Source organism: Engraulis encrasicolus, chromosome 10, assembly GCF_034702125.1.
Source record: "Engraulis encrasicolus isolate BLACKSEA-1 chromosome 10, IST_EnEncr_1.0, whole genome shotgun sequence".
NCBI lineage: Eukaryota > Metazoa > Chordata > Actinopteri > Clupeiformes > Engraulidae > Engraulis > Engraulis encrasicolus.
In genome coordinates, this window is record NC_085866.1 from 56,909,383 (window position 1) to 57,050,747 (window position 141,365).

At 41.1% G+C, this 141,365-nt stretch overlaps 3 protein-coding genes and 3 long non-coding RNA genes across 8 annotated transcripts in view; 3 read left to right on the top strand and 3 right to left on the bottom strand.

Annotated features, from left to right (window-relative positions):
• LOC134457400 (leucine-rich repeat-containing G-protein coupled receptor 6) overlaps positions 1-21,847 on the top strand; it is a 266,153-nt gene extending 244,306 nt beyond the window's left edge. Inside the window, exons 17-18 of the mRNA XM_063209416.1 lie at positions 17,956-18,036; positions 19,181-21,847. Coding sequence (XP_063065486.1) covers positions 17,956-18,036; positions 19,181-20,508 — 1,409 coding nt within the window. The 3' untranslated portion in view covers positions 20,509-21,847. The remainder of the gene's footprint in view (positions 1-17,955; positions 18,037-19,180) is intronic.
• Positions 21,848-49,962: 28,115 nt separating this feature from the next.
• LOC134456373 (uncharacterized) lies at positions 49,963-51,432 on the top strand. Its single transcript, XR_010036326.1, has 3 exons — positions 49,963-50,094; positions 50,502-50,720; positions 51,189-51,432. It is a non-coding gene; the product is annotated as an uncharacterized LOC134456373 (long non-coding RNA).
• A 15,647-nt stretch (positions 51,433-67,079) lies between these two features.
• On the bottom strand, positions 67,080-74,348 carry zgc:194242 (uncharacterized protein LOC100005854 homolog). The gene is made up of 4 exons (XM_063209417.1): positions 74,253-74,348; positions 72,000-72,261; positions 71,293-71,466; positions 67,080-67,408 (listed from the first exon to the last, which is right to left on the bottom strand). Exons 2-4 carry the CDS (start codon positions 72,259-72,261, stop codon positions 67,212-67,214), a joined length of 633 nt encoding a protein of 210 aa, XP_063065487.1. The 5' UTR covers positions 74,253-74,348; the 3' UTR covers positions 67,080-67,211.
• A 3,255-nt stretch (positions 74,349-77,603) lies between these two features.
• Positions 77,604-80,970, bottom strand: LOC134456375 (uncharacterized). The gene is made up of 6 exons (XR_010036328.1): positions 79,875-80,970; positions 79,498-79,590; positions 78,962-79,052; positions 78,728-78,803; positions 78,410-78,625; positions 77,604-78,172 (listed from the first exon to the last, which is right to left on the bottom strand). It is a non-coding gene; the product is annotated as an uncharacterized LOC134456375 (long non-coding RNA).
• Positions 80,971-81,431: 461 nt separating this feature from the next.
• LOC134456374 (uncharacterized) lies at positions 81,432-83,118 on the bottom strand. The gene is made up of 4 exons (XR_010036327.1): positions 82,930-83,118; positions 82,667-82,757; positions 82,075-82,157; positions 81,432-81,525 (listed from the first exon to the last, which is right to left on the bottom strand). It is a non-coding gene; the product is annotated as an uncharacterized LOC134456374 (long non-coding RNA).
• Positions 83,119-84,877: 1,759 nt separating this feature from the next.
• On the top strand, positions 84,878-121,366 carry etv7 (ETS variant transcription factor 7). 3 transcript variants are annotated; one of them, XM_063209418.1, is made up of 9 exons: positions 84,878-85,131; positions 85,627-85,720; positions 86,708-86,872; positions 88,969-89,121; positions 92,561-92,710; positions 120,252-120,422; positions 120,645-120,787; positions 120,912-121,012; positions 121,107-121,366. In XM_063209418.1, exons 1-9 carry the CDS (start codon positions 85,096-85,098, stop codon positions 121,255-121,257), a joined length of 1,164 nt encoding a protein of 387 aa, XP_063065488.1. In that variant the 5' UTR covers positions 84,878-85,095; the 3' UTR covers positions 121,258-121,366. The 3 variants fall into 3 exon arrangements, with proteins under 3 accessions (XP_063065488.1, XP_063065489.1, XP_063065490.1); XM_063209419.1 differs by having other exon boundaries at positions 85,630-85,720; XM_063209420.1 differs by lacking the exon at positions 85,627-85,720.
• The last annotated feature ends 19,999 nt before the right edge of the window (positions 121,367-141,365 follow it).

Here is a 141,365-nt window from a genome sequence, read left to right on the forward strand (position 1 = left end):
TCCCTTCAACGCTTAAGTTTACCTGGAGGGGGAGCAAGATGGCTTTTCAAAATGCTAGAGAGGCGGAGAGGTTCATTCGGCAACGTGTGACGGGGACGGAATTCGAGGAGGGAGACGATGACGTTGCTGAAGACTAATACAAGTTACAACGGTTGTAAGCCTACTACTGAGAAATTTTGAAAAAGGTATGGTGTGGCTGCATGGCTGGTGAAGCTATCTTAAACTAGGACACTAGTTGGACGTTCCACAGACCAGAAAAGGTTTTGTTTTTGTTTGGTTTTTTTTTTTGTTTTTTTTCCTCTTTTCTTTTCTTTTTTTCTTTTTTCTTTCTTCACTTGGATTCAAGTTAAAGGAGTCTCCATTTCCTAGGAGTCTCAAAAGTGGGATTATGTTTTCACACTTTTGTGAGGGGGGGGGGTCATGTTGACCAGTTTGGTCGTGTTTGTTTATTTGAATGCTAATGACACTTTGAAAATACTCAACAATGGTACAATGGCTTTGAACATGGAACAACTTTATGAGGGTCAGGCACACTGCAGTTACTCTGTATGTCGATTTTTTTTCATTATTATTTTTATTATATCCTGAATGGCCAATAATTCTTTTGTTAAGGTTGTATCCTGGAACATTAATGGATGTGGAAATGCAGTGAAACGAAAGAAGGTGCTTTCATATCTCAAACTGCAACAAACAGACATAGCATTTATTCAAGAAACTCACTTAAAGGATGATGAGGCCAAAAAAATTAAGAGAGACTGGGTGGGGCAAGCCTACTTTAGCTCTTTTTCTACCAAGAAAAATGGTGTTCTTATTCTGGTGCACAAAATGTTAATTTTTTCTCTTGTCAGGGAATATGCAGATGCCAATGGTAGAATTATCTGCCTTGACACGATCATAAATGGCATGAAACTAACACTTTGTAACATTTATGCCCCTAACAAAGAAGAGCCGGCTTTTTTCCATGAGGTTAATAACATTTTGGGAAATGCACACGGACAGGTGGTGTTGGCAGGAGACTTTAACAAGGTGCCCGACGGAGTTTTAGATAAAAGTAGATTTTCAGGGACGGCTTTGCCTAAGGATAGAGCAGCAATTCATGTGTTAAAGGGACACTGTGTGAGATTTTTAGTTGTTTATTTCCAGAATTCATGCTACCCATTCACTAATGTTACCTTGTCATGAATACTTACCACCACCATCAAGTTCTAAGTATTCATTATGACTGGAAAAATTGCACTTTTCTTACATGAAAAGGGGGATCTTCTCCATGGTCCGCCATTTTGAATTTCCCAAAATAGCCATTTTTAGCTGCAAAAATGACTCTACTTGCACCATACTAGAAAATATTTGTTTATTACTTTGTAAACTTTCATGTAAAGATCAAATTTGGCAATAGGCAGCCCAGTTTCAATGAGCAGCATAGTTGCAGTACCTTTTTTGACCATATCCTGCACAGTGTCCCTTTAATGAAGGATAATGGCTTGATTGATATATGGCGAATGGTTAACCCAAGTAAGAGGGAATATTCTTTTTACTCCCATTGCCACAAATCATATTCACGTATAGATTTTATCCTGATGTCTCAGAATCTAATCAATGCCGTTGTTGACTGCAAAATCAATGCCATCTCTTTATCAGATCATGCACCAGTTGAACTTTGTGTTAAAATACATCCAGACAAACTCAAACGAGGTAGATGGAGGATGAATACCTCCATTCTTCAAAATAATACTTTTCAAAATGAATTGGCTGAGGATTTGTCGTCATTTTTTCAGATAAACATGGGAAGTACAGACAGTGTGGCTATGGTGTGGGAGGCATCAAAGGCATACATCAGAGGCAAAATTATAGCACATACTTCTAGAATAAAAAAAGAACACACTAATACGGTTAAAAAACTGGAGGCAGAATTAATCATATTGGAAAGTAAATTAGCAGAGCACTATTCTGATAAGTTGTTAAATGATATTTGTAAATGTAAATCTGAAATACAGGAAATATTCAACAGAAAGGCAGAATATGCCCTGTTTATATTAAAAACAACATTCTATGAGGCGGGAGAGAAGACAGGGAAGCTTTTGGCAAGACAGCTTAAAGAAGTAAATTCTGCCAATGTAATTCCTGCCATAAGGAAAGATGGGGCGCTAGTAACATCTTCCACAGAAATTAATGAGGTCTTCAAAACTTTCTATGAGAATCTATATTGTTCAGAAGGTGAACCAAGTAAATTAATACTGCAAAACTTCTTTCATAAAATAACTCTTCCTAGGCTGTCAGCTGAACAGGCATGTATTCTTGATAAACCAGTGTCCCAGGAAGAGGTGAAGAAGGCTATTCAGTCTATGAAAGCAGGAAAATCACCTGGAACCGACGGATTCCCTGTTGAATATTACAAACAGTATATAGACATCCTCACACCAGTTCTGACAGAAATGTATGACGAGGCCTTGCATACTGGTTCCCTCCCACCATCTCTGAATGAAGCACTTATTTCTCTAATTCCAAAGAAAGGCAGAGATCATACAGACCCTGCCAATTTCAGACCTATTAGTTTAATTAATGTGGACAGCAAAATACTTACCAAGGTACTTGCCATGAGACTAGAAACAGTATTACCAGACTTAATACACCCTGACCAGGTGGGTTTCTTGCGAGGTAGATCTTCTACTGACAACCTAAGAAGACTGATGCACCTCATGTGGTTAAATTCATCCAGCACTGCACCAGTGGCAGCCTTGTCATTGGACGCAGAGAAAGCGTATGACAGAGTGTCCTTGGGGTTTCTTCAGAGAGAGAGAGAGAGAGAGAGAGTAGACTTTATTGTCACTATATAAATATAGCGAGATTATGTTTAGTAGCAACCCACAAATGCCCACAAAATAAAAGATATCAAGTCAAGTCAAGTCAAGTCAAGTTTATTGTCAATTTCTTTACATGCACTGGTCATACAAAGAATTTGAAATTGCGTTTCTTGCTCTCCCATGCAGACATAGACTAATCTAGGTAAGGACATAGACAGTATAGACATAGACAGTACTCATACATGGACATAGACAGTATGGACGTAGACATTGCTCATACAGACATTTAAAGTGCAAGACTGGACAACAGAAGACTTGTAGAGAACATACATTAAGAGGAGGTATTTTGTTGTTCTTTTTCTAAAAGTCCTTTATAGCGTTCTGACATAGTAATAGTAGCATTTGATATATTAACAATAAATAAATAAAATCCATAAAAAATCCATAAAAATCCATGTGCATCTCACAGTATGTCCTTCATTCTTGTAGTGCGGGCACGCAGAGTCCTAAAGCGCCTGCCAGATGGTAGCATGGTGAAGAGCCTGTGACCAGGGTGTGTGTGATCTTTAAGGATGTTTAATGCTCTGTTTGTGCAATAATAATAATAATAATAATAATAATAATAATAATAATAATAATAATTGTATTTGTATAGCACTGTGTCATACAAGGCATGTAACTCAAAGTGCTTAACAAATGGGAAAAAAACATTGTTAGAGATAGATTTAAAAGGAGAGGTATAGAGGAGAGGCAGAAAAAGCAGGGAGGCAGAGGAAGAAGAGATAGACAGAGAATGTAGAGTCATAAGGTCAACGTAGGTTAGGACCAGGATTCTTAGATGTGTAAGGTCCATAGTGGCTGGGCCTATCTATGTCTTGGCTCCAGCGTGCCAGCTGCTCCACCTCCTCTCTGTAGGCCGTCTCGTTGTTGTCAGAGATCAGGCCAATCACGGTTGTGTCGTCAGCAAATTTAATGATGGTGTTTGTGCTGTGCTTAGGATCACAGTCATGAGTGAAGAGGGAGTACAAAAAAGGGCTCAACACACATCCCTGCGGCGCGCCTGTATTTAGGGTGATGGGTCTTGAAAGATGTTTTCCCATGCGTACAGACTGAGGTCTGTCACTGAGGAAGTCCAGTATCCATCTGCAGACATGGGGACTGAAGCCGAGGTTGTACAGCTTAGTGGCCAGCTTGATAGGGGGAATGGTGATAAAAGCGGAGCTGTAGTCAATGAACAGCATTCGCACATAGCTGTTTGGTTTCTCCAGGTGTGAGAGGGCAGTGTGAATGGCCAATGAAATGCCATCCTCTGTAGATCTATTCGCCCTGTAGGCAAATTGATGCGGGTCGAGGGATGGTGGAGTGATGGACTTGAGGTGTGCTAGCACCAGTCTTTCAAAGCATTTCATCACAATAGGTGTGAGCGCTACAGGGCGGTAGTCATTGAGAGACTTGATGGCCGCCTGCTTGGGAACAGGAACGATGGTACTGGTTTTCAGACAAATGGGGACTGCAGCTTGTTCTAGGGAGATGTTAAATATGCGGGTAAAGACTGCACTTAGTTGGCCTGCACAGTGCTTTAGGACCTTACCAGGGACCCCGTCTGGTCCTGGTGCTTTGTGAGGGTTAATGCTGCTGAGGGCTCGCCGAACCTCGTGCTCGCTTAACACCAGGCCTACATGTGGGGCATTGTCTATCAGTTCAGTGGGGGAGTGAGGGATGGGTCCCTCATCGAACCGTGCAAAAAAGTTGTTGAGGTCATCCGGGAGAGTTGAATTGTGAGAGCTGGGCAGACAGGGGTTTGTGCTCTTGTAGTTGGTGTAGGATGTAATGCCCTGCCACATACGTCTGGGATCAGAGTTCACAAAGTGCTGTTCTATTTTTACTTTATAGGAGTGTTTAGCTTCCTTGATGCCCCTCTTCAAGTTGGCCCTGGCTATGGTGTAATTTGATTGATCACCAGAGCGAAACGCATCGTCTCTAATTGCCAGCAGGTTCTGGACTTGACTGTTCATCCAGGGCTTGCGGTTTGGAAATGTGTAAATGGTCTTGTGGATGGTGACATTATCAACACAGAAGTTAATGTAGTCCAGAACTGTAGATGCATATGTATTTAAGTCTGATTGATTAAAAAGTTCCCAGTCAGTGTCCTCAAAACAATTTTGCAAACGTTCAATTGCTCCTTCAGGCCAGACTTGAATGACCTGGCTAGTGGGCTTTGACCTGGCGATGAGCGGCTTGTACGCAGGGGTCAAGAGCAGAGGGGTGTGGTCGCAGCTACCGAGGTGAGGGGAGGGGGATGCTTTGTATGCGCTGGCTATGTTGCAATAAACAACGTCTAATGTGTTCTTTCCTCTGATTGGAAAATCAACAAACTGATGGAATTTAGGCAGAACTGACTTAAGATTGACATGGTTGAAGTCACCTGCTGTAACGAACACGGAGTCGGGGTGAGAGTTTTGCAGGTCGCTGATGGTGTCATAGAGTTTACTTAATGCAATCTTTGCGTTCGCTTGGGGGGGAAAACAGCCCTATCAGAGTTTGGATTTGGAACTGGTTTCATGAAGTGGATTAAAATACTGTACAGTAATCCCAAAGCAGCGGTCATGACTAATGGCGTGATTTCACCATTCTTCAACCTCTCCAGAGGAACACGCCAGGGGTGCCCTCTTTCACCACTTTTGTTTACAATTTTCCTGGAACCTTTGGCAGTAGCCATTAGAGCAAATCCCTCCATTAAAGGAGTGCATGGAGGCGGTAGTGAGCATAAATTAATGCTATATGCTGATGACATTCTTTTTCTGACTAGCGACCCACAAAACTCTTTACCTGTCTTAATGCATACAATTAGTGAATATTCCCATATCTCAGGTTACAAACTCAATTGGACCAAGTCTGAAGCAATGCCAATTTCCAAACATTGTCACCCCCAAACAATTACACAGTACAACTTTAGGTGGGTCCCAAAAGGTATGGTTTACCTGGGCATTAAGTTGAGCTCAGACCTTAGTGAAATTATTGCCTTGAACTTTGATACACTACTCCAAAAAATTAAAACAAACATTGGTAAATGGGTAAAGTTAAATCTGACATTATGTGGTAAAATAAATGTTGTAAAAATGGTGATTGCCCCACAGTTCAACTACATATCCATGATGCTTCCTCTCAGCATACCTGAAAATATATTTAAACAATATGACAATCTCATCAAGGAACTCCTTTGGGCAGGGAGAAAGCCTAGGTTTAAACTGAGTAAACTCTATGCACCGAAGGATAAAGGCGGGCTGGCTTTACCTAATGTTAGATTATATAACATGTCGTTTGAAATGGCTAAGATAGCTAAACATTGGAGTGGAGATGCACCTGACTCAAACTGGGTCAACATTTAACAGACTCTTGCCACACCATTTCACCATAAACAGGTGCTATCCCAGCAGGCAACTGGCCCAGTGGAGGACAGGAATCCAGTCATCCAACACTCTAAGGAAGTGTGGGCAAAGATTCATAAAATACACAAACTCTCACATTACAAACAGCATTATTCCTCTCTGTGGCGCAATCCTGAAATTAAAATAGGTAAACGCACTGTATTTTGGAGAAAGTGGGCGGATAATGGAATCCTAAGAATTGGTGACCTTTTTAGTGACGGTATCATTAAATCATTTGCTGATCTTGTGCAGGATTATAATTTACAAGAAAAGGGTGACTTCTGGAAGTACTTGCAGGTTAGACACTGCATATTGAAAAAAAATCTGACAACAGGAGAAGACAATGAAATTTTGCTGTTTTTGCAATTGCCAGTTAATCATAGGGCATCAGCGTTTTATAATAAAACAGTTTGTATGACCAGTAGCTCTTTTGAATACTTAAGACTAATATGGCAAAGAGACCTTGAATGTGACATAGACGAGGATACTTGGGGACACATCTTGGCCGATAATGGTAAATATATCAAAGAAGTAAGGTGTACATTTATTCAGTATAAAATCTTACATAGATTTTACTGGACCCCATGCAGACTTTTTAGAATAGGATTAGTAAATAGCAATGTCTGCTGGAAGTGTAAAAAAGAAACTGGTACTTTTTTACATCTTATATGGGAGTGTGCTTTAATCAAACCATTCTGGGACACAATACTTAAATTTCTAGAGAAATGGATTGATGTAACTCTTCCACTATGTCCTCGTCTATGTCTTCTTGGAGACAAAACAACAATACCCCAGCTCACAAAAGAGGTACACTCCGTGTTGATGTTAGGGCTAACCTCAGCTGCAAGAATTATATTAAGACACTGGAAGGCACCCGAACACCCTACATTCCAGGAATGGAAAGTGTTAATGACTGAAACTGTATCATATGAGGTTATGCTGACTAGACTAAAAGGCAAAGGGCAGGTGGTGCTAAATAATTAGGATTTTTTTCAAGCATATCTTATGTCTCAGTAATGGCTTTGTTATAAGACTGGTGGGAATGTGAGTGTTACCGTTTTCTACCTTGCCATCATAATGTTTGTATGCTTGATAATATGCATATTAGATGCATATATTTCATATTTTGTTACCACTTTTTGTTTCTTTTTTTCCCTCCACCTTTTTCATCATCCAGTAACACCTTCTATTTTTACTGTGTAGGCCTGTGACTGTGTGTTGTAAGCTTTTCTTTTTTTGCAGAATGTACCATGTAAGCTGTGTACCGTGTTTGTTTGTGTGTCTTGATTGTTTAAATAAAAAAAACCTTAAATTGCAAAAAAAATTAAAAAAAAATAATAATAATCTATGCCCACCCCTAGTTTAAAGTCAATATACAGCATAAATGTGCTGTACAGCATGAGATACCAAACAGGCACTGGCCACTACACACTACAGGTTCAATGGTGTGACAGTCATAGCATACCTACAGAGGTGTGATGGTCATGCCAAGGTCACACTTCAGTATGAGTCTTATGAGCTCTGCAGGTTACATTTAATGACGCTAGGCTGATAATCTATGACTCAAAGAGTCATAAAGTGTAAAGTGTAGGTCCATATTGACTACAACATTACATTATGATCAACAGACAAAATAATAATGTTGATATATTTGTTTCTGGCTCAGTTTAGCATTTCTGTCCTTTAGCGTGACATTAATGTCCTACGGTGTGACATTGTTTAAACGCTCAAATATTTGTTTGAGCTTAACAATATGTTTGATAAACACTGAATATTGCATTAGGGAAGAACAAATTATCATCTCTGAAATGTTAGTATAAATTCGGACAATTTTGAACATTTAAAAGAAAGATATCCCTGTTTTTCCTCGAAGGTTTCTAATAATCTCACCTCTAATGGGAAAAAAATACTTAAATGGTAATTTCTCATTAAATTAAGACTTTAAAAAATTGCAATAAATATGAAGAGTGTAACAATGTTCATAAAACTCCATCAAGCCATTTCTACATTACTTAATATATACAGTATATTTCTTTTTTTCAGCAAATTGCTTTATCAACGTATATAAATAATCATAGACCAACATTGTGACCACTTGGATTTTTTGAAAGATTAATTGCTGCACTACGTAGACATGTACTTTTTTCTCTCATAAACAATGTTTTGTGAAAAAAAAAATGTTTTTTGCTGCCTATCTGTCATCTACCCATATAGTGAGGGAGATCACAAAGCTGCACATAACTACACAGGTCGGGCGAGAGCCAGGCAAGGTGTGACAACGTTTCCATGAGCAACACAAGTTTCACAAACATTTCCTGGTGCCTGGAGTTTGTTGTCAACACCACTCATAGATCTATGATGTGTGTTGTATGCCTTTTGTACTCGATGCAAAGTTGTGACAGACGTGAACAATATGCACCTGAAGCAATAATAAAAAAATGCAGCCTTTTATAGCATCTAGCAAGTATGCACTGCACTGCGCTGCAATGAACTTCAATAGTCTGTGAGCTATTTTTGGCTCTGCTGTATCTATATTTAATTTGGAGCGGGAGAGCAAACATGCTGGTGCAAATCTGCCTCCAACCACATAAACTTGACAGCTACCCCCTTCACTGCCATACATTCCTTCATCATATAAATCCCAGTGGAAGTATGAAATAGCAGCACTTAAAACCTGGTCTGTAATTAAGCAGGCTTGCCCCAGCAAGTCCCACTTACTGTAATCTAGAAGTCCTGTTTATGAATTAGGTTTGGTTCATTGGGCTACGTAGATGCACTTGAGTAGGAAGGCTAGGTTGATTCTGAAGAAGATTTTCTTCGTTACCCGAGCTCCTCAGGTGCCCTGAGTGAGGACACTCGAACTCAAGTCTTGTCGCCACGTTTTGGAAGAATTCAGCCCAATCAGAATTGAAATAGATATTGTTGAGAGTTTATTTGCTCACCCGGCAGGTCTAGGTTATGCGAAAAACCAGCAAAACAGGAACCAGCAAAGACCTTGCTAACAGCCACCAACCGTACCAAAGAGTGACTCGCGACCCGAGACCAGTTGCTTCTGATAGTCGTTAATCGTCCGCAATTGCTCCGAAGTTTGAGTGACAATCACCCACTATATATACGCTAAGGCCCAGCGGGCCCACCCCGAAACTGTGACACCTGGGGTAATTACGGAATTTCACAATGGTGATCTTTGGTCTTACTTTTGACATTAAAAATTAGCATCATAAGCACTTAGGTTCTGCTCTGGGCCTTCACCTCCCACTACTTGGTACGGGGTTTACATAGACTTGTGTGCTTAGTATAGTGGCTTTCAACTTTCCTTAAGCCAAGGCACACCTCTTCGAAGACAAAGATGCAAACAAAAATAAAAGTAACCAAAGTAAATGTTTGGAATAAGAAAAACAACACCCCAATGCCTAATGAATAATGTACAGTCATTCTATAATTTAATAACACACCAGGTGATATCTCACTGCACACTAGTATTCCCCGACACAATTGGTTAGAAAAAAAATCACTGACCCAATAGCACAAGTGCAGCTGGTTGCAATTCTCTATTCAATCATGCACTCATGCACACATAGTACTCTTAAAATCAGGTCTTACGAAATGGTTAAAAACAGGGCAACACTGTTTGCATTTTAGTCATTGATCTTGTGTTGTGGTTTGTGTTATGTCATAGCATCTTTTATAATTATAAATCTTACGACAATTCTCAATCATCTTCCTTTAATTCTGGTCCAAAGACTACAGATGAAAAATACCCTTATGGTTATAATTTTGCTCAATTGTAGGTTATATGTGTCATAAAATCCTTGTCAAATAAAATGAAATAAAAGTATATATGACCTCTTCTTCAACTCTCTCGGCCACCTCGACATGTTGTTCACCTCACTCGGCCTCAGAGCTAAACACACACTGTCCCTGCATTGTGATTTTTGCATCCTCAATTTCAGTTCTCCATTTGCTTGAAGCAAAATCATTGTGGTTTTATCACGTCTATATAACAGAGTTGAAAATGCTGTTGAGAAATTTAAAGTTTTTATGAGTTTTGCCATTATTGAGCAGAATATTGTTCGTTGGAGACACCTTGTGGCACTTCAGAGAACTGCAGGTATGTTGCGTTTTGACCAAGGAGAGTAGAGCTTACTGACGTCATAACAGCGTAGTACGAAATGATGGCGAGGGGAGTACGGAACTTTTATTCTTCTTCTACGGTCAGTATTGGACACATCAGGGAAGCATGCAATGCCACTTCCGAGAGGGTCGGAGTGTGGAACAGGTCATAGGACAGCGTGAATGTTTGTCAGCTGTCCTTAATTACCCCCAGCAATTACTGCTGACCAACAGTTAATTTGGTCACAAATTATCCATCATGGTGTCGCCCCCACTGACCATGCGCAAAGCAGTACGGAGATTGTATCCATCGCACCCACTGACCAATGACCATGCGCAAGGGAGTTAATTTTCCATCCACTCGTGTCCTCAGGAAACGCCCCCGTACTACACCGTGGCCAATGCATTTCCCCCCTAGAGATTGTTCTTCTGTCGAGTTTCTTTGGTTTTGACCCTCTGGGGTTCCCGTAGCCGAGTCAGAAAAGTAATTCCCTGGCTCGGGTAAGTTTACTATTAAATGTGTTCCGTTTTCAATTATTGTTTCCTCTTCGTAAAATGCAATGTAAACTGTCTACTTGATGTATCTTATTAATGATATAATTGTGTACACGGTGTGGGGATATGCAGGAAATGTACTAAGTTGCAAAGAAAGTTATTTACATTTTCTATTAACCACGAGGCTCTTTTGGGAGATTAGCATCTTCCTACACCTGCAGTAGATGCGTTAGCATAGTGTTCGTTTTGTGGATGAATTATGAAAGTATGCATGAGAATTCACATCATATTTACCTCTACTATGTATCACTGTTATATGGCACTGTATGCATGTATTCTGGTGGCATGGTACTTTAGAATTCCGAATGTTTGATCGGTTTTCCGAACCGCAATGATTCCATGCCTGAGCATTCTGCTTGCCTCTCTCCCTCTCTGGAACTATGATGTTGCATACGGTCCTTCGTGAACTTCATGTTACTTTTATTTTTATTGTACAGATGCTGCAGTAATGCCCATTTTGCTCTGTTAAGGTATGTCTCCAGTTGTGAATTGTATTTTGTTACATTGCTGTTAAAATGTTTGGGGTCAGGAAAAGCGATTCCCTGGCTCGGATGCTGCAGTAATGCCCATTTGCTCTGTTAAGGAAATAAACTGCCGTCCAAAGAAAGTCCGCCTCCTGTGCCTGCTTGAGTCCGTTTCATCTATCTCTGCTAGGTGCAAAAGCCTTTACCCTAGAACATCTCGTGTTATTTTGCAGAGTAATCGTCTAGAAGCAGACGCTTAGTTTGGAAATACGTACAGTATAATTTACGTATGTCTTGTGTCTGCCATACAGTGGGCTATGTGTCGTGCAGTCACAAGTGGTGCTTGTAAGTGGAAATGATCTTATTTGCATGAGTATGTAGGCCTAATGTGCCCCCTAAAATAAGATCAGTACTTTTCCATTGGAACCCATTTCTGATAATCTTTTGTATGTATGTCTGTTTGTGTGTTCTTTCACATATTCAAATTGTTAGCACAAAGTTGGCAAAACAAGTTTTTGTCCTTTTTCTATGTGCTTTATACATGCAATTTACTTCTTGTTACGCCATTCATCACCAAAATCCACCACAATTTTTCAAAGAAAGTTTGTGGCTCAAAACGGTATTCCCATGATAGGCATTTTTTTTTCTTGATGGAGTCCGTGAAATATTGCTGCAAGTGGTAGCCGCTATTCCAATGCAGACAAATCCAAATGAGTGGAGTGCATTGTTTAGCCTATTTTCAAGATGAAGGAAAAATTGCATGCTTGATATTAGATCGCTAATGTTTTACACTGAGACTGTTTTGCGTTGTTCCCAGACATCCAAAGTGATGATTATTCTAATGTTGATGACCAAACCAACCAGCACGCTTTCTGTCAAGCAGTTGAAATGAGTGAAAATCTCTTGACAATCTCGCTTTGAACAGACAAAGCGTGTGTTGTGTGACCAATAGCTGAACGACCAATAGCTGAACAACAATCAGACTTTCCTGGTCTGACTACGCCCTAAGGGATGCACAGAACTCTTTAATTGTAGAACTCTGCTGTGGAAAACTCCATGGCAACCACTGCTTGCAAGTGAGGACTAATTATTATTCTACCTCTGCCAAGGAGGTTATGTTTTCGGTCATGTTGGTTTGTCTGTCTGTCAGCAGGAGAACACAAAAATTATGAACGGATTTAGATGAAACTATGTGAAGTTGTTGGAAATGACCCAAGGAACAAATTATTAAAATCTGGCGGTGATCCAGATCATGAACCGGAACCAGGATTTTAAAAAATATTCTTCACCTTTGCTAACCTAGAAATATAGATGCCCCTATGCCAATTGAATTGCGGACAGGGCGAATTTTGACTTTCCAGTTTCTAACTCCACAAAATGAAGGCAAAAAGACATCAAATAAAAATATCTGTGTGCATTTCTAGTAAGTAATTAAAACCAATTGCTAGGCCTAGTGGCTGGGTAACTGCACAACACTTAGGTGCTGTTTCTACGTAGCTGGATATTTTTATATGTGAATATTTTTTTCTCCTGGTGGCATTGGTTTTGGCCTTCCGTTTCCACGTAGCAGATATTTAAAATAGCAATCACTCCCAAAATGTAATCGTTTGTTCCTTGGGTCATGACCAATCATCCCAGTAAATTGCATAAAGATCGGCTGAATTTACGTTTTTGACCTTTTCGTGACCATGACCTTGACCTTTGACCCAATCACTCCCAAAAAGTAATCGATTGTTCCTTGGGTCATGACCAATCATCCCTGTAAATTTCATAAAAATCGGCTCAATTTACGCTTTTGACCTTTTCGTGACCTTGACCTTGACCTTTGACCCAATCACTCCCAAAAAGAAATCGATTGTTCCTTGGGTCATGACCAATCATCCCACTAAATTTCATAAAAATCGGCTCAATTTACATGTTTGACCTTTTCGTGACCTTGACCTTTGACCTTTGACCCAATCACTCCCAAAAACTAATCGACTGTTCCTTAGGTCATGACCAATCATCCCACTAAATTTCATAAAAATCGGCTCAGTTCTGTCTGAGTTATACGAAGTACAAACAAACATTTTGACCTTGACCTTTGACCTTTGACCCAATCACTCCCAAAAACTAATCGATTGTTCCTTGGGTCATGACCAATCATCCCACCAAATTTCATAAAAATCGGCTCAGTTCAGACCGAGTTATACGAAGTACAAACAAACAAACAAACAAACATATTCACAAATAAATAAATAAATAAATAAATAAATACACAGCGGCCAAAACATAACCTTCTGGCGAAGGTAAAAACACAGATATATCATAATTCTCAAGTCATTGTCCCACATACAAGCATGCTCGCCAGTGATTCCACATGTTTGAGAAGAGTCTCACAGAGCTACATTTAGGTCTGGCCAGGACAGCAACTAGGGTATTTTGTGACTCAGATGCCCTGCACATGAATTTATACATAAGATTTCGCAGCACAGCTGCACAAGTAGGTACCCCAGCATTGACAAACATTTGTCTTGCACTTGACCTCCTAGGAATTCCGAACAGCATCCTCATGCTGTCATTGTATGCCACCATAAGTTTCCTCATGCTGCCCTGTTTATAGTGGCACCACAGGTGTGCTGTATACAATGGTGTACAGTATGCTTTAAAGAGTGAGATCTTGACCAACTCAGAGCACATACTAAATTTGCGGCACAACATGTTCGCTTGCACATACAGCTTCTGCCGTTGCCTGTAGATATCGCCATCATCTGTCAAGTCATTTGCAATTATGTGGCCCAGATATTTGATCTCACTGCATTCAGAGAATTCGGTGCCAGCCAGATAAAAAGCAGGGAAGGGTGATTGTTTGTCCTCTCTGCTCCTTATGATCATGATCTTACTCTTAGTAGCATTGTATTTTATGTCACACTCGTCTCCATATTGTGAACATATTTTTAGTAACTGTTGCAGACCAGCCGTACATGGACTAAGTATAACCAAGTCATCTGCATACATTATGTGGTTAATTATTAGGTCACCAGCCCTACTGCCAGTTCCACACCTATTTAGAGACATAGACAAATCATTCATGTACACATTAAAAAGAAAAGGAGATAAAAATCCGCCCTGTCGGACACCATTAGTGACAAAGAATGGAGTAGAGGTCACATTCCCCCATCTCACCCTCATTGTCTGATGTGGTTACCAATAGACCAGTATTCTAGTTAAAAACCCAGGTTCCCCATTTTCGGTCAGTTTTAAAAATAATTTCTTATGATTGATGCGGTCAAACGCCTTGGACGCATCAATGAAATACATGAACATTGAAGTATTTTGTGCATTACATCTATGTACGATTTCCTTTAAAACATATATACACAGGTCTGTGTCAAGTTTTTCCTTAAACCCAAACTAGTTGTCTGTAGTCCAGACATAGGTCTTTATTCTATCCAGAAGCACTGTCTCAAGTATTTTAGATAGGACACTCGCCAGGGAATTGGCCTATAGTTTTCTGAGCTATTTATTTTCCCAACTTTATCTTTTATTACTGGTACCAGCACAACTGACAGCATGGAGTCAGGTAAGACTCCATGTACTAGTAGACCTGAGTAGCACATAACCATCAGAGGACCTAATTTCTGGCTGGCATACTTGATGTGTTCTGCTGTAATATTGTCCAGACCGCACGACTTATTCTCTTTTAGCTTCACCATTGCTTCCTGGTCTTCAGCAGGAGTTACAATAACATCATTATTAAACTCAACATTATCCACTATAAATAAGTCACTTTTTACACAGTTTAGCAGCTCAGAATAACGTTGACGCCATAATTTTGAGATCTCTTTAAGCCCACTCACACCATCTATATTGGATGGGAGAGGGGTTTTGCAATTATTAATAGATTTTATTTCTTTCCAAAAGTCATTAATATTATTCTTTTGTAGCTTCCTTGCTAAAGAATCAGCCCTCATAGTATTTTCACTTTTAATGTAGCGTAGTGCACATTTACACCGGGCATTTGTGTGTTTTTTATCCTCAAACAGGGGGCCATGTCTACTTTTCCCTGCCTCAGCCCCCTTTTTAAAAGCATTTTGGGCCTCTGCATGCAGAGCTTCAACATGGTCCCTCCACCCTGGTTTAACATTAGATACTTTTGTTCTGCGTCTATACAGAGGCTTGCTTTCCATATAAAGACACCTCACAATAGCTTCATACATAGAACACAACTCCTCACCATGTTGTACATTATTACAGTTCATATTCCGACATAATATATCTTTCGGGATTTGGATGTTACCCAGCAAAGCATCATACTGATGTTCATACATAGCAAGGTCAGTCTCAGACAATTTTGACCACTCTATTTTGCCAACATCAGTGATGTTATCTATAGGCAGCAACACAGGTAAACTGCCTGTGTTCAACACCAAAAGGAAAGGTATGTGGTCTGCAGTAGCCATATCATAATCAATGTTTATGTCTTTGATGGAGTTGTGGGCATCCACAGTACACAGGCAATGGTCTAGTCAGGAAGTGGAGTGCCAGGCCTCACTTACATATGTGTAGCTATCATTGGGTAAAAGTATCTTGCTAGATAACGTCAGCCCACTGTCAGAACAGAACTGATTTAAGTGATTTCCAAACAAAGAATTTGCATCAGTTACATCAGCATTCAGATCCCCAACAATATAAATAGATGTGGTAGGATTGTCCTGAATAAATGCCATTATAAGCGCCAGTCTGCTGAGGTACTCATCCTCATTTTGCCTACATTCATATGGTGTGTAAACATTTAGAATGATTATTTTCTTGTCATCACAGCACAGCTCAATTGCAATAGCCCAGTCAACTCCTAACCTTATGACATTAACTCCTTGGTCAAGTTTTTTATTCCACATCGTGGCCACCCCTCCTGGAATCCTCTCCCGGACAACTTTAGCACTCAAGTCTGTTGTTGATTCCCCTGCCGCGTGAAAGTCAGTGCGTATGGAATTAAGTCCCTCCAGATCTTGCTTAGCCAGGAACGTGTCCTGTACACACAAGATGTTGCATCTCTCCAATAGCTTGTCTACCACAAATCTGCATGATTTATCAGTTTCACTGTGGCCAACACGCAGCCTGCGGGCATGAATGAATAGTTGCATGAATGAATAGTTATATCTGTAACACTTTATTTTAGGGATACATCTATTAGCACTAATACATACAATGTTAATGCCTGCATAAGTACCTTGTAAGGCATGTACTAAGCAAATGCTAAGGCCTACTAGGTTCTTACTAAGGTTAAATTGGTAATAAATCCCTTATTGTGCATGAACAAGACATTTGCAAATACATGCCTTACAAATGTTTGATTTTGCTTTGTACGTGCCTTACAAGTTACTTATACAGTAACATACAGTAGTATGTATTAGTGCTAATAGATGTATCCCTAAAATAAAGTGTTACCGTTATATCTAAATGACATGCAAAAAAATATATACAGCTTCATATTTAGTGGAACATACCTTTTTTCCAAGGTCTAACAAAGTTGGAGATTTCCCATTCTTTTTCCCATAGGGAGACAATATAGGAGATACTTGGGGAATAGGCTAAAATTTTAAACAATGAAATATCAATTTGAAACTTTCACAGTAATTTACTCAAGCAAAGACAACTATTGCAAGTTGAAATATGATGATTAAATATGCACATGAGATCACATCTACTTAAATATGTGGTGAATTGCAATAACGGATAAAACATAAAATAAAAGTAATGATTCACACTTTTAATTGATACTTAATCCACCTACATCACATATGAAAAATCTGTCTTCATCACTTTAGTGGAACATACTTTTTTGAAGGTCAGAAGTAGCAGATTTCCAATTAATAATGAATGCATTTCACCATTCAGTGGGTAAAATCGGATACTTTTGACCTTGGGAAAAGTATGTTCCACTGAATTGATGAAAGTAGATTTTTCAACATGTGATGCAGAGGGGTTGAAGGATCAATATAATGTAGAGTAGAGTAGAGTAGAGAAACTTTATTGATCCCCGGGGGGAAATTCAGGTGTCAAGTAGCTACATAAAAACAAACACAGACATGGGCACAGACACAGACACAGACATGGGCACAGACACAGACACAGACACAATGTATGAACCATTGATATTGTAATTTGTTTTATGCTTGGTCTGTTACCATAGTAATGATGGGATTTTCGGCTCTTCTTTGAGATGCGGTTCCATTGGCTCTTCTTACTATGGAGAGCCGGCTCTTTCGGCTCCCAAATGGCTCCCAAACGGCTCCCTACATATATAGCTTACATTATTCATAAATTAATAGTGTTAATTTTATTTAAAAACATTTTGTTTCCTTATTGACATTGTGAAGCACTTTGAGCAGTGCATGCTGTGTAAAAGCCTTTTATTATAATCAGTCGTTAAATAATGACCCAACATAAATACGAAGTACATTAAAAAGGCATTAATACATGCTATGTATTTCTGATTGCTATGAGTGTGTCTGTAACACCTGCGCTGTAACCACTGGCACTTTTAAAGGATTCACACAATGAGAGGGACATTAACATTCTGCTTCTCCTTTTTATTCTATTGTTTTGTAGATGACCCTGACATGGATGAATTTCAATTAGAAATCGAAGAGTCCAAACTGCAAACCAGCATCCAGTGCACACCACTCCCAGGTAGACTTAATTTCCTTTCTCATCACCATCATGATTTAGGTACTGTATACCAGAGGTAGCCAAAGTAAAAGAAGAAGTAAAAAAACAAATCCTGTCGTTTTCTTATAACGCAACTACAGTAACTTAACAGAGGAACTGGTCTACAGTTACTATAGAACGATAGTCTACACTGATTTTATCAAATTTCCGAGTTTTCTTTTTAGGTCTATACATAATATTCTCTTCTTCAATGCCCCTCCAAGCTGTGGAAGTACATCTTGCAATGTATTATAATATACAGTATTGCTCAGAATGATAGCCATGGCTTTACAAAAGTGAGTGAATGTCAAAATTCTTCAAATTAATTGTACTTTCATGAGCAAAAAATGCGTTGGGGACACTGCACTTTCAAAGCAAGAAAATTAGGAAAAATAATTACATTTTATAATATTTCACACAGAAAACAAAGAAATGCATGTTCATAAAAATAGCAGTGTTGACACCTGTCTTTGAAAACTAACAAATTATTGAAAATTAAACTTTGCTTGGCATCCTAAAGTAATATTTTACTGCATACCCATGGTTTCTAATAACAGTTTCACATCTGTGATTAGGTATTGCAGCCCATGTCGATTGTATTACATTCCACAATTCCACTGCGTTTCTTGGTTTTACCTCACAGCATATTTTGTGTCAACTCACAAGTTTTCAAGGGTATCAAGGTCCGGCAATTGTGGTGGCCACTCCATTAGTTGAATGCTGTTTGTCTGGAACCATGATTTTGTTCACTTGCTGGTGTGTTGCCTTGTTGAAACATCCACATCAAAGGCATTCCCTCTTCAGAATAGGGCAACATGACAAACCATTTTTGAATTTCCAAAGACAGATGTCAATACTGCTATTTTTATGAACATTGTATTTCACTTGCTGTGAAATATTCTAAAATAGAATTACTTTTGACAATTTCCTTGCTTTAAAATAGAATGTGCACTGAATGTGCAGTGTCCCCAATGCATTTTTGCTTATGAAAGTACAATCTACTTGAAGAATTTTGACATTTACTCACCTTTGTAAAGACACTGCTATTATTTTGAGCACAACTCTAATATTGAAATGTAATGTATTGTATGTGTAATATAATATACCTAATGTTCTTTTCCACCAGGCCCTTTCAAGCCGTGTGAGTATATGCTGGACAGCTGGGTGGTTCGTCTGGGCATGTGGGTGATAACTCTGATCTCCCTGGTGGCCAACAGCCTGCTGATCCTCAGCGTGTTTGCCTCGCCCACCTACCTCTCGCCCGTGAAGTTCGTCATTGGCACAATCGGTGGCGCCAACCTCTTGACAGGGCTGTGCACGGGCGCGCTGGCCGCCGTGGATGTACTGACGTATGGCAAGTTCGCGCAGCATGGCGCACGCTGGGAGTCGGGCGCGGCGTGCCAGGCCACAGGCTTCACGTCGGTGCTGGCCTCCGAGGCGTCCATCTTGTTCCTGACTCTGGCGGCTGTGCAGTGCAGTGTGTCAGTGTCGTGCGTGCGCGCCTATGGCAAGTCCCCGTCCTTCAGCAGTGTGCGGTTGGCCGCAGTGGCATGCGTGCTGCTCTCAGTGGCAGTGGCGGCGCTGCCCCTGGCCGGAGTGGGCGAGTATGGCACGTCCCCGCTCTGCCTGCCATCGCCGCTGCCCGAGGGGCGCCCATCCACACTCGGCCTGATGGTGGCGCTGGTCATGATGAATTCGCTCTGTTTCCTGGTCATTACGAGCACCTACATCAAGTTGTACTGGGACCTGATGAAGGGCGAGTTCAACAGCATCTGGGACTGTGCAATGATCAAGCACGTGGCCTGGCTCATCTTCACCAACTGCCTGCTGTACTGCCCTGTGGCCTTCCTGACCTTCTCCTCTCTGCTGGGTCTATTCCCGGTGGCTGAAGAGGTCATCAAGTCAGTGCTGCTGGTGGTGCTGCCTCTACCCGCTTGCCTCAACCCACTGCTCTACCTGCTTTTCAACCCGCACTTCCACGAGGACGCCCGCCTCTTCTGGAGCCGCGCCAAGGTGGCGCCACCACCCGAGGAGACCCTGGACTCTTTCGTCTCCATGGAGACAGAGAAGAGCTCCTATGACTCCACGCAGGCGCTGTTGTCTTTCAACACCATTGCCAAGGTGGACAGCCTGTTTGAGACGTCGTCATCATTGTCATTGTCATCATCCCCCGCCACTGTCGTCGTCACGCCTGCCATGCTGACCAAGAGAGAGGTGGAGGACCGCTACCCGCCCTGGTCCCCTTCCGTGCCCCTAATCCCGTGCCAACAGAAGGTGGTGATGCCCGTGGGTGTGGGTCGGGAGTGTGGGGTTGGGGTGGCGTCGTCTATGGCATACCATGGGTCAAGAGCCAACAATAACAACGGACAAAACGTGGCGATGACTAATTGCATGTCTTTCCCCGGTGTGGGAGTGTGTCAACCACCAGCATCTCCCCTTGTGCCCCGTTTGTAAATCAGCTATCTGGCCATCACAGACTTATTATAAGGACCATTTCCAGACAGGGTGAAAGGAAGAGAAACAGAAGGAGGACAAACAAAAAAAATACTGGATACTGCAGTGAATAAACTTTTAACGTTTTGGAAAATTATATGATGACTGTCTTGATGAATGAACAAATTGATTGTGTGTTTTTCTCAAGGGAGACATCAACCATTGTACTATTTCACTGTCACAGGGAGTCAAGATTAATTTATCTATTCAGGAAGCTATGTTCTATGGCGACTGATTTTCGGCACCTACTACACAAGAACTACACAATAATGGGTTTTGGTAAAATTGGGAAAAAATAATAAAACAAGAGCAGAGCAGATAGATATTTACATGTAACCAAGCAACACTGTCCGTGTATTTCTGAACTTATGTCTTACAGAGGGAGTTAACAAGCCATGGTTATGGGAATGGATTATTAAATTCAGATTTTCATATGTAGATATTAAACCAAAGTCACACTCAACTCGCCCCACACCACAAGGGGAAGGTGAATGCCTTAATAATCTGAAGATCTGATATATTCAATGCATTTCGTCATTGATCAGTCTGCTCCACATGTTAATATTTTCTTTCCTCTCTCTGAGGTGACATCAGTTGAAGTCAGTAGAAATTTTTAAATGTTCATTATCTTTTTGTTGTTCCACAAATGCTTTGCACAACCTGTTCTGCCTTGTATATTTTACTATATAGAAACTGCCCAACCGGAGTATGAGGGCCTGCATTTCAAGGGTTTATCTAGAGAAATTGTGACAAGACGAACTGTGACATTTTATGGGTTCAGAATGTGTTTTTCATTGATAACATGTCAAGAGAAAAAAAAGTTTACATGTGTCATAAAAAGGTTGAAAAGGGAATTTACTAAAACAATTCAATTCCAGACGCTGAATTGTAGCAAGTTAAGTTGATTAACATGTGTATACCCGTACACCCACATAGTTCTTCACAATAACTGCACTGTAGTTGAATATGAAAGCAATCCCTTGACTTGTATAATATGTTAAGTATGACAGTCTGCAGAAAGTTACAGGATGCATTTCCATATTTTTCCCATGTGTTTTAGACTGATAAGAGAGTGAATGAGTAGTCAGGTTGGATGGCCATCCACATATGTGTATAGTAGGCTAGCTGTTGTTTGTACAGTATAACTACCTCTGAACTAGCATGCTATTACTTTCATTGTACCCCAAGTGTGTTGATTCCCTCTTTTTACACAAATATGTTAAATTTATATATAATTTTATATTAAAAAATGAATACCATAGTTTGTAAAACACAATATTTTGGATGTACATATTTTCATTTTTCTGTACACGTACAAATAAATCTGATTTAATAAAATGATAACTTTCATATATTTAAGTTGCCATTACTCCCGAGAAATATGTCCACTGCATCAATTAAATTTATTCAGATGAATTCAGAACAAGAGAAGAAACAAACACTTTTCAGTTACATACTGTAGATGAGAAAAAAACGATACACCATGCATGTGTGCAGAAACAATTTACACACCTAAATGACAAACTTTCAGAGCACACAAATGAGCAGCAGAGTAGTATAAGAGGAGTTGTGGGATCTGAGCAGCACTATTTTTATTTATTTATTTGTTAAAACTAATGCAAGAAATAACAATATATTACAAACATATACAAATCAGACCACTTTACAGAAAATCCTGCACACTGACCATTCTACCGTCTCTAAAACACAGTATTTCAGTACTAGATCTTCAAGGTCTAAAACTGAAATGTTGCATGTTTAAGAAAACACCTAAATGGTGTGCAGGATTATTTTCCTCAAATTATCTTATCCTGCACACCTGCCATCTAATGTGTGTGAGTAAATCACAAGTTCAACAAATGCCTACCCACTGTGTACACAGCTAAAGGCAGGGCCTCTTGGCCTGCAGTGACTGTTGTTCTTTGAGGGGTTGCCTCTTGCGAGACAAGTCCTTGAGGTCAGCAGCCTTTTCTGCAAGTTTCACTCGACCATTTGGGACAAAAAGGGAAGCAATGTTTCTCGAAAAGTGATGCACTCACACTATCGCTTAATGATTGTCACAGTTTTAACCGAGTGCTTCAGATTTTTCTTCACTTCATAGAATAGAGAAAAAGAAAAGAGAAGACAAATAATCCATATTGTGTTATAGATAGAAGATAATTAAGTATCACCAGAGGCAGATGAGAATAAAGCTGTTTTTATTTATTTTATTTCTCAACAAGAGACTGTTGGGGCAGTTCTCATTTGGACAGGAAGTTCGTCATTGTCATGTCATTATGCCAGAACTATTCATACAAACAAAGTGTCTTTTATTTACATAGAAAGAAACAAAGAAAAATCTAAAGAGTGATGTCATTTGCTTCTTTTAAGCAATATAAGTAGGGCTGCACAAAATCAGAAAAAAAATCGATACTTGATATGATACATGCAATACCTCGATTACGATATTTAACCGATATTTAGAAAGCAAGTGTTTTTTACTCGATACATGCAATACCTCGATAACGATAATTAAACGATTTTTAGACAGCCGAGTGTTTTTCTTGTCACTAATTTGTCGGTCTGTGTGGGGGGAGCGCGGCTTTGGTCGTGGCCGGCTTCTTCACTCTTGATATCGTGATTTCGATACGTTTTCGATATATTGCATGATATATTACTCAGCATGTTCTGCACCTCAAATACACAGCACCCTATTAGTCAGCATGTATTGCATTTACGCCCCAAATAACTAGGGCCTTATTACACAGATTTAAGAGCTTTTCATTAGTACCATTACACCTTCATCATGCTTGTTTTACCGTATTAGCCTGAATATAAGACGATCCTGATTATAAGACGACCCCCCAAGACTTAATTTTGTTTCACATTGGAAACTTTTCTCAAAATGCAGTTTTTAATTTGTTGGAAAATCTGAGGCTTTTTACAAAGAACAAATTTCACAATATAATTTTCATGGAATTTCCATGATATAAGACCACAGATGGCTACTCATATCCTTTTCCTTTCTTTACTCACTTCACCTGTGAAGCGCCAATAGGCACCTACAGGCTACAGCCGTCTGGCCCGGCCTGTTTAAAGTGCGACGCAACATAGCCTACACTCAGAGCATTACTGCGCCAGCCAGGCAACCAGTCCAGTAGAGATAGGCAATCTATTGTGCAATGCACAGATTTTGCGAAATGCTTAGTTGACAGCAATATCTAACCAGCAGTCGTCTTGCCAAATCGCCGTTCATTTTATGCATCCAAAGTTTTCCGTTGGACTGTAGAAACCGAACGTGACCAAAGGCAGATTGAGGCATTGCACTTGAAACCCATGCGCTGCCTATCAGGACCATGTTGACATTAAAAGTCAGATTGATATTCATTTCGTACCAAGGGTAAAACTCCTAGTGATTTTATATGAACAAGACAATCTCTTGCCCTAACCATTATTCTGTGTTATTGCATCGTTGCGAGGCACATCGTCAAAAGGCACCACTTGTCAAAGGCGCCGCTTTCTCGCGCACACACAGATGACCATTGATTGGCTGATGACAGCATCCAAAACTTAGCCTACAGGTTGTTCGTCAAATCACCCTTCATTTCTTTAGTTTCTAGTGGTGTTATCGGCTGACCAGAGAGAACGACCAAAGCTTTCCTGATGAGACTGTAAAACCAAACACAAATAAAAGCAGAGCAACGAGAAGCGATTGACTTGTGTTTTTCACCTTGCACTGTCGTCCGCATCGCGTTGACATTGACAGTTGATAGACGTGCGGTGCAACTGTCATAACGAAACAAGCATCTGCAAATTTGATATGGACAAAACATCTCTTAACCCATCCATTATTGAGTTTTGTGGCATTGTTGTGAAGCATAGGCTAATGGCCGCATTCAGGTTAAGTTTAAAAAAAAAAAAAAAAATTCTCTAGCGCGCGGAAATAAGACGACCCCCCTTTTTAGAGTACTATTTTTATAACAAAAACCACGTCTTATATTCGGGCCAATACGGTACTTTCTCCATCTTTTCTAGCCTGTAACGTTGCCACTGACTGCCGTCTGTTTAGCCTTTGTTACTGTGAATAAAATTACTATATCACCTTAACAATTTCACTGTATTACCTTATCAAATTGACCTGAAAGAACACACACAGAAACAGAGGTAGCATTTAAAATCTGCGAGCGACGATGGGTTATCTGCCCTTACAGATGGTACATTGAAAATGGCAGCCCAACTCCACCCGAGACGTAGCCATGCTTTTATTTGGTCCTAAAAGCTAACGTCATCTTTCAAAGTTATCAATCTTCATGTCAACCTGGAAACATCTGGCTATCTGCCAGGACAATTGTAGGAAAAGTCCCTCTGACTTGGAAAGCAGGAAGGGCCAGCATCGCAGGGCCAGGAAACCCACAGACGCAGAGTCAGACAGAAATACAGAGAGGAAAAGCAGACAAGACAGAAAACAACTTAAGTAATAGCGACCTATATGTATGAATTCAAATGGATATATTTTCATAAAATGTATAAATGCAGTCAATTTATTCACATATCCCTCCTGTTTATGAAAATGTAACCATTATTACTTAACAATCACCGTGGCTTTTACGCATGGTGTGTAGAATGAAAATGTTAAAATATAAAGGTCATAGCTATTCAGAACCATTACACTGCGTTAGTCTGCTCCATATTGGTTAGGCTGGAATTTATAAACAGTTCCAAATTGTCTCAATTCTTTAACAAGGCTGTACCCATGCTTGTCCAGGAAACGACTTTCTCAAAATCAGCAGTTTTTTTGTCATTCAGACAGGAGCACAAATACCTCCCCAACCTTGTTGTGGCAAAGATTGAGCACTAAAATGTACAACAGTCAGTCAATAAAATATGAAACTTCCTTCAAAGTTGACACTCTTGTTTACCCAAACTTTTTCCCCAAAGAAATTATGAATGGCCCCTTTATTGAACCACCCACTGTTTGCAAACCCATGTGAATGTTATTCAAACTTTTGTATGTGGCACGACAGCCTTTAATGAATTCACTCCTGTAAAATCAGCATCAGTATGTTCCTCACTAAACGTTGAATGCAACTGTATGCAATTCACTTCAAAACCTAAAATCAGAAAATTTTCTGAGAATAATAAAATAATCAGCAAATTAAATCAATGAAACAATAAAATAATGGAAAAGATTAACTCAGTGAAACAATTAGGTGTGCAGTATACCCCTAACCTGTCTTACTTGCAGAAGTGGTCACTAACTAATGTCCATAATGTCCATCTTGTTGTTGTTGTTGTTGCCAGACCAGTCTCTCTCTCTCTCTCTCTCCTCGCCCATCGCTCTGTCTCTCTCTCTCTCGTGGCCACCCTTATGGGCAGCTGTCGTTGCTCCGTCAGATCCAGTCTTTGCATGTGTCCATAGCACCCCTCCAGATGAGGACTGTCCGAGCCTTGGAAACACTCGGCCGAGCCCTTTGAGGAGAAGGTATCACGAGACACCCCCTACAAATCCAGTACCGTTCAACTCAGTCTTTCAGCAATCTTTCGACGATTTCTGGTACATTTCTTTGGCACCAGTCCGTGGATGCTGGCATCAGCTCCTTGCCTGCATGGCACTGTGGCAAACCCTCAGCGACTCTTTTGCACTCCTCCAGCCTTTCTCTAGCTGGCAGGATTCAGTCCTGGCATTTGTGCCCACACCTGCCATCAGGTCCAACTGACCTCAGCTCCTTGAACTCTGTCCATCGAAACTCCTGGAACGTCTCCTGACTTAGAAAGAAACACCGTCCATTAATCCACAAAACTTTCAAAACGACAGTCGTTGATCCTCCGGAAACAGCAACAGATCATCTCAGCAGAGACAACCCTTTTGATGACATCAGTCCAACTGTCCATGTTGAACTTTTCCCTCACTTGAGAGACAGCTCTGTTCTTGAGAGAGATTCCCAGAGAGGCAGAGAGATCATCCACTGGCAACCTTCCATGATGATTTTCTCCTCTTCGACCACTCCTCAATTTCCACCTGTAACTACAAATAAATGTTAGCACACACCCAAATTATTTTACCATTTTCAACAATCAGTGTCAGTGTATACACTAAACCTCAACCTATATGATGTTGTATGCATGTATGGTGCATTCTAGTGAACTTGTTCATGACCTAAAACAATTCTTTTGGCAAAATTATTTAAAACTCTACACTCTACCCCCCTTCCACAGAGAATAGAATTATTTTCTGTGGAACAGGTCAACTTCTCATATCTGAGAGGTACTTTGTGCCTAATGCAATCTCACGAATGCTTCGCACGCTTACAGTATTAAAACTCCAAGTCTCCAAAGTTAACGTTAACCAAAATAAAATAAGTTCCCCAAAATAAAATAAAGTAAATCCCAAAAAGTGTACTTGTATGTGATCACCAATGTCAGATATGACTACATGTCAACTAACTATAGTCTTTATGCTTCACATCTAACTTTGACTTAAGTATCCTTGTGTGCAAGCGTATCAACTTCATGTCATCAGTTCTAAGTGATCAAATAAACCAATTGCCTTTGTGGGCAAAATAACTCAAAACCCCCAAAATGAATAAACAAACTATGCAAACTGAAATCAAAATAAAATAAGAATGAAAAATGAAATGAAACTAAAAATGAGAATGAGAATGAGTTTTTGAACTGCTCTAAAGCATTACCTTAAACTCCTACGGTCTCAAATTTAGCGTTACTCACAGTCTGTGTCTGCCCCACTCTGCCACCATGCACCCCTGCATGCAGTGTCCTTTTACGACAGGTCGTAAAATTCCTTCTGTAGCTACTGAGAGGGAGAGACACACACACACATCCCTGGTTATAACATGTGTTATTACAGATGCTAAAAAGACTCCACTGAGTAATGTTAAGAGAATTATTACAGCTATCAATAGCAGTGACTCAAAAATAAAATCAGACATCTTAGATGATGTCCCAAACTGAAATTAAACCTTTTAAAGAAATAAACAAACCAAAATCCCATAAAGGTAAACCAAAGTAAAGAAACTAGAAGTTAAATAGACTCAATGTGTTTAGTCTATGTGTTGCTGTATTTCTCTACCGTTTTTCTTAAGATTTTCCTAATTTTAAGGTACTTAACAAACCTCTAAAGGACCCACACACTCACTCAAACTTACCAACACAAGTGTTGACAAAACAAAACCCAAAACAACCCAAAGCATTGTTTCATAACTTATACTTGAAATAAAATAGACAACACTATTACGGGAGGACAACATTGTACAGCAAAATGATGAAAAAGAAAGCAATGTAATCCCAAAACATAACATGAAACAGTCTCATGTCTCAGTCTCACAATAGTTAGGCCTGCATAAATCACTTCGTAACAGAAGGCATGCAGGTCTCACTGTCCGTCGTTCATGAGGTCATGGTAGATGTAGGGTCCTATCCCAACTCTTGTCAGTAAGGACAGCACACTTAAAATATGGAGAGGAAAACAAAGTTTGGGAACACATGCCATCAAAACACTACACACAATTCATAAAACTGGCAACACAAACCACCTTGCTGTCAGCATCGTCACAAATAAGATAGGATGAGATTAGTCCTCACATGAAACTGTGGCACATAACCACTTTTGAAAGCAATAAAATTAAGTCATAACTTCTTCTCATAATATTTTGAAACAAGTAGGCTTATATAAAACGCAAGGTTAAATCCAGAGGTGGAAAGAGTACTAAGATATTGTACTCAAGTACAAGTAAAATGACAAATTTTAAAAAGTAGTTTAAAAAGTACAAGTACACAAAAACTACTCAATTACAATAACGTGAGTAAAGTAATTAGTCACTTTCCTCCTCAGGTTAAATCTCACCCAACTTGTACATCTTGACCCAATCAACCATACACCATACTTAAAACAAAATCAAATCCAGACAGAGGGGAGAAAAATAAAAACAAACAAAACTGACAAATAAAATAAAGAAATAAATCACAGTTGGGAGATAGTAAAACAAACCAACTGCTTTAATGACTAGACTAGTGAGTCCAGTTAGGTAAACCCCACACACAGCACAGTCGCTACTAAGAGGTACCCAACCCCAGTATGACGAAGCGCATTCATGCACACCGGACCTCCAGCGACATCCAGTAATTGTCATTGAAAAGTTAAGTATCACCATACTGCAGGACAATGACAACACAGTGTCGCAAACAATGCATCACAAGTTCAGTAGTGCCATTTAGGTAACAGGAAATTCATAACACTATGTCTGAACGGATTAAAAGAAAAGGGGAAAGAAAACCGAACCATCCCTCAGAAAAGCTTAGGCCTACGTTCAAACCAGTATTAAAACACAAAAAAACAAACAAACAGATCCATTAGGGATTATGAAACATGTGAAAGTTGCAAAGACTACTCAAATTACTCAAATGGTCTTGGCTATAAAAAGCTTGAGCATGCCGGTTCACAATGAAATTTCAGAAACAAAAACAAATACATTGTGGAAACAAAATGTGTAAAAATAAAATGAAAAGAACAGGATGACAAACCTCCATGTCGCCACAGCCCATCATATGTGACAGAACAAAAACGTTTTCCCCAAAAAATAACATTGCAGTAAATAAAAACACATTCCATGTTTTGCTGTTTATACTCAGGAAAGTCAAATGTCTCTCGGACATTCTGGAGGATCACACCCACACGGATCAGACCGTCCTTCACTAGACAGCACAATCACTCATTCTCCCTCGTGCACACAGTGAGGCAAACCACTCACATACACAACCCGGGGAGTGACACACACCCACACACACAGCATTCACACAGCCGGCACTCAAACATATACATGAACAAACATGAACATGAACATGGACACAAACATATGAAGAGCTCTTTTCCAAAACGCTATATCCACCATTTTTGACTTATTGCATTGTAATATAGGAATTGGCTGTTAAGATGTCCTATCATCTATGTGTGAATTCTTGTCATTCAAATATTTTGAGAACATACTTTAAAACCTCTATAAAAAATGCATTTTTCAATGCATTTCAAAGGAATGCCCAATACAAAAATGACAATTTCCCAACCTTCTATAAAATGGATATATCTCATTTTGGAAAAGAGCTCCACATATACATGGACATGGACACAAACATATACATGGGCATGGACACAAACATATACATGGGCCCATTTAGACAAACACAGACATACAGACAGGTAACCTATCAATTTAGAAAAAGTGTTACGTTATGTCACACTCACTGCTCATTAACAAAGTGGAAGGGATATTTCGCAAGTTATTGCCATGGCCAGCTAACTTCCACTGAATTAAGAGCAAATTGGGTGCACACTAGAGATTGGACAAATCAGTTCTTCTTATCTAGGGAACAATCTCGAGCCCAATGACCCGTCATGCCACATGCAAAGCACAAATTATATTTTCGTCTCTCACCCATACACCCTAAGTGTCCTCTACCCCTCCCCCTCCTCTGGGCACGGCTGCCACGCACTGGATTCTCAGTCTTTGGGAAAGAGAGTGCTCGAAAATCATCCAATAAGTCCCGATCTGCAGTCTGGGAATAATTTTCCACTACTGAGGATTGGGAGCGAGTATTTGTTCTACTCATTGTAGGGGTGGCAGAATTGACCTCGAGGGTCATCACCCCCTTTAACACATTGTGTGAGTAGAGAGGAAATGGGACAGGCGTCCGTTCAACTCGTGCTACGGCAAGAGCGACAGGGAGAGCAGGGGGAACAACTAAAGTACAGGGTGTTGTGAGTGGAGGGTCCTGATATTGACCTCCTTCCTCACACCTTGTAACAGTCATCACATGGTCATCAGACACATACACAACAGTATCATCGTCATGTACTTTGTCAGTTTGCATATGCTTCATTTGCATATTCCTAAGTTTTGCTTCAGCATGCCACAATTCACACACTCTGGCTTCTTCTTCATACTCATCCATTTTTTCTTTGTGGTGAAGAAGCACATTTTCTAATAAGGCCTCACAATTTTCAATTGTAAGGCTTCCATTAAAGCCATAGTTTACATTCCATCGCCTCACATAAGCTGAGGAGCCAGAATGCCTTTTTTCCATAAATTCAATATCTCCACCATGATCAGGCTCACGACTTGTGTTACTCATGACACAAAATGAGCTTGCTTCAAGAGACACAACTAACGTGGGGTTCCAAACCACCAGTTAGACTCTCAAAACAAAATATCACAGAGAAAGAGTACCTCAGCGTCTTGCCAAGGTTCAAATGTCACCATATGTCACCGGCTTAGGCAACACAAGTGGCTAAAAATAATTTAGAGAAAAAACTTTCATCAATTTTGACAAAACAAAACAGAAAGATGTCCAACTATTACTGTACGACCTGCAGTCCTAAATTAATCACAGAGAAGTAAAATAGCACCGCATTTCGGGGAAGCATCCTCTGTCTCAATTATGACAAAATTTTGAAAATATAAAGCCTAATTGCAGAAGTCTAAAATTGCCATAACCAGAATTTGTTCAGTATCCAACTATTACATTACACATTTAGCTAACAGCCAACTGCGGGGAAGTACTGCTCATTCTCTGATATGCAATAAATTAAACCTTACGTATGATGAGAACCCATTGTCTTGTAACAAAACAAGGACAGAATTCGGACAGGCTACCCAGGTTCCAAACCCAAGTACCACAGACAGGCTACCCAGGTTCCAAACCCAAGTACCAAATACAGGCCATTTACAATGCTACATCGAAAAATGCCCGGAGTTCCAAACTCAATTGAAAACAGACAATTTGTAGTTCCAAACTAAAAATGTCTGGAGTTCCAAACTCTATAGAAAACAGACCATTAATAATTCCAAATTAAAAATGTCCGGAGTTCCAAACTCAATAAGATACAGACCATTAATAATATTAAATTAAAAATGTCCGGAGTTCCAAACTCTACACTGCAGTTTTTTTCTGTACTAGAGCTCAAAAAACAAAACAAAAACAAAAAAGCATACTACCTCATTCCTGTGCGGGCGTCTGTCACGTGGGTCAGTACTCAGTCAGTCGTCGCTGAATATGAAGGCGTAGTGAGGCGAAGCCACCTATTTCTGGGTCCCGGGTAAAAACTTGGTGTCCGACGCGTCCCTACGTCTTCATATATCAGGGAGGACAATATTTTGAGTTCGGCTATCGAAGGACCAAAACATGTGAATAAAATTACTATATCACCTTAACAATTTCACTGTATTACCTTATCAAATTGACCTGAAAGAACACACACAGCAACAGAGGTAGCATTTAAAATCTGCGAGCGACGATGGGTTATCTGCCCTTACAGATGGTACATTGAAAATGGCAGCCCAACTCCACTCGAGACGTAGCCATGCTTTTATTTGGTCCTAAAAGCTAACGTCATCTTTCAAAGTTATCAATCTTCATGTCAACCTGGAAACATCTGGCTATCTGCCAGGACAATTGTAGGAAAAGTCCCTCTGACTTGGAAAGCAGGAAGGGCCAGCATCGCAGGGCCAGGAAACCCACAGACGCAGAGTCAGACAGAAATACAGAGAGGAAAAGCAGACAAGACAGAAAACAACTTAAGTAATAGCGACCTATATGTATGAATTCAAATGGATATATTTTCATAAAATGTATAAATGCAGTCAATTTATTCACAGTTACCTTTCCAAATATGAATACTTAACAGTAACCAACACATAAGAAACTAGAAATGCATTCAGAGAATTCAGAGCTCCGCCAAGGGAGCGAACTATAATGCAGATTTATACATACCATTTTTGTTCAGATAATTGAACCGTCAAGTCATAACCAAATTGTAGGCCTAACTTAGCCTGGTAAACCAGCGCCACCTGCTGGGCACCAACATTTTTCAGCTGCGAGTGGGTCTGGCCTCGGATCTGAGAACGTTTTGAACACTGTGCCCTGAGTCTGGGGGGGTTTGAGGGAGTGACGACGAAGCTTGCAACACCGTTGGGAAAGCACATCAACGGCAAAGATCGCCGATTGGTCAGAGCGCCGGCACGGTTTCAAAAAACAACAAGTTGTTCTCATCAGCAAGCAATCGTCCGAGGTAACGTTCATCGGGGGCCAGACTAAACTACTCCGGTCTCACATTTAGGCTGGTTTATCAGGTTTGGCCTAACTGTCTTTTTTCTAATTTCCATGTCCTCTAGCTGTGGTCTCTTTAGTTCACCTGTGATTGTGGTATAGACAAAGTGATTGTTCATGCTATAGGCCTACTGTGATTTGCAAATGCTAGGCCTATTGAAGCTCGTTGCTAGGCTACATATTGGTCACTTTGTTGATGATTGGCAGCATGCCTTTCATTAGGCTACCATTTAAAATAAAACAAATCAAAGAAAACAGCATTGTCAACCAAGTGTCGGCCTACATTATTCTCAGATTCGCAACCTTTGTTTTATAAGTACAATTTGTATTAGGCCAATATCCATGGTATGCCAATATTCTAGTGCAGCGTTCCCCAACTACTGGGTACTTTTTGTACTAAGACAACATGCTGTACTTTGAGCCGTTCACTTAATTGAATGAGAATGAAATGTGCAAGAAACCCCTTAAGCTGGGCTTACACTGTGTGACTTTTGCCCTGATTTTGCCCCGATTTGGCACTCGCACGACTTTTTGAGAGTCGGGCCGATTTCTTGCTCAATCGCAGGTCAATCGTGAGTCTCGCATCGTGCAGTGTACATGGGGTAACGACAAGCGATTTCGCCTCACGATCGTGCAATCGCAGGGTCGCAAGAAAATCAAAACGGTTTGAAATTCTGGTCGTGGGTCGTGGCTCGTGCGTAAATCGCACAGTTAAAGCAGTGCTACGACCCGATTTGACACTTCACATGCACAAATCAATAGGGCCGTGCGATTCGGTGTTGAGCGCGACCTCATCTCCACCTCAGGTGCGCATGTTCCCTCCTCTGCAGACTGGGGAAACATGCCTGTCGCGTCATACGGTGGAAGTGTGGGGTTTTTCTCCATTAATGTCAGACATGCACTCTTGATCTGGTGAGTTTTCTGCAGATTTTATTAGGCTGCTCCAGATTTGGAACAGGGAACATCCTAGCGAGAGACACCATTCTCGCTGATCTCTCTAGGTAGGACGCACACCAGCCTGTGGCATCGTTGGGTATTTTATAGGTCTTGGCCCACCCAGGCCAAATGCTTTACACATGCTAATTAGCTTGGCCCCACCTCAGCTGACAGACAGGCCCTCACACTCAACACAGAGTACAATGCTTACACACTGGAACGATATATACATATAGTCACCTACATATACCTCTATATTCCTGCATATACATGTACATATAATAATCTGCATAAGAATCATATAAGAATAAAAATTTAACCACAGAAGCATTTCGCTCGCATCCGACTGTCGGCTCGTGTAGTGTGAGGACGTGAGTCGTAAACAGTGAAATTCCATTGTGCAGTGTGAGCAGAAGCTTAAGACCCACGAGTGAAAATATCGCACAGTGTATGCCCGGCTTTATTCAGTGGCAGTGCAAGGATGATTTGTGGAGTGTCAGCTGTTGTTTTGGGCTATTTCATAAGGCTCAACTTGTGACAACCATTCTTGCGTCGCACACTCGCGACAACCATTCTTTTCAAGTTGAGTCTAATGGTCCACCGTATGCACCTCACGCGGTGTGTGTTTACTGAAAGCCGAAGAAAGACTATTTCGGAAGGCTATAAACTGTTGGGAGGTAAATCCACTTGCATAATTTCTAGCCCTTTCAATATCGCGGCACCACCGCTGTGCTACACATGCAATTGCTTTTGTGAGAAATGTCGACTCGACTGGCCACAAGTAACAGAATCACAATTGCCTAGGCCTACTCCCGACACTGCACTTGTTTGAGGAGCTCCTCCTACCTGTGAACAGTGAGCCATGTAGCCTATGGGAACCCGTTCATGAGGGTTATTGCGAGTTGGTCTTGGCGCTGTGGTCAGATGACCGGTTCCCCCTAATATCTATTCCTAGGCTATTGAAAAAACACTGTTCGCCGCATCTCTCCAGCGTTCATTCGTTATGAACTGCCTCACCGATTTGCCAACATGGATGAAGGACCACCACCTACAGCTGAACCTGGCCAAAACAGAGCTCCTGGTGATCGCAGCTAAAGAGTCGCTCAGTCACAACATCAACCTCAAGATAGGCTCCACAATCGTGACCCCAAACAAAGTTGCCAAAAACCTTGGCGTCATGATTGATGATGAGATGTCATGCCCTCACTACATCAACTCAGTAACCCGGACCTGTCGATTCCAGATGTGCGCTAAAACCTCTACAGATGATCCAGAATGCGGCGGCACGGTTGATATTAAATCAACCCAAAAGGACCCATGCTACTCCTCTATTTATTGAGTTGCATTGGTTACCGATCGCCACCCGGATAAAGCACAAGGCATTGACCCTTGCCTACAAAACCATCACAGGAACGGCCCCAGCTTATCTGAAGGACCTACTTATGTTACTGGAAGAGAACTGCGCTCATCCAGCACAAGCTGTCTGGCTCTGCCATCCAGTCGCTCTAGATAGGCTACTCCCAGTCAAGATTGTTCTCCGTTGTGGTACCCAAGTGGTGGAACGGTCTCCCAGAGGCAGCAAGACTAAGCACATCTCTTGCAGCCTTCAAGAAACAACTAAAGACCTTCCTCTTTCGAGAGAATCTACTAGACTAATGCTTGAGCTGGCCTTGCCCCAGGGCAGACTCTTGACATGATGTTTAGTTTAGTTTAGTTTGTGTGTGTGTGTGTTTGTGTGTGTGTACTCGTTATTTACTCTTTATTAAAAAGAACATAAAAAAACTAACTGCACTTGTTGTTCTGTACATCTCCTGTGCACTTTGTATTTGCTTGTGATGTTGGCTTGATTATGTCCTCTTTTGAAAGTCGCTTTGGTTATAAAGCGTCTGCCAAATGCAATGTAATGTAATGATGTAGGCCTAATGTAATGTAATGAAGTGAAGTGGCACTAGGCTACATCATTTATCCTATGGAATGTTGTGTAGTGCTTCAGTGCGCAGGGAAGCAGAAAATCATCACATAGGTACTGTTGTAATTCGCGCACACCTTTCCCTGAGCCATATTATATGAATGTTTTGTGACAGCATTGTGAACTGAAACGATCTGCGAGGGTGTAGCCAAGGCTGCTTGTTGATAGCGATTTTAGCTGCAGTAATGAATTTTAACAGCACTTCAATGCTCCACCACGGTGGCTGCGTGAAGGTGCAGGCACACACGTGTGGCATATTCGCCAGTCGTGCTCAGGGCTCCATTCACCCTGTGGCAGGCCATGTAATAGCAGTATGACAAAGCAACATGACGAACAAACACACAGACTTGGGCGATCACATAACCTCCTGGCAGAGGTAATAACCTAGATCAGCACAAAGAATATCTTTTCTTCTTTTTAGTACTGCCTTTTTCACATCAATATTAAGTTCATAACATGATATAGGGCAGTCATGGGTGAGCGGTTAGGGCGTCACACTCGCATCCCAGAGGTTGCCGGTTCGACTCCCGACCCGCCAGGTTGGTGGGGGGAGTAATCAACCAGTGCTCTCCCCCATCCTCCTCCATGACTGAGTTACCCTGAGCATGGTACCGTCCCATCGCACTGCTCCCCATGGGGCGCCATTGAGGGCTGCCCCCTTGCACGGGTGAGGCATAAATGCAATTTCGTTATGTGCAGTGTGCAGTGTTCACTTGTGTACTGTGGAGTGCTGTGTCACAATGACAATGGGAGTTGGAGTTTCCCAATGGGCTTTCACATGATTTATGCACATTTTCCTAATAATTAAGAAAGAAAGCAAATGCCCTAAAGATTTAGAGTTTATTTCTGCGTGTGTGCGTGGAGTGTATGCGTTTGTGAGAATGGGAGAGATGTTTGTATGAAGGGGACGAGAACAGACAGCAGCAGTGGGTTTTGAGAGGGAGACAGGAGAGCTAGGTGACGCAAAGATAAAAAAACCCTTTAACTGCACAATAGGCCTATAGACTGAATCTATGTGCATGAAATGTGAAAAATGTAGATAAACCTGAACAATTCATACAAAAAGTGTGTTTTGTTTACATAGAGAGAAATGAGTTGTCATATAAAACACCTAAGAACATGAGTGTGAATTTATCCTGTACACTCAACGGCCACAGGAACACCTCTCTAGTGCTGGGTTGGACCCCCTTTTGCCTTCAGAACTGCCTGAACTGCCTGCAACAATACTCGGGTAGGCTGTGGCATTCCAAGAAAGATAAATTGGTACTAATTGGCCCAAATTGTGCTAAGAAAATATCCTTATACCATTATATCCCCAACCTGAAACATTGATGTGAGGCAGGGTCGACCCATGCTTTCATGCTGTTGGTGCCAAATTCTGACCATTCCACCTGAGTGTTGCAGTAGATATCAAGACTCATCAGACCAGGCAACATTTTTCCGATCTTCAAGTGTCGTTTATGGTGATCCTGTCCAAATTGTTGACTCATTTTCCTGTTCTTAGCTGACAGGAGTGGCACCAAATGTGATTTTCTGCTGCTGTAGCCTATTTGCCTCAAATAGTCAGCCTGCCATGCCCCAAAAATATATGTTTGATGGCATTTTCTGTTAAAAGTTGGCAACCATGCCAGAAGTGATCAGCATGGGCTAAGGTTTCAGAATCACCTGGTTGCCAACACGGAACTTGACCTTTAAGGTCAAATATGAAGGTCAAAAGGTCAACCACGGTCAAATGGGGCACCTAAGTCACGCCCTTCTACTTCCGATACATGGGGCAGGAGCTCGCAAAATTTTGAATGCGAGTCAATGGAGCGAGTCAAGCTAAATCCTCATCCCGTTTGGCATGTGCTCCGGATTTCACATATGATGACAGTGAATTTGAAAGGTTTGGATTTGCGTCGTAAGACCACTCATTTTCGGCACGCAAGAAACGTTATTTTAGCTTTTGTGCAAAACTGTGTTGGAGACTACACTTGCGCCTCGCATATCTGACGTGAACCGAGGCACAGCCAACCCTACCGCTGCACCGTGGCTTAAGTGGCTGCACGTCGGACATGCGACGTCTGTTGTGTAGTCCAAATAATTACATGTTTTTGCACACTCACAACTCAAAAATCGCTTGCCAAGTGAAGTCAACAAGCACACCATTGTTTGTTATTAATTCTGAGGCACAGCATATGTGTGATCGACGGGGAAATGCGAGGTGGGTCGGAAAATAGCTTTGATCAGTCCATTACAGCCCAGTCAAAAGTTTTTCCGTTGCCAGCCCCAGAAGCCGCCCGGAAGGGGTGGAGACTTAGGTGCCCCATTACAGTGTTATTTAGTTTTTTTTTTTTAAAAGATGTTAAAAGTGGGCAACCATGGCAGAAGTCATCAGCATGGACTAAGGATTCAGAATCAACTTGTTGCCAACACGGAACTTGACCTTTAGGGTCAAATTTAAAGGTCAAAAGGTCAAAAACAATGTATTTTCTGGTTAGTCTATTTTGGGAACTGTATATTCATGGAATTCTTTTTCAAATGTAAGCAATCATGCTAGATGGTATCAGCATGGACTAAGGTTTCAGAATCACCTGGTTGCCAACATGGAACTTGACCTTTAAGGTCAAATTTGAATGTCAAAAACAATGCATTTTCTGGTTTGCCTTTTTTGGAGGGGGGCTTCATATGCATGGAATTATTTTTCAAAAGTTGACAATCATGCTAGAAGTTATCAGCATGGACCAAAGTTTCATGGTCCGTGGTTGGCAGCATGGAACCTGACCTTTAAGGTCAAATATGAAGGTCAAAAGGTCAACCGGGGTAAAAAAAAAAAAAAGTTTTTTTTTGTGATGTGCTTTCATAAAATACAAGTTGTTTGCATGATGTATTGAATAATTAGTACCTGGCGGAGATATTTCATATTATTTAAATCATTTTAGGTGAGTGAAAGTATTGGAACAAATAATCGTAAAGAAAATAAAACACTGTTTTGATGAGGCTTCTCCCGAAGCGGACAGCGCTGTCAAAAGTTGTATTTGGGGTTTTCTGACAGTGGACGGTGGAAGTGGTCGCGAGAGTCACACTTCACCTACTGTAAGTATCAGATGACTCTGGACAGTGTTTAATTAACCTTTTAATTCTACTTAGAGCCCCTTTAAACCCAAGTCTTCAGTGAACAACAACAACAAGGAAATTTGCCTTTCTGTTCCAATACTTTAGGGGACTGTATATTTAGAAGTTATATAGTCTTTATTATTAGGGTATGAGTGAAAGTGATTATTGCAAATTGTCAATAACAAGAATGTAATTGATCATATTGTTTCTTTACTTCAATAATAATTAAAACAATAATTAAAATTCAAATGTGATGTCAGTACATACTGGATATTTATGTATTTAAAGGAGCTATTGTGTCATCCAGATCATGTTCTATCCCTACGGCGTTTAACTTAAACATTCTACATTTTAATCACATGCAGGTATACAGGGCTGTCCATTCCTCAGGCAACTGCAGGCATGTATTGCCCACTTAATTCTACAACCACATCTTATCAGTCCTAAGCTACTATGTGGAACTGGAGGTTTCCTTTACCACACAGCCATCAAGTGTTGGTCTACAACTTTCCAACCACCTCAGTGTCTTTGTTAATATGTACGTTTGTACTTTGTCAGACTGAGGCCATACATTTGCCTGCTGATTTGCTTATGCAAGATGCAATCCATATGCATCACTTGGTGGTAACATATCAATTGCCTTTTTGTCTTCTGAAAATAGTCGATCAATACCCAAAGATAAGCATGGTGCTTTATACAGGTGACACAGAAACTCAAGCCTCGGAAATTGCAACAGAACATTCTACAGTAGTCATGAGAACATCAAGAGAAGTGTGCAATACTCTTACTGTAGGTTATTTCCTGACCATGATATGCCATAGCAAATCAGCAAGTATCCTTCATTGCTATAACCATTTGAAACACATCAGAAATAACTGAAGTCATTATTTTTTCTATGGAAAGAAGCAAATTCACTGGTGAGCCACAGGCATATCCCATTTCATACCAGCAGCTTAATGTGCTTCACAAAGAAGAATAAAGTAACTGAGATGACCAGAATGAAAATTTAAAAAATACAAGTTTAAGTTAATTTCATGCTAATGAGCTATGATGAATGTCTAACGATGGCGGGCCAGAGCCCCACCATGATAAGCCAAATCAAACATTAAATTATAGGCCTACTAATTATTCAATATACAGTACCATGCAAACAACTATTTTATGAAAGCTCATCACCAAAAAACTGATTTTTTATTGATCTCAGTTGACCTTTTGACCTTCATATTTGATCTTAGAGGTCAAGTTCCATATGGTAACCAGGTGATTCTGAAACCGTAGTCCATGCTGATACGTTCTAGCATGGTTGCCAACTTTTGAAAACAATAATTCCATGGATATAAAGATCACCAAAAAAAGACTAACCAGAAAATACTTTGTTTTTGACCTTCATATTTGACCTTAAAGGTCAATTCCCTCTTGGCAACCAGGTGATTCTGAAACCTTAGTCCATGCTGATAACTTCTAGCATGGTTACTAACTTTTGAAAAAGATTTCCACGAACACAGTCCCCCAAAAAGTCAAACCTTAAAATACATAGTGTTTGACCTTTTTAACCTTCAAATTTGACCCTAAAGCTCAAATTCCGTGTTGGCAACAAGTTGATTCTGAATCCTTAGTCCATGCTGATGACTTCTGGCATGGTTGCCCACTTTTAACATCTTTGTTTAAAAACAATTTTTAACTAAATAACACATTGGTATGTTATTTGACCGTGTTTGACCTTTTGACCTTCAGATTTGACCCTAAAGGTCAAGTTCCATGCTGGCAACCAGGTGATTCTGAAACTTTAGCCCATGCTGATAACTTCTGGCATGGTTGCCAACTTTTGAAAAATAATTCCATGAATATACAGTTCCCAACAAAGACTAGCAAGAAAATACCCTGTTTTTGACCTTTTGGCCTTCAAATTTGTCCCTAAAAGGTCAAGTTCAGTGTTGGCAACAAGTTGATTCTGAATCCTTAGTCCGTGCTGATGGATTCTGGACTGGTTGCCCACTTTTAACAACTTTGTAACAATTTTTAACTAAATAACACTGTTATTTGACCGTGGTTGACCTCTTGACCTTCATATTTGACCTTAAAGGTCAAGTTCCGTGTTGGCAACCAGGTGATTCTGAAACCTTAGCCCATGCTGATAACTTCTGGCATGGTTGCCAACTTTTAACAAAAAATGCCATCAAAAGTTTATTTAAGCATCTTAGCTGCTGATGGCAGGCTGACTAAAAATTTGATGCGCTGTGTAATCAGGGATTCTCTTATGCATACCTTGGTTGTAATGAGTGGTTATTTGACTTAATGTTGCCTTTGTATTAGCTCAAACCAGTCTGGCCATTCTCCTCTGACCTCTGCCATCAACAAGGCATTTTTGACCACAGAATCGCTGCTCACTGCATTTTTTTTCTTTTTCCTACCATTCTTTGTAAACCCTAGAGATGGTTGTGTGTGAATATCCCACTAGATCAGTCTTTTCTGAAATACTCAAATCAAGCCCTTTTGGCTTGACAGCCACGCCATGTTCAAAGTCGTTTAAATAATCTTTCTTCCCCATTATGATGCTCGGTTTGAACTGCATCATCTCGAACATCCCACTCCAGTGAAGTTGGGACGTTTGGTAAACTGTGAATAAAATCAAAATGCTATAATTTTCAAAACATTCAATCCATTCCTTAGATGGCAAATAGTGAAAAGACAACATATTAAGTGTTAAAACCGAGAAAAAATATTGTTTTGGGGGATATATGTACTAATTTTTTATTTGATAACTGCAACACGTCTCAAATAAGTTGGGACGGGGATCAGTGAAATGTAATAAACATCCAAATAAGATGAAACAACAAAGAAGAACACATCAAAATGAATTGTAATGATGTACAATATGAGTGTCCAGGTATAAGACCATCACAGAAAGGCTGAGTAACTCAGAATTAAAGATGCAGAGGGAATAATTACCATAGTTATTACATACATTTTTGATTTCCTTTGATTTACCATGATTGAGTGAATATAAGACATATTTCTGTGATTAATATCATTGTATAGGTTCATGACATCATGAAATACATATTGGCTGTAGTCTCACTCTAGCACTCCAAGAATTACAGCTATTGAAAATTGATCATATTAAGAACGCTCCATGTGTGCAAATGATAGAGGGGTTTAACATTCTCCTATTCATCCGAGCTCACTTGAAATAGACCCAGAATACATGGGAAACTGTCCTTTGCTTATAGAAGTCAGCAGACGCAGAAGTCAAGTCTTTTTGAAAATAATATGAGTCTTGCACATCCTGTGCTACAGTGAAAATGGACCATCCAACTTGTGTTAGTGCTAACTTCAAAAGGCAACCTCCATGATGGCATGGGGGTGCAGTAGTGCAGTGTTCTCACTCATCTGTAGTTAAATACAGTGCTGAATGATATAAATGGGTTTTAAACAGCACGAAAAGCCACTCAAACATTATATTTTGAGGGGGGGGGTCGTCTTCAATTACTGCCCCATAGTAAGGACAAATTACATTCTCTACTTTGTTTTAAAAGTTTAACTCCATCATAAGGACCAGCAGGTGATAAAATGGCAGGCTTTTGGTCAAGACCTGTCACACTGTAAGCACTACAGAAAGGAAAACATTGCAAAACATGACAAGAAATACACCTTCCATTTAAGATGGTGAAATTATGTCCAAGATAGGAATTAACAGAGTTTTTTACATAATATAATCTCAGCGGTTAATGTAAATGTAAGTGTTGCCTTTTGTGTTATTTTTAGTCTTCCTCGACATTTGCTGCCTTTTATTGTCCCCGTCCCAACTCTTTTGAGACGTGTTGTTTTTACATATTCATGAATATCCCCCAAAACAATAATTTTGGTCAATTTTGATTGCTGATATGTTTTCTTTGTGCCGTTCTCCATCTAATGTAAGAATCAGACGTTTTGAAAAAGGCAGTATTTTGTTATTATTCACAATTTACCTTGTGTCCCAACTTCTATGGAGTTGGGGTTTGTACATGCACAAATGCATTGAGTTGCCACCATGTTATTGGCTGATCAGAAATTCGCCTCAATGAGCAGTTGTACCAGGTGTTCCTAATATAGTGGCCGGTGAGAACATTTGACACAAAAAATGGAATTAAAAGCTATACACATTATGAAACATACAAAGAAAGTTATTTATCATAGACATTATCTGTAAATGCCATACACAACGAGTACTTTCTTTATAGTTGTTTTGGCTAATAAATGTATATAGGCCTTATTTTATATATATATATATATATATATATATATATATATATATATATATATATATAATATATATTTATATATATATATATATATATATATATATATATATATATATATATATATATATATACACACACACACCCACACGCTCTATATATATACACTCTATATGTTATATTATTATTATGATTGTTGTTGTTGCTGTTGTTGTTGTTGTTGTTGTTGTTATTATTATTATATTAATGGTACTTTATTATTATTTATAATAATTATTATTATTATATTATAAAAATACTTCTACACAGTGTTTAAAGGAATAGGTCGGTACTTTGCATTTGGGACATTAATTACGGTGTATCATACACTCAGCCACCTGTGTCACTTTTGTTTGATTTGAAGCCTTCCGTGAGATTTTGGGTTTGGGCGATATCCACAAACCACCATACAACGGGAGTCAGCGGGGCACAGACTTTAAATCCGTCGTACACGCATAAACAGTATTTTCTTATTTTGTTTAGGGTCATTGGGACGATACAATTACGTTTCCGCCTCATTTCAATATTTAAATCTCCCGGGTTCAGTGAACGAATTAAAAATCTGTATTGACTGAGGTGTGCCACGTCATCTTTCTGCGACGCTGATTCTGACAGCCAGCCGGGAGCTACGTATACCCCTCAGGATGTTTTTTGCTTACTTTTTTTCACTATGATTTCCTGTTAGTATATACCCTGGGCCATAACGAGTTGATAGGGTGCACTCCCAACTCGGCCCCGTTTGGTCTCAGGGCCCAAAAAAGCATCTTTTAAGGAAAAGCTGCAGGCGAAATTATATACTTGTAAATATTAAGGTACTGCAACTGCAAAAATGGTCATAGAACCCTGTAAATTTTCATGGGTCATCCTGTCACATAGGGAAACCAACCTGAAAAACGTTTCAGGGCTTGGGGCTTTTCTTCTGTCAAATATCATCTGCAACATACCCAAAAAGCCCCAAAAATGCTTGTCCGCCTGACAAATTGTCTTCAAATTTGATCATTTTCAACTCTGTTGTGATATGCATTAGTCCCTCAAATGTAAATGAAAAACTACCCATGTTCATGAGCTTCAATTTAAGTCCAAGAGGACCTTTCTAGCTAGAGTACAACAGCTGCTATGTCCAAAGTTATTCACAATAGCCTATCCGAAAATAGTAGCCTACTGGCAGGCCTGGCAGGTCACTTTCATTACCAATTTGTATGGGACTTTGAACAACAATATTACATAAACCATATTTTTAAAGTGCTTGACCTTGACTTGGGAATTGCAGGAATGAAAGTATTAAGTGAATAGCACCAACTATTGGTGGACTGTGAACAGGATGCAACACATGGTACTATCACACAAAAGGAATGAATAAAATGACAAATTTATTTAAGGAATGGTTTGTACAGCAGTAGTTTAGAATGTGAAAAATAACTTTTAACGATCATTTAATAATCCCCATCATCCTGTTCCTAATAAATCCACATTTGTATGATATAAACATACACACACTGACACATACACACACACACACACACACACACACAGACACACGAACACACACACAGACGCACACCGCACCTTCTACCTGCACTAAATACACACACACACACACACACACACACACACACACACACACACACACACACACACACACACACACACACACACTGCTGCTGGTGTACTTGACAGACCTTTTTAATATTTATTTTTCTTCAAAATGCTACTATTACCATGTCAGAACGCTATAAAGGACTTTTTAGGAAAAGCACAAAAGCACAACAATACCTCTTAATGTATGTCCTCTACAAGTCTTCTGTTGTCCAGTCTTGCACTTTAAATGTCTGTATGAGCACTGTCTATGTCCATACTGTCTTAAGTCCATGTATTACTGTCTATGTCCTTACCTAGATTAGTCTATGTCTGTATGGGAAAGCAAGAAATGTAATTTCAAATTCTTTGTATGACCAGTGCATGTAAAGAAATTGACAATAAAACCTACTTGACTTGACTTGACTTTCAAATGTCATGTCTTGTTCATCCGTGTCCTCTGCCAACATCAATCAGAGCTTTTGGGATTACATCACCGTCAAACCATAGTGGTTCAAGCTTCCCAGTATCTGTGTTTATGCGAAACCCATGGTCAAGTGGACTTGGGATCTCTGGGTAATGCTCATGGGCCCTATCCCCTGACCTATCCCCTAATTCTGACACCATACTCCATCTCAAAAATTGATGTTTAGTGGTGCATAAAAAACGACAACAAAGTGAAAGGCATGAACCATGATCAAAGATGCTGAGAATGTGCAACTTCCTCCTCCAGGCCAATATGCTCTCATTCAGGATGGAAACAGAGAGAACATTTACAAGTCTACCCGCATCAGCAGAAACAATATTTAGCACACACGCGTACGTGAACTGTCTTCATTAACCAAAATCAACTGACAGATCGCAGACGTTGTGGTGAACGTTTTATTATGAACGGGCTGAAAGCCTTTCTCACAAACGATGAAAACAAGAGGGCACTCATTCATTTACTACTGTTAAGTGTTGCACTGATACCATGTTTTGGCCCCAATACCGATATCTGATACCTGGCTTTGAAGTATCGACCAATAACATACCGATACCACTCAGCGAATGAGAACAAGAGAAAGAAGCCACATGCACTTGATGAATACTTTGTCTGAATGTAGTGAGCAGCGGTTTCCCTGGAGCTGGTTGAAAGAGCTTTAGGTGTGGCAGTTTACGAACGTATACTTACTCAAAATTAATTGTGTTCATTTGTGTTAAAGTGTGAAGTTCAAGACTGCGTTCAAGTGTCATACAATCATCGGTAAATGGTATCGTGCTCTACTTGTTGGTACTCGCCAGATTTTTTGCAGGAACACATTGCCGCTGTTCTGGCCCTACATACCTAGCCTGGGCGCATAGCCAACTGTTGACTCCGTCAATCAGTCCGGCAAAAGCCATGAGGAATCCGTCTCCGTGGACGATGGGAGATGGTCTGATCTTACTCTATCATTTAAATTATTTGAAGTTCCAAACTCAAATTAAAACCCATATTGTGCTTTATTAGCATGCCTGTTACGTTATTGCGTCGCAAAAGCATACAAATAACAAAACGAAAGTGTGAATATAGTTACCTTAACCAATTAGTAACGGAGCTCGCGGGTGAGTTCTACGTCACCACTCTCAACTGTTTGCTGATTGGAGAAACACTGAGAGAACCGAGGCTGGAGGCTTTTGCCAGACAATGTGCGGAGCCAAAATCTTTGGGTGGAGTATAGAGGATGGCGTCGCGAGGCTACTACATACCTTCAATGGTGTTGATTGCATGTCAGCATTCAAAAGCAAAGGAAAGGTGTGACCAATGAAGTTATTGAATCAAACATCAAATTTCCTCAAAGTTTTTGCAGAAGGAGGAAACTCATTTGATCTTGATGAACAGCTCCTCAATGGTGTTAAGGAGTTCACCTACTTACTGTATGGATTTAGTCGGCAAGTTAAAAGCATTGATTGAAGCAAGAGAAATTAAACTAAAGAAGATGTCTGGGTCAAATCTTCAAGCTCACCAGGGTCTCTTAATTGACCTATCAACTTTCCCACCGTGCAAGAAGGTCCCTCAACGGTGCTTTCCCTGGTGCTGTTCACCCTGTAAACCACAGACTTCAACTACAACTCAAAGACCTGCCATATGCAAAAGTTCTCAGATAACTCCGCCATTGTTGGATGCATTAAAGATGGACAGGAGGGGAAGTACAGAGGCCAGGAGGAGAACTTTGTCCGATGGTGAAGAATCAACCAGCTGCAGCTGAACACCACCAAAACCAAATAAATGGTAGTTGACCTCAGGCAAAACACCCCGCCCCTGGTACCTGTCTCTATCGAGGGGAGACAGAAGCGACAGTCAGCACATATAAGTACCTGGGTGTACACCTGGACAAGAAACTGGACTGGTCTGCTAACTCAAAAGCACTGTACAGGAAACAGAGCAACAGACGCCAGCAGATGTTCTATCAGCCTGTCATGGACAGTGTGCTCTCCTATGCTGTGGCATGCTGAGGAGGTAGCATTAGGAGAGCAGATGCTGGGCGCCTTGACAGGCTGGTGAGGAAAGCTGTGTCTGTTGTAGGCACAGAAATGGAGGCTCTCACTATCACAGCTGAGGATAGGACACTAAGCAGACTCTACTCTATAATGGACAAATGGACAATCACCCCCTGTACCCAGTCTTTGACCACCAGAGAAGCCTGTTCAGTTACAGATTTCGCACCATCTCCTGCAGGACAGGCAGGCTACGGAGGTCCTTTGTCCCCAGGGCCATCCAAATATTCAACACCACACAGACGGACTCACAGAGATCATCATAGGTGACTGGACCGCATAAACCAACCTGCACATTTTATCTTTATGTCCAGAGCTCTGCTGCCAGGATCTTATCTTTATGTCCAGAACACTGCTGCCAGGATCCTCACAGGCACTAGACCCTGGCAGCACATCACCCCCATACTCAAGCAGCTTCACTGGCTCCCCATCAAGTCACGCATTACCTATAAAGTCCTCCTAACCTTCAAGTCCCTCCATGGTCTGACACCCCACTACCTCATTGACCTCCTCCATCCCTATGACCCCTCAAGATCCCTGCAGTCCTCTTCCAAGGGCCAGCTGGTCGTCCCTTGTACCAGGCTCAAGGCCACCAGTGACAGAGCCTTCCATGTAGCTGCTCCTATTCATTGGAACAATCTGCCCGACCACATCCAGAATACCCCCTCACTGACCATGTTTAAGCAACGCCTTAAGACACATCTCTTCCTGGAGGCTTATGGCTGCTAGTTCCACAAGCACATTCATTACATGCACTCACACACACAATCACGCCCTGACACGCACACACTCACACTTATACAATACCTTGTGAAGCGACCTTGGGTGTTTTGAAAGTCACTATATATAAAACGAAAGTATTATTATTATTATAATCATTATTATCATTATATTTATGCCTCCGTGCTTCTACCTGAACTCCTATCCTACGCCTGGGTGTAACCGATGCCCTCCCCCAACAATCAGGAAAAACTTTTCTGCACTAGGAATCTACACTCTGCACTAGGATTTTTTTTACTGTACTGCACAGAGGCATTCTCCAATAAAGCCATACAGGACAATCACTGTGTGTGTGTGTGTGTGAGTGTGAGTGTGAGTGTGAGTGTGAGTGTGAGTGAGAGAGAGAGAGAGAGAGAGCAACAGAGTTTGAAACTTTTGATCCCCCATCTTTTTTCAGTGGATATGATGGATACTTGACACTGGCATTTTTACTTGGACTATGCACAGTGACGTCTGACACTCCAGGACAATTTTTTGGGACTATGCACAGTGACGTCTGACACTCCAGGACAGCTCCTCTGTGCCACTTAGCTAAGGCACATGTGATAAATCCATGGTACACTTTTTTTGGACACTAAATGACTAAATGTTTTTTTTTTACCAGAGAGAGAGAGAGAGATTTACCTGTCTGTGTGTGTGTGTGTGTGTGTGTGTGTGTGTGTGTGTGTGTGTGTGTGTGTGTGTGTGTGTGTGTGTGTGTGTGTGTGTGAGAGAGAGCGAGAGAAAGAGGAAGTGACATCTGCCTTGGGCTGAATGTATGTATGTAAGAGTGAGCTATAACTTATGGTTAATATGTAACAATGTGTGTGTCTAGTGTGTAATGGGTTTTTGTATTTATGTATGTGACACTTTCATTTCCCCCTGGGATTACTAAATGATACTCTACTCTACTCAAACAACACTTCATACTACAAACTTTCATGTGTGCAATGCACCTGGAAGAGAGGCCATGAGCATTACCCAGAGATCCCAAGTGCACTTGACTATGGGTTTCACCTAAACACATATGGGAAGCTTGAACCACTATGGTTTGAGGGCGATGTAATCCCAAAAGCTCTAATTGATGTCTTGGCAGAGGAGGACAGAGATGAATATGACATGACTGATGAAATCCATACAATGTGGATGAAGATGAGGAAGAGACGGATGATGATAATAAAGATTATAAATTATGATTAAAAGTTCTTATCTACATTCTAAACTACTGCTGTACAATACAAATAAGTCATTAAATACATTTCACATTTGAGTCATTCCTTTTGTGTAATAGTATGTGTTGCATCCTGTTCACATTCCACCAATAGGTGGTAACATTAGTTACTTTTGATGATATTCACTTAATACTTTCATTCATGCAATTTTCAAGTCAAGGTCAAACACTTCAAAAATATGGTTTATGTTATATGTTCAAAGTCCCATACGAATTGGTAATGCCTGAAAGTGACTGAATGCCTGCCAGTAGGCTACTATTTTCGGATAGGCTATTGTGAATAACTTTGGACATAGCAGCTGTTGTACTCTAGCTAGAAAGGTCCTCTTGGACTTAAATTGAAGCTCATGAACATGGGTAGTTTTTCATTTACATTTGAGGAACTAATGCATATCATAACAGAGTTGAAAATGATCAAATTTGAAGACAATTTGTCAGGCGGACAAGCATTTTTGGGGCTTTTTGGGTATGTTGAAGATGATATTTGACAGAAGAAAAGCCCCAAGCCCTGAAACATTTTTCAGATTGTTTCCCCTATGTGACAGGATGACCCATGCCAATTTACAGGGTTCTAGGACCATTTTTGCAGTTGCAGTGCCTTAATATTTACAAGTATATAATTTCGCCTGCAGCTTTTCCTTAAAAGATGCTTTTTTGGGCCCTGAGACCAAACGGGGCCGAGTTGGGAGTGCACCCTATCAACTCGTTATGGCCCATGGTATATACTAACAGGAAATCATAGTGAAAAAAAGTAAGCAAAAAACATCCTGAGGGGTATTCGTGGCTCCCGGCCTATGTAACAAGAAGCAAACGTTGAAGCTCTCGGTTTTTAACAGTTCTTCGGCTAGAACTTTGCTATGGGTTGAATGTGCGCATATACTGGATGCTGAAACTAAACGACAAGCTTTATGAAACCGTGGCATTTTGCGTTGAGATGGAAAAGGAAGGCGCCACACTCTCCTGGATACGAGGCTACGGGTGTGCGTTTTTGCGCCAAAGGTCTTTCTACCAGCAAAACAAAATAGCAGGACAGAAGTGACAGCGTCAGAAAGAAAACAATGCTGTTCCGATTGCTGATGGAGACAACAGAGGTAAGGACATATTATGTATCTAGAGTTTTTGAATGGCTAATCTTGGTGTCGCCTCAAACTAGCTCTCTTCTCGGTGCCTTCGTATGGCTGTTCATGCTACCAGCTACAGATAGTCACATGAATCAAAGCTACGTTTGGTCTCAAACAACACTGTAGGCTACACGGAAAATAGTAGTCCTTCAGTAGGCAAGACAATCACAATCATATGATAAGCCCGTCAAAGCCCTGCACCAAATCATGAAGTAGGTCGACTGTGGTTTTCACTTTTACTGCTAGTAAAACTGACGGCACGTAATTCGACTGTCTAGCAAACTGGTAGGCCTACATTGCTTGATCTTCGGGTCATACTAGTTGTAGGTTTTACAGTGATACTGGTGTACTGACACACTTCTTTATTCATTATTTAGAAAGACAGGAGAAGGTCAAGACTCAAGAGCTGGACTTTCCATGACGTCCTCAATCGACCCCTGTGAATAGCAGCCCACCGTTGACCAGCCATCAGTATCTACTGTGCAGTCATTTCCTGACCCGGTTTCTCACTAGCCCTTCGCAGACGAACACTACCACGATGAAGACGGTCGTCTGGATAATACTTCGGTTTGGCACCGGCATGGTCTACCACAAAGGTAAACACATCAGGCCTACCCACTGCATTTGTTTTAGAAGTCTAAACAACACACCAGGGTGTAAAAACTGAAATGTTGTTGCAACACATGAGATATGTGTGGCTCAGGGGAAAAAACAGTTATGAGCCACGTTTGTAGTATTTCCCATACAGTACACCATTCATACTAATTATAATAACCTTTTTCTTACTTTCATGCCGATATTTTTCAAAGGGTTTTTCCATCCAGTATTACTATGGCAAAATGCCCATTGCTTTCCTGTCCAATATTATAAAGAAAGTCCAGTGGCCTTCAACCAACACCTTTCGACTTATCACGGTGTATCTGGAGAGCAGACAATCTTCTTTATGAGTTTCACATTCTGTTACATTACTGCCATCACCTACTGTGCACTCATGTGATTGGCCTTTACCATTCCTGTTCAATGGCCATACATAATACACTACAATTGTCATTTCTATTTTCCAGATAGACGCCAGACCTTCTGAAAGGACCTAATGGACTGAGTGCTGGAAAGAAGACAACCCTTCTATAGAATAAACTGAGTGTAACAAACACTCCACCACGAAAACTCTCCACTCCAGTCCCAAGAACAGACATGTATGTTTTAGTGTCATGACGGAGCAATCATTTCGGAAGGTCCTAAACCCTATTTATCTAACATACTTTCTGATGTTTGATAGTGACATCTTGGTTACCCAATATGACATTTCTTACATTATTACAAGATTCTTCACTTCTTCCTACATTGTTAATGACTGAATGATTACAATTATGATGTACACATTGTTATTGGTCACACCTGCTGACATTAAAGTCCCAGTAAAATCTTCTCTCTTTTCCTTTATGTAAAGAAGTTAAAGTAATGACACTTGAGGCAGTAATGACAAATGGATAAATGTGTAAAATTTATTTTCAATGGCCATCAAATTATATTGATGACCTAAGTTCAAGAGAGTCCTTGTGCACAAGCCCTCAGCAATGCAGGTGCTGATGTGAGGCAGGAGAAGGTGAACAATGAACAAAATTCAAAAGACATTTCACACTGCTTATTGTTCTTTTTCTTCCTTCATTTTTCTGAGCTAACAACGCATTTTGCCCTGTGTGTCAAAATAACGTAAGAAAAAGAATGGTAAGCAGTGTGCTGTGTCTTTTGAATTACGTAGATAATCTCTTCCTGTGAGTCCAACCACAGCTTATGTTCATAAATAATTGATTAGTATACTGCAATGAAAATGCTTCTTGGATAATCCACTGAGATGAAACAACAGAACAAATAATAATCTATACAATCGTGGTACTAGCTGTGAAGTTACTACTAACGTCACTGACTGACCCCAATATCGACAAAGCTGTCTGGGCATAGTAAATCAAACAGAATTTACAAATTCCTCGGCAACTTACTCAATTGAAAGCTGTGTGTTCCTGCGAGTTTTGGCTATAATCTCCAATTCAACTTCGAAGAATGTTGATACAAGCTTGATTCGTCATGGCGAGAATATCCTCCAGAGTTACTTGGCACCTTCCTAAATAAATAAAGAAGTGTGTCACTACATCAGATCAGTATCACACTGTAAAACCTCCAAGTGATATGACATGAGAATCAATGTAGCCTACCATTTCTCAGTAAGCTAGACACAGGCGCGTAGTGGCCGTCGGGAGATCGGGGACTTGTCCCGGTGGGCCGCGGCCGTGAAATGTAATAATACGGCCCATCTGCGTTTTTATCCGGCCCTGTAATCTTGAGTTAGAACTTATATGCACTGACTTCCAACTTTCCGCTTCCCATGTATGTAGCAAGCCTGCTGACTAGTTAGTATTTATACCGTATACCAGACGGCAATACCTCACTGACGGTGTCAAGTAAGTAAATTGGCCACACCCCTTCGCTACTGATAATTTTCATACACCGTAGATCGCGGAAGTTTACAAGATCTTAGTATCACAGTTTCGTTTTCAGTATTTGAAGAACCTGTGATATGTAGATTGGTTACCAAAGGATGGAAATATTAATATATTATGAGTTATTTTCCGATTTCCACACGACTGTTACAGTTTACAGTCTTTCCAGTCCTGATTCACTTGCTCTGTGGTTATTGAATTGGGTTACGAACAGACTCCACCAGGTGGTAAGGAAGAGAACTGCACCTAACAGAAGCAATGGGTTTTGTTTTGATTTGTTAGAACTACCAGTATATCTCCTTATAGTCGAAATAATATTATTATCATACATATATTTATATGTGGTACATTTAGGATGTAGCCTATGTCTGAAGAAATGGAACAAAATAATTACCACACAAGATTCTGATGTGACCAGTGCTGGGTGTGTGTGTAGGCTAAGCTGTGGATTAAAGTAGAGTGATTGCAAGAAACAAAGACATTTGCTGCGACGAAGACAGCGTTTTAAGGTAGGCCTACACCGTTTGGTTATACATTTTGTTGACTTATGGTTGAGCTTTGAAAGTAGCTAGGTTTGGCTTATTTGCTGCATGGTGGGTTTATTGCACAATGTAGACAGACTTTCTGTAAGCTATAGGCTACTATACTATATTTTGTAAGCCTACTCTTCTAAAAATCCCCCATATCAAAACTTTGTGCCCATGCTCATCCTGTCTTCCTTAAACGATATTTCAATTTCAAAACGGTCAAAAATGACTGTGGAGTGCACATTTGCATGGAGCAGTAGCGTGATGTAGCCTAACCTAGTAGGCCTATGAATGCTTTGGACTGTGATGATGGCTCCAGTGGTGTAGTCTACTTTTTGAAGTGGATATACTGTATATTTGAGCATTTTTTGATGTGTACTGTATATATTTGTGCCATTGTAATTAATGGATCAATCCATTTTAAGTGGGTATACTGCAGTAACGTGCGGTCAACTTTTTGGCTGGTGAGGCACTGACTTTTCCAAAATCAGATTTTCAAATATATAATACTACAGCTACAGTATAAGTACATTTTTGTAAATTTACCAAATAGGCCTACTGATAAGTTTCATATGTCATAGCTTTCTTAACATAAGGTAGTAGGCCTACAAAATAAAACATGCTGCATTTCCGTAGAGAAAATGTTATTAGATCTCTCACTCTCTCTCTCTCTCTCTCTCACACACACACACACACACAACACACACACACACACACACACACACACACACACACACACACACACTCACTCACTCACTCACTCACTCACTCACTCACTCACTCACTCACTCACTCACTCACTCACTCACTCACTCACACACACACACAACACACACACACACACACACACACACACACACACACACACACACACACACACACACACACACACACACACACACACACACACACACACAGGATTCAAACAGTGGTCTCACATAAACCACACAGCAGCAATGTGGACAAACAGAAGCATCACGGCAGAGAGAGCTGGAGAGCAGAGCAGAGCAGAGGAGAGGAGAGTAGTGGAGAGGAGAGGAGAGGAGAGGAGAGGAGAGTAATGGAGAGGAGAAGAGGAGAGAAGAGAAGAGGAGAGGAGGAGAGGAGGAGAGAGGAGAGGAGAGGAGAGGAGAGGAGAGGAGATGGGAAAAGAGAGGGAGAGGAGAGGGAAAGGAAATGGAAGGAAATGGAGAGAGAGGAGAGGAGAGGAGAGGAGAGGAGAGGAGAGGAGAGGAGAGGAGAGGAGAGGAGAGGAGAGGAGGAGGGGAGAGTAGTGAAGAGTGTAGCTCCTTCACAGCCCACTGCTCTCACACACACAGGATTCAAACAGTGGTCTCACGACATAAACCACATCAGGGCGGATGCTCAATGAAACACACACACACACACACACAGGATTCAAAACATGGTGTCATATAGACCGCTGAGCACCACGGCGAACAAACTGGTGTGGTAGCCACTGACTTGTATAGTATAACAACGCCCTGTACTCAACTTTACAAACAGTTACAGGGCACATGAGAATCCTGTTCAGATCACAAAAGCTACCACCACACCAGACAGAATCACGGCGGATTCTTTATCTCCCCACGGGTCTCACAAACACAGGCTTCACACACATAGGAAACACTGATCTTACCTTTAACTAGTACATCAGGTCCAGGCGCCGCTCTTTTCCTTCACTTTTGGCGTTGCGCATGCTACGTTACTTTAGCCGGCGCTGTTCATCCAAAGCCACATCTATTCGAGGACGCCCCAAACGTCCAAAGCAATTTGGCATTGAATATGAATATGAGTAGCCGCGAGGACTTGTTTCATGAGGCTCCTTAGTCCTTAGTAAATTGTTAAGTCGTGAAATCCCATGCGAATGTTCTTCCACACATTCTCGGCCGGTTGCAAACAAGACACAGGGGAAACAAAAAAAATTAGTTTCTGTTGTACCGCTCACTTTGAAATGATCGGGTAGTTGACCGGTCACCTGCAGCAAACCCTTCAGCTCTGTCGGTCCTCCATTCNNAATCACACATTTTCCCCTTGGAAATCCAACTTTGAGAATGGTCTTAGTTTCGTTATGAAATCCAACCTTGTAGCAGTCAAAGTGAACAAGCTAGCCAACAACACCGACTGACTGTATTGTGAATTTCAGATTCGCTATGACGTAACTGGCCAGCAAGACTCAATGCCAGAAGGAGTCTGCGGCCAGGCTACTGCTGGCCTCACCGCTGTATATTTCAGTGGGCGTCAGAGTAAAGAAATGATAATCACACGTAGAAAATAGTAAAAAAAAAATATCAGGAAATGAGGGCACACCATACATACTTTCTATTAAAATGTATAAAAAACGTTTTAATACAATATTACCAGGTTGCATTCACAGAACGAGCAAAATGGCGCATGCGCTCAAGCCTGTTAACGAGGGATTGCGCAATCCGGGGGTGAGGCAAATTCAGAGTTGCCCCAAATTCAGCGTATTCGGAGGAAATGGGCAAATATTACGATTTTGGCCACAAAAAATGACTGAAAACGAGTGAAACAGTTTAAACACTGCTTAAATGGTAGTTATGGTGCAGATGCTCGAAAACAATAGCTGTTATTGTAACTATTATTCACATTTACTGCATCTCATCATAAAAATCTGGGGCTGGTGAGGCCGTGCCTCCCCTGCCGTATTGGAGTGCACGTGCCTGGTATACTGTAATCCCTGAAATTTTGAAATGGGTGCGTATACCTGCGTTTTACGTAGACTACACCACTGGCTGTGCATTTCATCAAGGTGTAGGCTACAATTCTCCACTTCAGGTTGATATTTTGACAACACTAATGTTCACATGTAGTACGACTGCAGATTTCGTGGCTTTTGTCTTTTTGGTTAGGAAACCATGTTGTTCGCTTTGGTTTTTTTTCTGTTTTTTTTTTTTTTTTTTAAAGAGGGCCGCCAAGGGGAAAATTCTCCCGGTGGGAAAAGGTGGGCCACTCCGCCCCTGGCTAGACAGCTGAATGTTTTTACTAGTAGTAAAAGTAAAAGTCAACTGTACTTATAAGTATACCCCATGATTTGGTGCAGGGCTTATCATATGATTGTGATTGTCTTGCCTACTGAAGGAATACTATTCGTATTTTCCGTGTACAATTTAGTTTGAGACCAAACGTAGCTTTGATTCATTTGACTATCTGTAGCTGGTAGCATGAACAGCCATACGAAGGCACCGAGAAGAGAGCTAGTTTGAGGCGACACCAAGATTAGCCATTCAAAAACTCTAGATACATAATATGTCCTTACCTCTGTTGTCTCCATCAGCAATCGGAACAGCATTGTTTTCTTTCTGACGCTGTCACTTCTGTCCTGCTATTTTGTTTTGCTGGTAGAAAGACCTTTGGCGCAAAAAGCACACCCGTAGCCTCGTATCCAGGAGAGTGTGGCGCCTTCCAACGCAAAATGCCACGGTTTCATAAAGCTTGTCGTTTAGTTTCAGCATCCAGTATATGCGCACATTCAACCCATAGCAAAGTTCTAGCCGAAGAACTGTTAAAAACCGAGAGCTTCAACGTTTGCTTCTTGTTACAGTATCATGTTGCCGGCCCGACTGCCGTAGCAGAGCTCAGCTGGCTGGCTGTCAGAATCAGCGTCGCAGAAAGATGACGTGGCACACCTCAGTCAATACAGATTTTTAATTCGTTCACTGAACCCGGGAGATTTAAATATTGAAATGAGGCGGAAACGTAATTGTATCGTCCCAATGACCCTAAACAAAATAAGAAAATACTGTTTATGCGTGTACGACGGATTTAAAGTCTGTGCCCCGCTGACTCCCGTTGTATGGTGGTTTGTGGATATCGCCCAAACCCAAAATCTCACGGAAGGCTTCAAATCAAACAAAAGTGACACAGGTGGGTAGCTCAGTGTATGATACACCATAATTAAGGTCCCAAATGCAAAATACCGACCTATTCCTTTAAATTGGCTTTCGGGATGTGGGGGAGCCTTTCACTCGCGGTCAAAATAGCAATTTTTTTTTTTTACATCGGCCCATCAGGCAAATACATGTATTCTATGAAGTTATTGCCTATAATCAATATCATACATAAGTCAATGTATTACTCAGTTATGAGAAAAACAGCAAGGTACCCTCATTCCTTCTTCACTGTATTAGGCTGCTAAAAAATAGGTTAACAGTTAGACCAGGCCTATCACACCTGATGCATTTATGTACTTTTTAATGTCCTCTCCTGTCAGTTGGCAACAGCATGCTGCTGGACTGTCAGTACTGGGGCAAAAAGCTTTCTAATTCTGACCACCATCACCATCAAGCTACAAAGGTGTAAGACATTGTAAAGAAAACACTATATCAGAAGCCTATTAAGAATTCATATTACTGAAGTGAATAACAATTTATTTCAAAAGATCACAAGTTTCATTTTAATTCTCCTATAACTTCATGGGTTTAGCATGCATTTATTACCAAGTTTTATGCCTAATAAGTAAAATAAAAGTTAAAAGAATAAAATGCATGCTTAGGCTAGTAGTAGCCTAGTAGGCTACGGTGCCTCTCTGCCTTTCCATGATAATAACACTTCAGTCGCGTCAAGTAAATGTTTTATTCCGAATTTAAAGCAATAACTTTTGCAAAAGGCGGCAAAAGATTGGAGCTCTCCACAGCAAATTATTTCTAGCGCGAGAGAGACAGTGTAGGCTACTGTTCTACACGCAAAACTAGGATGGACAAACAGGCATCCCTGTCATTTGCTTGCTTTCTTGAAACTTTTAGTGGGATCCTGGCATTTTTAAGACCACATAAAAGTAATTACAATCAAATGGCTACACATTCTGACGGACTGATGGACGGAAATCCCAAACTTGATGGTGATTCTCCAACTGATGTTCAAGTAGCCAGGCACCACGCTATTCTGCATGACTGTTTGGTTAATTTTGCCTGAAAGCTAAAACAAATGAAAAGAGCTTACCTCTGTTTTGTAAAGGCATTGTATCTAGCTACTTTGCACATTTGCGAACTAACTTTGCACATTGATGAACATGAAAGCATGGTGAACAGGCTGAAAGTAGTGACAAACTCGAAGCGGAAGCTAGTTCTAGCTGCGAGAAAGGGCAAGCACTCCGCTGAACTATGGCAACGTTGCAACAGAGTGTCTAGCCTACTACAAACTCAAATTGTTGTGTCTCGCAGCGCATGTGCTGAATGCAGATGCATAATAATTCAAATGATGAGGGAGTCCCTTATCTTCTTATTTTATGTTGCTATCATTGGAAAACTTTCCTAAATATGACATTTGAAGAAGAGGTGAAAATATATGAAAGTCAAATTTTAATATGAACACTGAGGCTGGGGCAGCAGGAGCGCAGCTCCGTCTGCCTGTCCCTCCGAGGTGAGGAGGCGGAGCTGTGCTCCGGAGGGCTCCGCCCCAATTTAAACACTGAGGACTTACTACTTTTTAGTTTTTTTACAGTAGGAGTTGGATCCTTTAGTGGCATGTGGCATGTGCCAATGACATGCGGAAGTGGCATCACTGGCATGCTATTATAAAACACATTTTTTCAATGACAAGGTTAGGTTTAGGAATCAGTTTTGGTTTAGGCACAGTTTGACATCGTTGTAGCCACTGTAGCGATAGTAGGCCTAACCGTAACCGTGACGGCACTTGACATGCCCAACCATAACACAGTTGACATGCCCGTTAATTGTTAATAATTACAGACCTAGAATACCTGTACATAAATAATTAGTAAACAATAATTATTAATAATAAATAGGCTACAGTTATAATTATTAATAATATTACTATAGGTCTGTGGTTCTAATATAAAATCAATGGACATTCCACTGTGGCACTTCCGCATGTCACTGGCACATGCCACTAAATGATCTAACTCCCTCTCTTTTTTTACCACCCCCCCCCCCCCCCCCCACCCCCCTATTCTACTGCAAAATGAATATATTTACCAGAGATACTCCTAGATACTCATAGAATCTCTGGCTCTACTGTATACATACTGTATAACATTTAGCCTGGGAACTCCCATACTGCCTTTAGTTCTACACAATCGTTTCGATCTGAAAGACAGTCTGGTGAGGATGACTCATAACGTCCAAGATCATGGGCCCTGTGTCATAAAGGCCAAGCATTCCGACCTGAACAGTTTCTCTGCCTAGTCAGAGAGCAGAGCAGTGTGTCATAATAGCCAAGTATTCTGCCCCCTACGGAATTTACAATAGGCAACTCCCCAGACCTAATCTCACTTGTGATTAGGTCTGGTGTTAACCAGACAATATAACATTGGCTTGAGAATGACAGTTTCCTTAGCAACAATAGAATTCTACTGTTGTGAACTACTCTTTATTATAGGAAATCCCTTAGTGCTTTTAATAGGCCCAATGGGATCTGCACTAGTTCTTAAGGTAAGAACTTAAGGCATTTTGTGCAACCCCCTTAACCCTCCTGTTATCGTCAGATTTAGGTTACATCCGTGATCATTGGGGTCATTTTGACCCCATCCACTTAAATGTCTACAAAATCAGTAGAAGCAAAAACTTTTTCACTGGTTTATGCCTCAGATATTTACTGTTGCTCTGTTGGAGACATCAAAAGCCCTTTAGATAAGTCCTAGCACCCCCACACCCAGCTCACAAACCAAAAAAACTAATGCATGACTAGGCGAAAATGTGCAACAACTGCCCAAAAGCTGCCCACATCCATATACGTACATATTGTTAGTTATAAGAGCCCTAAATAAAGGAAAATGTTCAGTTCTAAATAACTTATGTTCATGTATGTGACATAATCTACACAGAAAGGAACATGTATTAGCAAAATATGGATGTTCCATTTATGTTTAATACACTTAAAATAATTTGGGGTCAAATTGACCCCAAGGAACACAGATGTAACCAAAACGTGCACAGCACTTAGGGAAAACGTTTTTGTGGAAATTTCACTTTTTTCACATTGACCCCATATATTTAGGAAAAGTCATCAAAGATGAAGCAAAAGAATTATGTACTTCATGTTTTTTTTTCAGACGTTAAACATTGAATGGGGTCAAATAGACCCCACGGATAACAGGAGAGTTAAGCATGTCCCTTATCTATGGGTAAATGAGCCCTTAAGGGTCGTACTTAAGGGAGAAAACTTTAGGTGTTTGGTTCAACCGGCCCCTGGTTCTAGAAGAACAACAGTGCACTCTAGTGGTTGAAGTGTAGTGGCAGCCGTAGTGTAATGGTTAGGGAGTTGGTAGTGTAACCTGCGTTAGTTCTGCCAGGAAGACTCAGGTCATCTGTGCATTTCGGAGAGCCAATCAGCGGCTGGTGTGCAATGAATTGGCACCGCAGACATTGATTTAATTGTAACTTTTTTTTCTCGTGTCTTATTTGTATCCGTTCTGTTTCAATAAATGTGATAGTGTGTGTGTGTATGGAATTAATTACTCGTGATTGTGGAACACTCAAATCAAGGTTAACGCTGACCCTGTGTTATCGTGGAAGTGAGAGAGCATCATTGTGTGGAGGTCGGCGCACGGAGGTCGGCGCAGTGATCGCCATAAACGCAACACAATAAGCAGCCAATTAAAATAACCGGAAAGAAATATAATGAATAGAGTCACATTATATGAATTAAATGTATTAACCCCTTAACATTCCTGGAGATTTGCCTGAAAAACGCCTGAAAAGGCGTACCCAAATTGAAACCCCAGCAGGGATACAAACCAATATCAGTTATCCACTAGGCCCTACTTATATTCGAACTCACAATTATAAAGGTAGCACTCGGTCGCCTTCACTATGCCAGGCTGGCAGATGACTTCATGGTTTCCTTGGTCAAGTTTAACAGAAGGCTACCCTGCGAAATCAAGAACTAGCTGAATTATCATCATCACGTCGCTACTACAGGGAGTTGATCTGATAATCCTGAGAATCCAGGTCGGACAGTTTAACCACTGCGCTAGCCGCTTGACTCTGGACGACATAGCTGAGTTTCCTTCTTGTAGTCAACATGAATCAACTTGTAAAGACTATTACAACCAGCGCAAAACCTATAATAAATAAAATAGGTCTGCTCTCTTATTTAGCTGTAGTTTAGTACTAATAATTGCTGACAGAACTGCTGTCTCGTTTATGGTTGCTTAGCGGTAGAACTAAAACAATTTTCCACCTCGTCTTCGGAAGCGTCTCACATTGAAAAACTACTTCAAAAGGGAATTGGAGGTGCATAGATCATATTTGGACATTTGGGTCAATCTACGGCATGAGATGATATTATTGTAGAGTGGAACCAAATCAAAGTCACTACATACACACACATCTCAACACACACACAACAAATCTTGAAAACTTGAGAAGTGCTCCGAGGCGCAGAAAGCTCGTTTGGGTAGCGGCGCGCAATGAAACGTCCACGCGCCTCGCAAAATGTGAAGCAAAAATACTGAATCAAACCAAGATAACGCGAAACACGGCCACTCAAAAGCGTATGCTCAAGTTGGGTCTCCTAAGGGGGCGTTGTCCCCTACTTCTTCTCTTTTTGAGGTGTGTGCACAAGACGTGCGCTACCGCCATCTACAGCGCTAAGGGGACTTCATTGATTCTCAACCTCAGGACTCCGAAGGTCTCCTAACCGAAGGTCTCCTAAAGGGGCGTTCACTCGACATAAAGTGGATACCGGAAAAGAAACAAAATGACGCTTCTTGTTAGATCCACTTTCTTTGATCTGAATTTACAGGGAATTTACAGGAAGTGAGGTCCTATTGAATGACCCAATAGCCAGGGCAAATTCAAATCATCAGTTGAGGGAGGGCAGTTTCAAACCTGAGGCCAGAGAACAAAGGCAAAGTTTATTTGGCCCCTCACAGACTTAAAGTCATTCAAACACTGATTAAATAATACATGGACATTGAAATGATATGTAATGAGATTGGGGGACAATATCCAGATACCTTTAATGGCTGGGTAAGAGTGAGATCCATAGGCTACTGTACTGTGGTTGTGCCTCAGTTGACTTATGCCTCTGTGTTTAAATTTCTATGTGTATCCCCTTTTTATTTTTTCCCTCAGACTAGGGAAAATCTGTTGCCATGTGGGTGCAGTCCTATACAAGTTAGAGGCCTCAGTCCGGCTTGGCATCACCACCACTGTGAGCACACCACACGAAAGCCCTGACCCTGATGGCAAGGTCACACCGGACAGAGAGACGTGACCAGGCCACACTACCAGATATGGGCGCACCGTCAAGCCAAGACAGGTTTTGGACCTGTGACACACTAAGAAGGGTGTAGGCGGATCGCTGCCATGATACACATTTTAGTACAGACACACACATGAAGAGAATAAATTACTGGACCAGTGGAACACAAAAGGGTGTAGGCGGATTGCTGCCCTGTTGTGAAAAAAATAAAAAGAATACATACCTGTTTACAAGTGAATGGACTAAAAAAAATGAGAATGAAACGACCTGTAGACCCTACCAAAATGAATGCACTGGAAAATGTTTACTTCAATGTTTACCTGAATGTTTTTAACTGTTGTGAAGTACTGCTGTTGTGAATGTATTGTTTGTTTTATTTCTTTTAAAGTAAGGGAGATGTAACATAAGGGCTACCATAGGTTGCCATAGGCATGGTTTCGTGATTTGCTTCCTGCTGTCATATGACCAATAAAGAAATAGAAGTCAGGAATCAGGAGTTAATGCAGTCTCCATGTTGCGAGTAGGAGTCTGAGTAGAGTTTTAGTTTAGTGTCCAACAAGTGCCATAGCACAAAATATTACTGTCCTTCCCAGGACTGTATTGACTCCATGTTGACTTAATCTTTTTGCGACTGACTTCTGAGTTGTGAGTTATGCTTTTTATTTGTCTTATATTTCCTTATGTCAATGTGTGGTAAAATGATTCTTTGAAATAAACATGTTCTGTTTTATGTCACTATTGTTTCTATCTGCAGTATTTTGCATGTTGTACCTAGCCCAAGACTGATTAGTAAGCTAAATGTTTTGTACAGTTCATATTAGTGACACTTAAGAAGTATTGTGGTACCCATGGTTAAGCCTTTACAGAACTCTTGGAAATGCTTTGTAAAGCATTAACAGTTGTCACTTCAGAATAGGTACCCGGATTTGCTTAGGCAATGAGTTATATAACTTGTGAAGTAATCATGAGCAAGCCTTAGCAAGCCACACATGAATGCTTTATAAAGCATTTGTTAATTTCCTGCATCCACGAGGCGCATCACATAAGCCTCAATTCATTCTGGGTTTAACAAGTCATGTCCAATGAGGAATAATTCAGATTTATTTGCTAACAAATTATTAAGAAAGAGGTCAATTAACACTTTAACAATCATACACAGGAAGTGACTTCACCATGTACAAACCATTAACAAACAATACCTAGTAATGATTAAGTAATGAGTTATAATAAAGAGATAATGGTTATCACATGATTGAAAAATGATGAACTAAGCATTAGACTACCTAAGCTTTAAGTAATGCTAAACTCATGCTTAACAAGGGGTCCTTATTATAAAGTGTTACCGACGACCTTCAGTCCTCGCTGGGCTCGGCTCGCCATCTTGGAATCATCTGTTTCTTCATCCAACCAAAAAACAGTCTACACAACGGTAGACTAATAAGTATTCTAATCCTGAGATCTCATTTCTTAATTCTTATAACTCGTTTATGTATAATATCCAAAGATGCATCCCTTTTTAACTATAATGTGAATGACACATCATCATCAACCCATAATATCACAATAAACAGTAAGTATTTATTTAACTTACTCCCCAGTGTAAAGAAAATATATTGCAGGACTAAGACAATAAAGCTTTTAATTAAACTCAAACAAAATAGTGCTATTGTTTCCTCATATTGCTCATTACTGTCCCAGATAGCAGAGGGACGTTGAAAAGGCCGTCATTGGTAAAAAAAAAAAAAAACGACGAAAAGGCGCCATGAGACGTTGAATTCTTAACGCCAGAGAAGGTCGAATAAACGCTGTTTAATCACTGTGGGTTAAGGTTGATCTGTCGACCATCAGATAAGGTCAAATATACAGTGTGGAATCATCACCAATTTTGCCAACAAACTTTCAACATAATTACAATGAGGCTTGCCATCTATTTTTTAAGCTAATTTATTGCTTGTCCTCGCATCTATAAGATGTTAATACTTTCATTTTTTGGAAAGTACAGAGGAAAGACAGTTCTGCAAAAAACAGATCTGCATAATGCCACAAATAGACATTATTAGGCCTATTGCCTTGCATCGACTACAGACAGGACATTTTCCTGCACATGCAACCAGATGTTTCATTATCCCTACACAAGTACCACCACAACACTGGCGAAAGATCATTTTTTCAGAAATCAAGGTAAGAAATTGCCTACTGTAAGTTCAGATGTGACAGCATGAAGCTTGCCAGTCAGTCTGCGGAAGTAGCGCCAAATATTCTCTAATGCATTTAGATCATCTCTGGTAGCGCGAGCTCTAAAATAAACTATTTGGGTTGTCAAGGGAACAGAATTTAATTCTCAACAGCCAGGGTCAAGGCTTGATGAGCTCTGCTTTACAAATGGGTTGGTAAAAGTAATATTTAAGCTGCTTTAATGGTTCAAGGGCTTGACGGTTTGTTTTGTGATAGGCTATACTACAACGGAACTCGCTAGCATTCTGCTATGTGTGTGACCTCATAGACACTTAAAATCACTTTTTAAGCATATGCATTGGACACTGTACATACTGTTTTGAAAACAACATTCGAATGACAAGAGAAAAAGCCCCACGTGGAAAGAGGGTGGAAGTGCAACTAAAATTGCCTCGTTCGGAAACCGGAAATGCACCGTGAAACCAATGAGTGGCGTATCTGGTCTTCCTAGAAAAAAACAGTGGTATTATTATTATTATTGTATGCTTTGCCTCACCCTTCTTACACTGAATATCTCACATTGCTCTTGTGTCTTCTGATCAGAGGGGTTGAAGAAAATGACCATGCATGCAAGTCATCTATTCTAAAGAAGAAAGCCAAAATCGGGTGACAATTTCCTGTGACACAATACACTGTACATTGACGAAGTAGGCCTACTGTACTCATTTACACTGAGCAATGCATAGGCCTATTTATATTCGTGCATTGTCTAGTATGCTATGCTGCTACATGTCTGTATGTTGTATGTACGAGTGCATGTACGAGTGCTTCTCTCTCATCCTGCCCCATGACAGGTGCCCTGAGCACGGCACCATCCAAACACTGCTGTCCTCTGCTGCACAGTGAGTGAAATGCAGGGGTGATTTAAAAAATAAAGTTGAGGGACAATTTTACATGAGTAACTCTAAACAAGCGTGGGAAGGGCTTAACAGAATGATGGGTAGAGAACGCAAGGAACCAGCAGACACTTGGACGATGGACCTCCCCTTTTTAAACAATCTCAATAGCTTTTATAGAAGGCTTGATTCTCCTGGTAACCACACAATCCACCACAATCCACCTGTCAGTGGAGGAAGTCAGACATTGCATTTCAAAAACAAACCCACATAAAGTGCCTGGACCTGATGGCCTCCATGTAAGGGCACTGAAGGCATGCACGAATGAACCAGTTTTTACTCCTATTTATTCCAACTTTTACTGTCCACTGTACTGCACCCCATGCAGTTTCCTTATAAGCCATAGAGGAACGGAAGATTCCACCCTAATTCTGACTAACATTCTCACCAAACACCTGCAAAATACCAAGGCGTCTGCAATGATTTTATTTATTGATTTTGCGGCGGCTTTTAACACAATGCAAATTCACATACTACTCCAAAGGTTCCTAGACCTAGGGGCTGATGGAGGATAGATTCACTGGATCAAGAACTGACTGCCTAGAGGGAGTAAGTAGTATGCACCAGAGACTTAGTTTCAGATGAAATAGTGGTATACTCAACAAGGGGGTCCCACATGGACTCTGTCTGTCCCCTGTTTCACATAAATGAAATATCACTGCACCTGCACAACAATGATTTTATTTAGACCAAAATGTTGAAAGTATTCAGGCATATATAATTTCACAGATAATGTCGATGACATATGCAAAAAGCCAATCAAAGGCTGTAGTAACACTTTACAGTAACCTTCCGCTAAATGGTTAACTAATGGTTAACCAATGTTAACTAATGGTAAGGTATTATTATGTCGCCCCAGAAATTGGGGGTGGGGGTTGTTGTTGTTTTTTTTTTTAGATGATTCTACCATCCTCTACACTCTTAATTTGAATGGCGGCCCTCAGGGAGGTGCTACAGATCAATCATTGCAAGGAGAAACATCTACAAACACTCTTTTATACCAAATGCAATTTCCATGATCAACAAGTAATGGCTTGAGGTGTAATGGAAAAGCTAGCGCTATAGCCAGGGTCTGGATCTACTGCCTGACTTGTATATGATGTGTATGCTGGGAGGGGTGATTGGAGGGAGGGTGGATGCAACGATCTGTGTTTTTGTCCATTTGTGTTTTCATTCAGTGAGCGCAAAGGCTATTCTATTCTATTCTATTCTATTCTATTCTATTCTATTCTATTCTATTCTATTCTATTCTATTATTCCAAGCTAATTCCTTCAGAAGTCCTCTGATGCTTTAATGACTCATTAAGAGGCAAATGGTGGGCAGAAATACCTGTGCTTATGAAAATAATGTTTCCTATGAGTAAACAGATTTTACAAGCAATGACCATAGTACATCTCTTGCAGCCTTCAAGAAGCAAGTAAAGACTCTCTACAATCGTGAGTATCTACTAGATTAATGTTTGAGCTGACCAAGCCCCAAGCCAGACTCTTGACATGATGTGTGTGTATGTATGAGTGTGTGTGTACTAACCCTTACTAACCCTTCTTTGCATCTGCACTTGTTGTTCTGTATATTTGCACTTTGTATCTGCTAGCGATGTTGGCTATGATTATGTCCTCTTTTGAAAGTCGTTTTTGTTATAAAGCGTCTGCCAAATGCAATGTAATGTAATGCAATAATATTACATTTACAACACGTTTTACATAACAATTGCATTTTACATTTGTTTTTTCTTGCGCTGTCATTCAGAAGCAGTGGCAAAGATGGCTTGAAAAGTGATGTGTTTGTGGGTCCTGTCCTCCATTCTGACGTTGGAGAAGCCAGAGGCCTGTAAAGCTTTCATGTAGTCCTCTGGTCGCCAGCTTTCTCCAGTGAAGACTTGCTGCGGTGCAATTTGAACCAGGGACTCAAGTCTAAGAGTTGTCACCATGAGGCCACCTGCGATAAAGGAAGTTAACCTTTAAAAGTATACAATGATCATTGATCAGTCACATAAGACTCAGGAAAACCCAGTGTCAGGATTTTATTCTAAATTATTTTAAAAAACTACTATATTAAAATACAGGTAACACTGACCAGGGCCGCTTACAGCTTTGATCATTGACTTATGTCATTGACTGGTCATTGGCAAGTCATAGAAGTCCATCGCAATGGGCCTCTGCACACCGGCTCCGACAAAGTATAGAGCAGGGATGTCAAACTCAAATTTACAGGCCAAAATAAAAATCTGTGATGATTCTGATGAAGTCGCGGGCCGAATTCAATATTTATTCAAAAATGCCCTGAAATAGTGCATACAGTACATGCACTTAAATGATAATTTCAGTCAATTTCAACATGCAGTTGTAATGCTCATGCTACCCTCAATGAAAGACTGTGTGTGTGTGTGTGTGTGTGTGTGTGTGTGTGTGTGTGTGTGTGTGTGTGTGTGTGTGTGTGTGTGTGTGTGTGTGTGTGTGTACTGTCCAATACACTTTGCTTGTACTTGACTTTGAGGAATCTCCACCTCTATCACACTCTGTACACTGCCTACTTTATGATCATTTAACCCACAGTCTTCATGCACCTTAGCAGAATCTATGTTCTGCCTTGATAACAGTGTAATATGTCTTTTTCTCTTACTTCTACATCACAATGCTATATCATAGATGTACCTGTCAACATTCATTCTGGTCATTTTTTATCTTGTCTACCACAACTCCCAGAGGTTTTTTTCCGCACATTTGTTTAATCAGAATACGTTTTTACACATTGCCTTTTTATTTTTTCTTTAATTTTTATTTTTCCCCTCCCTGACTTAACCTGTGTGTTATGTGCCTTAAATGTCCATGTGGGCATTATGTGTATTTATGTAAGCTACTTGATACCTGAATTTCCCCTCGGGGATCAATGAAGTTACTCTACTCTACTCTACTCTACCCTCGATTTGTCAGTAAGTGAGATTTTTTTTCCCCCTTCAGCCTTTTCCGAGATCCTGGACATTGTAATAGGGGCAGCTGTTTGTTTACATATATATCACTATGTTCTATCAGTCTGTGGTTGCCAGTGTACTTTTTTATGCAGTGGTCTGCTGGGGTGGAAGCATAAGGAAGAGGGATGTTGCGCGGCTTGACAGACTGGTGAGGAAAGCTGGCTTCGTTGTGGGAGAAGAGCTGGAGGACTTCACTTCATTGTCAGATAGAAGATGTTTGAGCAAACTGCTCACCATCTTGGACAATAAGGCGCACCCACTCTACAACACAATCATCCAACAAAATAGTGTGTTCAGCTGGAGGCTGAGAGCACTGAAATTCAGGACTGACAGACTGGGGAAATCATTTGTCCCTAGAGCCATGCAACTCTATAATTTGTCCATTAAGGACAAAGAGAAACTCCTGGACTTTTCTGCATGATCACCTTATTTATTTTGTATCAACTTTTTTTATTTTTATACTATTTTTACTTCTCTTTTTAATCTACAGAGCAAACTGGAAAAAGAATTTCCCCTTGGGGAGAAATAAAGTTTAATCTAATCTAATCTAATATAAAAAACATCTTGATTTATTCACATCCAAAAGGTTATGCAACAACAGCAGACAACTAGCAAACAGCAATACCTTTTGGGAAAATATTTGGAGTAGGCCTATGTTAAGATTTTTTAAAATGTAAATAAAAGCTGCCCCCATTAGAATGGCTCAGATCTTGGAAAGGTCTGAGCCGAAAAATGCAGCATCACCGGGTACTGACAAGTCAAGGGTATCGTGAGCAATGCAACAGCCTATTGAAAATGGCTGAAGTGGTCCTTACTTGAACACATTCCCACCATACAGTACTTACACTATCATATAGGTACTGCTATGTGCTAGTTAGCTAGTATGTGTGGTTACACCAGTTTGTACCCACTCATAATTCGTGTGATGCACAAAATGTTGTCATATTTTATTATTTATTTGGAGTTTATTTAACAGTGCACATTTACAAACATGACAAGGCAAGGTCATGACACAGCTTGTAGATGTGAGTACATAAAAGGTTTATAGCTAGATAGCTAATTCCCTGGTCAGTCCCTGGTCAGGCATACTATTCTTTTTTTTTAAAAATATATTTTTTAGGGGCTTTTATGCCTTTATTTTAAAGGACAGTCTGAGATGGTGACAGCAAGTGAGTGGGACAGAGAGATGGGGTGGGATCGGGAAATGACCCCGGCCAGACTCGAACAGGGGTCCCCGTGGGCATGCAAGCCCAAATGTGGGGGGCTTAGCGTGCTGCGCCACAGCGCCCCCCTACTATTCCAATAAATACACAAATCATTGGGGGATGCATGGAATTGGGGGATGCATGGAATTTCACATGGCAAAATGCAAAACGGCAAAATAATGAGTACAGTTTGACATTGGCACATGGAGAAACTAAAGGCCTACATTTCAGCCATTTATGTTTTGAGAAACTATATAAGATTTTACCCATGACATGTATAGTAGTATATTGTCAAATATAAAACAAATGCAGCACAGAGAATCATTTCTGCTCACAACACACTTTCATTCGTCCCTCATGCAGGGGTCTATGCAATGAAAAAACAAAACAAAATAGGGGCGCAGATAAGAATTTAGGACCACTGTGAAATTGTTAACGCACAGACAAAAAGGGTCTAAGAGAGTAGGCTATGCCTTTTTCCCCACACACCTAGGCGTACACACTCTACATGAGGGGTGCTAGTCACAGGGCCAGTTTTTCAAAATTCCTCCCAGTAAAAGAGCTGAACAACATATGACACATTTATGTCTATATTCACATTCATTACACATTCATTTCTATATGCAGCCCGATGTAACCCTAACCCTAACCCTCTGCTGTGTCAATGAAGGCCTGTTGCCTAACTCATTATCATACACCTGTAAAACAACGCCTGGGGAGTGTCAGTAAACTCATCCCAAATGTCCCTTCTCTGAAGGTTTTTTATTGTTCCCAAACCCAAGTCAACTACAACAACTTGACAAGGTTCTTGATCCCTCTGTCTTTCAAGCACTCATGGTTTTCTCTATATAGGATGTATTTACTACAGGAGGAAAATCAAGCACTCATGGTTTTCTCTATATAGGATGTATCTACTCCAGGAGGAAAATGTGAAGGAAATCGTTTTTGAAAACTTTTTTAAAAATATTTTTAATTTTCGGAAACTATGCCGGCAAAATTTAAACTATGGCGGTGCGCCATAGTTTCCTCAATGTATGGGAAACAATGATGGTTCTAAAAAAACATGGTGGGGGGAAGAGGTTCTTGGTTACCCAAGAAAACATGAAACCCCTGAATAACTACATGTCAGTAGCTGTGGTGTAATGGCTAGGGAGATGGACTCTAGATCACAGGATTACCGGTTCTAATCCTGCCCTCACCATTCCATAGACCTCCATCCATGGCTGAAGTGCCCTTGAGCAAGACACCTAACATTGATCCAGGGACTGTAACCAATAGCCTGTAAGTCGCTTCGGATAAGAAAGCTCACTGTAATGTAATGAATAACTTTTAACCATGGTTAGTTGTCATAGTAAAACCATGGTTAATTTTTGCATAATAATAATAATAAATTTTATTTTGAGCGCCTTTCAAAATACCCAAGGACACTTTACAATCAAAACAATCCATTAAAATCCATTAAATCCATAGTTAAACCATGGGCAAATCATAGTCAAACGATGGTTGAATCATAGTTGAACCATGGTCAAACTATAGTCAATCAATGGTTAAACCATAGTCACAAACCGTGCTCAAAAAAACGTGACAACTATGAGTAACGAATTGTGTCTGAAGCGAAAGTACTCTGCAGTGCTATCGGAACCTACCTACTTTCATGACACGGTGTATCTCTGCGGCGCCTCTCTTGAGGTCGGGCCAGAAGTAATAGCAGTTGCAGTGGAACACCTTGTCAACGATGCTGTCTGCTATGGGCATGGCTGCCACGTCACAGTGGTGCAGCTTCACCTTCCCACTGGCTACCAGTGCCGATAGCCTCTCACCTATGGGGATACAACGATACATACAACTGATCAAAGTGAACAAATATATGGTGATGGAGGGGCAGAATTGGGTCCTCATCACAATGTTTTGGGTGGGGCAGGCAGCTTTCAGATGACTTTGTCCCAATGAATCTCGGCAACAGCTGTCAGAAGACATGTTCATCAGAAAAGTGGGAATCCAAGGCACTCTTCGCAACCAAAAAGTATAAAAAGACTTTATTTCATCATGGCTTCTCCATACTTTTTGGATACAAAGATGTTGTTACCTTCAATGACAATGACAATAAATGTCTTGAACTGAACTTGAACTTGAACTACCTTGGATTCCCTGTTTTCTTAGACTTAATTTATTGGATATAATATTAGAATGGGCTAAATGCCCATAATCAGGGTCGCTGAAAACTTTGGCCGGGCCCTGGACAAAGTAATCTGAAAGGGCCCCACCCAATACATACAATGTAGCCTAATTAGGATCCTATTCTGGGCCTGCCCCCTCTCTCTGTGCCCCTACTTGCTTCCCTTCCCATACTCACCTGCCACCTGGTGCATGTATTCGGAGTAGTCCACCCCCAGTAGGCATCCGCTGGGTGTGGTGAGGAGGCGAGCTGCCGCTTCCAGGCCGAGTCCCGGGCCGTGGCCCAGCTCTAGCACCGTGTCCCCAGGGGAGATGTCACACAGCGCCACCGCGCTCTCCTCCAGCACTCTGTTGCGCCAGGCGAGGATCTTTGAGGTGAACCACCCGGCTAGGCCTTGTGTGGGATGCCCCAGTTGGGGGCCTATTGCTCTGAAAAACATCTGCAACGTTGGATTGTGAGCAGAGTGAATTATTAATGAAAAATTCCCAATCTTTGTGTTGTAGTATTTTGAGATGCATGATTGTATGAACTATATGCAAAGCAAAAGAAATAGTAGGCTATTTGTCATTTTTCATAAATGGCTATGATTGGGAACACTGAAAACTAGTACACAGCACAATAGCACAATTCTTTACACTATAGCCTACCAGGTGCATCAATGTATGTGAAATTGCACCAATGTTAGATAGCATGCAAACATTGACAACTGAAGTGAAAGGCATAGAAGTGTGCAGGGAGTAAAGCATTAAGAAAGTAATTAATTACTGTAATTCATTAGCCTACTTTTAGCTGTAACTTAGTAACGAAAGCCATTAAGGTGGGGGTGGGTTTATTCCTGAACCTGCTGCTTGTTTAGTCTGGATGCTGCTGAAACACCTGGATGGGAGGTGAAACAGCCAGGATAGTTCTTCTGGTAGCCTAATATAAAAGTTGTAGCCTTTAGGCTAATGCCTTATATTTAAAATATAGGCTAGGCCTATAAAATTCATGTTGAAATGTTGGGCATTACTCTGAAATGACAGTAATGTAATCATGTAGCCTAATCAAAAATATATTTTGAGTTTTTGAGTAGCCTAACTTGTCCAACACTTGTCCTCGAGATCAGCGTCCCTGCGTCGTGATGCAGTGAGCCGCGCAGTTAACGGAGTGAAGCCCCCCCCCCCAACACGCAGGTAGGCTACTCTGGGGCCACCTCCCCAAAATAACGACGGCGTGAAGGGGGAAAATAGGTCTCTGACGGCTACGACGCGCATGGCCAAACATAAAGTAGCCTACGCGTTTGATAAACACAGGCCTACAGAGCAGATTGTATTATGATATTATGGTAACGAGATGCGGGGCGCGCTCCTCTGTTCAGCGACTCGTGATTGAAGGGCCATTTATAACATAGGCCTAGGCATATGCCTATTTAGGCCCAATTGACTATTTCCACATTTTGTCCAGCAGTGACAATGCATTTGCGAATTACTACGGATTACTACGGCTACCGTGTTTGGAGTTCTGCGTTAATGGAATTTATTTGTCACTCTGCAACAAGTGCGACGGTTTAGCACTTGCAGATCGGACGGACATCAGCGGACGAGCTTCGTGGCATAGCAGTTCATTTACAACACAAATGGTTACAAAACAGGTCATTCAGCACAAATAGATGGCACGCCAACAACCTTGCGGAATGGATAGGCTATTTGAGGAAGAGAAGACTGGCTAGAGAAATTGGGAACATGCGAGGAGGAAGGAAAGACGGCGGGGTCGGGAAGTAAGGTGTGAGGTGGACGATTGGACAGGGAGCTGTAGGCCTACACTTCTTGAGTTGTGGTGCTCATGCCATGAGTCAGTGATGCCTGTGTCGTCTTGTCTTCTCTATCGGATTTCAGTCATTTCTGTTGTGTCGCTGGCCACGATACGCACCAGCGGCAAAAGTGCATTTTTAAAATAGGCACTTCAATAATGCTCTCTGTGACATCTCGATCTCGTGCAAGATTCTCACATCGATGACACCGTGCTTATTACTGAACCAGAGTGTTGCTCTGACTCAGTGGTGTAGTTGTTATGGTGGGTATACTGGATTTTTGAGCATTTTTTGAAGTGGGCATGCTGTATATATATGTGTGCTATTCAAAATAATGGATCAATGTAAGTGGGTACTGAAATCCCTGACATTTAGAAGTGGGTATACTCCCGAGTTCTACGTAGACTACACCACTACTCTGACTGAACTATGCTATCATCTCAAATACTGGACTGGAGTGGACACACACACACACACACACACAAACGCCTTCAATCAAAAGATACATTTCTACTATGTCAACATATTACACAATAAAGCTTTTGAATCTTGAATCCATCGTGCATCTTGTTGGCTAGTCTATAGGCTACGTCAGATGATTGTCATGATGGCAATGTGCAGTCTGAATAATAGTGGCTCACCCTCGGTCAGTGTTTTCCTGCTTGTCGTAACACTTAGGAAGAGGAGGGGCTTCGTGCGTATGTTGGTAAAAGTTGCGTCGTAGGCTAGTGGCCGAGCAAAAGCCGTAGCTCACTAGAGGTACCCTAACCAGTAGGTGGCGTGGCTGGAGCGTGCGACGCGCGTCTTACCCACTGGGCAAAAAGACGTCCAAACAACGTCTTTTCCAGGTCATTGTTGGACGTCCCAGCAGGGTACCAGAATGTAACGCCAGATGACGTCTTTTTTTTTTGCGTTATTATGACGTCAGGTATGAACGTCATCAGGACCTCCAGATAAGGGCAAATTCTAGTCCATATTAGGTCATTAGGGATGTCTTATCAACGTCTTTTTCGAAATTGGAATGAACCTCTCCCCCTCCTTACCTCAGTAGTGCGGCCATTAAATTTATTCCATCCAAAACTCCATTTGCTAAAACGAGATAACCTAACATAGCCTCATAACAAAAGCCTAACAACCTAACAAACAGGTCAATTCTTACCCACAGACTCGTTGAATTAAGATGGCAGATTTTCAAAGCAAAAAAGTTAAACTACACAGCTCAACACCCAGCAATGGTGGTATTTTGAGAAAATTAAGGGTAAAGGGTTCTTGAAAAGCAAGACAGTTGAGATTCGAACAAATCCCATCTTAAGACAAATGGTACACAGTCTCACCTATGCCAGACTTTGTGCACAATCTTTAAAAAGTCCTTTGATGCTCCATGTATGCAACACAATGCAAAATAGCATTTCTTGTTAATTGTATCGACTGCTTCAGAACTGAAGTAACCTCATCACTGCCTCCCATTCAGATCACTCAAATGTTCTAATCTGTTGCTAAAATAAATAAAATGTCTTATAGCAAATGGGACATCACTCTTTGTGGACGTCTTTTTGACTTTAAATTAACTCTGTGAGTTGTCATTCAAACATTTAAGTGACAGCATTAAAAACCTTGAAACTTCTAGTTTTCAAAATATACAGACAATTATCACATGGAAAGTGACAGGGGGGGGTTTACTTTTATTTAGCAAACACTTTTGTTTACAAGGTTAAATCTTCAAAAGTCTTGACTACATACCTCTGCAACGTTTTTTTTTTTTGTAGAGTTGTGTTTACATTCAATTAAAAAAAAATTGTATTACATTAACTTTACTGTCATATTCTTTTTTGTTAGGCTTTTCAGAAGAGGGGGAGATAACAAATGTGATCTTTTTCAAGAATAATTAACACCACTGCGAATTTCATGAAGTATTGATGATTATGACTCGTACACTATCATCTCTTAACAACATTACCGGTGTATTACAAAACCCAAAAGTCTTGAAATTCGAAGTAGTGTTAAATACTCTTGAAAACTTTCTTATGAAATACTGTAGGATCCAACATATTGGAAGAAAAGACATTGTACCTTGGGTTAAGAGACAGTTCATCTGAATGAAAACTCTGCATTACATCAATGGGTCTTACATCTGCCACATCATATCATTTCACAATCGTCCAGTTGTACAACATATATTTTTAAAAATATGATGGTAACACTTTATTTTAACATTACATAGCTTAGCACTAATACATACAATGTTAACCCATTGATGCCTAAAGCACTTGCAGAAAAGACAAAACTCCAGGCGCCAGGGCCAATGTTGCACAACCCAACATCCAGCATCAATGGGTTAATGCCTGTATAAGTAACTTGTAAGGCATGTACTAAGCGAAATCAAACATTTGTTAGGTCCTTACTGAAGTTATATTAGGTAATAAATCCCAAATTGTGCATGAACAAGGCATTTGCGAATACATGCCTAACGTATGTTTGATTTTGCTTAGTGCATGCCTTACAAGTTACTTATACAGCATACAGGCATTAACACTATGTATTAGAGCTAATAGATGTAATGATAAAATAAAGTGTTGCCAAAATGATAATCAAAATAATTCTGCTGGGAAGCTTTGAGAGAAGTTGTAGTGCCTTTGTTCGTTTGTTGGTTGAGATGGGAACGTCATAAACATATTCAAAGAAGGTGAAAACAGAGCTGAGCTGTGCTGGATATAACAAGTTGCAGACCCAGTAAAGCTTGAACAGCTTGTCAATTGTGCAAGTCAGGCCGTCTGCAACGGGAATGGTCACACGGTCATTCCTGGCGGTTATGACAGACTCTTCAGGTTCCCAATGCAGACCACTAGTGGTTGGGTTGTGGATTCCATCTCAGTGTCAGTAGTGCAGTGAAGAGGGATGTGAAGTTGGTTCCAGACTGAGAAGAAGTAGAAGAGGAGGAAGAAGAAGAAGGGGGAGAGAGAGAGAGACACATCATCAATAATACTTAAAAGCAAGTTTTACTTAAAGATCGCCTCTCAACGTAATTTAATTAATATTGCCGTGTTCCCAATTGTTATTGAATGTGTTACGCGTTGGTCCTGTTTTAAAAAACGTTCTGGTTGCTTTGTTTCAAGACGTTTTTGCAAGCTGGCAAGGTGGCTTGTGGAGAAACGAGAGAGTGTTCCGTGTTTCTCGTGGAAATGCGTCTCTGATTGGCTCACTCCTCCTGCTCTCAAAGAAACGCGTCTCTGATTGGCTCAGTCCTCCAGCCTTGGGAGAGAATGTAATGGGAAACAGAGTCGCCACTTCTCCGGGTGGTACTGCACTATAGGGGCGCCAACGGAGGCGTGCAGGCTCCATTCAGGGCTGTGCTCTTTCGACAGCGACCCCTAGGCGAGCTGTAGGCACGGAGCAACCGGAGTGAGCAGGCTTTATGTATGAGGCTTTGTGCTGTGTGTGTACCTGAGAGTAGCAACCAGCTGATAGCTAAGCTAAGCTATGTTTCGGACCACCAGACGTTGCTTGTTTTGAAAACAAGCAGAAAAAAATTACTCGACATGTTTTTAGATAAATGGGTCGATATAAACCTTTGTGGGCAACGCCTTCTTTCGACGTGACGAAACACAGAAAGGCTTTCGTGATTCGCTCGTTTCTCTGCATTATTGATGTAAATTGGGAAACACCGGGAAACACAGCCAGGAGAGTTGACGCACCGCTATGAGAGCCTTGCAAGTGAGTTTAACTTGGGGTGACCGTCCGATCTTCGAAAGGAGTGAGTAAAACTGAGTTTTATCGGAAGTTGGCCTTTAACTGATTGAAAGGTATGAAGCATACCAGTCAAACTAAGTATACAGGCATGAAAACGGGTCAGGGGTGAAAAAGGTGAGAAAGGTGCGGCGTGGCGCGGTGGCACGGAGCGGCGCGTGTGTTGCAGCGGTGCGCGCGAATGTGTGGTGTGCAGTGGCGTTTTTGGGGGATAGTGTTGAGTCATACTAGGGGGGTCTGGGGGCTTGGTCTCCCATGGGAGAAAATTTAGCTAAAACCGTCTTTAAATGATGAATTTTGAGCATACTGTAGCGACCCAGGGACAGTGAACATAAGAACTGTCAACCATCTTCGTTACTTCATGACTGTCATGCTGACGCAAGAAATTTAAGCGGTTAAATAAGTTGTTAAAAGGTCACTAATCATTGTGTCAAAGTGAAATTTCTGTAATGCTTTCCTATGAAAATGTATAATCAAAAATCTGCAAAAACTGTGGTGTGTATTCACTTTCGTGATATACTGTATATGAAATTCATTTTGCAATGCGGTATACGTATGAACTTATACAGTATAATATCAGGAAGGAGCCAAGACTGACTTGCACCAACACAGACCCACACGCAAACACACCCAAACGCAAACACACACACACACACACACACACATTCCTACCAAAGATGTCAGCGATGCAGAGTCCTAGCTGGCCAATAGTGTGTGAGGTGTTAAGTTCCGCCTCTCCGTGCAGCAGCAGCAGGTTGGAGGGCGGGACCTTTAGCTTGACTGACAGGTCTTCCACTGCATGCTTCAGAAGCTCTGTCTGCAACACACATACACATAAATATTACTGACACACACATCAGCTGTATAGGGTTATCTACTTTCCATGGCTTCCCCCAACTATAAAACAGAATTATAATACTTCCTGTAAAAAGTCTTTGACTAGGCAAAGCGCTATACAAAACAGATGTACTGCTGTGTGTGTGTTTGTGTGTGTGTGTACCTGTGCTAGTTGTATTTGGTGTATGTCTGGTCTGTGGCGTATCTTTAAGTTTACCAGTCGTGCCGGTGTGTTCTGCTGATGCTGCTGCAAGCGTTTTCATTGGCTGGTTTTCCTGCGAGGGCGTGGACTGCATACGATGGCGATGTCGGCATCGTCAGACTCCTCTCCTTCATCCTCCTCCTTTAATTGGCTAGCTGCCGCAGCAATCCCGGCCCCTCTGGTGATGGACGCAGCAGGGAGCCAAGCGCATCCAGCCTCATGTTAATCTCCCTGTCACACGCACACACACAATGTAAGGAAAGTTGACAAGTCACTGTAGAGAAAGTGTCAGTGCGTGGCATGCACACAAGTGTGTGTGTGTTGTGTACTCACGTTAGTTTGCGGTTGGGCCGCCGCCGTGCCTTGAGTGGTGTGGAGGGGGAGGGGGGCGGAACGCCTCAGCACAGTCCTAACACCAACACATACACACACAAGGATGCATTAACACACATCAACATGATGGATATGGTAAGCATACAGCAATAAATTGGAAAAATATTGTAGGGGCTACTATGTTGACTCATGGTCTGTGTGTGTGTGTGTGTGTGTGTGTGTGTGTACACTCACATTGTGCTTTGCATGGGTTTGGTCACCTGGTCCGAGTCATCTGAGAGTTCGGTACACTGCTTCCCTCACCATCGCTGTCGCTGTCAGAAATCTGTCAAACACACAATATACAGTCTCAAGTTTGCCGTCCGTGTTAGCTGTAACTCATCCAAATACTGCTACTTTATACAGCAGGCACATATTTACTGACCAAGTTGCTCTCTATGACAAAAGTGCTATGGGCTACAGTGACAGGTAAACAAGAAACAACAGGTTAACAACACTTGGCGCTAATTAGTTCTCTACAACTACAAACCGCTGCTGTTCCCTTCCGTTTGGGATCCATATCACCAAACTATAGTTCTCTTGAACTTAACGGCATTGTTATAAGAATATGGCTATGACAGCCTTAAATAGCAGGTTAAAATATGGTCATTGACATTTTGGTGACAAGGTCATAACTCTGTATCGCAATGAGGTCCTAACAGAGGCTCTGCATGAAAGTGTTTTTAAAGATTAAAAGAAGTTTTTAAAAGTAACTATCCTTTGAAAAATACCTGCACAAAATCAACCAGAAAAGACATCTCAGATTTTACACTGCAGCGGCTTCGGAGTCAGAAGATGTGTGAGAACTGTGTAGCACTTTTCATCTGAAAATGAGAGCAGAAAATTGTACAGCAGTACTTAAATTTCACATTTACCAAAGTCTCTGTGTTATTATAACACTATCACAGTAACATATTTATCACAATTGCATACAATACAACAATAAAAAAAAATCTAAAAAAACAAATGAAAGGAGGCAGAGGGCCTGTAAGTGGATGGCAATTAGACACATGATCACATAGACAATATGACACACACACACACACACACACACACACACACACACACACACACACACACACACACACACACACACACACACACTTACCATCAGTCTGATCATCCAACTGTTCAATCAGAGTAGGAGCTTGGACAGATGTGGCCACAAGACCTGGGCCCTGACGAAGAGAGAAGAGAGAGAGAGAGGGGGAGAGCACGTTAGTTCCCAGTGCATTGAAGGTACTTTTAAAATCCCGTAGCCATAACTGGTGTTGATACCTTGGTAGTCGCCACACTTCACACGCAGCTGTTCTACTCTGCCACATAAAACTCAAACTTTGAATCTTCTTTTCAAACGTCATGGTATCGTCACCAATTACCATTGCCTACAAAATCTCGTGCGTGGCAGTTTTATCCCTCGAACAGCGTACATCTGGCACGTCGCACCCTCCATCTGAAACAACTGCCGGTATTTTCCCAACACACCGTCATACGAGGTCTACCGAGACAAAACACGACAGCGTTGACCAGTTGCCCAGATCTACCATATTCAACTACATACTGAAACAGTGAAAACCACGACACTTACATGGAACTACGGTTCAAAGCTTGTCTATTGACTGGCCACAACAACAACCAAGCCGACATAATGTGATTCGGAAATTCGTTTCTATCACCTTTCATCGAGCCAACACAAAACAGTGGGATACTGCTTGCTTTTACTGGTGCTATTCTTTATCATGTACGAGGGTGGCGGATGGTCTGATTTCCATGATTTGACGCAGAACTGCTTACGTTTGAAGCGCTGAAGTTTAAAATCGCCTCTATGCTAGCTAGCCCTTGCCTTGCCCCCTCCGATACCTGTTACTAGCAGCATCCACTTTTGCCCCACTACCAGTACTAGCTCTACGTCAATCCATCCGTGGTGTTTCAGTATCCTTGCACAAATCCTGTCAGACTTTCTTTCTTTTATGTTCAGAAAATAGCTTTCAAACTTCACATCAGTAAAGTGCCGCCTGATTTATTCCACACCAGCTAATTATCAGTTACCATATTAGCAACCAATGTTAGCAAACCATCCAATATCACATTTCAAACCTTTAATTTTCCCAACACAACACGTTTTAACCATTAAGTTAGTCCACATGTGAATTAAAAGAAAATAAATATAATTTATAGTGCAAGCGTTAAAGATCAATAGCTAACTGAGTATCAATAACTAGCTAAATCTGTAGGCTAGCTTATAAGCACAGGTGAGGCATAAAATGCAATTTTGTTGTGTGCAGTGTATACTTGTGTGCTGTGTCACAATGGCAAAGGTGGGCTTTCACTTATATATACACCTAGAGTTTTTTTCCCCTGAGTCCAATGTTTTTAAACAGTTGAAACATGAACATTTCCAGTCAATATTTACAATGGAATAGCAGACCTCTGTGTCATATTCCCAAGGAATGGTAGCATCGCCTGTGCTGTGCTGAGTCAAAGTAATTCATAAGCCTACTGGTTGTGTTTTCCCTGCCCATTCACTACTTTGATGGCCTGCAATTTATTCAGATGTGTTCTACAACTTTTTGATGAAACTTACATTTTACATTTGATACCACAAACTAGGCTTACTTGTTGTGCTGTGTGGATTTTTGTTGAGCAGGGATCTCACTTACCAATCAGCATGTGTTCCTCTTGTTACCAGCATCAGCATGAACCTGGATGGACACCTGTGCACTTAACCATATGTGAACTCTGAGGGCAAGTGTAGAAGCCTGGCAAATAAAGACAGGAATAGTTGGTCTCAGTATCACTGCGCAACTACATTCAGAATGTAATATGTTGGTTTAGTTGATTTCTGTCCATCACAATTTAATATTATGGTTTACATTTAGACATATAACTTTTAGGCATGAACAATGTCATATTTGGTAAGGACATGTACAAGTGATGTAGGCTGTACAGCAGGGGTGGGCAACTTTCATTGTAAGGTGGGCCAACATTTTTAATTACCACAATCGGTAACACGCACTTGAGAGATTTTACAAAAGGATACTTCACTTTTTCTTTATTTATACCTGAATGCTTACACTATTGATTTGTAGGGGGTTAAAAACTGTCCTTTTTCTTTTTTTTTAAAAAGTGAGAAGTTGGGCTGCATGTGGCGCCCGAGCCTCCAGTTGCCCATCCCTGCTGTACAGTATCCTAACAGAAAGGCTCTCATAGTATTTCAAATAATGGTCTATATAAAAACTGGTTATAATAGGTACAGTGCAGCATAAACAGGGTTGAGGGGGTGGTTTCTTTTATTTCGTTATACCTACCGAGTAGTTTAGCCAATGTCTGTGTGGCACGTTCATGCTGCCACCTACACAGCATCCTCTTCACAACCGCAGGGGCAAAACACCTGAAAACATAATAATGTAATCCTTTTTCAGTCCAAGATATAGACTAGAAAATGAGTGACAGCATCACAATCAGTTTGTATGCAAGTGTAGTGGACCCCCCATTTTTGTCTTTTTGTTATTCCCTTATTCTCATTCCCTGTCTTTTTGTTGTCCTGTCAGAAGTTGTCTTTTAGTTTAATTATGTTGTTGCACGTTTTCGCCAATAGATGGCATCATAGGACCAGCAATGAGTGCAGAGGCCCTCTGGTGCAGTAGCCAGTGACTTCGGTCACATAAGAAGAACTAAACGTGGAAGTGACAGGCTTTGTTATGATACAGAAGGCAGCGGTGTCAGCTGTACAGTTATGCTGAGGAAAATGTAAATAAACAACGAACTCAGCGAAACTCTACACACTTGAGGACCTTATTCATTAAGTGTGCAAAGCATTAACGCAATAATGCCACCAGGTCACATTTAAGATTTAACTAAGAGTATTTTGTTATGGATCTTATGTAGTGATAGACTTACCATTTTTTCTTGTTATGGCATATCTGGCATATTCCCAAGAGAAGGTTGATGTCCCTGTCTGTTGATCTGATTTTGACTTGTGGTGAATTGACTGTGGAAACGAGAGCAACACATTGCAGTGAATGCTATGAACTCAGGAGTTATTTGACTTACTTATAGTATTAGTAAGGGCTATGAATGTGATGCAATATTATTTTATCTCACTTCACGTGGTGTGTGTTTCCTGTGCATTGCAAGTTCAACAAAGTTCATGTGTTACATACCGTAGCCTGTAATGTCCTTTCAATCAGTCATCATGGGCTAGACAAGAATCAACAGCCCCACTCCAGCAGGAAACTTGATTACGGGAGCAGTATGCCTACATTTATATTACAATAGAAAACGCTGTTAGACTACACACGACCTACATACAATGTGACATCTCAAACTATAACTTATAAAACCAAACAAAAACTCACCTGGTTGCTGGGTACGATTGACATGTTAGCTAACTTGCTAACGGTAAGGAAAAGTGAGGTCGGATATCGATAGAAACTCGATGAGGTCCTTCGACACAGCATGACAGGTAAAGAGATTTATTTCAGCAACCTAATTAAATGTTTAATCACGCCTGACTTGTAATGCTGAAACCTACATTTCAACAGAAATGATGGCAATGCCGTCTAACTAAAAACGATTGAGGTGGCTACGTCTAGTAAAGTAAACGGCAATTGTTCGTTCCCTTGACAACTGAAATAATTTCAAACAGAACTCGCGCTGCTCAGGTTGCAAGCAAGCAGGCGCTGGCTTTTGGTTTTGGGGTCTTCAAATGATCTGCAAAGCGTCGCGTTGCCGATGGTCGGGGTTAGGTTGGCAAACCATCGGCAAACTGTGTTTGGGACATTGTCAGTTGATGGTCGGTGTTAAGTTGGCAAAGCATCGGGAGGAAACATTAGGAAATTGCTCGGCAAAACGTCGCGTTGCCGATGGTTGGGGTTAGGTTGGCAAACCATTGGCAAACCATCGGAAGGGAACTGCAGGGAATTGATCGGCAAAGCGTCGCACTGCCGATGTTGGGGTTAAGTTGGCAAACCATCGGCAAACCATGGCAGGAAACCGTCTTTTCTGCCGCTATTTTGCCGATCTAAAACCAACCTAATTGGCATGACGATTATAAGGCAAAAAAGGCCTCGACGTTTTGCCGATGTCGCCGCCCAATAGCCAACGTCGGCAAGATGCTTCGTGCTGTCTGGGTAATGTTCACAGAATCACTGAGGCTGTTCCAATGTTCGTACAGCAAAACTTGTGAAGCAGGGTTTGATTTTAACCATACATTAACGGTAACACACGTAATTGTTACGAAATTATACCAATAAAGCGAATAACTTACGCCAGTCTCTCTCGGTGTCTGAAGTCAAGTCGCCGCATCTTGCATTTCCAACGGTAGAAATGGCGGGCGGAAGTCTGCTTTCAAATGTCCACAGTCACGCGATTGGACAGCCAAACGGCCGTTAGTTTCTCACTTGTTGTAGCACGACCCAGAAATGAATCTCTTAACTTCAGGTTTCACACATTCTGTGAAATCTTACACAAAAATGACACATAATCTGTCAATGCTGTCTACACATCCCAATGTGTTATTTTTTTTTGACACATCTGTTTAGGCAGTCCCCATTGGGTAAATGATTAACTATATTCAGACGTCTAATGGACCTCATAGTTTGACGTCAAAATAGTATACCTATTTTGCACGTCATTTTTGGGTACAGAACTGGTCTTAGACGGACGGACGCGATATGGACAAGATATGAACGTCTATGTGACGTTCTATGTTTAGTGGGTTGGAATTTTGGAAAAGGGAGTTCTGCTGGCGACAGTCAACGGACCATTGTCGGCTGCATATTGGCAATAGGCATAGCCTGCAGAGACGGCAAAGATAGCCATATTGCCAAATTATGTAGGCCTAATTGCCAAATATAGGCCTGTCAGTGAGTGCATACATTTCACGTCTTTATAAACACAATAGACTACACGCCCTATGGATATAAAAGAGAGCAATTTATTATGTAAGTTTATACATAATACTCTTCTGAACGAGAACAGTAGAGGTCAAAATGGAATATAATATGCCTATATAGCCCATTCTGAACTCAGCCTAGGTCACGCGTAACCTTGATTGCGTCTTGTCACTGCGCGAGCGCCTGCGGTAGCCTACTACAAGCGCCAAGCAGATTCGGTCCCTTTCGATTTCATTTCCCGGAAGGATAGCCAAGAAAAATCATGCGATCCTGTTCGATTGCACGTTACGTTTGCCAAATTCGCATGCCACTTGAATCGTGTAGAAATTAGAGCAGAGGGTGGACTTTTGGGAAAGCGTGTGGGTTTAGATCAAAACAACGAATCCCTTTGCTTTGGGTTGAGTTTCGTTTAGGGTATCCAGACTTTGGAAAATGAGTGACGGTTCCCCACCGCCACCTTTGCTCCAGGTAAGTTCACATTTCACGGAAAAGACTGGCCGTGGTATAGGCTACAACATCTTATTCAACCAAATATTCTTAAACTCGCCTCAACAAACCATCGCAAACTTCAGCTGCCAACAAAACACGAGTGAAATTCTGTTTCGTTTTTGTGCTGGATCTGTTTAAAATAGCCTAGAAAGTGCAGAATATCCCGTCTTCCTCCATTTTATGATATCTAATGTCCTGCTTAATTTCCTCTCCTATATAGGCATAATAATTAGTCTTTATTATATAGCCTAGTTAGATGACTGTTTCAGACTCATTTTAATGTTAGTGCTAACATAAATGAAATTAATTAAAGGAATTTAGACAAATCATTTCACTGTATAATTAAACCTACAGTCAGCACAAACACAAAACCTACAGTTTGTTCTTCTATACATGTTTTGTTTAGCCTACATTAGTTATTGAACTGGATAGAACACAAGATCTTCCTCATAAAGCCAAAACACATTTGTTCAGCAGCAAGAGTATCAAGGAAATGGAGCTCAAATGAGTAATCTAAGCCTGTGTCCTGGTCCAGATGAAGAACTCTGCACACTTCCTGGAAGACTTAGTGAGTAGCATTTTACCCAACCAAATGTAGGCTGCATGTAGGCTATATTCATTCAGTCAATCTGTCTTCACATAGGAAACACAAGAGTGTGTGTGTGTGTGTGTGTGTGTGTGTGTGTGTGTGTGTGTGTGTGTGTGTGTGTGTGTGTGTGTGTGTGCTTGCGTGCGTGCGTGCGCGCGCGCGCGTGTGTGTGTGTGTGTGTGTGTGGGTGGGGGGTGGGGGTTGTGTTAAGATGGGGTATCCACACACAGTAGGCAACTTGACCCTGGATATCTTCCCTGGGCTATGCATAGCGACTTTGGCACCTGGACACTTTGGACATTTTTCCAGTTGTTGAGCCTTGTGTGCGTTCCAATATACGTAAGACTCATTCTTCGTTCACCATCCAGTTTTCAAATGAGAAAATTACTTTACAATTGAGCTTTTGTGAGATATTGAAATATAATGCTGTTGTCAGTGATGTCATCATGACATAATACTTACTGGTACGAGGCCACAAGCACAAGCGGAGGACGCAAGGTCGCATATTGGAACGCACCCTTGTGTGTGTGTGTGTGTGTTGTGTGTGTGAGTGGGAGAGAGAGATATGACTTAGTGAATAGGGTAAATACATGTGCAATGTTGTGTGTAATGTCTTCTTCTGTATTCATGTATGTATGCTACTGGACACCTTAATTTCCCTCGGGATTAATAAATTATACTCTACTCTACTCTCTATTAATAAATTAATCAGGCATTAATATAGCAGTCACTCAGCACCGTCTCAATTACTAATAAATTACCATTCAGTTGTGAAATTAAAATAATTTTTCAATATTCATAAACATTGTTTTTTTCTTCATTCATCATCAATGAAATATGTTAATCTATGAATAACATACTTTGAATATGTGAATATGTGCCTACTCAACATTCATTGAATGACACTTGACCTTTTGTCATATAATTTACGTATGTCAATACTCTATACTGCTAACCTTTCTACAGGGATTAATCCATCACTGTGGGATAAGAATGATGTCAGTCATTGGCTTCGCTGGGCCCAGAAAGAGTACTCTCTTCGCAAAACCGATCAGGACAAGTTCGAGATGAATGGCAAAGCTTTGTGCCTGCTCACCAAGGAAGACTTCCGGCTTCGAAGCCCAAGTTCAGGTCAGGAGCCTTTTTCATTTCATAATAACTTTAAATACAGTAAAACTAGGCTACTTTAACCTACACAATAAATTGTGCGGTGTTAAATTGACACTCTATAAGTGGCACATTTGACTCTCTAAGTGTATGATTCACACTGAAGAATTTACTGTGTAGTAAAACTACTTTGTTTGTATCATTTGTGAAAAACACAAACTCTGAATAATAAACAACAAAACATAAGGATGCATGCAATGGGGGGTGGCGGGGGTTGGGGCGATGCTGGACACACTCTCACTCTGTTTCTCTTTCTCAATTGTATGTGGGTGGTTGACGTGACGCCTTGTTTTTTCGTAGCATTGGTTAAAAACCTACAAAACTGTCATTTTCCCTTTAAAAACAAATGTCAATGAAAGAAGATGTGGTACATTATGTTTCATATTAGTTTTATGAGAAGAAACATTTAGTTAAGATTTATGTAAAAGTTTATATGTCAAATATCCTGCAGTGTGACTGTAACATTAATGAAACCTGGAATATAATATATATAGGCCCTATACATTAACCAACAGCATTTTGAATAATGTATGAAGCATTTGTCATGATTGCATAAATATTAACTTTATATTAAGATATAGAGATGCACCGGATCCTGATTTTTAGGATCCTGCCAGATACCGGATCCACTGCTTAAGATCCTGCCGGATCCGGAACCGGATACCGGATCCATTGAAAGGGTTGAAACGCATAGCCTACTCGCACACGTTGGCCCTTTTTATTACATTGGCTCAAACTATTTTTTAGACTCATTGGCTTACTGCCACACTGCCTGCACTGGCCGCTTCCAAAGTTCTTTCACTCCATGCAGCAGTTGGGGTTGTGAAAGACTGACTGAAAAACCTAGGCTAGAGATGCACCAGATCCTGACTTTTAGGTATCTGCCGGATACCTGATCCACTGCTTAAGATCCTGCCGGATCCGGATCCTGTGGAAAACCCTATTATCCTGCCGGATCCGGAACCGGATCTTGGATCCTGTACAGATATGTGAATGTGAAAAAACTCAAGACAGTAATATTAACTACAAGTTCAATTTCGTAACACAAATTGCGTCCTGTGGGGTGACATGTATGTCAATGTTTGTGAACGGGCAGCTGCAAGGCCAATTACAAGGGTCTTAAAGACTGGCTCCTAACCAGTACCTCCGTTATTGGAGAGTGCTGTGGAAGTTTAAGGTGACTATTAACCTCTTAACCCCTTACCGCAGAGCCTATGTTATAACCTTACTGTCACCAATATTGTAATGGCCTTGTCTTAATCTGTTACCTAAGGCTCTCAGTACTGTCATAGCGATGTTGTTATGATGTAGTTGAGTATTTTCAGCAAACAGTGAATAGGGCCGCCGGCGACCCACATGCAGTAAGAGGCTACTATGTCTTCATATTGCAATGTAACTTGATAATATCATTATCAAGTTAGCATGAGCTCAGATGTCAGTCATGTATACAAAAGGATTAAAATGGCCATATACAGTGGCCAATACAGTGAATTTCCTGTGGTGTGACTTCATTTTCCTGTGGTGTGACATGCCTATACAATGTGTTGATGCAGGGCACATTTTTCCAAAAATGGCAAAAATTAGGCAAAATTCCAAGGACCACTAAGTGCTTTATTTTTTATTTTTTTTCCAATCAATATTTTCAGGAATTGGAATAACTTTTTTTAAAAAAATTGTGTTACGCACTTAAACATCAACCACCCATGTGTACTTGTGTTTGTGTGTGTGTGGGTAGGGGGCAGAGAGAGAGAGAGAGAGAGAGAGAGAGAGAGAGAGAGAGAGAGAGAGAGAGAGAGAGAGAGAGAGAGAGAGAGAGAGACTCACTCCCTCACTCGCTGTTTCTATTTCTCAATTGTACAAAAATGATATAGCTGCCGTTTCTGTTCCTGTGTGTAGGAGACTTTCTTTATGCTCTTCTGTAGTCATGTGTAGTTTTGTAGGAGATGTTCTGTATTAGCTTCTGTTATCATGTGTAGAGTTGCTGTGCGTAGGAATCATCCTGTAGTGACATCCTGTAGTAGCGTTTCTGTAATGATGTAATTATGTGTTTCTGTATTCAGGAGATGTGCTCTATGAGCTCCTGCAGTTTGTCAAACAGCAGCGCAGGGGAGTGATATCAGGAGTGATATCCGGCCTGGTAGCCATTGAGAACGGTTCCACAGCCCAACAGGGTCACTCTCTGAGGACAAACTCATCTGCCAGCCACTACACAGGTGTGCATAATGTCATTACTTGAACAGTTCATCAACAGTCTCTGATCAGTTTATATTCTTCTCGTATAATTAAAAAAAAACTAACAAGAAGGTGAGTTTCATTCAAGAATTAAGAAAAATACAACTCAAACTGCTTTAAGAAGTTGGTAGAGGTCATCTACAAAAGGCCATGATGTTTTTACAGCTGTCTTCCAAGATCAGAGGGCCCCCCTTAATGTGAACAGTGTTGTGTGTTTCGTTCCTCCTTTGCGAAAGACACAACACTGAGTGTTGAGACTCTTGCTGTACTGTACTGTACTTTAGTTTTGAGACTTATGTTAGGGCCTATGTCTGAGCCAGAAGGTGTGACCGCAGCATTTGTGTGGACTGGAAACTTACGACTACTACTGTTCCCTAGATGTACCAAGATGAAGGAAGGAAGCTAAGCACGCCACTCTTCAGATTTTTCATTGTATCATTGACCAGTGTGTAATGTAATTGATTGCACCCATAGGTGTGCCCTATATAGGATGTTCACCTTTTGCCTTTTACATACCATTCACACTGTACAGTACCCTGTCTTCCACATAAGGCTATTTCGGTCTCCATACTGGTTATGTCAGTGAGGCGAGAAAGAGGAAATAACAAGGTTCTCTTTCAAAAACAAGGACAGTCAGGTATTGCTAGATCATGTCCGCTCCCTCCCGTGAGAAAGGCGCCAGACCAGTTACAGTCGTTGATCTGGATAGGAGTGCCCTTGAAACCTGTGTTGATATTCGATTGTTTCCTGTCAAAATAAGTTTGACATGACATTTACTGTTATGTTCTCTCTACAATAACAAGTCCGACAGGCGGACAAAGATGTATCCACTTGTTGCTTAAAGCATTTTGTTTTCAGCTTAAATTCCTTCCTCTCTCACAGTCTCGCTGCACCTTCCATGGAAAGGTGCATCTCAAAGTTGCAAGAAGCATTTGAAAGAGTCCAGCGCAGCCTTTTATCTTTAAAATTAGTTTTAAATGATAAGAAAACTAAATATATGATATTTGCAAGGAGCCACAGGAATATCCCTTCTATCCCCCACCTCTTCTCACCTTGCAGAGCAGCTCCATTGAACTGGTTTCCTCTTATAAGTACTTAGGCTGTGTGTTAGAGGAGGACTTTTCCTTTAAGCTTCATGTAAAGCATTTGGTGTCTAAGCTAAAACTAAAGTTGGGGTTTTATTACCGAAATAGTGCTTGTTTCTCTCAGTCTGCAAGAAGAAAGTTGGTAGAAGCTACATATTGCCTGTTTTAGATTATGGGGAATTTTTTTTAAATAGAAATACCCCCAAGGCGCTTTTACAATCGCTTGATTCTACTTATCACTCTGCATTAAGATTCATAACTAGAAGAAAGCATTCTACACACCATTGTATGCTGTATGACCTAGTAGGCTAGCCATCACTAGATATTAGATGGCACAAACACTGGCTTCTATGTGTATACAAGGACATAGTCGGCCTGCTCCCCTTGTATATACAGAGCCTTTTATCTTTTAGGAATAAAGGATATAACCTACGCTCAAGTAGCTACATTGTTTTAAATGTCCCCATAATAAAAACAGAATTTGGTAAAACTGCTTGTTTTCATTGTGCCCCAACTCACTGGAATGAGCTTCAGAAATCTCTTAAGCTTGCTGTTTTTATGTCTGTAGCTGAGTTTAAAGCATATCTTAATGACACTTTTAAATCTGTCTGCACTTGCTTTTAATCTTGTAATCTCTTTTTAATTTTGTTTAATGTTTATTATTTTTATGGTTTTTATTGTGTAATTTTAACGCTTCATCCATTTTAATATTTTCTGTTTTGTCTGTGTCCTGTCTGTAAATGTAATGTGTGCTGCTGCCTTGGCCAGGGCTCACTTGGAAAAGAGAATTTTATTCTCTATGTGATTTTATTTCCCTGGTTAAATAAAGGTAAAATAAAAATAAATAAAAAGTGAGTATTTTGCATCTAATAGCTCCTCCCCAAATGGTAGCGAAGGCCGATTTAAAGAATGTGTTTCAGACTTAACTTTTTTTGTAATACTCACTTGTTTACCACCACACATGCTTGACACCATCTAAAGTAAATTTGTTTATCTTGGTCTCTTCAGATCACACAACATGGTTCCAGTGACCCATGTCCTTGGTCTGTTCATCTCTCTTGAGACCAAGATAAACAAATTTGCTTTAGATGGTGTCAAGCATGTGTGGTGGTGAACAAGTGAGTTTTACGAAAAAGTGAATCCTCTCAATAGCCAAGCATGGTAGTGGGACTGACATGATTTGGGGATGCATGAATGCTGTCAACATTGGCAATCTGGAATACACCTAAAAGAAACATGCATGTCAACATGTTCTGTGACTACTGAAGGAGATCATGATTGCATTCAAATCTCCAATCTATTTAAGCCAGGTGCACACACAAACTGTTGTAGTTCAATGAAAAGGTTGAATGCACACTGATGACCTCCCTTTTAACCCTTCTGTTATCCTCAGATTTAGGTTGCATCCATGATCCTTGGGGTCATTTTTTGACCCCAGCCACTTAAATGTCTACAAAATTAGTAGAAGCAAAAACTTTTGCACCGGTGTATGCCACATATATTTATTGTTGCTCTGTTGGGGACATAAAAAAGCCCTTTAGATAAGTCCTAGCACCCCCCCACACAGCCAACACACCAAAATAACTAATCCATGACTAGGCGAAAATATGCAACAACTGCCCAAAAGTTGCCTTGAATTATTTTTGACATTAATTGGTTCAAGTGGTGGCATTGCTCTAAAATTTATAACCATTTCTTTTGTTTTTGAAACATTTAAAATGAAAGAATGTTCAGTGCACCAAGTACGTATAGAACTTGTCTACCTCTTGTCTGTAGCTAGTTTCATCTCCCGTTAAGAAACCCACTATCGCAGTATCATCAGCTAACTTAAAAACAGAACATTCAGGGGTGTGGCTCACACAATCATCCGTGTACAATATGTACAGTAAAGGTGTTCAAACATGAATGGCTGTATTTTGTTTTTTTCTGAGTGAACAAGAAATTTAAGCGGTTAAATATATTGTTAAAAGGTCACTAAACATTGTATTGTGACTAAGTGATTTTTTTATGCTTTCCTATGAAAATATATACTCACAAATCTACCAAAACTGCAGGGGTGTACTCACTTTCGTGATATACTTTATAGGGATGCTAGGACACATCTAAATATAAAAATACACCTGTCTGGATTTCGTCCAGAGTTCAACATATTATTTATATTTCATGTGTTGTATTTTGGGTGCTAATTTTTTGAAGACAAAAAAAACACTGTCCTCATTTGCAAATTGTAAACGCAACGTTTCAATCTAGAGACCTTCTTCAAACAATTTTACCTCATGGTAGCTGATTCTTTCCCTTCCATCCTTCCCTCCTTTCTGGTTCCCATTTACCTTAGCCCTGCCCATTTCGAACAGGTCCATTCCCATTTGCCCCGTGAATCCCCACACCAGGCCAGCAGGTGCGTCCCATTCCACTCACTTCCAGGCCCATGGAGGAGCCCCCTGCACGCTACCCTACTCCAACCCAGCACAGCAGCTTCAGTCAGGTCAGTGTGGATGACTTGTTAACCGGCTAAGGGTGCGCTGTCTAAGATGTGGCCAGAGTAGGTACTGCAACTACACTGCTTATTGAAACTGTGCTGCCTATTGCTAAATTTGGTCTTTTTGTGAATATTTAACAAATAATAAACCAATATTATGACTACTATGACCAAAGTGCATTGAGTTTTGCAGCCAAAAATATGTATTTCTGGAAATTCAAAATGGCGGACCCTGGAGAAGATCCCTGTTTTCATGTATGAAAAGTGCAATTTTCCCACTCATGATGAATACTTAGGCTAAATCCCATTTCACCCCTTAGCCCTACGCCTTTCCCCTTCCCCTCCGTTTTGCACGTCTACATATAGGGGTAGTGGCGTCCCATTTCATGTTAAGACAAAAGCGCAGGGGTAATAAGGGGAAGGGCTTTCTACCGCTCCAAACGGAGATTTTCCGACACCACACTTCAAACGGAGAGTTATGACAGATTTCTCCCATATAGACTCGAGAGGCAAGAGAAACTGTTGCTGTGTCTCAGATACTGCACAGTGCACTGACAGTCAGTGCATAGTGCTCACAGTGTACTGGGGTCTTTAGTGTGTAGTGTTGTGAAAAAGTCGGCGCACTATGCACTGTGCCCTGACTGGAAGTGACGGTTGAGCTAGCATTAGCTCACCAAAATATCGGTTGGCTACTGATTACATTGCAAAGTGTGTCGTGCTTGTATTTACATTTTATTCATCCCAACTGCAAGCTATTTTGTGTACAATACTTGGCTTGGCATGAAAAGTTTGGTGTCTCAGCAACATTACTTACAGAGATACAGGAGACTGGTGACCAAACTCTTGTACTGAACTGAACATCATGTTTCTTCCGTTTTATTGTCAAAATGACACCCGTTTAGTGCGTGAAGTGTCCATCGTTCAAGCACTGCGTTCATCATCCAGGCGCTTTTTAGTGCACTGAACTAACAAAATTTTACTTTGAAAAGTCTTAGCTCCTCTACATCTGACTTAGATATTCTACCAACAGCCTTCTTCAAATCCATCTTACATCTAATATCACCAGATGTACTTCAGATCACCAACACCTCACTACAAACAGGCATATTCCCAGGCTGTCTGAAAGAAGCAGTTGTGAAACCCTTACTGAAAAAGAACAACCTGGATGCACTGGTACTAAACAACTATAGGCCCATATCCAATCTACCATTCATGGGTAAAATAATAGAGAAAATAGTTTTTAACCAATTAACTGCCTTTCTAATGTCTAATAGCTATTTTGATAAGTTTCAATCAGGTTTCCGTGCCTACCACAGCACTGAAACAGCTTTTATTAAAGTTATGAATGACATAAGATTGAATTCTGATGCTGGCAAATCATCCATCTTGGTGCTACTCGATTTAAGCGCGGCTTTCGATACAGTTAATCATTCTATACTACTACTACATAGACTGGAACACTGGGTTGGCTTTACAGGCATAGTGATCAACTGGTTAAAATCGTACTTACAACAAAGAAGTTTTTTTGTCGCCATTGGAAGACATACTTCATCACCGATGTCTCTGGATTGTGGGGTCCCCCAGGGCTCCATTTTGGGACCACTACTGTTCAATCTGTATATGTTGCCACTAGGACACATTATCGAGAATAACTCCATAAATTACCATAGCTATGCGGATGATACCCAGCTCTACTTATCTATGTCCCCCAATGACTACACCCCCTTGAATCACTCTATCATTGCATGGACCAAATTAACAAATGGATGTCTCACAATTTCCTCCAGCTGAACACAGATAAAACTGAAGTAATTATATTTGGGAAAAGAGAGGAGAGACAAAAGATTGCTACTATCCTTGAAACGAAGGGACCGAAAGCAAGGGAAACAGTTAACAATCTTGGGGTCCTCATGACAGTGCCCTACATTTTAACAGTCACATGAAAGCTATTACAAGTCTGCATTTTATCACATAAAAAAACATCTCTAAATTTAGGGGCCTGATGTCTTAACATGATCTGGAGAAGCTAATACATGCCTTCATTTCTAGTAAAGTTGATTACTGTAACAGTCTTTTTACTGGCCTCCCCAATAAGACCATTAAACAGCTTCAACTGGTACAAAATGCAGCTGCAAGGGTTCTTACAAAGACAAGGAAGTTCGACCACATTACTCCAATTTTAAGATCGCTGCATTGGCTCCCAGTAAGCTACAGAATTGATTTTAAGGCAATGCTTCTTGTGTTTAAATCATTAAATGGAATGGGACCCACATATCTACTGGATATGTTTCAGCTGTATGCACCGACCAGGGCCTCGTTTCCGAAAGGGCCTTAAGTACTACTTAACGCTACGTGCTACTTAAGTTCACACGTAACACCATCGTAGAGCTCACGGAGCGTTTCCCAAAGCCAACTTAGCAAAGAACCATCGCAGGTTGGCACGTAACTCTAAGATAAATCCACGAGTGATCTGGAGTAGTCTTAACGCGCTAAGATTGATCGTAACGGCATGGCACAGTGGAGACACCCACAGGATATGAATGGAAAAGAAGAAACTTGCGCATTAGATTGCTGTTTTAACACGCGAGTGGCGTGGCACAGTGGAGACACCCACAGGAAAAGAGGAAACTTGCGCTTCAAGTTGATGTTTTATTAAAACCGGAGTGTAAATATCATGGTACCACAGTTGACACTGCAACGAGAATAAGAAGGTAACATTAATTGTAGTAAGTGTAGGCCTATAAAATAAAAGCAATGTGTTTGGAAAAGATTTTACAGGCAGTAAAATAGTTCAGCTGTGTTTGATAAATCAGGGCATTATTAAACTGTGATCAATCATAATTTGTGTGGGTGCTTCGTGAACAAGAACAAGGCATCCACAGGCAAAATAAATGGGGGGCTTCGGCGACCAGAGACAAGAGTGGTGATGTCGGAAGGCCACTACCGAAACATTAAAAAAAAAAAAAAAAACGGTCAGCGAGTCGTTGCACCCTCTTTCATTTTCAAATACCATAAGAAAGGGAAGGCGACGCAGAAAAGACACGATAATTGTAGGCTAAGGGTAAACTATGACATAAAAAAGGCAGCGATGGGGATTCGTGTAGATTTTTTTGTTTTAATAACAGCAGACTGCCGTGCAAAATGTTCCTCGCAGTTGTTGAGTGCGCGGTAGCCTACTTTGCGCGCCGCTCCCCAAATGCGCATCCCAATTTGGAACTCTTATAGGCCTACTTGTCTTCTTAAATATTAAGCACGGTAGCCAACTGCACGCGCTTTGTCTGGTTTAACCGCGTATCTCATGGTTTTGCATGATTTCATTGTGTGTGTGTGCATTGTATTTCATTTGCCAACAATAACTCCTGTCGAGTTGCAAACTGCTACAAATGTAGTCCCACCCTTATAGAAAACAACTTTTGATACTGACACAGGCCTTACATTTTGAAAATGGTTTAGCAGCATGACAGCGCAGTTCACTCCGAGGACACTTCAGCACCACCTATGTGGACAGCGATCCTTAAGAGCGACGCTACGAATGATCTTAGAGGCTGTGCACGCGCGTTCATGTACGAGTGTCTTTGGGAAACAGTCGTAGGAAATCTAAGAACATTCGTAGGATCACTGGTTAACGACACACGTAAGGCTAAGAACCATCGTTATCGGGAAACAAGGCCCAGGTCACTAAGGTCAACGGAGAAGAATTTGCTGGTGATTCCAAAAGTCAAAACAAAGTGTGGAGAGGCAGCCTTTAGCTTCTAAAGAGGCAGCCTTTAGCTTCTATGCTTCAAAGCTTTGGAACCAGCTTCCAGATGACGTAAAAAAATGCACCCACTATTGATAGCTTTAAATCTAGACTCAAGACAAAGCTGTTCTCAGATGCTTTCCCCTAGCTTAAATTACATATCATTCTTTTTTATTATTTTTATTTTTATTTTTATGTTTTTCAAGGTTTTATGTTTATTTATGTTTTATTTTATTATTATTTTTACCTTGTGTTTTATCTTAATGTTTTAAATGTTTTTTTGACTCTAATTCATTTCCTTCTTTCTTCCCTGTTTCCTTTCATTTACATTTGTTAACTTTGTGAAGCACATTGAGTTGCACCTGTGTATGAAATGCGCTATATAAATAAACTTGCCTTGCCTTGCCTTGCCTTTGAAAGCGCCCTATGCACTGAAATATAGTGCCCGAAGTGCACAAGTGCGCCATCTGAGACACGCCATGTTATTGTGTAGTTGACAATGATTGACATGAGTTATGCAATGTATGACTCTCTTTGGCGTGTATCAGTGTGTGTGTGTGTGTGTGTGTGTGTTTGTTTTGAGTTAGTGCAAGTAGAAGGTGTAACCACAATACAGTGTTAAAGTGTTGCCGCCATAGTTTGATTTCATGTTTCTATTTCGCTTTGAAAGTTTCTCAGTGTATGGTTATTTTCTGTTGCCCTCCTGCAACTTTTCTTTTTTTCATGTTTTGTAGGCTAAATAAATCGGCCGTATTTTGATTTCTGACTTAAAGGATTTATCCGGAGTTGGAACAAGTTTGCCTCATTTTTGCATGTTTGGGATGAAATACAGTCACTCTAGAGCAAAATCAAGGCAAAAGGATGCGTTTTGAGAAAGTTTGATAATATCACATTAGCCTCATTAGCCATATCAGCTATGCAATATGAAAGATTACACGGAACCCGACGGGCCGGGCCGGACTCGGACAAAAAATAGAATATCTGTCGGACTCGGGTCGGACTCGGGCTTGAAGCAAACAGACATTGTGAAAATTGTAAGCAACCAGAGGAAACGTTTCAGTTCATGCAAACGGCAGTTTTGTGATTAAAAAATAAGTAATTGAATGCATAAATGAAAATGTTGGTAGGCTACTCGTGCGAGTGATTATTATTGGCTGTATGCACACGCCAGTTACCAGTGGCAACATGGACGCTCACTCCGAGTCAGCCGAGCAGGGATGCCGAGTCAACTTGCTTTCTTAATGAGCGCCAAATCAACAGTTGTCAGTGAACGCATGGTCTTTTGTTGTAGGCCTAGTGTAGGCCATGTTTTAACATGCAGAGGCTGTCTTGAATGTTGAACATAAAATGACGAAGTTTGTCACTGCATTGTTCGCCAAGGATTACATTTCCAGCATGGGCTAGCAAGGAGCATAATATGGATAACTAAGAAGACGCACACGCTACGTGGAGGTAGGAGAGGTTTCCTGTTACTATTTTGTCCGCTGTGACATGTCATGTCCTTCACGTAGGTTCTTAAGTGTTGTCACTTTTACTGTACAGGTGTAACTTTGCGCGTGCAACCTTTCCTGAGTTTATATTGTCCGCATGGACATCAGGGGAAATGACATTCTCTTGGAGGGCCAAACAGGCTACTGTTCTTCGGGGTTAACTTATAGCCCATCCTTCTTAACGACAAGGAGCGGCAGCTTCACGGGGCTCGCAGGGATTTATTTACACTAACAGTAAGGTAACAAATGCTTCGATAGCCGTGCTGACTGCATACAAAACGTATTCGTTTGTTTTCGCCTTTCTTATCTTCTCACGCCCCTCCCATGCATTTGATCACCGCACCCAACATCTCTGATTAGTCTAACCGAAAGAAGCACAAGGTGCGCTGTCACATGTGTGTATGTGCGTGCGTGTGCGCGCGTGTGTGTGTTTATACTTACCATGCGTGCGTAACTAAATTAGGCTACTGCAAATTGCCTCATCCTAACGTCTTTGCCTATCCTGGCTATTTATCACATGCTATTTTGAGTATGGAGGAGCCCACATAGAAAATCTTGCTTTCGCACAGGTTCTGTTGTTATTACAGTGGTCTCGGGCTTCGGACGGGTTCGGACACAAACATTTGAATTGGTCTCGGGCTCGGGTCGGGGTTGATCACTTTTCTGTCGGCTGAGGGCCGGGCTCGGATAGAAAAACACGGCCCGAGCCACACTCTACTGTATAGGTATGGGTGCCCAACACTAAACTCGTGCACCCACCTATCGCGTCCACCCTCTTTGAGCGAAGTGCGACGAGGACTTGCTAATTGGCGAAGCTAATCAGCCAAATCCTGACCCGCTGGTTCTAATTCTGTTAACTTCCCTACATAACATTCATCATTTTAAACATTTTGAAAGGTTTTGTTTAACCTACTGTTTATAATGAATTCATTAAAATGTAAGAAATGGAACTAAGAATAAATTTAAATCCACTGTAAATAGGGCTAGTGTTTAAAAAATAATTTAGCTTATTAATAAAAAGCAGCACTTTGAATGTATTTATTTTATTGGTTATTTTGACAATTTGTGGTGCAATAAACCTAGCACTGACGAGGAAAATGGTTTTGCATTTTTTTTTTAAAATCTTTTACCATATACTGTACCGAAAACTTACCTAACCATGACCTCAAAAACCGAGGTACGTACCGAACCGTGATTTTTGTGTACCGTTACACCCCTATAAATAACCCTTCTTTGCATCTGCACTATTTGTTCTGTATATTTCTTGTGCACTTTGTATCTGTTAGTGGTGATGTTGGCTATGATTATGTCCTCATTTGTAAGTCGTTTTGGTTATAATGTGTCTGCCAAATGTAATGCAATGCAATGCAATGTAATGTAAATGTTAATTTAAAAACTAAACTGGCAGTTTTCTTGGACTAATTTCTTTTGAATGTAACCCTACAGAGTTTTCATTATATCATTTTGGTTTTATGTGTGAGGTTTCAGTAGAGTATGCATCTCGAAATGTACAGTATATGTCTATTGTTCAATATATTTTCTTATGGGTCGACAGCATGCATTCCTCACAAATCCTGTTACCACATGGGCACTTCATAATGGCACAAATATCAATTATAATGCATTTAAAATGATACCTCCCTCTCTTTCTCCACCGCAATTCATCACGGGTAACGTCGAGCGTAAGCAGCAATAACTAGCCCTGTGTTATTCAACTATTCTCAGCCAGACACTACGTTGCCCACAATGCATTGCGCACACAAATGACTGATGATACAAGCGGCACCAGCGAGAGTACAGAGGGGGGGAACTTTCTCTCGTTGCGTATCAAAACAGAAAACAGATGTCACTCAGCTTTCAAATGAAATTAAATTCCAACGTTCATTTATAGTGATGTCTGCCGTTCATGCAGGGCCGGTTCTGGCTTATTTGGTGCCCTAGGCGAGTTTGAGTTCTGCCCCCCCCCCGCCTTACCTTTCACAAGAATAATATCCGTAGTAAGCTCAACTAAATAGCATCAAGAACAATAACCGTTTTTCATCAAATGGATTTGTGGTTCTTTTTGACAGGCGACCAACACATCAGATTGAGTCGCATGAAAGTAGCTTCACTGTGTGGTGTGTTGGATGTGATGGTGGTGGGGCCCCCAACCCCAGATGAGAGAGAGGTTATCAATGTGTTTGAATTGTAACGTGAAATTGAAATGCCAGGAGAGTGATACAGTAGGCCTACATTTGCATGTAAAATGCATGTGTAGACAATAAGCCTACCAAGGAGGTCTGCATTGATCTACACTACCTAAAGCATCACAAAGCATGGCAGCATAACAATTTTAATAAGCTACACATTTGTGCTGTCTATGACTCCAAACCAATTTAATTTCTGGACTGGAAATAGTGGTGCATTTGTGAGTAGGCCTAGGAGAATGAGAAGGGGGCTATCTATGTGTTTGAACTGGAGGGACAGGGTGAGAGAAAGGGAGAAGAGCTGTCACGCTATTGAATTTCATAATATACAAAATATAGTAAATAGCCTCACTTGTCTGCAATACTACATCACTCAGCATGAAAACATGCTGTGCATGGTTCTGTTACATGATTAATGTAGGCTATGTCATTCTGGTCTGGAAATTAATGTTTTTTTAAGCTTACAACAAGCAGGTAATTCATGTGGATGGAAGGAGATATGGCAGCTAAAATTGTTTTAAACATTGCACCAGTCTTACTTCACATTGCTTGTCAACCTAAGCAAGTATTATGATATCAGGTGGGTGTTAGTGAGTAGTGAGTAGGCTACTAACAGCTACTTTACTGGATTTCATTGCTTGGCATACTTGGCTAATGTTAGCATGCTAACTAGCGATTTCTCTGATCAAAAACAAAGCTCTTTTTCTCTCTAATTCCAAATAGTAACCTCAAAACTATTAGGCTTTCCATAATCACAAACGGTTGATGATTAAATCACATAGTTCCAAAACACCCTCTGCAACTCCTGCATCATGCAATGAGTGGTTTAATGAGAACATAATAATCTCCATCCAGCAGAGCAGCACTACTGTTTGCGCTTGCCCTCTCTGTCTGTCGAGTGAGTCTCCAAATTCAAAATAGACCGAACGCTGTCACTCGTCCCGCCCCCTTTCTCAGAACTGTCTGTTTATTGGTTCACAGACTTCCCAGAGACAGTTGGAAGCGATATTACTATTGGCTGAGGGGCGCTTTGCCGTGAGGAGCGCTTTCGCCACTCTTTGTTGATTGCGACTTCATAAAAAAAACTTCATATCGCAAAATTACGCATAGGAGAGCGCCATTTCGGCGCTCCTTCTTCACATTGCGCTCTAGGCGACCGCCTAGCCGGCCTATGCTTAAAACCGGCCCTGCGTTCATGACACATAATGTGAACTAATTCACGTTCAAGTTCTTTATTAAAAAATATGTTGCGTTCAGTTCAACGTTCACGAGAAAATGAGCGTGTTCAATGAACGCGTCTACGCACAACACTGCCTGTAACCCTGTAGGTATTTTTTGGGGAAAGTCGGCATATAGCATTTTTGGAACATTCAAGCCATCTAAATACAAATCCATCGTATGCCGAAAAGTTTAGCCCCCCAGTTTTTTGTAATTCTTCATTAAAAATGTATGCATTTTTCATAGGGTAGGCGAATAATAGTAGATATGCTAACATTTTAAACTTTTACATATCACTGTAAAACTTTTTTCTTACTTGCATTAAGACAAACACTTTTTGTATAACAAGTTGTCTAAAATTTTATTTTCAACACATGCACATTAGGCATATAATCCAAAACCGATGAAGATAAAGGGAATTGTAAAAACTAATTAATTATTTTGTTTATGAAAAGTATCTATAGGTTTTGAAGTGAAGAAACTCCGAAGTGCTCAGAAATTGTTGAAAAAAATCTCGAAGGTGCTGTTTGGTGTGGGGAAAAAAACAATGTCTTATCATAAGGGAATTCAAGGCACTCTTCTTGTGCAAACATTATTAATAAGCCTTTATTTAAACATGGCTATTCATTTAAAAACATGAGGGCAGAGACCCACGTTTAGCGGCGCAAGCACAGATCTGTATATGAAGACTAGATACGTCATCCGCGCTCCCGTCAATGAAAGTCGAATGTCCGCGCATGGCGGCCATGTTAGCCCAGCCTTCTGGCTCAACCAGTTGAAGTGAGTTTTTGGTGATACATACTCTTCAGATGGCCATAATGCCCTCATATTTCCATCGTTTTTCGAAAGCTTTGGTTTGTTATACGAGTGATTCTACAATTCGGCTGCACTTTTAAGTCCATGGATTTTATTTGCCAATTCCACTAACTATTAATGGCATCCAATGATGTTTTGGACATTAGCACACATTTATCTTTCATACAGAAAGTGAAGACATAACATTATTTTCCTCTGCAAGAATGAATATTTAATACTGTTTTTTGGACGTTTTAATGCCGTCCTCGTTTTCCAAATGTCAGATTCAATCTTCCTATTAGCATCTATAAAACCTTGTTTTGTCCAAGATCATTGCAATTGTTGATTCATGGTAGTTATCACAAAATGACAAAACCGTTAAAAAGTCTATTGTGCTTTTCGTTATGCATTAAATTGGCCATTTTGTGTGCGTCCCAGAAAACTGTGTTAACTATGTCACACACTGAAATCCTCGCCATAAATCAGTAAGGGTTTGGTCCTAAGTCCTCTGACCAACGCCATAAAATGTCATTACCTCTTTGGGTGGTGATGTGAAGACTGTTCCGTAAGTTTTGAGTTCACCTCTTCCATAATTTAATTCATTATTTTTTATGGTCTTAGAGCGGGAAAATTGCCTGTCAACTGTATTCTCAACAGAAGAACCTGAATTAGGTTCACAAGAACCTGAATTAGAAATCAAAAGTAGAAACACACAGACAAAGCGTACATAGACATGAATTGATTAAGGTGTTTTGGTGGAAGTTGTGAGGTTTTCAGTTAGCACAACACCCTGAAAATGTTTGAAATGTCAAGCGGTGTCACCGTCAACTGTGTTACGCATCAGCTATGACAGTTGAGGCGGAGCATGTTTTTGCCAATTTATCTCCATATTGATGGACAAAGAAACAAAATAATTTAAGTTTTGGGGAGATGGGTTTGTCTGCTGTTTTTTTCTCCTAAAAAAGTGCCGACTTGTTTCCCTGCACTGTTAACCATATCACAGTTGAGTAACACAGTTGACTGTTTAGAAAGTGTTGAAAAAATCCTATGAACAGATACTAGAGATTATCTGTGGAGAGGCAAGTCGTGTGTAAGGAGGGTGACTAAATTCAAATCCGAATCATAAAATCCTACTTATGAAGCTCAACAATCACCTTTTCCATATCAGTTACACAGATTAATGACAACATTGTTGGTAGTGAACATACGAACTTTCAAATGTATGTTGTTTCAACTGTGTAGTATTTTTTATATATGCTTGAAATTACATAGTATTTGTCAATAACACTGTTGACAAAATAATCAAGCAAATGTTTGCTTTCATTAAAATATTTAATAAATGATTTAAGATTAAGCTTGGCAATTTGTTTGTTTGGAAACTTAAATGTATACACTATGGCAGGGGTATTCAATTACTGTAAATATCAACGAGGGCCAGTTTTTCAAATTCTTCCCAGTAAAAGGGCCGAACTACACGCATGTATTATGATGGCCGACGGGACGCTTCATTGAGGTGGGCGGTTTGGGGGTCCTCCCCCAGAAAGTTTAGCATTTCTTAGATGCAATTTCCTGCATTTTAACGTCCTGTCTCCTGTCTCAGCTCGATACGGAACCCGTAGTTTTATCTCTAAATTCCGAAAAACTATTCCATATTTCAATGGGCTTGTCGGGGGCCAGAACCTTGCCATCCAAGGGCCGCATCTGGCCCCAGGGCCTCAATTTGAATAGCCCTGCACTATGGAAACATCTATGTATTTTTTCCCTTTTTTTTAAAAAATACTGATAATTGACATTTTGCTTTTGCCAAAAGCGCACTTGAAATGTAGAATCAGTCATACAGTTAAAAAAAATCCAAAACAAAAGTGTACAGTCCCCTGCAGAATACTTGGAACAGCAAGACAAATTACAGTACCTTGTTTTTGTAAAACAAGAGTATGAAATGAAAGTTCAAAATGTCAGCTTTCACTTCCTGTTTTTTGAATCTTGATGTGTTAAATATTTTTGACTTTCGTACAACACCATAGCATTTTTTAGGTGAGCAATAGTATTGGAACAGGTCATCTTAAAGGAAAATAAAATGCAATACTTTGTGGTATATCCTTTATTTGCAATAACTTCTTCAAGCCTGTTACTCATGGACATCAACAAATGTTGTATTCTTCATTTGTGATGCTATTGCAGGCTTTTAATGTAATTTCTTTCCATTCTTCTTTGTTTTGATGATTTTTTTATTCACTCACTTCTTCAGGAGGTGAAATGCCTATACTACTCTTCTTACTTAAGGTCAAGTCACTGATTTGGCCAGATTAACCTTTCACTTCACCCCCTGATTAAGTCCTATTTTGTTGATAGAGTGTTTTGTCCCATTATCCAGCTGCATGATTAAAACCTTCCCTATTAGATTGGTTGCATTAGTCCATAAATTATACTTTCCCCCCTGTACTGTGGGGGTCGTTAGTGATCTACCTTTCTGATATTTTGGGGCTTTTCTTTGGAGCTCTCACAGTATTTCTGTCATCCTTGTCCTACCTCTTCAATGTCTGTTACTCAGTTACACCAGTAGTTTCTTTCTTTTCCAGGACATTCCAAATTGTTGTACTTACTATTGTCAACAGATCGGATAAAAATTCTTTCTTTTTTCAACATCAAAATGGAATGCTTTCCCCCATAGACAGACCTCTGGTCCTTTTGTTGTTTTGTCATCCTTGACTAGAAATGTAGGCTTTTTAGGTGTAAACCCAGGTCAAAAAATGTGAGAAATCATTTATTGCTATCTAACCTTTGAACAGGGCCGTCGTTAGACCTGTTTTAGGGGGGCTTTAGCCCTCCCTACATTAGTATTAGCCCCCCCCCCCCTTTAACGATTTTGAAAAAAAAAGAAAATAGTAATAATAATAATAATAATAATATATATATATATATATATATATATATATATATATATATATATATATATATATATATTACATTTTTCCAAAAACAAATGCGGTAAAGCACTGAATACGAACCACCAAGAAGGCAAGTTAATCTGAATACAAGTTTCTGTTTGCTTATTTATTGTTTAATGCCACTTATATCCTACTGCACAACAATAAAAGCAGGGTGCACAGCAATATGTTACGCGGGGGGGAAACAGGTAGAGGATTGTGCTTTGTGACTAACACCTCGAGAAAACTGTAATTACTTACACGGATGAAATCTTCAGAACCAAAGTACCAATTTTCACTCACAATACCCATATGATAAATCCATTTGATATTGTTTTGAAATTATAGTTGAGCTTTAATATTTGTCTTAACAGTTTGAAAGCACACATGAACTGATTAAAATAGCTACTAATGGAGTAAAAATGACCGAATATCTGCCAAGGATGCATAGTTTTCCAAGTAAGGAACCTGTTTGAATGAATCACTTCCTGACCACTGCTTCTCCTTGGGATGCGCAGTTAGTAACTCCTTAAAGTTCTTAGTCTTTAAATTATGCAAATTATGCTCTCAGCATTTTTATCTAATAATTTTGACTTCCGTACATAATATTCATCAGTTGAAACATTTTGAAATGTTTTGTTTAGCTTACATATACGGAATGTTCATTAAAATGTGAATTAAAAAAGAAAATCACTGTAACTAGTGTTTAAAAATCGGTATGGTGCTCTTAAAATAATTGTTCAAGAAGACACTTTTGCACACATCTGTAGGTGGGCAGGTGCGTAGGATATTATCCCAGTGGGGTTGTCATTCAAGTGTAAAGAAATCCTGCACACTGTCCATTCCACCAACAAACTTTAATACAACATGAAGAAGGTCAGATGACCGAAACAATTGTAGCAGAGTGGACCTCACTTGTTTGATCTAATAAGACCATAAAGATTATTTTTGATCTTTGTAGCACCGACAACGCCAGTCCCGTGGGACAATTGAGTGTTTCACCCAAGTACAGGACACACAGGTTCGTCAGGACGAGAGACAAGGTGTACAGGAATAATCACTTCTCTTTTTAATAATAATATTACACAATTACAAAAGACAATTTCACCCCCACGTGAGCCAAGAAGGACAGATCTTCCCAACCCCTACAGCAAAATTAATATTGCACAGCAACCCTTAAAACACAATAGCATAAATTACAGGACACGGCAAGCGCACACCGGAACACTGCACACGTTGGCTAGACTACACTTGACACCGCACGGCAAACAAGGGGCTACAGTAGGCTAGGGTGATCCGCGCACTGCGTGGGCCCAATAGTGTGGAGTGAACAGAAAAGACAAACGAAACAAAACAATAAACACAGACTGAAAATAAAAGACAGAGAACTCTCACTTTCTCCTGGACACATCTTTAAACATCAAAGCAAATGAAAAACGTCACGCACACCTGCAAGCACACACACACACACAAACACTAATTATCCTTTACAGGAACTACAGGGCGAAGCAGCAGCCCGCGGACAGCTCCAAGTGGAGACCCACGGCACCTGCGCAAAGTTACCATAGGGTACATATTACCCTATGCATGACCACTACATAATTAATCATCATTGGCTAAAAAGGGAAAGTGTGACGACCTACCAAGACAGAGGGGCACGTTCACGCACGGGCAGGAGGGGAAGTCATTCACGAGACCCACACAATTTCCTAATAAAGTGATGAATGACAACCAGTGAGTTACACATGCATGGTTAATATGCGATGTGGAATAAAGGGACAAGTGATCAGACCTACCATGACAAAGGACAGGGGACACCCAGCGCTTGAAAGGACGGTCACAACCACAGCGTCTTTTACGAGTCACACCACGGTGACCAATGCGCACCACGCGCAAATTGCCATATTAAGGCGAAGTGCCAAGTCCTGTGGTTGACTAAAGCTGGCAAACAACCATCTTAACTAAAACCGCCAAAAGCGGTAACATGCCTCCTGCCTCCAGCAACAGGTGCCAACTTTTAAAACAGAGCACAATGGGCAATTGGTGCCCGACAGTCACCTGACGCCAACGCCCCCAGTTAAAGTTTAAAGCTGCAGCATCCATTATGTTACACAATGTATTAAAGTTTGTTGGTGGAATGGACAGTGTGCAGGATTTCTTTGCTCTTAATTAATAGACAAAACCTTAGCAGGTGAGCTGAAAAAAATTTGGCGTGCGCTATGCGCATTTTCTTCCTCTGGGGCTAAGCCCCCCTGTCTCTCAAACCTAGTGACGGGCCTGCCTTTGAACAATCATCAACAGCTGGTCAAGAAGAAACACCTACCAGTCACATGTTCCAATACTTTTGCTTTCTGAAAAAATGCTGTGTTGTAATACAAATGGCCATGAATCCAAAATTATTCAACATATCCAGCTTTAAATACCACTAAATTAAAGCTGACATTCTAAACTTTTTTGTCATGCACCTCTTTGCATCTCAAACCCAATTGTTGTCGGTGGACAACAAAAACAAGAAAATTGGGTTTACTGTTGTAAAACTTTAGGAGGGGACTGTATGTTGATACTGCATAGTGATGAATATTGAAATTATATTATATTCCTTTATATTATAATACTTTATATTATATTATAATACTATTCAAGACGCTAGAAAGGGCAGTTGCAAAGCAGGTCACCAACTTCCTAAACCAGAACGGATTACTGGACCCAAAACAATCTAGTTTCAGAAGTGGACACTCAACTTAAACTGCGTTACTCTCAGTGACTGAAGCTCTAAGGACTGCAAGAACGGAAGGACTATCCTCGGTCCTCATCCTCCTAGACCTGTCTGCAGCCTTTGACACAGTCAACGATAAGATCCTCCTGAGGATACTCACGGCCGTGGGAATCACTGGCGTTGTCCACTCATGGTTCAACTCCTACCTATCTGGATGCACCTTCAGTGTGTCATGGCAAGGGAAACTGTCTACGACTCACCCCCTCTCCACGTACCCCTGCCTCTCTGCCTGCCTGCCTCACAGGCATCTCTGCCTGCCTCACAGACTTGTCAACATGGATGAAGGACCACCACCTGCAGCTGAACCTGTCCAAGACAGAGCTCCTGGTGATCCCAGCTAAAGAGTCGCTCAGTCAGAACCTCAAGATAGGCTCCACCATCGTGACCCCAAACAAAGTCGTCAAAAACCTTGGCGTCATGATTGATAATGAGTTGTCTTGCTCCAACTGTCTTGCTGTCTTGTTCCAGATGTCCAACATAAGGAATATCAGACCTGTGCTGCCACAATATTCTACACGACTGGTCCAGGCCACGGTCCTGTCCCACGTTGACTACTGCAACTCACTCATGACAGGTCTACCTGCTTGTGTGCTAAAACCTACGCAGATGATCCAGAATGCGGTGGCACGGATGATATTCAATCAACCCAAAAGGACCCATGTTACTCCTCTATTTACTGAGTTGCACTGGTTACCGATCACCACCCGGATCAAGCACAAGGCATTGACCCTTGCCTACAAAACAATCACAGGAACGGCCCCAGCTTATCTGAACGACCTACTAACGCCTTATGTTACTGGAAGAGAACTGCACTCATCCAGCACAAGTCGTCTGGCTCTGCCATCCAGTCGCTTTAGGTACTCCCAGATTGTTCTCCGCTGTTGTACCCAAGTGGTGGAACAGTCTCCCAGAGGCAGCAAGACTAAGCACATCTCTTGCAGCCTTCAAGAAACAACTAATAGTTGGGTCATTTATAGAAGTTCCGTGACCGTGGAAAGGAAAGGTTCGTTTCTCACTGGATTTGTCATCTATAAAGGTTGAATAAAAAAATGAGCCGGGGTGCCCCTCACTCATGTTGATGAGAATTAAACTGCTGATTAGTCGGGTCGGGTCATAATGTGAGGTTCCGTGACCATCCTCTGGCAAGGGTGTTTTGATGATTGATTTGACCTTTATGGACCCTAAACCCTATCGCGCCGGACACATCATATATGTTTAATCAAATTCAAAGCCCTCTCCTCGCTGACACAAAAAAATCGATCTAAAAAACATCCTGCGTGTCATTTCCAAACGTCCTGCAGTACACGGAAACTGCCACAAGAGAGCAGCGGTCAACAACAAGTTGACCACAGCTCGGTGAAAAATGCAAAAATCGGGTAGAAGCGGTTTCCCTGACTGACGCTGAGATATCGTCAAATTGCAAAAGGTTTGTGTACAAATTTCCGAAATATAACTCTACATCCTTTAATTTGAACACTTGCTTTGTGCAATTAATCAAGGAAGAGTTTATATTTTTACACCGTCTTGCAGAGAGATTGTGCTAAAACTAATGAAACAAATAAGCACCATCCGGCAGTGGCAGGAAGTCAGCCATCAATGCATTTCTCCCATAGGGAGAGAAACTTACAAAGCATACCACGACGATCGTTTAACAAAACACACAAGTTGTTTTACTTCAAGACAAAGATATTGCCTTAAGAAACAGGTTTTACTTGCAATTTTGAAAATGTAATGCAAAATGTTGAAATTATGATCTTGTAAAAAATGCATTGAAGTGAATGGAGAAATGGTCCAATTGCAGTAATGGACCCATATATTCAAATTACACATCAAAAATGAATGATGATCTATATTACACTCATAAATAGGTTGTTAAGCATTCGATCAGCTATGTTTTTAGGCTGTGGGAAATGTAAATTCACTCAGAATTCAATATGGCCACCATTTTCCAAAATGACTTGTTTTCATGCATTATTACATTGTACTATAAGGTGATATTCATGAATGATTAACTACTTTCAGCACTATTCTGTCCTATTTCCTTACATACATGTTTACAAAGGTTGACTAAACTAAAACAAATGAAAATAAAGTTGGCCACCTAGCAATATCCAAAGGAAAGTGCTGAAAATAATGATTGAAATGCACATAGAGTGTCTATGGCAGGGAAAATTAGGCCCATTGTCCTGTCAGGGTTTTCACAGTGGATTACAGACCAGAAGGCCTATTGAAAAAGATTCAACAGCTGGTTGCCATCTCAAATGTGCTCCAAAATCCAAAATGTTCTCTGTTTTTCAGAATGGCATACTTTCATATATTTTTCTCAATACTGTAAGACCATGATTATAGTGAAAGTGAAAAAGCGAAGTGAAAGCCCATTGGAAAACTCCAACTCCCATTGTTATTGTGACACAGCACTCCACAGCACACAAGTGAACACTGCACACTGCACACAACGAAATTACATTTATGCCTCACCCGTGCAAGGGGGCAGCCATCAGTGGCGCCCCATGGGGAGCAGTGCGGTGGGACGGTACCATGCTCAGGGTACCTCAGTCATGGAGGAGGATGGGGGAGAGCACTGGTTGATTACTCCCCCCACCAACCTGGCGGGTCGGGAGTCGAACCGACAACCTCTGAAAGGCAAGTCTGACGCCCTAACCGCTCACCCATGACTGCCCATTATCAAAGGTTGGCAACAGAATGATGTAAATATATATCTTGCCCCTTTGAAATATCCTAAGCGTTGTTGTCAGAAAATGACTGAATTACACATACACAGTTGACTGCTGAAAAAAGGCATTGACCTGCCAAACTTTTCACATTAGATTACTGACCAAACATTTTTCAGGCCTACATTTTTTTGCACAAAACAGGGGTGCGTGCGTGTGTGCCCGCGCGTATCCCCCGCTCATCTTTCCCCTGCTCTACAGTGTCTTTCCCCCACACACTATTCTGCCTCCCCCACCCCCTCACTCATCTCCCCCCCACACACTATTCTGCCCCCCAACCCCCTCACTCATCCCCCCCATGCTACTCTGCCCCCGACCCCTCACTCATCCCCCCACTATTCTGCCACCCACGCTCACCCCCCCTGACTCATTCTCCCCCCACCTCCAATCAAATGTGAAAAGTTTGGCAGGTCACCCCCCCCCCCCCCCGACACACACACACACTATTCTGCCCCCCTGAACCCCCCACACTATTCCCCCCCACCACCTCACTCATCCCCCCACACACTATTCTGCCCCCCCACCCCCTATTCAACCCTGACTCATTACCCCCCACCCCCCACTCTGCCCCCCTAGGTGTAAGGTGGGGGGTAGGGGGGACCGAATGATGTGGAGGAGCGGCGATTCGAGCCAACATAGCCCCTTCTCTACCGGATTTTAATCTGGGGTGTACTCACTTTTGTGAGTACATGTTCAAACATTAATGGCTGTATTTTGTTTTTTTCTGAGTTAACAAGAAATTTAAGCGGTTAAATATGTTGTTAAAAGGTCACTAATCATTGTGTCAAAGTTACATTTCTGTAATGCTTTCCTATGAAAAGATGTACTCAAAACTCTGCAAAACTGTGAGGGGTGTATTCACTTTCGTGATATACTGTAAATCCACTCAAACAAAACAATAAATAGCACAAGGTTCGGAAGAGTAGAATATGGAGTAGCCTATGGCATTGACTGACTCACATACTGTAAAACCTAGCCTGATACATGCCACCAAGAGCAGCCTTTTGTCTTCATCATCACGTTAGGTAACATGATAGTTTGTAGAAATAATGTCATTTTCAGAACACAATTCCAAGCACTTGAGCAAACTGACTGAACATGATATACTGTAATTTTGATGACGTAATCTAGATGTCAGCTGCATATTGTGTCTCTGGAAATGTATTGTATTTCACGAAGAATACCTCATACCTCATACCCAAACAAACAAAGTATATTGACTATGATTTTCAATACAGCATGTTGACATCAACCACATATTTATATCATATTTAGATGTTTGAGAATTTGTGAATATACCCCATACACAAACAAATGGTCTATTTCTGTTGTGTTCTGTTGTGTTTAGAGTGATGTACTGCTTCAGTTTACTGTAATGTCCTGTTCTGTAAGGTGCAGTTATGTACAGTAATGCATTTTGGGGTCTTGTAGATGTACATTCTGTGAGACTGAATAGACTGTTACAAAAAGAAAGACTGCTGTGTTTTGTATGAAGCAGACAGCTGTTTTAATGTTGATCTAATTTGTTTTCTCATTTGGTGCTCATGTGTGTGTTTTGACATGAAAGTGAGGTTTTGGCAAAAGATTGTTACGTTTTTATGGCAATACTTAGGTTTTGATAGCAGAGTTTCATGTCGGCATATGTGTGCAGGGTTTATCTGCAAGTGTTGAGAGTAATTGGCTTGTGTGTAGAGTTTTGACTCTATGAGCCAAATTTTGCAAATTGTGTGCAAGCAGTAGGCTTGCGTTATTTAACTTCATCTAGGTTACGCGATGACGTAACTGACAAGCTAGACACGCCAAGGCTGAGGCACTGCCTCACCCGCTGTATTTCAGTGTGGCGTTATGTCAAAGTGTTCAGAGTAAAGAAATTATACTCACACATAGAAGATAGTACAATTTATCAGGAAAATGAGGGCACACCATACATAATTCTAGTAAGTGTATAAAAATGTTTAATACTGTACAGCATTACGAAGTACGGAGGTCATCTTGCACCTGTTCACCCCCCTCGAGGATCGAACGTGCGACCTCGTCAACTACAATGGTCCGACAATGGGAGACACAGTATGATTCCGCTCGGCCAAGAGTCTAGTCTCTCGGCCCAACGGCAAAAGACTGTATGAGGCTATCGGAGGGAGATTTACCAACGTTCCACGCCAACTCTGTGCTAGTTAGCCTCCGTTACAGTAGCATACACAACAGAACGACCAGAATGGCGCATGCGCTTATGCTTGTTAACGAGTGATTGCGCAATCCGAGGTGAGGCAGGCTCGTAGCTGCCTCATGGTGCTGCATATTGGGACCACTTTGATAGGAAATGGGCAAATAGTGCGATCTTGGCCACGAAAATGATTGAAAATGATTTAATCTGCTTAAATACTGCACAAATGGTAGTTATAGTACAGATGCTGGAAAACAATTATTATTGTTACCATTATTCACATTTACTGCATCATTCTCATGATTTTTGGATGGGGCTGATGAGGCAGTGTGTGTGTGTGTGTGTGTGTGTGTGTGTGTGTGTGTGTGTGTGTGTGTGTGTGTGTGTGTGTGTGTGTGTGTGTGTGTGTGTGTGTGTGTGTGTGTGTGTGTTCTTGTGGGGTAGTACAGGTACAGTCCAATAGTGGAATAAAAAAAGTCAAACTGTGCCGTCCAGCATGGTCCATTGTAGTCCAGTGGTCTAGCATTTAGCAGCATAGTTGGAGGTGCTAGTCTCATAGTGCAAGCAGTGGAAGTGGAGATCAGAGAGTGCAGCTAAGGTGCAGTCACGTGGAGCAGTTCCATAGGTTGTGTGTGTGTGTGTGTGTGTGTGTGTGTGTGTGTGTGTGTGTGTGTGTGTGTGTGTGTGTGTGTGTGTGTGTGTGTGTGTGTGTGTGTGTGTGTGTGTGTGTGTGTGTGAGGACATATTGATGACCATGGTGCCTATGTAATAACACTTAACTTTGAAGTTAATTATTTTCAGAATTACACTGTGAAATGTATTTTTTCTTTTTGTATGCTGTGCACCTTGTAAACTTTCGAAATCCCATTGTAATAAGGTTTTCTTTAATTATCTTCGAAATGACACAACAAATATCATTCTTGTTAACCCTATCCAGACGGGGTGGGGGGTTGGGGGGGGGGGGGAGTGGGGGGGGTTGGGGCTAAAAGTGCCCGCACCAACTTTGATGTTGTATAATTCCTTAACGACTTAAGCTATGACTACGAAACTTGGTGACTTTTCCTAAAATTTAGTTGGCTACAATTTAGTATCAAAAGATTAGGTTTATCACTTTTGCCGTTGCCATGGCAACGGTTTTCTGATAGGTATGTCCGACCAAAAATCACTGATCTAAGTCTCATTATTGTTCCTTTTCATATTTTTTTGTTATTTCCATTAGCATCAGACACCTTTTTGAGCGTTTAAGTGGTCTGAAGCATATAATCATTAAAATTTAAGTGCATTACCTACTTTTAATGGAAAATATATTATGACGATTTTTGGCATTGAAATCAGACAATGATGTCATAATGACGTTATAGTACCAAATAATGACACCAAAATTATATCTTTCATAGATTTCCATATGTAGATCATCTCCCTCAAGTTTGGTGGTCATACAGTGTTCCGTTCATGAGTTATGAAGGGGGGGGGGGGGTCAAAAGAGCCCCCCCCCAGGCCTAAGAATGCCAAAAAAGCCCAGTCTGAATAGGGTTAAAGGGACACTCCACCCATTTGCATTAGGCTTTCCATTGCTAGACACCCAGTCATACTTTTGAATGGTCGTGCAAAACTCTCTCAATTCCCCCTGAGACAGTAGAAATCCGTATTCACCTCTTAACACTTCCTCCTACAATGATGTAAAAAAACGTCATTTTGCATCATTGGAGGAGGCTTTTTAAATCACTGGCATTGTTTTCCTCGCCCGACGACAGCGGTGTCGGCACGGTCCGAAATCTGTTAAAATCCAAAAAAATGAATTGAAGTGAATGCGACTGTAAAGTCCAGAATAGCTGTGAACGGGCACAGTTCACGTGAGAGTGGTAGAACAACTTCATCTTGATGATGAAGGCAGTCTTTTTTCTGAGAATGTTGAAGAAGGAGAGTAGCCCAAATATTTACAGGCGCCACAAATTCTGACCTAGAGCTAGCGCTATCCATAGCTCTATTCAGACTGACTGTACAGCTGAGAAACCTAGAACCTACCCATCTATCTACAGCAGTGGTTCCCAACCTTTTTTCTCAGGGACCCATATTTTTTCCATTGTCAGCTTTGGTGACCCCCCTCCCCGGAAAAATACGCTTTAGGCCTACATCTTAACATTTAACACTTTATTGCATTTCAAGAATTCAACTTCAAATGAACTTCAGTATTAGGCCTACACTGCCTGCTCAAACAACACAGAGCAATAAGAAAAAACATAAACTTCAGATAGGCTTTTTGTAAAACACATGTCTCTTCAAAAATAATATAGGCCTACTTCCATATGAGAGCAGCAATAACACAGAAAATGAGGAATAACTTAAAAAATAAAATAAAATGAAATAATATCACTTGAATTTCACTGTTTTCCTTCATTGCCTATTAATTTAACAGGGCTAAACTCTTAGGTAGGCAACAACAAACAGAGTAACAGAGTAACAACAAATATATAGGCCTGTAAAATTAGGTACCTCAGTTTTAATTTCACCGTGTTTTTTTTTAAATCTCCCTACCATTTGACTATTTCAAACACAACGTAGGCCTAACTCAGGCAACAACACATACAATCAGGAACATAATATTACCAGTTTTACCAGTATTCACAGCTTTTTTAAAATCTCCTTTTCATTTGTCTGGACACAAACAAGCAACCTATCAGGCAACCTGAGCAACCATATCGTTATTCCACGACAATTGGCCTGAGAATGGGCTCTAATGAGAGCTCTGCCCCTGTAATTCTTGAGCCAGAGATTCGATGTCTGGCTCGAGTTTGGTAACAGCCAAACGAAAGTCGCTGTGCACATCAAGGGGGTTGCGTGACTTGGTCTTGATGGCGACAAGAGCGCTGAAAGCCGTCTCCGACAGGTACGTTGTGGCGAACGGCAGGATGAACCTGGTGATCGCATGCTTGGCCAGCCTCGGAGCGACACCTGGTCCTTTTGCCAACCAGAACTGCTTGAATCCATGCTCATCATAGAACCTCTTGCAGACGGAATTGGACTTAATATCCATGAGCTCATCCTCAGCCTGGAGGTGCGCCACATCATCTTCTTTTGCGAGAAATGGGTCCATCACCCATGCGTCTTTTGAGACAAGTTCATTGACGTCAGAAAAGCGAGAATGCATCTCTTCTTGAAGTCGATCCATATGGCAGGCGAATTGTCTTGTCAAAGCATCAGGTAACACCCCACCTGACTGTTGAAGTAGCAAAGGAAAATGTTGTAGGTCCCCCTTTCTCAGTTTATTCCGCCTGAACTCCACTTTACGCACAAACGCATCCACTGCTTCTTTGCACTCGATGACGGTGCCTTCTGCGCCCTGCATACGTTTGTTTGTCTCGTTATACAGACTGAATATATCAGCAAGATATGCAGCCTTGACGAGAAACTCGTCTGTCATTTCATCTACCAATGTCTGGTTGTGATTGGCCAAGAATTCCTGTATTTGGTCTTTCAGTTCCATGAATCGCGTCAGCACTTTCCCCCGGGAAAGCCAGCGAACTTCGGTGTGAAGTAGGAGTGTCTGGTGCGTCTCGTCTTCACACAGCTGTGCAAAGATTCTTCTGTTGAGCGGACGAGCTTTTATAAAGTTCACTATTTTCACCACAGTCTTTAAAGTTTCGTTCAGGTCTTCGCAGAGATGTTTGCCTGCCAGTGCGTGTCTGTGTACCATGCAGTGAAACACCAAGCAGTGAGACGCCTTCTCTTTCAAACGGCTATTGAAGCCCTTATTTTTCCCCATCATTGAGGCGGCTCCATCAGTGCAGTATGCCACTATATTTTTGTAGGATATGTTGTGGCTTGTGAGGTACGCGTCAACTGCACTAAAAATATCCTCTCCTCTTGTGGTGGATGTCAGATTTACCGACATAAGAATGTCCTGTTTTACCTCGGTCACCTCGATGTATTGTGCGTAAACGACAAGGATTGCTTCCTCGGCCACAGTGGTTGTTTCATCCAGCTGGATGGAAAAGGGGCCGCGCTTCAGTTTTTCCACTAGCGTCTTCTCGACGTTCCCTGCCATCCTGTCGATTCTATCTTTCACGGTGTTGTTGGACAGTGGCACGGTCTTAAATTTATTGGCAACCTGCGGTCCACACATTCTCTCTGCTATTTTAATGCATGCAGGTTTAATCAGTGTTTCGCCTTCGGTGTGTGGCTTCTTGTCTTTGGCAATTAGAAGAGAACAGTCAAAAGATGCCAATGTTGCCTGCCTATGGTCGCTTCCAGCCCTCAACAAACTGTCTTTAATGTTCTGTGGCCTGTTAACAACAAGAAGCTCTTTTTTTCTTAGAAAAAACTCCTTGGGTTTCCCCACCGTATCTGGATGTTTTGTGGACTGGTGTCGCTTTAAAGCGATGGTTCGGAGTAGAATCACCCTAATGCCATTTGAACCGTGACACCCATCCACCTTTACACCCGAAGTGTTTTCTGCCGCAGACTTACATCAACAGAGTTGCCGTGTTATTCGATGTTTATTCCGGTTAGCTTGACTCAAGCGCATATGGATACTGGGCACCGTCTCCAAACTTTCCCCACAAAAATAACATGTCATTACACCAAACTTCTGCAGTAGCACAAATATGGTCTGTACTCACGAAACGAAGCATTTGGAAGTTTGGAAATAGTCCAGGAGTTTAGTATTATCAACACAAGCTGAATAGCTTCTCTGCTGCTAAAGCTGTGCCAACGTTACTTCCGTCATATGAGACAAGCCCGTAAAAGTCTTCAACAAACTTCCAGACGAGAGTGTTAAAAAAGTTTTCACTGAATTGTGATTAAGGCTTATATTTTCAAGGCAATACTTAAAAGATATTTCAAATCTTACCTACTATCAATTAGACAAGGATTTTCGTTATCAATACTGATGCTGAATTCACTTTTCATTGTGCATATTATGAGCTTCGTTGAGGACTCTTACATGCTTGTCTTAGATGACGGAAGTAACGTTGGCGCAGCTTTAGCAGCAGAGAAGCTATTCGGCTTGTGTTGATAATAATAAACTCCTGGACTATTTCCAAACTTCCAAATGCTTCGTTTCGTGAGTACAGACCATATTTGTGCTACTGCAGAAGTTTGGTGTCATGACATGTTATTTTTGTGGGGAAAGTTTGGAGACGGTGCCCAGTATCCATATGCGCTTGAGTCAAGCTAACCGGAATAAACATCGAATAACACGGCAACTCTGTTGATGTAAGCCTGCGGCAGAAAACACTTCGGGTGTAAAGGTGGATGGGTGTCACGGTTCAAATGGCATTAGGGTGATTCTACTCCGAACCATCGCTTTAACTTGCAGGGCTTCAAACTTTCGTTCGCCAGTTTGTCACGGCAAAATATACATTCGGCTCGAACTTTATCCATGGCTTCTATGAATCCATACTCGATATAACTTTCTAGGTACCCCCTCTTTTTCTTTTTGACACATTCCTCCGCTCTCTCTCCTGCCTGTGGCGTAGCCATCTTTTCCTCACTAAGTAAGTCGCTAGGCAACAGCGCACGCTCAAGAGAGAGTCACATGATGCGCTCGGTTTCCTGCGAAAACTCATTTTAGTTTAATCATTTTATTCCTAAATTTGTGTTCGTTCAAAAAACAGAAGAAAGACTAAATGTAGCACTTAAATTCTGTTACTTCTATGCATATATTAATTAAATGCATGTATTAAACATGGGCTATATCATGGTATTAAAATTAAACCCTTCAAAATCAAGAGGGCTTCGCGACCCCCCGAGGATCTTTGGCGACCCATAGCTTGGGTCGCGCCCCATAGGTTGGGAACCACTGATCTACAGACACAAGTGTACAACAAATACTTCATAGTAGCCACTAAAATGACATTCAGGCTCAGGATTTTTAAAAACTTAAATACCTGGAAAATGTGAATGACCGTACACGTACTGTAATGTAGGCCTACACACACAATTGCAATAGTTTAGGCTATTATTTTATTAATATAGTTGCAAACAAACCACTCGAAAAAGACATGGACATGATAAGTTGTGGAGTCGCTTTGTTTACACTCTGTTTCCCATGAATCTCGACAAACAACGGAAGGTCCTGAGGTACACAAAAGTAAAACGTCTGGGATTAGGTCCGGTCTGCTTTCACAGCTCCAAAAAGTCCCCACCAGGGTTCGTTTGATCCGGACCGAGTCCGACCTTTCAGCTCGGTTTCGGTCCACTTGTTTGGTCCGGACCAGGATTCGCTGGTTTGTATCCAGACCATCCCAAAAGGTCCGAACCAATGAAAATCTGGTCCGTTTGGTCCGGACCAAACGGGGTAGGTGTGAATACGCCCTTTAATTTTTGTGGGTGGAAAAAAAGAGCATCAGGGCCAATAGCATCAGGGTCATCTATGTTTTCTGGCAAATGTGGAATGGGAAGGGGTTGAAGAAAAGAAGGGTAAATGATCTTAAAGTTATTCCAAAGCCTAGATACAAACGGTACCTGGTATCTCACATTACCCCACTCTTTAGCATGCAGGGCCATAAAGTATAATCATGGAACTGGGAGGATGGCAAAGGTTTTCCATTTATTACACGAAAAACACGGTTAGGTATTGTCATGAGCTGGTGGTCTGGCCTTGGTCATTTTATGGTGGCCTGGCCTTGGAAAATGCTCGGCCCCAACAAAATGTCCCTGTCTATAGTATGCTATATTCAAATGTAATATTTAGAAACACACATAAGTATATTAATAAATACAGGGGCAGGATGAATAGCTGGGGATGACAGATGTCAATGTTTATGGAATCCTGACATTAGCAGGACAAACCACAGATATTGATGTTTATGGTTTGTTTAGGGGAAGGGGCAAAATGTTGAAGTTAATGTATAACTCTCAGCTAGCTTTTCAACTGCTTATCGAGCTTTGTTGTTTTATGTCTGCTCTGGGTTAGACCAATGAAGCAAGCAAGTTCTCTTCCCTTTTACCACCATTTTTAGAATGCAGATGGCTGACTAAACAAAATAAAGGCGTCAGGGAGGTGATTTTTGAGCAAAAGTGAAACAAGAAAAGTGAAGCGCACTTATGTTTTTCTCCTCTTCATACAATTGAAGAAGGTCTAAGCATCCAGTTACAGTAACAAAGGGTATTGAGCATCCTTCTTTTTTTCATGTATAGTCTTGGGTCTACTACTGTATATACAGAGCTTTTTTGCAAAATGGTGTATATCCATTTTGGGAAATTGACATTTTTGTACAGTATTAGGGATTGCAATGCATATGCATGTTACACTGTATTCTCTAGGTTTAAAAAGTATGTTCTCTAAATATTTGAATGGCCAGAATTCACACATGAAAAGGACATCTGAACAGTCATTTCCAATAGCAAAATGCAAAAGTAAAAAAAATGGCGCTTACATCATTTTGAAAACAAAACTCTTCATATTGTATGTCAAACCCATATCCTCAGTGTCTGTACAAAACCCCATGTCCTCAGTGCCTGGCCTGGTGTATAAAACCCCATGTTGTATGTGTGCATGTCTGCGGTTGTCTGTGCAGGTCTCCAGTTTGTCACCAGGGAGATGAAGTTCCCACAGAGAGCTCCTTCCTCAGTACCAGACGCAGAGGAAACAGACCCCTCTAACACAGAGGAACCTCTGAATCTCTCCAACCGAACAGAGAAACCAGCAGTTGCTTCACAACCCACAGAAGCCAACGGGAAGATACCAGGTACACCACCATTTTCATTTCTTTCTTTTTTTCTAACGTGCTCTGTGGGTAGCTCAAAAAGAAAGTGAAAGTTTTTTTTTTTGCGTAGCTCAGATATTCACACTCAATGCTCACTTCAGCACAAGTTCCTCTGGTGTTTGCAGGTTTGCAATTGTGTTTGTTCTGCACTCTTACTGGTTACTGCCCATTTCTCTCTATCTCTCTCTCTCTCTCTCTGTTTAGATTGCAGATTCCTATGGGACTATGTTTACCAGCTGCTATCAGACAGTCGGTACGAGAGCTTCATCAAGTGGGATGATCCAGATTGCATGGTCTTCAGGATTGTGGACCCCAATGGCCTCGCCCGGTTATGGGGTAATCAAAAGGTCAGTGCAAAGGTCACCAAGGCCAACACATGTATTTTTTGTTCTTATATTACACTATATTATATTATTTATTTGTTTGTTTATTTAGTTTTATTTAGTTTTACTATACTTTCTCTCCATTCAGAACAGGGTGAATATGACCTATGAGAAAATGTCAAGAGCCCTTCGCCATTACTATAAACTCAATATAATCAAGAAGGAAGCAGGGCAGAAACTTCTATTCAGGTATTTCGATGATTTAGCAAAATATTTATATTTGTTCATGTCTGAAACACAAAAAACTAATGATTTGATTAAAGATGTGTGCATTCTGCGGCAGGTTTTTGAAGACACCGCAGGAGATAATACAGAGTCGCGTGGACAAAACGGAGTCCCCCGAGCACCCCGTGTCCTCCCCTGACTACCTGGCAGACACTCTGGAGATATCACTGGATTCAGTGTCCGACCCCCCCACTCCGCTCTCAGAATGATGGAGATAACCAATGGAGATTGCCATGGATTCCATCTCTGAACCCCCATCACTCAAGCACCACCCATGCCAGAGTGATGAATGATACCACTGGACTCAGTGTCCGAACCCCCAGCCCCCCCCCCCCCCCCCCCCCCCCCCCCCCCCCCCCCCACCCCCCTCTCAGAACAGGCCCGTTGCGTTAAGGTACGAATTGTAGGCAGTTGCCTAGGGCCCCCGAGTAGGTGGGGCCCCCAAGGACGACAGGTTATGGACCCAACAGCAACGACGATTTGAAATAGCTTTATAATAAGGCAATGCCATCTTTATGAAGGGCTCTGCTGCGAGGGAAGCAACAGCGCCTCCCTAATGCCCCCTGCTCGAGGGGGCCCCCCTTCCAATAGGTTTGCATCAGCGACAGCGACGTGAAAATGTCAATTGCCAAAAGGTGCAACGACAAATGTAGTCAAAGTACCCCCATCTCGAGGGGGCCCCCTTCCAATTTGTTCAACCGTGAAATCCAGCGCAAATACAAATTGAAGATGCAGCTACATAATCTCTCACTGGATGTTGCGCAGCAGACGCCAGTTTATATTACATTTTTGGCTCAAGTGTTGCTTTTAAAATAAAAGTTAATCTTGAAGGCGACATATTAGGCTACTCTCTGTACTGCAACCAAACTGTCCCAGGCCAGTTGACATCGCACAGACAGCGAGATGCTACAGTGTTATGTTTTCAAAAACATCCGTGAAGCATTATCCATGTGCTGTAACAAGCACTGGGCAAACGTCGATTGTTCAATAACGCACCTTTTTTCGACACGGAACTGTTTTGAATGTGGACAAACGCAAGAAGAAACGAATGAACAATGTGCATATGTATAGGCCTATGCATATGACCAATATTTCGGATAACACGAGTCACACAAGTGCGCTGGGATAGCTACATTGTAGCCCACTTTCTTGCTATTATATGGATTACACATTGGAATTTGGGAACTTGTGGATTACAGTGAGAGGTTGGGATACATTCTGCGGTCAAGACAACTCAAGGTAAGGGCACCGGGGTATTGGTCCCCTATAATTGACACAGCTGTGTCAACCACGGAGTAACGTAGGTGGTTGTTCAGTGATCCTTGGTCGCTACAGAGTAGCCTATTTGTGTGTGCTGCGGTATTACTAACAACACAAACATTTGGATTGTATTTTCAAATGCGTGGAGGATGAAATACGAAAAAAAATATCGTCGGGGAGACCCCCCCTGGCTTGGTTAGAATTCTTGCTACCAATATCACATCCCCCCCAAACCCCCCACTGTGCCTGCTTATTCGTTTTTCAGCCTTGAGTTTCTGGACTAGGCCTATTGTTTTATGAGTCAATAGTTGGTTTTGCACAAATGGAGCACCCTTGGTTAGATTTTAAAAGTGGTTGGAAAGATTAAACCTTTCTTTATTTGTGATTGGCAATGCAGATCATGATTTTCGTGGTGGGGTCAAAAAATCTGATTGGGCCATAGGCATACTCTCATGTGAGACAGGCCAGGTTAAACTGAACATTCAATTAGCCTACTTCATGAGCGGAGCCTACTGAATGGAATGGGCTATATTTGCCCAGGTCTTTCTTCATAAAGTTTCATAAAATGAACTGTAGGGACTAGTTATCATAGATTGCATTTCCTCACAGGAAATGCTGGTGTATGCTTGCTGTTTATGCATTCATTGCCCTTCATGCATGTGTTGCCCTGCCACAACACTCTCTATAAGGTGACTTCTTGTTTGTTCCATTAGATTTCTATGGTTTCTGTGACATTGTGTTGTAATGGTAGGCTATGTGACAATGACTGAAGTGCCATCCAAAAATTGTCTGGCCCCTCCGAAACCCGAAACAGAAGTTCTGGCGCCGTGGCTACCCTGTCAGGTGCAACCCCCCCCTTACAAAAAAACCTAGGGCCCCGACAACTCCTTTGCCTAGGGCCCCCAAAATCCTAGAAACGGGCCTGACTCAGAATGATGGAGGTAACCAATGGAGATTGCCATGGAGTCCATCTCTGAACCCCCATCACTCAACCACCACCCATGCCAGAGTGATGAATGATACAGATTACCATGATACCATCTCTGAACCCGAAACCCCTTTTCTGAATGATGGAGGATACCAAGAGATAGCCATGGACTGTGTTGTTTCCCCCATTTCCTTTCTCAGAATGATGCTCTCTGTGCATTGTTGTGCATCGCATTACAACACATTGCATTACATGACACACCTGTGGACTTCAGGCATTTCATTCAAAGCTGTGTTATCAAAGCTTTGTGTAAACACACAGTATCTTCAGACAACCCACCCTAGTGGCAGTGATCATTTAAAATATTACTACGATAGTTGGCTGTTAATGACTATTTTCATTCAGGAGCAGATACTGTAAATAATGAGGACTTTTTGTTTGCTTGTGTATGTGTTTGAGCAACCTGTTTTTCTTTCTTTGTCTTTGCTATATCCATGTGCTTTTGTTTGTTTCCAGGTTTTCCTGTCATGTGCCTGCCCCACCCCTCATCTGTGTCACCTGTTCCCAGTTTTCATTGGCCCTCATTTATCAAAGCAGCGTACGACGAGAATCATGCGCACGTCGTGCGTACGTTCTTTTTCTACGACCAGTTGGCATTTATCAAATCTCATCGTAAGCGTAGGAAAGATGAAATCCTACGACTGCTCTCAGGCGGTGTACGCCATTTTCAAGTTGGACTTGGGATGAATATGATCTCCAACTTGAGCAGCAGTTGTAGCGCAACAACTCATTATCATAAATATGTGGCCTACATAATTACAAAATGTTTTTACATTGTATATTTTGGCTATAAGCCAACTTCTACCTGTTTGAATTGGTGCACCCTTCCTGGGAGCGCTGCGTTAATTTGGCGTAGGCCAAGAAGAACTGCAAGATACATCTAATTTGTGATTTGACGTGATGTGTGAATAATTGTGCAATATACAGCCGCATATTGGAATGTGCCTTCAGTCGTGGGATAAAAGGGGGCCGACGTTCTTTTTAACAGCTGGGAGTTCAGGCGCACATCAATCAATAGCCTACATAGCCTACAAAATTTCCCGGTAGAGTTTCGCCGTTTCGCACGACTATCTGAATACACACCTGCGCGTGTGTGTCCGATAACACTTTATAATCGTCCATGTAGGTGGCAAAAGGGATATCCACTCCAAAGAACTGGATCGCAGAGAGAAGCAGGGCGCAAATGAGCGCGAGAGGGACAGCGCACTGGACATGTAAAACTCTCCTTCCCCAACAAATGGTTTGGGCACTGTTTGTTGGCCAGTTTCACGTAGGACCATTTTCTTGACCTCATTTACAAAAAGGTTTATCGTCATATATTTTTTTAGAAAAATATATAATATAATAATATAGATATACAAATATCATCATTATGTGTAGCCTACTGTAGTCAATCAAACATTTCATTGTAACTATTTGGAAATCAATAGGCGCGATCGACTTGTCGTCAACGCATGCATGCGCATTTAGACAGCAATGCACTCTGGATGAAAATGCTGCATGACAGTTAGATTTCCTGTCAAACTTCAAAATTTCGGTGATGTTGCGTTGACGAGGTGACATTTCACATGGTGTCAAACTATCGCGGGATGAATGCGACTGCAGTCAGATCTTGCAACCTCTGCAGTTGCTTATCCCCTTCAACGCTCGTCTGCGGACTGCCTCCGAGGTCACGCGCCCATGAACTGGTTGGTCAACAACTCACTCACGTGTGTATATGGGTCTTGTCTCACACCTCTACACAAGTTTGCGCAGGTCCCCACTTTAGCTCCTCCTCACTGCCTGTCCCCCCACTCCTCACACGTGGTGTGTTAGTAGAGCAAACCGGTGCGAGCTCATCGTCTCGTTCATATTTGTGGCCGACTTTAAATGCGCTGTATTTATTAACACCCACATGGTGACAGCAAGTTCTCGCTCAAGTGCTTCGTCAATGTTGATCGACAGCAACAGAAGTCGTATGGGGCTAATCTCTTGGCCTACACCTTCCATATTGAGAACCGAAACACTGTTGACTATTGCTGTTGATTAGGCCTATTTACGCATGTTATTTTGTTGTCTACCTCGCGTAAAGCCTAATTTCAAGCTGTCAGTCAACCACAAACGTAGATGTTTTAGCCGGTTTGCGTCTCTCCATGTTGCAAACTCAGGGGTGCGGTCTCCTTCCCGCCGTTGTAGAGAAGGCGTGATTATTCTAATTACGATGGTTTTCAGACGCTGGATTTATCAACAGCCGCTCGCTCGAGGGATTGGATTGGAGAGGTACACATGTTTAGTAAATCTCACGTGAGCTTCGTCGTACGACGAGATCTGCGCTCATTTCTGCGATGGTTTCTACGCAAGTTTGATAAATGAGGGCCATTGTGTTTCACCTGTCCAGTTAAAGGCCAATTGACCTTTCCGCAAACTCCTCCCCCCTTTGCAACGGTTGCTATGTCAGTCAAGCTTTTACGTATTCCATGTTCTCTGCATTAGTGTTAATGGCATTCAACATGTTTTTCACCCCTGTCAATTTCGGCTTTGCCCATAGAGATCACAAGCAATTTGTTGAAAAACGGCAAAATATAAGATATAAGTCGACAAAAAGGTCTGCAACATGCTTACATTACATGCTGTGCTTGTAGCCAGACAGAAGATATAGATGTAAAGCCTACAGGTCCCAGTAAAAGGCAGGCACCTCATCATTTTGTAGAACAGGAGCAGTAGTGCTTATGTACAGCAGGGTAAGTCACCTTTATGACATGTTGCATTAAATCCACGTGATGGTGACAGATGCCAAATGTAAACATCCTCACCTGTAGCCCTTCAGTGTATTGGCTTGGCTTGTTCAACAATTTGACCTCACAAGTGAAAGGCAACCCTTTGGAAGCCCCTCCAGACTCCGTGGACTGTCACTATGGGAAACCATGGCCTACATTACAGTTTAGTAAATAAATAAGTTAAATCTTTCCAGTAGCCTACATATACATGGCTACATTGTAAACAGTGGAAGTTACTTAGAGAGAATTTCGTTGAAGGCCTACTGCCCTCCCACCAGGAACTTCAAAGTGACAGTGACAAACTGGCTCTCCAACAAAGGCAGACAGGAACACCTCAGCTATTTGGTGCAAACCTCCTGTGGACATCACTGTTGTTGCAGACCACACATACCCACTTGGAAGTGGCTTAAGTCATCAGGTAATTCACCATGACATGAAATGGGTTAAAGCATTAAAGCAAAGAAATATCAAAATAAAAACTAGATTGCATTCTCACAGAAAATGCTGGAAGCGGGCTTGCCTTTTGGGGCGGAGATGAAACAAAGTACTATTGAGAAAACAAAGCTAAAAGAAATGTTGGAAAAAATCCATCCACCCAGTCAGAAGTTATGGGCCAAACAATTCAGCCATCTTGGATTCAGCCATCTTGAAAGTGTTGTTGCTCTGCGTTTTGGGGATATACTAAATGACATACATGGTATTTTAAGTTGGCTAAGGAACTCTGCATATGATATAATTTTGAAAATCAACATGGCTTCGAGCAGGATTCGAACTCACAACCTCCATATCTGTAATCCAGCCCCTTTGCCATTGATATGAAAATACATACAATACATGATATTGGCTAAGGAACACTGCATATGATATAATTTTGAAAATCAACATGGCTTCGACTGGGGTTCGAACTCCCAACCTCCATATGTGCAATCCTGCCCCTTTGCCATTGATATTAAATGACATGCATGGCATTTTAAGTTGGCCAAGGAACACTGCATATGATATAATTTTGAAAATCAACATGGCTTTGGGTGGGATTCGAACTCTCAACCTCCATATCTCTAATCCAACACATTTGCCATTGATGCTATTGACATACATGGCATTTTAAGTTTGCCAAGGAACACTGCATATGATATAATTTTGAAAATCAACATGGCTTCGGGTGGGGTTCGAACTCTCAACCTCCATATCTGCAATCCAGCCCCTTTGCCATTGATATTAAATTACATATAATACATGATATTTCAAGTTGGCTAAGGAACACTGCATATGATATAATTTTGAAAATCAACATGGCTTCGACTGGGGTTCAGACCCCCAACCTTCATATCTGTAATTCAGCACATTTGCCATTCATACTAAATGACATACATGGCATTTTAAGTTGACCAAGGAACACTGCATATGATATAATTTTGAAAATCAACATGGCTTCGACTGGGGTTCGAACCCCCAACCTCCATATCTGTAATTCAGCACATTTGCCATTGATACTAAATGACATACATGGTATTTTAAGTTGGCTAAGGAACACTGCATATGATATAATTTTGAAAATCAGCATCGCTTCAGGTGGGATTCGAACTCTCAACCTCCATATCTCTAATCCAGCACATTTGCCATTGATAATAAATGACATACATGGCATTTTAAGTTGGCCAAGGAACACTGCATATGATATAATTTTGAAAATCAACATGGCTTCGGGTGGGGTTCGAACCCTCAACCTCCATGTCTCTAATCCAGCAGTATGCATTCCCATTGAGCCAAGCAGCTGGCTGTCATGCACAGTCCAGCAAGACTATATCACATTGCATTGAAGAGCTGAACAATAGACTTCTAGAATGGTTGCTCGCACCTGCTCGTTAAGAATAGAATGTTGAGACAGTGACAGTTGAGATGGAACCCTATATTGGCAGCACCTGTTCTGATTGACTGTATGGCAGTTAGTATTGTGCTCTAAGCAGAGGACAGAATGAGACCCAGTTTTTTGTCTTTACAAGATCGTTGTACAAAAACTAAAAGGAGTTGGCACGTGTCCTTAGCACAGATCGGAGTCATGTATGTGATCTCTCGAACAGTCTTTGAATGAAGTTTATAGGTTAAACGGTTCAGGCACAAATTAACCTCTTGTGGGACATGCGCTGATCTCTTGAAAAAGGCACTTTTGGGAAGACTGGAAACCTCCATAGACCCAGCCCTGTCGTTTTTAAAACAGCTGCCATTTAAAAAGTATTGGGAGTTGGGAGATGAAACTTTGACAATTTGGAGATATCCCATAGAGCTCGCTAACAACGCGTCAACTAAACTTCTAGGTGAAAGTGTTGATGTTTTATGACCGAAAAAGCCTCCTACACTCTAATCTCTAGAGTGGCGGAACCTTGGTTCATGAAGGTTCTACCATTCAGTGGCGTGTCGACGCAGATGCCAAGGGATGCCAGGCATCCCCTAATTCCTCCAACAATAGCGTTAATATCCGTTAATCATTAAAACATTCTTTCTATCGAGTCTCCTACTTTAATATTCCCTTCCACTCTCGTTTTCTCTGTGAGTTTTTTCCAGCTGGGGAAATAGCGCCCCATCCCCTCCCATTGGGTAACCATCTGGTGAAACAAAGTACTACACGTGTCTCGTTGCTAATAGTTGGTGCCATGGCTGTCAACTCGACTCGGCAGCCTAAAATTTCTGGAGTGTTTGAAAGAAACTGAATGCTTGACCAATCAGATTGCTCAAAATTGGTCACAAGATGAATCATCTCGCCCGTCTATGATTTGCCAAGGAGGGAAATGGATGATACTTCAGGACTGGCAGCCAGTTACCTGTCATTAGAAAATACATAGAACAGGCTACAGGGAAATAGTGACAGTCTACAGTGGGCAAAGTCGAAAGCGCGCGCACACAGTTGATGGCTCCCAAATGTCAAGGCAGGCAATGCATAAAATGGATTTAATATAACGGCAGGATCTTCACATGGACACATACACGTTCAGGATAACTTCTACAACGGTAGGCAAACTTGTTTTATTGTTTCAGAAACGTAGATTATAAGCAGGCCACCTAACGTTTTGTGCAGCTAGCTTTGTTTTTAGCTGCTTGTTAGCTCTTGCTATTATGGCAATAAGCTATGGTGATTAGATGGCATAAGGTGTTGTGGTCAGATTTTTAATCTTATATGATTCATATGCAGATTATTATATGTACATGTCTATGCAGGATTGAGATATGTGTATATGACTATATGTATATATCGTTCCAGTATGTAAGCATTGTAATCTGTGTTAAGTATTGGGTAAACTTTGCTAGAGTGTGGGGGCTGTTTGAGGTGTGGTCAAGCTAATTTACATCTGTAAAGCATCTGGGCTGGGTGGACCAGTCACCTTTAAATGCTCTGAGAGGACACAGCCGAAGGTGCATTCTACCGTGGAAGATCAGCGAGAATGATGTTCTATCGCTGGGATGTTGCCCTGTTCTTATGGAGCAGTTATGAATAAAGAATATCTGCAGAAAACTCATCGGACCCAAAGTGCTTGTCTGACAGTAATAGAAAAGAAACCCACATTTAATGGTGTCAGAAGTGCGATAATGATGGAGCTGCAGACAGGGGGAAGATGGACTATTCCAGGAAGGACAACATCTCAAAAAACTTGGCCAAGTAAGAAGTGGAAGAAACCTACTGGAAGAAGTTCATCAAAGACCTGCCGACGGCAAAAGTCGGACCGCATTCTGGGCCCGGTGAGTAGATTCCAATAACGTTAATTATTTCAAATAATTGTATTATGTTAGCTAAGGAAGTGGGAAGTTAAGCTGAAATGTACAGTTGTTTGAAATGATGAGGTTGGGGCATCGGCGTCGTTAGAGCATTTTTACCGGGGCACGTGGGCACTGATTTTTTAATTAATTAATTTATTTATATCTTTATTTTTTATTATTTAAATCTGGATCATCTGTTAATATACAGAATACATGTTTGCATTATTTTTTTTCTCTTAAAATACGCCTATAGCCTACTACACTTAAGTTAGAATGTAAGTCTGACACCGACGCAGCAGCCTGATCAGAATGCACTTGCCACCATGGCCACTCGCACTCGGAGCATGTAGCCGGAATTGCCTGCTAATACAGACATGCAGGAGTTTTTCATACTATCTTTAAGAAACACGACAGGCTTACTAGTTCTCCTAGTGAAGACACACTAAAACATTGATTATAATATAACCTAGTTATTTTTGGCACCCTGAAGAAATTGACTATTTGAATTACGTGGTGAGTTACATGGTGCCCCCCCCCCTCATTGGCCGACCGCTGCAATGAAATGTGACGAATAGGACTAAAGAGTCGTTCTTCTTGATAAGGAGAGATTTGGGCAGCACATCTTTTTGAACCGAACCTTACCTGCAACACAGCGACCATTCACTCCGGCCGGTGTGAAGTGAAGTAGCCTAAACAGTAAGCGTCATTTTTTGTTATCATCTGTAAACTAAGCATAGCATGTCAATCAAATGTGTAGAACATGTTTCATCTAATAACGCGAAGGGGCGTCTCTGAAGTGGTGTTAGCCTATGTGGTCAATAAGTAGCTAGCTAAGCTGGACCTGTTGATCGGAGAAAGATCACAAATGTCGGCTTCACCAACTATTTGCCATGTTGTGCTGTTTCTCAATTCTGTACGTTCGTGTTTTCAGGGGGTGATGATCCCGTGATGGACTACCCCAACTTGTCTTGTCAGCTTTGCTAGCTATCGGCATATATTTTGACATCTTGACAAAGTTGCCTGCAACCAATGGCCCCGCTGTTATAGCCCAGGCTATTATAGCGCACTATAACGGAATACAACACTCGTAGAAAGCAGTTTTGTAGGCTATGCTGTTGCTTTTAAAAATAGCCCAGCGCATGCTTGAATGAGCCGTCGTCCAGGCAAGTTGGAGGCTGGCTGACTTAATGCAGCCCAAGCACACGTTAGTCTCAGAGTTGAAAATTAACGATTCTGAAATGATTCTCATTCTGGTGTTTGCTGCTCGAGTGGTCTTACAGACAAAAGCATGATGACATCCTACAGGTGGTTACTTTTAAGACAGAAACATAATGCCGTGAACATAGCCAACTATTCGATTGAATGCATCTATTACACATAGCCTACGCAATGCCCATGTGTGATACTCTGGCTCCCCCTCTTGACGTGAACATGCACCGGCACACACAGACACGCGCACACGCCATACACACACACACACACCAATTGATCATTCATAGCTTGCATATACAGAATAGAAGAATGTCCAGTTTTTATTATCAGTATGGATTACAGTTATACAGTTATGTTCACAAGTGGGCCAATTCAATATACAGATATACAGTTAAGTTAACAGTAGGCCAATTCAATTCAGTTTGGTTCAGGTAGATATTGAATGATGCAGAAAATAAGAATATAACAATGTATTTATGATGCTGTTTAATAATAAATAAGTGCTATAAAATATTTTCTTGTGTGCTTGCATAAATTATCTCTGCCCATTCTTTTTTAAAAATAATTGCCCAAAAATTTTTCAGCTCGCGCGCTTCGCGCGCTCGCATTTCTTTTTGGTGCCCTTTTGTGCCCCTGTATAGTGTTGAGGCTGCTGACGCCCCTGGGTTGGGGGAACATAAAGAAACCAAAAATGGATGATCCCGCATATTACCGAGAATGAGGGAGTGTTTGAGTTATACAAACGGCGGACACTGCACACTTTTATGTGGCCTATTAGAAGCGGTGTACAATATGAACGGCGTATGTGGTAGGTGGTCGATTTCAAGGTCTTAGGCTGGACAGGCTTATTTTTGGATATGAATTGGACGATCAGCAAAAATAGATGCTCAAAATATTGTTCTTTGGGGGAGGGAGAGTTGCGTAAACTATAGGGTAGCACACTGCACACTGAAATATGTGGCCTTAAAAGCAGTGTTTAAATTCTGAAGGGCATTTCATGCGATAGGTGGTCGAACCCAAAGACGTATGATGGGCAGTCGTATTTTTGTGAGAATCGGCCAAATGGAGCGCTGAGTGATGGATGGATGATCTTATGTACTGATATTATTGAAGGGTGTGTGGCGAATGACAAGGTGGCTAGATCATGTATATGACAAGAAGCTATGATTTATGAACGAGGTTTGAATTGGTAGAAGGACTTTCATAATATCTTTGATGTAAGACAGGCACAGTTCATTACGAGAGATCTCAGTGTGTATGATAGGCCTACTATGTGTGTGTGGCATTACTCAGGGAGCAGAGGAATAATTGTATGGACAAATTTAAATACTAGGTGAAGATGTTTAGCTTTTTCCCCGTCGGAAGATGAAAAATAATTTTAATTATGGATCAACCTCTGGTGTAATTTTAATAGTGGAAGTTAATAATTTTTGCTGTATGTGAATTTGGGCATAGAGAGAGAGAGAGAGAGAGAGAGAGTATGCCAATGTGTGTGAAGTGTTAGTGTGTGTGTGTGTGTGTGGATCCACAGAATGTATGTGTGTGTGATTTTGTGTGGCTCTGTATATGGTGTGATATCAGAGAGAAGAAAAGAAAAAGAGAAAGAAAGGAGAAAGAAAAAAAAGAGAGAAAACATTGATTGGCTTGTAGGTAATGATTGGATTGAAAGATGAGAAGAAAGTACAGAGAATTAAAAGGTTTTGAAAAGTGTGAAAATAGATGGAAAGAATTATTTCTTTTGGATGGAGTTATCTAGTGTAAAAGGAATAGGTCAGGTAGGGATGAAAAGCAAAGGGCTGAGAGGCCATAGAGACTGTGTTGGCTGGAATTATTTCAGATTATAATATGCATGGCAAGATAGGAAGATAGCCTACTTTGATAGAATAACGATGGAAGAAGAAATGAAGTGGAGAACAAGGTAACTAAAGAGTGGAAGCTAACAGAGTGGCGGCATGGCGAGTAAATTGGTTGGTGGTTGCGGCTGTATGATCTGTTCAATAAGCTTTGACTGGGTTGAATGTGAAATCATATGGGCTAGCAGGAAGTGTGGAAGTCTGAATGGCTATGCAGAAATTTGAATTGGGGTGAAAATGCATGCAGTGTGAACTGATAAGGTATTTTAACATCATACAAGGAGAAAAGGTAAATTTCTGTGGATGTGTGGTACTCTGTTTGGCCACTAGGGGTTAATTACCATGGCAATGGGGAGACAGATGGAAGCTGAAGTGACTATTTGGAAGCTGGAAATCCGGAACTAGCTTTTAATTTTCATTTGAGAAGAGCGGAATGGAATGGAATATTCCTTGTGGGAAAAATAAAATAAAATAAAATAAAAAAGGAGAAGCATATGGGCAAGAAAGTAAGTGTTAACGAGATTCACTGAACAGAGAGTGAGTGCTTGGCTTGGTGAGAGACATCTGTGTCTGCCCCAACATAGAGGGCGTTGAGTGTTTTAAGATGGAAATGGAGTGTGTCAAAGAGAGGTGCCGATGGTCTGGAAGGAAAACATTAACATGTCTGATCTTGAAGAATTAAAGAAAGCAATGAATGTTAATGTGGTGGCAACTGGGAGTTGAGAATGCTTAACATATATTTGCAATACATTGATGACCAGGGGGCAAGGAGTGGTTGATAGCCTAGAGGGTGGAGACCCAGTGTGATTTCAAAGGCTGTGGGGGTGAACTCCTAGACTGGCTGGGGCCTGTGGGCAAGTGTGTTATCACTGGTTTGAAGTGGTTCTTAGACTTTTAAAGTTGGCTGATAAACATTTCAAAGAAAAGGAGGGACTGAAAGGGAGAGCTCAAAGTTAACAAACAATTTAGCATGGAGTGAATGAAGAAGACAGGAAGGTCTTAGCTTAAATTGGATTATGATAATGGGCTGCGATGAACAAAGGGTGGAAGTGGTTGTTTGCTGAGAGAAGAGAGAACTTCAAGGCTATGGTCAATGCACCAGTGTAGACAAAAGGTAATTAACAGAGTCAGCATTTCTTGGCAAGAAGAAAAGATCAAATAGGCTAGTGACACATTGGTAAGGGGCGTAGCAGCATTTGGTGGATTAATTAAGGTGAGAGAACATTTTGGAGTGATAAAGCAAAATACTATAGAGTTTCATGGGTAGCATAGAAGTGCATTAGGCAGCATAAATTAAGGATACAATGCTCACAATTCAAAGTACTTATTGTCTAATAGGTTAACATGTTAGATAATGGTCTGAGATAAAAAGCTTGTATGTATGAGAGTGGGTCAAATGCAATGAGTGAAAGAGTGAGAATGACTTTGGTGTGTCAGCAGAGAGAGATGGATATTTCTGTGTATGGTTGTATTAGATATGCCAAGTTTAAAGATATAAGGAACTACAGAGGAGTGTAATGGCATTTGGAAATCATATCAAGCATATCAAGCATAGAAATTCTATGGAGAGAATGTGTGGCTGAGAGAAATTTGGTTTACAAAATGGAATGCAAATATGAAAGTGAGTGAGATTGAATGTATGAAGTACAATTTGAATTGCTCAATGGAGTATTTGGAATTACCGGATATTTATCTGGAAGAGTGGAGGAGAGACTGGTGAAGAGGAGTTGACATTTTAACTAATAGCATGAGGCTTCACCCAAGACTAAGGTGTTTGCAATTGAATATTGAATGGCCACAATGTTAATTGAAAACCCTGATTAGCTGGACGAAGTCACAAAAGGTGTGAAGGGGGCTCCAGCAGGAGGTGGAACCAGTTGAACTAATAAATTATGCAAGCAGACAGAAGGGTCAGGGAAAAAATCCTGAATTGGCATGCAAATGGTTAATCTGGCAGAGGTGTGGAATGGGGATTCACAGATTTAACAAAACTTGAAAAAAAAAAAAAATAGTTGATCTGATATAATTGGTGAAAAAATTAAAATAAAAATCTGAACGGTGCAGGAAACTTTGGCAACTTAAAAAAGGAAGCAAATTTGATTGGGGAGATATGGTAGTAACGAAGGGAAAACATTTCGGAAATACAAGGGTGTGTTTGCAAAGAAAAGGGGGTTGGAATCATTTCAATGGAATCAATTCAAGCAAGCAATGACTGACTGGAAGACCGACTGACAGAGTAAATGGGTTTTGAAAACATTTATAATAATAGCAGTTGGAAACGCCCTAATGCATGTCATCTTTTTGCATGAAGCTATGAAAATATCTAACACCGATTAACCCCAACTAACATCTTAATTAACAAAAGGTAATGTTTCCCCACTGGAACTAACAAAGGGTCTGTTTCCAACCGCTGAAAGAGAATCATATGACCGTATTCCAGTGAGAAGGCTGGAGAATTGGGAGTTACAAATGTAGTTTTCACAATTGTAGCTTAGGCTACAAAAGTGAAAAAAGGGGGGTATATAGGTTGATTAAACATGGAAAGAAAAAATAGAAGATTGGAAAATTGGCAAAGGAAAGTGGAAAATTGACAGGATTTAGATAAAATTAGAAGAAAATTAGAAGAAATTTGACAATTATAGTTGAAAGAGGTTTTCATAATTCAGGAGGTAAGTTAAAGGAGAGAATTTAAGAAAATTGCTATAGAATTCGACTGGAGAGTAGAGAACAAATTGTTTAGATTGATGATAAAAGTCTTAGTAGATGAGATAGGAATTAAAAATGTTTAGAGATTGAATTGTGTGAGAAATGTGAAAGTACTAGTTAGATTGTGTATGTCTGAGTTTGCTAATGAATGAGAGTGTGAAATTGAGATAGTCTATCCAAAGAATTGATACTGCGCTCGCTGTTTGTGTCTCACAGATCGACCAGGGCGGAGATGATGGCCAGTGGCTTGCAACGGAGGAGACGATGGGGCTTAGAAGAGACAGTCGTCAGCGAACAAAGAGGACGGCAGGCAGCTGAGAGGAGAGTTAGAGGAGACGATGGGGGTCAGACCAGACCAGGAGGCCAGTACCCAGGACAGACCAGACCAGGGGCTGGAAAACCCACCAGGCGGACAGCAAGTCATTTACAACTGAAAGCTAATCAAGAAGACCACAACAGGACAACAGTCTACGTGGGCTGACTCGGGGGGTCAATTCAACAAAGGAAGAAATTTCACACCTGAGGAAAACTAGGATGGATGCAAAGTGAATTAACAAAGCATCAAATAAACTGGGCATATCTACTGTCGAAATGGGGGAGATGTTTTCGATGTGTAGCCGAAGGAAGAAAAGGCATCAAGACAATGCATACATTTCAAAGGACTTCAGAAATCCTTAGCACATGAAAGCAACCGAAACACAACACTTTGGAACACAAATGTTCAACCTCGAAAGGAGCTAAGACAGGATTAAAAGTCATTAACATCTTGATAACAAAAGACACAACAAACAACAGCAAGCCAAATTGCATACATCACAGAGAACAATAGACTCTTTGCGACTGAGCCATTGAGGAGGAAGCAGTGACAGAAGCAAGAAGTCACATGGGCATGACAGTGAATGAAATTGTGTAACTGTGTTTGAACTGTTGAAAGAGCAGGATGAATCAGCTTGGAATGTTATGATGAGAAAGTTGATTAAGTTCTGACACAGAGCCAGACAAATTGCCATATCATTCAGAGTAAATGTACAGAATGTCAGATTCTTGCCACTTACACAACTTGATTATTTGGCAATGTAAACATGAATCAGATAACAACAGAATAATTCATTAGAGGTCAAATCACGGCAATAGCTGAGTGGAAACTGTGTGATATTTTCATATTCATTGATAGGATGACAAAGTGTGTGCAAAGTAAGAAATGATATGATTGGATATTCCTGGTAGTCTGAAGACAGTAAATTGATAAGCAAATACCGAAGAGACATATAACTAATCAAATATTTAGTGTAACTCAAGACAATGTAGAATGGTCAACAGAATCATGGGTTAATCATAGATACATAAACCATAATGTAATGTGTAACACTGTAACACGGTTAAGGGTTGCAGATGGCCTACAGTACCCAGTTAAAATTGTAATGCAGAATGGTTACAAAGTCATGTTAAATCAATTCTTAACTGAACATGCAGGGCTGTCATTTTGAAATGAAGCCATCGTTGGAATTTTCCCTTCACGTCTTGTTTTTCCCTTAAATTGGCAGAATGGGGTTTTTTGCAAGACGTAAGGTTTCGCCACGATTTAAGAATTGAAATTTGAAATTTGAAATTTGAAGATTGAATATTGAAGGCATATAAGATAAAAAATTGTAACCCTTTGTGAGTCTTTTTGAGACTCAAAATGGGGGAATATGTGGTCAGATTTTTAATCTTATATGATTCATATGCAGATTATTATATGTACATGTCTATGCAGGATTGAGATATGTGTATATGACTATATGTATATATCGTTCCAGTATGTAAGCATTGTAATCTGTGTTAAGTATTGGGTAAACTTTGCTAGAGTGTGGGGGCTGTTTGAGGTGTGGTCGAGCTAATTTGCATCTGTAAAGCATCTGGGCTGGGTGGACCAAGAGTCACCTTTAAATGCTCTGAGAGGACACAGCCGAATGTGCATTCTACCTTGGAAGATCAGCGAGAATGATGTTCTATCGCTGGGATGTTGCCCTGTTCTTATGGAGCAGTTATGAATAAAGAATATCTGCAGAAAACTCATCGGACCCAAAGTGCTTGTCTGACAGTAATAGAGAAAATACCCACAGTGTCATAAAGTGTCAGGTCCTAAATATAAGCTACTCATGCCTCTTCTCAGTGCTCTGTTTCAACCATGTGCATCAGGGTTATTTTTCCATGGGGGTTTTGAGCATGTTTTGGCTGGAAATCGCCATACATCTGGCAACCATACAGAGCGCATACGCAGCATTTGGCATTCGATACAAGATGTGCACGTCTCAGAGGAGCCGGTTGAACCTATCAACAGTAGAATAACTTACAAGTGGTCAGTCAGTGCATGGTGTTCGGTGCCTGTGTTATTGCATTCTGTTCTGTGGGGCATTTGAACTGGCACTGAGGTTTACGGATGAGACAGAATTGTTGTGTTTAGGGGGCTTGTTGTGGAGCATCTGGTGTCGTGCGTAAATTGCAAATTCTTGCGCAATTGCCTGTTACTACTCCAAGTCTGAACAGACAAAGTATTTCTCTTGTTATTTCTGAACAAAAGTAGTCACCCGCATAAGTAAAAGCTGCAGCTGCGCGCGTGATGTGTTGTCGAAACAAAACAGTGACTTGAGACCTCTCCATCCTGGGCTACCGTTCTCGAAACCTTCGTTGCTAACTAAGGTAGCAACTAACGACCCAGCTGCGACAAAACTGTTTCTGGAACACTTCGTTCGGACTTACAAAGTACCAATGTTTACAAGTAATGTAGTTAGTCGTTCGTCCGATGTTGGTGCGAACGACGCAGGTGTTCCTGCAAAACGAAGTAGGGGCTGTTGTTCGTTAGTACTACTGTCGGAATTGGAACGACTAGCATGGTTAGCTAGTTCACCTTTGTTTTGGGAAGCACGTCACTCTTGCTCGTGGTTTGGGGCGGGTTCAGGCAGAGTTCAAGCAACATCGATCGATTACTGCCACCAAGTGCACAAGCCTCCGACCCATACTACACCAAATGTCTAGTCATGTTACGAGGGCTGAAAAAAACCCACCAACACAATATTCAAATGGGGGATAAAAATATTGTCCAAATATAGTAGGAAATTATATGTTCCACTATCGTGCTTCACGAGCTCCGATCAATCAAAGCTGCGCCAAAAAAAGAACCGTTTGATTACCATCGGGATTTGAACCCACACCAAAAGCAGCATCTCGCATGAATGCAGATTATTTAATTGCTCACATATCTCCACACATAACAAAGCCAATAGCACATTTTGATTAAACTCCAACAAGCATAGGCTACATGGAAATAGGCCTACATGTAGCCTATAAGTTGCCATTGCGAAATGCGCTGTTCACTATTATTTTTAAAAGGCACCAGTGTGCGGTGATCCTTCTTGTAGGCCTATTCCTTGCATTGTAGGCTATGTCTTAGTCCACAAGAACTCCAAACTACATCGTAGGCTACAACAAGTTCAAAAATGGACATTATGCAACTGCCCTAGTATGTTGAAATAGTGCGTAATGGAAAGGCACTCGGAAAGGCGAGCGTGATGACAAGAATAGGACACTTCTTCGCGTTACTAGGTCTTATGTCATAGCATTCATATTCTTCTTTTCATTTCAATTCTACTATTGTAATACAAGTCTGTCACAAGCAGCCGGCCAATAGGCTACTGTTAAAGCAAATGTTGTTTCAGCAGTGAGCACACTCCAAATAGCGCCATGGCCCATGGCGCACGAAGTGCAGTGCAGTCAGGGGGATCAGAAAACAACACAGCGCATCGTGTCATTCTTTCTCTATCTGTGTAAATTGGGCCATCGTTTTGTGTTTTTGTAAAATACAGGTGAAAAGCAATTTGACTTGGCCTTAATGTGACTGCGTGCGTGGCTGCGAGGCAAAGACTCTCCGATGCCAGAGCTCCACAAGCGCGCCCAACAGCACGCGTGGATCGACCAATTTACGCACACACACAGAGGTTGGATAAACAGTTGCGCAGAGGAATAGACACCTGCGCTTAATGTAGGCCTATCTTACTGAGGGAATCGAAATCTTGTCACACTGAAAATGCCTTCGCGCTTACCATTCACCGCCCATTGCTCTTCATTGATGGTGATGTGTAGACCGACATTTGGTTACTGCATTTAATGGGGTGGATTTTGGGGATATGATTGCGTTAACAGGTCTTTTCCGACGTTGAAGGACTTTGATTGTGCCATGTTTACAGACATTAACGGCCCCTTCCATAGGTCCCTTCCTGCGCGTCTTTAGGTCTATGTACAACGGCAATAATGGCAGTTCCACCCGCTTACGTTGCGCGTAAAGACCCGTGCAGACTGGAAAATTAAATAAACATTCTGATATGTTTTATTAATTCTCAAGCGTAATTTCAGTTATCATTTCAAGCAGCATTTAACTGCAATCTGCCTGGCCATGACCTGTTGAAAGTGTTGCGTTGCCCATGAGCGTGAGAATGACTTCGCTTGCCGTTCTGGAAAAAAGATGTGATGGGTGGTTATTATATTCACCGGGGATTGAACTCACGCCTCCGATAAGGAAACGGCAAACGTGTATGAAATTCCGACATTCTAACCACTCACCCACCAACCGTGCTTCCATATTAGTGGTAGGCTAATAGCCTACAATATTAAACATTATATGCAAAATCTAAGTAACAATAATACATGGTGGATTGTAATGTCGCATTTGGTAACTGCAGTTGAAGAGAGGTGAAGTCGGGGACATGATTGTGTTGACAAAGATTTGTGGATTTTGATAGATGTATAGCCTGAATTTGACAGGCACTGTGTGGTACAGCGTCACTGCTTTGCGACAAATGCACCCGAGCTGAGGCGAGACACTCCGAGCATTTCCGAAAACTTCATCGTGCGTCTGAACTTACTTGGTTGGAATTTCATCGCACTTACTTCGTACCTACATCGGACCACGTTGGTCTGAGGGTTTCGAGAAATCATAGTTGTTGGTTAGTTGTTGTGTCGGACTTCGTTCGTACTTACTTGGTCCGAAGGCTAATTTTGGTCGGATTCGAGAAATCCACCCCTGGACAGTGGCGGGATATGTAAACAACCAACAACAACAGGAAAAGTTAACAAACAGAACACAAAATATGTCTCCCTCTCTCTTTCTTAGAGTCACACACACACACACACACACACACACACACACACACACACACACACACACACACACACACACACACACACACACACACACACACACACACACACACACACACACACACACACCATGGCCACTGGTGTTTGTAGTACTTGGCTCCACAGTGTAGACCTACAGCTGTTAAGTGGAGTTTGAGCTCTCTCCTCGTACCCTATAATCAGTTTGACTTTCTGTTACATTTTCATAGTAATGCAAGGCTGATCCATGTTGATGTTTTTAGTTGATTTGAGAATGATGACTGGGGGACCATTCCATAATTGCAGCTGAATTCAGCTGTGCTTACATGCAAAAGCCGAGTTTCACTTAAAGTTCAGGCTGACGCCGTTCCACCATTGAAGATCAGGTGCGCTGTAGGATAGTGAGGTCAAGCGGCTGAGGAATTTACCAGGAGGTGGTGGTTCCAAGCAGATGAAGGGTTTTTTTTATTTTTCAAGTAGGCTGCCAGCAGGTGGACAGACAAGACTAACATTAACACTTAACAAAACAAAACAAACAAACAAACAAACAAACAAAACAAAAACAAAAAACAAAAACAAAGTCAAAACCTGTCTATTATAATAGCAGACATAAGATAACAAATATAAAAAAAAAAAAT

Coding starts and splice junctions, on each gene's coding strand:
- zgc:194242 (XM_063209417.1), bottom strand. CDS start 72,261: ATGTTTTTCAGAGCAATAGGCCCCCAACTGGGGCATCCCACACAAGGC. Junction 71,467..71,999: donor ATACATGCACCAGGTGGCAG/GTGAGTATGGGA, acceptor GTATCCCCATAG/GTGAGAGGCTATCGGCACTG. Junction 67,409..71,292: donor ACACCGTGTCATGAAAGTAG/GTAGGTTCCGAT, acceptor CCTTTATCGCAG/GTGGCCTCATGGTGACAACT.
- etv7 (XM_063209418.1), top strand. CDS start 85,096: ATGAGTGACGGTTCCCCACCGCCACCTTTGCTCCAG. Junction 85,721..86,707: donor CACACTTCCTGGAAGACTTA/GTGAGTAGCATT, acceptor ACCTTTCTACAG/GGATTAATCCATCACTGTGG. Junction 120,788..120,911: donor GGTTATGGGGTAATCAAAAG/GTCAGTGCAAAG, acceptor CTCTCCATTCAG/AACAGGGTGAATATGACCTA.